General features: G+C 42.6%; 8 protein-coding genes, 1 long non-coding RNA gene and 2 pseudogenes across 12 annotated transcripts in view; 5 read left to right on the forward strand and 6 right to left on the reverse strand.

Moving 5' to 3' along the window:
- Positions 1-5,251: 5,251 nt before the first annotated feature.
- Positions 5,252-10,600, reverse strand: LOC135571521 (uncharacterized). Its single transcript, XM_065018120.1, has 16 exons — positions 10,412-10,600; positions 8,690-8,736; positions 8,286-8,425; positions 8,111-8,182; positions 7,944-8,027; positions 7,679-7,822; positions 7,509-7,589; positions 7,238-7,387; positions 7,076-7,125; positions 6,887-6,956; positions 6,715-6,801; positions 6,529-6,627; positions 6,329-6,409; positions 6,119-6,223; positions 5,571-5,683; positions 5,252-5,291 (listed from the first exon to the last, which is right to left on the reverse strand). The coding sequence occupies exons 2-16, from the start codon at positions 8,715-8,717 to the stop codon at positions 5,252-5,254; spliced, it is 1,344 nt and encodes a 447-aa protein (XP_064874192.1). The 5' UTR covers positions 8,718-8,736; positions 10,412-10,600.
- Positions 10,601-14,243: 3,643 nt separating this feature from the next.
- Positions 14,244-22,445, forward strand: LOC135571442 (uncharacterized). Its single transcript, XR_010463815.1, has 2 exons — positions 14,244-14,332; positions 21,623-22,445. It is a non-coding gene; the product is annotated as an uncharacterized LOC135571442 (long non-coding RNA).
- LOC135571331 (uncharacterized) lies at positions 14,832-18,824 on the reverse strand. Its single transcript, XM_065017105.1, has 16 exons — positions 18,496-18,824; positions 18,363-18,409; positions 17,960-18,099; positions 17,785-17,856; positions 17,617-17,700; positions 17,352-17,498; positions 17,182-17,262; positions 16,916-17,065; positions 16,754-16,803; positions 16,563-16,632; positions 16,391-16,477; positions 16,197-16,295; positions 15,996-16,076; positions 15,796-15,900; positions 15,229-15,341; positions 14,832-14,940 (listed from the first exon to the last, which is right to left on the reverse strand). Exons 2-16 carry the CDS (start codon positions 18,388-18,390, stop codon positions 14,832-14,834), a joined length of 1,416 nt encoding a protein of 471 aa, XP_064873177.1. The 5' UTR covers positions 18,391-18,409; positions 18,496-18,824.
- On the reverse strand, positions 22,262-40,894 carry LOC115128332 (zinc finger protein 706-like). 2 transcript variants are annotated; one of them, XM_065017716.1, is made up of 4 exons: positions 40,787-40,894; positions 39,754-39,895; positions 23,988-24,116; positions 22,262-22,942 (listed from the first exon to the last, which is right to left on the reverse strand). In XM_065017716.1, the coding sequence occupies exons 2-3, from the start codon at positions 39,886-39,888 to the stop codon at positions 24,021-24,023; spliced, it is 231 nt and encodes a 76-aa protein (XP_064873788.1). In that variant the 5' UTR covers positions 39,889-39,895; positions 40,787-40,894; the 3' UTR covers positions 22,262-22,942; positions 23,988-24,020. The 2 variants fall into 2 exon arrangements, with proteins under 2 accessions (XP_064873788.1, XP_029513947.1); XM_029658087.2 differs by lacking the exons at positions 22,262-22,942; positions 23,988-24,116 and adding exons at positions 34,583-35,178; positions 35,319-35,447.
- Positions 26,626-29,510, reverse strand: LOC135571333 (uncharacterized). Its single transcript, XM_065017106.1, has 13 exons — positions 29,487-29,510; positions 29,319-29,402; positions 29,054-29,197; positions 28,881-28,964; positions 28,610-28,759; positions 28,448-28,497; positions 28,266-28,335; positions 28,094-28,180; positions 27,900-27,998; positions 27,699-27,779; positions 27,499-27,603; positions 26,954-27,066; positions 26,626-26,665 (listed from the first exon to the last, which is right to left on the reverse strand). Exons 2-13 carry the CDS (start codon positions 29,334-29,336, stop codon positions 26,626-26,628), a joined length of 1,041 nt encoding a protein of 346 aa, XP_064873178.1. The 5' UTR covers positions 29,337-29,402; positions 29,487-29,510.
- Positions 40,895-55,339: 14,445 nt separating the features above from the next.
- Positions 55,340-73,849, reverse strand: LOC115128335 (C3a anaphylatoxin chemotactic receptor-like). 3 transcript variants are annotated; one of them, XM_065017717.1, is made up of 3 exons: positions 73,389-73,849; positions 65,835-65,949; positions 55,340-59,424 (listed from the first exon to the last, which is right to left on the reverse strand). In XM_065017717.1, the coding sequence occupies exons 2-3, from the start codon at positions 65,909-65,911 to the stop codon at positions 58,359-58,361; spliced, it is 1,143 nt and encodes a 380-aa protein (XP_064873789.1). In that variant the 5' UTR covers positions 65,912-65,949; positions 73,389-73,849; the 3' UTR covers positions 55,340-58,358. The 3 variants fall into 3 exon arrangements, with proteins under 3 accessions (XP_064873789.1, XP_064873790.1, XP_064873791.1); XM_065017718.1 differs by lacking the exons at positions 65,835-65,949; positions 73,389-73,849 and adding an exon at positions 63,775-64,049; XM_065017719.1 differs by lacking the exons at positions 55,340-59,424; positions 65,835-65,949 and adding an exon at positions 67,205-70,137 and having other exon boundaries at positions 73,389-73,697.
- Positions 73,850-74,162: 313 nt separating this feature from the next.
- LOC115128333 (sialoadhesin-like) lies at positions 74,163-80,990 on the forward strand (annotated as a pseudogene).
- Positions 80,991-101,168: 20,178 nt separating this feature from the next.
- Positions 101,169-104,874, forward strand: LOC115128336 (serine/threonine-protein kinase SBK1-like). Its single transcript, XM_029658096.2, has 4 exons — positions 101,169-101,533; positions 102,645-102,789; positions 102,899-103,101; positions 103,621-104,874. Exons 1-4 carry the CDS (start codon positions 101,528-101,530, stop codon positions 104,422-104,424), a joined length of 1,158 nt encoding a protein of 385 aa, XP_029513956.1. The 5' UTR covers positions 101,169-101,527; the 3' UTR covers positions 104,425-104,874.
- An 11,211-nt stretch (positions 104,875-116,085) lies between these two features.
- LOC115128995 (adaptin ear-binding coat-associated protein 1-like) lies at positions 116,086-125,816 on the reverse strand. The gene is made up of 8 exons (XM_029659135.2): positions 125,540-125,816; positions 124,587-124,687; positions 122,858-122,962; positions 121,216-121,297; positions 120,868-120,976; positions 120,551-120,698; positions 120,169-120,265; positions 116,086-120,032 (listed from the first exon to the last, which is right to left on the reverse strand). Exons 1-8 carry the CDS (start codon positions 125,782-125,784, stop codon positions 119,978-119,980), a joined length of 942 nt encoding a protein of 313 aa, XP_029514995.2. The 5' UTR covers positions 125,785-125,816; the 3' UTR covers positions 116,086-119,977.
- A 317-nt stretch (positions 125,817-126,133) lies between these two features.
- Positions 126,134-137,780, forward strand: LOC115128337 (epsin-1-like; annotated as a pseudogene).
- Positions 137,781-138,514: 734 nt separating this feature from the next.
- Positions 138,515-143,754, forward strand: part of LOC115128996 (germ cell-specific gene 1-like protein) — a 9,208-nt gene continuing 3,968 nt past the window's right edge. The window contains exons 1-3 of the mRNA XM_029659136.2: positions 138,515-138,742; positions 141,365-141,936; positions 142,779-142,973. Of these exons, the coding sequence (XP_029514996.1) occupies positions 141,741-141,936; positions 142,779-142,973 (391 nt within the window). The 5' untranslated portion in view covers positions 138,515-138,742; positions 141,365-141,740. The remainder of the gene's footprint in view (positions 138,743-141,364; positions 141,937-142,778; positions 142,974-143,754) is intronic.

Here is a 143,754-nt window from a genome sequence, read left to right on the forward strand (position 1 = left end):
GTAGCTTAGTGGGGTGTTCTAGGAGAGTCTATGGCTGTCTGAAGTGGTTCTCAATCAGAGGCAGGTGTTTACCGTTGTCTCTGATTGGGAACCATATTTAGGCAGCCATATTCTTTGGTTGTATTGTGGGTGATTGTCCTGTGTGTCTTGATGTCCTTGTTAGAGGTTAGTAGACACTTGTATAGGCTGTTTTCGGTTTTCGTTTCGTTTATTGTTTTGTAGTGTTAGTGTTTTGTCGTGTGTTACGTTTGTTTATTAAAGATGAATCGTAATAGACACGCTGCAGTTTGGTCCGACTCTCCTTCACCATTAGAAAGCCGTTACAGAATCACCCACCACAAACGGACCAAGCAGCGTGTCAACAGGCAGGAGCCACAGGAGAAACAACAAAGGCAGCAACAGCGGCACAATGAGGATTGGACATGGGACGATATATTGGATGGCAAGGGTTGCTACACATGGGAGGAGATCCTGGCGGGAAGGGATCGCCTTCCATGGGAACAGGTGGAGGCACTTAGGAGAGCAGAGGCAGCCGGAGTGAGGAGCCGGCGATACGAGGGAACACGGTTGGCAAGGAAGCCTGAGAATCAGCCCCAAAAATTTCTTTGGGGGGGGCTCACAGGGAGTATGGCTACGCTAGGTAGGAGACCTACGCTAACTTCCTGTGGTTACCGGGGGGTTAGAGAGACCGGGCAGGCACCTTGTTATGCAGTGGTGCGCACGGTGTCCCCAGTGCAGGTGCATAGCCCGGTGCGGTATATTCCAGCTCCTCGTATCGGCCGGGCTAGAGTGGGCATCGAGCCAGGTAAGGTTGGGCAGGCTCGGTGCTCAAGAGCTCCAGTGCGCCTGCACGGTCCGGTCTATCCAGTACCACCTCCACACCCCAGCCCTCCGGTAGCAGCTCCCCGCACCAGGCTTCCTGTGCGTGTCCTCGGTTCATTACCACCAGTGCCAGCACCACGCATCAGGCCTACAGTGTGTCCCACCTGTCCAGCGCTGCCGGAGCCTCCCGCCTGTCCGGCGCCGCTGCCGGAGCCTCCCGCCTGTCCGGCGCCGCTGCCGGAGCCTCCCGCCTGTCCGGCGCCGCTGCCGGAGCCTCCCGCCTGTCCGGCGCCGCTGCCGGAGCCTCCCGCCTGTCCGGCGCCGCTGCCGGAGCGTCCCGCCTGTCCGGCGCCGCTGCCGGAGCCTCCCGCCTGTCCGGCGCCGCTGCCGGAGCTTCCCGCCTGTCTGGCGCTGTCAGAGCTACCGCCCCTCATGCCAGAGGCGCCAGAGCCCCTCATTCCAGAGGCACCAGTACTCCTCTGTTCAGCGCAGCCAGAGCTGTCAGCCTGCATGAAGCATCCAGAGCTACCAGTCTGCCCAGCACCGCCAGTCTGCCCAGCGTCGCCAGTCTGCCCAGCGCCGCCAGTGCTCCCAGTCTGCCCAGCGCCGCCAGTGCTCCCAGTCTGCCCAGCGTCGCCAGTCTGCCCAGCGTCGCCAGTCTGCCCATGCGCCGTCTGAGCCACCCGTCTGCCCAGCGCCGCCAGTGCCGCCAGTCTGCCCAGCGCCGCCAGTCTGCCCAGCGCCACCAGTGCCGCCAGTCTGCCAGGATCTGCCAGTCTGCCAGGATCAGTTAGATCCGCCATTCAGCCAGGATCCGCCAGTGTGCCAGGATCCGCCAGTCAGCAAGGATCCGCCAGTCTGCCAGGATCCGCCAGAAGTGCCAGTCAGCCAGGATCTGCCAGATCCGCTAGTCAGCCAGGATCTGCCAGATCTGCCAGTCAGCCAGGATCCGCCAGTCAGCCAGGATCCGCCAGTCAGCCAGGATCTGCCAGGATCTGCCAGTCAGCCAGGATCTGCCAGATCCGCTAGTCAGCCAGGATCAGCCAGGATCCGCCAGTCAGCCAGGATCCGCCAGTCAGCCAGGATCTGCCAGGATCCGCCAGTCAGCCAGGATCTGCCGGAACCACCAGCCAGCCAGGATCTGGTAGATTCATCTACCTGCCTGAGCTTTCTCTCACTCCTGAGCTTTCTCTCACTCCTGAGCTTTCTCTCACTCACTCCTGAGCTTTCTCTCACTCCTGAGCTTTCTCTCACTCTCGAGCTTCCCCTCAGTCCCGAGCTGTCCTTCAGTCCCGATCTGCTCCTCAGTCCAGTGGGGTTCTGGGTGAGGACTACTAGGCCATGGTCGGCGGCGAGGGTGGACTATCCAGGGACGCGAGGAAGAGGGACTAAGACAGTAATTGAGTGGGGTCCACGTCCCGCGCCGGAACCGCCACCATGGACAGACGCCCACCCGGACCCTCCCTATTTGTTTTGAGGTGCGTTCGGGAGTCCGCACCTTAGGGGGGGGTTCTGTCACGCCCTGGTCTAAGTATTTTGTGTTTTCTTCATGTATTGGGTCAGGCCAGGGTGTGGCATAGAGTTTTTGTATTGTGGTGTGTTTTGTCTTGGGATTTTGGTATGTGTGTATAGTGGGATTGTAGCTTAGTGGGGTGTTCTAGGAGAGTCTATGGCTGTCTGAAGTGGTTCTCAATCAGAGGCAGGTGTTTACCGTTGTCTCTGATTGGGAACCATATTTAGGCAGCCATATTCTTTGGTTGTATTGTGGGTGATTGTCCTGTGTGTCTTGATGTCCTTGTTAGAGGTTAGTAGACACTTGTATAGGCTGTTTTCGGGTTTTCCTTACGTTTATTGTTTTGTAGTGTTAGTGTTTTGTTGTGTGTTACGTTTGTTTATTAAAGATGAATCGCAATAGACACGCTGCAGTTTGGTCCGACTCTCCTTCACCATTAGAAAGCCGTTACAGGATGTACGTAGTGGGCTCATAGAAGTAAGATGGTTGCTTCAATACAGTCTGACGTTCAGGGGTGGTTGGACATATAAGATGGGGTGCTGGTGAGCTTCTGCCCCCATTGTAGGTCATCACACAAATATTCCCCCACCCATGTCCAGGGGTCTCAGTGTTATGTCCCTTGACGCCATTATACCAGTCGCAGTGTTCAAATCGTGTATCTGTGGATCACAACATGAAAGACGATGAGTGACAACATTTCCACATATTGAGCCATACAACATATAACTGAAGCATACAGTAGGGCAAAAGCTTGCTGCTGACATGTACACTGCAAGTCTGAATGATGTGAGCATCTTACCCCAACTGTAGGTCCGTTGTGTGTGTGATCGTTTTAAGCCTCAACATCAACCAGCTCTGGTGGCATTGGGGACTTGGGATGCTTGCTCTCAAAGTGCTGCTTGAATGTCTTCGGATCCGGCATCTGCGTCTGTAAGGGTCAGGTAAGGAATGGAGGATATTAACAATCATTGGCTGAGACTGAATTTTCGGGTGACAAACAAACAAAGTAATAAGATGCATCAAACTACTACACATCACACAGGCCAGTACAATGGACTGCACTGAGAGAAACTTAAAGGTAGGCACGTGAAACGTTCAGGTTGCTGCACAGACTATGGAGGCTCTAGTCTAGAGTGCCAAGCATTTGTTCAACTCTCTAAATGGTTAAATGACTGACGTTCAGGGGTGGTTGGAGAGACTGCTGGTGAGCTTCTGGCCCTGTTTTAGGTTGTTACACAAATATTCCTCCACCCATGTTCAGGGGGTCTCAGTGTTATGTCCCTTGAAATATATGTACTTCTGGTAATACCTTGAGTAAGCAACAAATACAATCATCTTAAATTGCCATGTTGATTTTTTTTGACATAGTAAATTGTAAATTGCGCAAATTTCCCTAATGCGGACAGTTTGTGTTACTACCTTACACAAGCTTGCATTTTCACCCTATAAAACTTGGAATTACACAAAATGTTAACCTCAAACTTGTTTATACACAGGGATAGTTCATCTCAATTACAAAATTACTTAAATTGCGTTTACATTTAATTTGAAATCCAATGCATCCAAAGTGTACATGAGTCTTTCCTGGTTCATAACATACTTTTTGGTCCCTTTCAGATCACAGCCATGTCAACAGTGGGCGTCAGGCTTGTAAGAGACATGAATTATCTGTGAGATTCAGTGAACAAGGCTGGAAGGTGAGATTCTATCTCTCTTAACTACTCATTGTACTGAATAGATAATCAGGAGCTAACATTGTACCACCTTATTTGCTGTAACACACAGTATTTTTAGGGAAGCAAGGCATGTGTAGGATGTGCATTGTAGAGTATGTTCTTTGCATTCTTTATCATGTATTTCTCATAGAATGTGTCAGGAAGGTGTATTGGAGGCAAAGTGCAGGAGAGCAGATTATAATAAACAGGCGCACTTTATTATAGTTGATGGAAATCAGAGGGTTAAATACAAGTAGCTTAATTGGGGAAATGAAAACCAGGTCTGTATGGAAACAAGACAAAACAAGTGGATATACGAATAATGGAACGGCGATGGCTAGAAAGCCGGTGACGTCGATCGCTGAACGCCGCCCGAACAAGGAGAAGGGCTGACTAAGAGTCTATTCTCGTCATTCATCTAATCTTGTCATTCGATTTCTATGGTATTTCTCTCCGTTTGAACTGAGTATCGGCTCCTACGGGTTACTCTGCCTTCTACTGTGATGGAGAATGCCTCTACCCTCTGGGTTCCTGCATGAACTCCACCACCCACACTATGATCCAACTAGTGGTCAGTATACACTACTACACCCTCTCTTCCATGAACGCTAACATTACTGGTTTCAGTGGGAAAGATGGTAAATGGTTCAGACATTAATGGCAAACATAAAAAACTAAGATACCCAAGTTACCTCAGTCTACAATGGCAGACTGTTAATGTAGAGTAGGGATAGTGAGAAGTAACTTTCAAGACTGAAGCAATTATCCCCTCTAGTGGTATACTTTATACTGTACCAGGTTACTACACACACTGATAATACAAAACATTGAGGACACCTGCTCTTTCCATGACATAGACTGACCAAGTGAAAGCTATGATCCCTTATTGATGTCACTTGTTAAATCTACTTCAATCGATGTAGATGAAGGGGAATTAAAGAAAGATTTTAAAACCTTGAGAGAATTGAGACATGGATTGTGTGTGTCATTCAGAGGGTGAATCGGCAAGACAAAAGATTTAACTGCCTTTGAACGGGGTATGGTAGTATGTGCCAGGCGCACCGGGTTAAGTGTGTCAAGAACTGCAACACTGCTGTTTTTTTCATGCTCAACAGTTTCCCATGTGTGTCAAGAATGGTCCACCACCCAAAGGACGTCCAGCCAACTTGACACAACATGGGCCAGCATCCTTGTGGAACGCTTAGGGCAGCTTGTAGAGTCCATGCCCCGACGAATTGAGGCTGTTCTCAGGGAAAAGGGGTGTGCAACTCAATATTAGGAAATGTTCCTAATGTTTTGTGCACTCAGTGTATGTAGTCCTACATGTTTTTAAATAGTACAGTATCACAAACCACAGTACAAAACCATATAAAGTGTGGGCCTGTAGTATCTGTAAATCAACAAAACATTGTTTTTATTTCCATATTCAAATAAAGCATCATTGTTCATGTAATAATCTAATATCAATATTATAACTCTAGGAAAAGGTCATGAAATGAAATAAATGAAAAGACGGAAACCAAAATGTTTTTGAACTACAACTTATTTTATTTAAAAATGTAAAAATCAGTGTAAAGTAATATAGTGCATTGGTGTCTAGATCCCTGTTGGGTGGCAAAGTGTCACAAGAATCCTGTGGGGAGAGAAAACAAGAGAATACATTCAATTAATGGGTGTTAAAAACTAATCCGGGTTCAACAAAGCACTTAAAGTCCTCAATTCCTTCAAAAGAGAGAGAGAAGGAGAAAGGAGTATGGTCCCTGCAGTAGGACTACATGCTGGCCATGAGGTTCTCCAAGTGGTACTCCAGGAGGCTGGAGAGCTCAGTGACCAGAGACTCTGGGTTAAAGTACCAGGCCAGCTGCTGGCCAAACATGTCATCTAGCAGAGCCATCAGCCCGCCCTGAAGAGAACACCACACAACACATAGAAAATGGCTCTGAGTTACTAGCTTATCAAGAGGAGAGAGACAATCAGAAATACTCCCCCTAAAATGGCATTGAAACCCTGTAAACCATGAATAAGGAAGTGAAAAGGAAGTAAAATATGAAGTAACCTAGACTCTTACACTGAGCTGCAGCAGGTATCTGTCAGCCTCTGGCTCCATGTTGGCAGCAGTGGGCAGGAAGGAGTACAGGAGAGCGTACAGACGCTCCACGAACCCACCAGGATGCTAAAGGAAACAAAGGAGGAGAAAAAGGAGAGAGAAGAGAGGGGAATTTAAGTGAAACTGCTAATAGACAGATATCAAAACATGTTCCAGTGAGATGCTACTTACCACCATCAGGGACTTCTGAGCTGTCATCATCCCAAACAGCACCAGCTCAAAGAGGACATCTATCATGTTCATATGATGGATCTAGGACAAGAAAACATGTTTGGAGAAAATAGGAATGATTTTTATAGATCAGCTACTGTGATGTATAAAATACATGCATGTGGAAGAACTCAGTGAGACTTGAGAGTTAATGAACTCACCTTTGCCTCAGCCAGCTCCCTCTCAATGTCATTCCGCTTGGAGGGGTCACTCAGGTAGTCCACAAAGTCGTTATAGGTACTTATGAACTTGGCCTCGTCCTATGACAAAGAAAAGAGCATCTTTTAGTGAACAGAACACATTTCCCCTCAGGGACACTCTCTTTCCCTTGAAAGAGAATTAGTTACCATGTGGTTGGCCTGAACCAGTGCGCCCAGGAGGACCTTTCCCGCCACAAACAGATGGTTCCTGCTCAGGGTGGAACCAAGCAGGGTCTAGGGAAGAGTTAGGGTGAGACATCTTCCTCTAGGAGACAGAACAAGAAGTCACAGAGAGAAAAAGAAAAGTGGGTCCACTCACAGTGAAGGCCTGGCGCAGGGAGATGAGCCTCAGGGCGATGTCCTCCACTCTCTTGGTGGTAAGGTAGAGGCTGTGGAAGGGAGGGAATGGAGCATGTCAACCATTAGAGTCAATGGGGGATAACAGCATTATGACCACTATCCTTCTGCATCTGACAAGCCCAGACCACAGACATTTAGAGGAACTCACTTTAGCAGAGGAACCTCCCTCTCCTCAGGCAGCAGGTCCTCCTCCCAGCCCTACGACAACAAAACAAGCATTCAAAATCAGTGACCAATGACATAACAAACAATCGGTCAATGGAAGGATCTTAATGCTCCTAGTCAATAGTATGTGTGTGTAACGTCTGACCTCATAGCAGTTGTGGCCCTCAGGCTCTGGGTCAGTGAAGTGCTGAGTGGTGGGCGTAGAGAAGGAGGCAGCCTCCGACCACGCTGAAGAGGAGAGAAGCCCGTCCAGCCCCATGTGGAGAGTGGTGTACACCACTGAGACATCAGTCTGCTGCTCAAAACACACACAACACACCTGTTTACCGCACACACACTATTAGAAAACACACCAAATCTAATGTAAAAATGCCCAGTAATGTCTAGTCTATATACAAAGGAAATTGTTTATTTACCTGGTAGCAGCCAAGCGTCACGTCCACAGACGTCTCGTGGCGGAGGTGAGACGCATAGTGGGTCACCCTGCCAGCCACACGCTGACAGAGAGAGAATACATGTTAAGGCCAAATGGAATAAGTGAAGAAAAGCCTAATCTAATACTATTTCAGTATTATTTCCGTCTTACCTGGATCCAAGTGATGGACTGCACTTTGGTGGCACAGTAGGGGATGCCCTCTGGACTAAGCCTGGCTGTCTCCTTGGAGATGGCCCACACCAGTTGAGTCTCCAGGCCTCTCACCCTACTCACGTGGTGCATCCTCACCACCACCTGCTCTTGAGATAAACAACAAGACAAGATCAACAAAACCACTTCAGCAATTGCTGTGACACATTTCCATCAAGATAAAATGACTGACAATGTAGGATTGGGAAGTTACAAAGACATAAACCTGGGATCCCCCACGCATGTAGGTGATGATGGGGCTGATGAACTGGAAAGTTCTCCAAGCTATAACCACCGGACCGTCATTGTTCTGCACATTACAATACATTCATGTTGGAAACAGTAAACACTGTAACAGTGATGTGTGTGTGTGTGTGGGGGGGGGTCTCTTACCCTGATCACAACAGGCCCACAGTACAGGGGGCTGAACCTAATCAGAATTAACTGCCAATTGCCAGTGGCCTCCTAAAGCAGAAAGCAGACAAGAGATGTGTTTAATGTCAGAGACACAATTTGAATATCTGGGATATTTTTCAAACATAAAACACAAACTTTCTGAAAATTGTACCTCAAAGATAGTCTGCACATCTGGCACATCCTCAAGGATGATAGCAGCATTCTGGACATCAAGGAGGACTGGCAGCTGTGGAACATCTGGCACATCATCCAATGGCACATCCAACTGGACCTCATCCAGGACAGTTGTTTCTAAAATTAGGAACATTGGAATATAAAATAATTTATTGTTAGGACAAAACGTATCAAGATTGCTAATACTAGCTAGCTAGGTAGCAAAAGTAGATCGCTTAGCAACAGTTACTAAAGTGAAAGTTAGCTAGCAAGCTAGCTAGCTATAACATCTCTGGCACAAGCATTTTTGCCAAGTCTGAACGATAAAAATACACAACATTTCGCAAATTATAATGACATTGTTAAATGAAGTTAAAAAAAAGAGTTTTAAACTCCACATACCCTCTTCGAAGTCGCTGTCACTGTCCATCTGTCGACGATCACGAACCCTGCAAAACAGAAAAAGACAAGAAAAACAAGTCACAAATGAGTTTGAACAACCTGTCGACGCAGTAGGCCGCAGACGTCCACGCATTCTCTCCGCCAGTTTTGAAAAGCACCCAGGCATTTTCCAGTCGATTGTTCTCAGGTCTGAAAAATCAATCCAGTTTGTTGTCAGCAGCAAACACAAGTTGTTGTTTTCGCACAGAAAACGTTCAATAGAACGTCGGTTAGATGTATCTTGGCAACACACGTTCGAAAATGATTGTTTACAAAATGGACAACTGTGTTGCCATAGAAATTAGTTTGGAATTATATGATTCCATTTACATTAGAATCTGTTAAAATTGCTTGTCAACATTCTATTGACGTGCTCCTTCGTAGTTCAGTTGATAGAGCATGACGCTTGCAACGCCAGGGTAGTGGGTTCGATTCCCGTCACCACCCATACATAAACGACAGCAGGTTTTATTGTAACTCGCTTTGGATAAAAGCCTCTGATGAATGTTGAGAGAAAAATGGTCAATTCAAGAGGGAGCTACGAAATTCATGTCCGGACGTCCTTTTCTTTGCCTGGTGTCATTAAAAATGACATATAATTAATCAGTAGCTTGTTCTCTACAATATTATAACATTAATATACTTGTACTTGACAGTGTTGATGAAAAAATAACGATAATTTGCTGTGACCATTGCTAGTTTAGACTGCACCGCACTTGGTTGTATGTGCTCCATATTTGGTGTTGTGGGGTTAAATTCTCAAGAGTAAATCGTCGGTAACTTTTCAACCATATATGGCAGAGACATTGGGCTTAGACTTGTTTTCTGACAGAATGTTCTATATAGTGGGCATATTTGTAAACCTTGAATTAAATCATAATTTTATTGGCGCACACACTATATTTTTGATATTTTGCCACCAGATGCTTTTCTATATCGTTGGTATAATATAAAATACAAATACCCAATATTGTGTTTTATAATGTCACTAGCTAGGTTGGTAGAATGAGACAAACAACGTGATTTTTTTTCTTGTGTTGTTTAACTCCTGAAAGCCTAGTCTTTGCCACAGTAGGCTACAAAGTCTTATGGAGGACTTATTGACCAAATTCAGACAAGTGGGGCCGCAGCCCACGGAAGAAAGCACTGAAGGATCTACACTACTGGTCAAAAGTTTTAGAACACCTACTCATTCAATGGGTTTTCTTTATTTTTACTATTTTCTACATTGAAGAAAAATAGTGAAGACATCAAGACAATGAAATAACACATGGAATCATGTAGTAACCAAAAAAGTGGTAGTAAACAAATCAAAATATATTTTAGATTCTTTAAAGTAGCCACCCTTTGCCTTGATGACAGCTTTGCACACTCTTGGCATTATCTCAACTATTTGAAGAATCTCAAATATAAAATAAGTTTTGATATAACACTTTTTTGGTTACCACATGATTCTAGATGTGTTATTTCATAGTTTTGTGGTGTACAATGTATATAGTCAAAATACAGAAAAACCCTTGAATGAGGTGTTCTAATAGCAATAAGGCACTTTAGAGGTTTGTGGTTTATGGGCAATATACCACTCTTCCCTAGGCCTTATTGCTTAAATAACCCATATCTCTTTTATAACAGGATATTATCATTGACTATATGAAAGTGCATGTATGAATGAGTCTGATTTACCGTTTTCAATGGCAGGTTCACCTTCTGAAGCCGGATGAGGTTCCCAAAGCGTGCTGCGCACCCACCAAGCTCAGTCCCATCTCTGTACTCTTCTACGATGACAACAACAACGTGATCCTAAAGAAGCATCGCAACATGGTGGTCAAGACCTGTGGATGCCTGTGACACCAGTGGTAGCCCATCTATCTATTCTACATCATTTTAATCAACTTAATTGCCATTGTTCCAAAAGATAAAAACAGGGTAATATACTATGTATCTAATATATTGATTTAGAGTCAGAGTGGTATATGAACAACACCCATTGGACTTATAACCATACCTCACTTTTGATTAACTAAACTATTTAAATCTACAGTAATTCAGATAATTACATCACCCCTTCATGTCATATATTCTGTGACCAATCAAAGCTGTAAAGTACTGTATCATAAGTGCAATCAATGCTAAAATTATTGTTGAACCATACATTTTTTCTCATTGTCTCTTTTAGATGTACTAAACATGGTTTGCAAAACGTACACGTATTTTTCTTCTTCTTTAATCATACTTTTAACCAGTACAAGTTAGTAACAATGGAAAATGATAACATGGAAAAAAAATGTTTGGCCATTTTTGTATGTACAGAGGAACAAATACACAGTGATGTATGTCCTTGTCAACAGATATCTGGAGGACTGTATACCGCTATATTTGTAATTTAAAAAACTATACTGAACAAAAAACGCAACATGTAAAAGGTTTGTCCCATGTTTCATGAGCTGAAATTAAAGATCCCGGAAATGTTCTATACGCCTCAAAAGTTTTTTAGTGAGCATTTCTCCATTGCCAAGATAATCCATCCACATTGAAAGGTGCACTATATAAAGAAGCTGATTAAACAGCATGATCATTACACAGGTGCACCTTTTGCTGGGGACAAAAAGGCCACTAAAATGTGCAGTTTTGTCACAACACAATGCCACAGATGTCTGAAACATTATTTTCCTTGGAAATGTAGTGAAGTTAAAGTAAAAATTGTCAAAACTATAAATAGTAAAGTACAGATACCCCCAAAAACAACTTAAGTAGTACTTTAAAGTATTTTTACTTAAGTACTTTATACCCCTGGAGGTACTTCAATACAGTCTGACGTTCAGGGGTGGTTGGACATATAAGATGGGGTGCTGGTGAGCTTCTGCCCCCATTGTACGTCGTCACACAAATATTCCCCCACCCATGTCCAGGGGTCTCAGTGTTATGTCCCTTGACGCCATTATACCAGTCGCAGTGTTCAAATCGTGTATCTGTGAATCACAACATGAAAGACAATGAGTGACAACATTTCCACATGTTGAGCAATACAACATATAACTGAAGCATACAGTAGTGCAAGAGTTTGCTGCTGACATCTCTACGATATGTAAAACACTAAACAACAATGGTGTTCATGTGAGGACACCACGGAAGAAGCCACTGCTGTCCAAAAAAAACTTTGCTGCACGTCTGAAGTTTGCAAAAGTGCACCTACATGTTCCACAGCGCTACTGGCAAAATATTCTGAAGACAGATGAAACTACAGTTGGGTTGTTTGGAAGAACACACAACACCATGTGTGGAGAAAAAAAAGGCACAGCACAGCAACATCAAAACCTCATACCAACTGTAAAGTATGGTGGATGGAGCATTGTGGATTGGTGTTGTTTTGCTGCTTCAGGTCCTGGACAGCTTGCTATCATCGAGGGAAAAATAAATTCCCAAGTTTATCAAGACATTTTGCAGGAGAATGTTAGGCTATCTGTCCGCCAATTGAAGCTCAACAGAAGATGGGTGATGCAACAGGACAACGACCCAAAACACAGAAGTAAATCAACAACAGAAGAAAAAACGCCTTCTGGAGTGGCCCAGTCAGAATCCTGACCTCAACCCGATTGAGATGCTGTGGCATGACCTCAAGAGAGCAGTTAACAGCAGACATCCCAAGAATATTGCTGAACTGAAATAGTTTTGTAAAGAGGAATGATCCAACATTCTTCCTGACAGTTGTGCCGATCTGATCCACAACTACAGAAAATGTTTGGTTGAGGTTATTGCTGCCAAAGGAGGGTCAACCAGTTATTAAATCCAAGGGTTCACATACTTTTCCCACCCTGCCCTGTGAATGTTTACACAGTGTTTTCAATAAAGATATGAAAACGTATAATTGTGTGTTATTAGTTTAAGCAGACTTTGTTTGTCTATGTTGTGACCTAGATGAAGGTTAGATCACATTTTATGACCCATTTTAGCAGAAATCCAGAGACTGCTGGTGAGCTTCTGGCCCTGTTTTAGGTTGTTACACAAATATTCCTCCACCCATGTTCAGGGGTCTCAGTGTTATGTCCCTTGAAATATATGTACTTTTGGTAATACTTTGAGTAAGCAACAAATACAATCATCTTAAATTGCCATGTTGAATTTTTTTGCCATAGTTAATTGTAAATTGCGCAAATTTCCCTAATGCTGACAGTTTGTGTTACTACCTTACACAAAGCTTGCATTTTCACCCTATAAAACTTGGAATTACACACAATGTTAACCTCAGATTGGTGATGTTAGTCTAAAGGTTTATAGACTTCACGATGACATAAGATTGATTGTTTTAAACAGATCAATATCTTAGGTTTTGTACCATGGATTTTTCCAAGCGCTGGGATGCGCAGAACTTAGAATGCGGAGTTAATGAAATGCACAGAAAATTTGGGGCGGTCTCTCCATAAAAGTCAATGGCCGCACACCAATACATGGATTTGACAGTCAATCTATTACTTAAATAGCAGTCAGCTGTTGTCACTGTTGTTATTCTATAGAGGGTCGTGAATAATTTAGGTTAACTAACAAAAAAAGTGGTCTGGTCCCTTTTCAATGGTGGAAGCCTCCCGAAATCAACATCCAACATTCCAAATTGTAGATATAAGCCTTCAAGTACTCATCTAACCAACTTCTTCAGGGCCAGCCAGGCCCCCTGTTGCCCCCCACGCGCCCTGAAACCCAACCCCATAAAAATAAGCCCAAATACGACCTGCCCTTGCCCAGTTACATACAAGGTCAGGGGACAACACTGGTTTGGTTTTTCGTCTTGTAGTTAAACTTGTTTTATACACAGTTTAAAGGGATAGTTCATCTCAATTACAAAATTACTTAAATTGCGTTTACATTTAATTTGAAATCCAATGCATCCAAAGTGTACATTAGTCTTTCCTGGTTCATAACATACTTTTTGGTCCATTTCAGTTCACAACCATGTCAACAGTGGGCGTCAGGCTTGTAAGAGACATGAATTATATGTGAGATTCAGTGATCTAGGCTGGAAGGTGAGATTCTATCTCTCTTAACTACTCATTGTACTGAATAGATAATCAGGAGCTAACATTGTACCACCTTATTTGCTGTAACACACAGTATTTTTAGGGAAGCAAGGCATGTGTAGGATGTGCATGGTAGAGTATGTTCTTTGCATTCTTTATCATGTATTTCTCATAGAAAGTGTCAGGAAGGTGTATTGGAGGCAAAGTGCAGGAGAGCAGATTATAATAAACAGGCGCACTTTATTATAGTTGATGGAAATCAGAGGGTTAAATACAAGTAGCTTAATTGGGGAAATGAAAACCAGGTCTGTATGGAAACAAGACAAAACAAGTGGATATACGAATAATGGAACGGCGATGGCTAGAAAGCCGGTGACGTCGATCGCTGAACGCCGCCCGAACAAGGAGAAGGGCTGACTAAGAGTCTATTCTCGTCATTCATCTAATCTTGTCATTCGATTTCTATGGTATTTCTCTCCATTTGAACTGAGTATCGGCTCCTACGGGTTACTCTGCCTTCTACTGTGATGGAGAATGCCTCTACCCTCTGGGTTCCTGCATGAACTCCACCACCCACACTATGATCCAACTAGTGGTCAGTATGCACTACTACACCCTCTCACATGAATGGCAAATATAAAAGACTAAGATACCCAAGTTACCTCAGTCTACAATGGCAGACTGTTAATGTAGAGTAGGGATAGTGAGAAGTAACTTTCAAGACTGAAGCAATTATCCCCTCTAGTGGTATACTTTATACTGTATCAGGTTACTACACACACTGATAATACAAAACATTGAGGACACCTGCTCTTTCCATGACATAGACTGACCAAGTGAAAGCTAACCTTATTGATGTCACTTGTTAAATCTACTTCAATCGATGTAGATGAAGGGGAATTAAAGAAAGATTTTAAAACCTTGAGAGAATTGAGACATGGATTGTGTGTGTCATTCAGAGGGTGAATCGGCAAGACAAAAGATTTAACTGCCTTTGAACGGGGTATGGTAGTATGTGCCAGGCGCACCGGGTTAAGTGTGTCAAGAACTGCAACACTGCTGTTTTTTTCATGCTCAACAGTTTCCCATGTGTGTCAAGAATGGTCCACCACCCAAAGGACGTCCAGACAACTTGACACATGGGCCAGCATCCTTGTGGAACGCTTAGGGCAGCTTGTAGAGTCCATGCCCGACGAATTGAGGCTGTTCTCAGGGAAAAAGGGTGTGCAACTCAATATTAGGAAATGTTCCTAATGTTTTGTGCACTCAGTGTATGTAGTCCTACATGTTTTTAAATAGTACAGTATCACAAACCACAGTACAAAACCATATAAAGTGTGGGCCTGTAGTATCTGTAAATCAACAAAACATTGTTTTTATTTCCATATTCAAATAATAAAGCATCATTGTTCATGTAATTATCTAATATTAGCATTATAACTATAGGAAAAGGAAATGGTCATAAAATCAAATAAATGAAAAGACGGAAACCAAAATGTTTTTGAACTACAACTTATTTTATTTAAAAATGTAAAAATCAGTGTAAAGTAATGTAGTGCATTGGTGTCTAGATCCCTGTTGGGTGGCAAAGTGTCACAAGAATCCTGTGGGGAGAGAAAACAAGAGAATACATTCAATTAATGGGTGTTAAAAACTAATCAGGGTTCAACAAAGCACTTAAAGTCCTCAATTCCTTCAAAAGAGAGAGAGAAGGAGAAAGGAGTATGGTCCCTGCAGTAGGACTACATGCTGGCCATGAGGTTCTCCAAGTGGTACTCCAGGAGGCTGGAGAGCTCAGTGACCAGAGACTCTGGGTTAAAGTACCAGGCCAGCTGCTGGCCAAACATGTCATCTAGCAGAGCCATCAGCCCGCCCTGAAGAGAACACCACACAACACATAGAAAATGGCTCTGAGTTACTAGCTTATCTAGAGGAGAGAGACCAATCAGAAATACTCCCCCTAAAATGGCATTGAAACCCTGTAAACCATGAATAAGGAAGTGAAAAGGAAGTACACTAAGAATATGGAAGTAAACAGGAAGTAACCTAGACTCTTACACTGAGCTGCAGCAGATATCTGTCAGCCTCTGGCTCCATGTTGGCAGCAGTGGGCAGGAAGGAGTACAGGAGAGCGTACAGACGCTCCACGAACCCACCAGGATGCTAAAGGAAACAAAGGAGGAGAAAAGAGGAGAGGAATTTAAGTGAAACTGCTAATAGACAGATATCAAAACATGTTCCAGTGAGATGCTACTTACCACCATCAGGGACTTCTGAGCTGTCATCATCCCAAACAGCACCAGCTCAAAGAGGACATCTATCATGTTCACATGATGGATCTAGGACAAGAAAACATGTTTGGAGAAAATAGGAATGATTTCATATAGATCAGCTACTGTGATGTATAAAAGACATGCAAATGGAAGAACTCAGTGAGACTTGAGAGTTAATGAACTCACCTTTGCCTCAGCCAGCTCCCTCTCAATGTCATTCCGCTTGGAGGGGTCACTCAGGTAGTCCACAAAGTCGTTATAGGTACTTATGAACTTGGCCTCGTCCTATGACAAAGAAAAGAGCATCTTTTAGTGAACAGAACACATTTCCCCTCAGGGACGCTCTCTTTCCCTTGAAAGAGAATGAGTTAGTGAGTTACCATGTGGTTGGCCTGAACCAGTGCGCCCAGGAGGACCTTTCCCGCCACAAACAGATGGTTCCTGCTCAGGGTGGAACCAAGCAGGGTCTAGGGAAGAGTTAGGGTGAGACATCTTCCTCTAGGAGACAGAACAAGAAGTCACAGAGAGAAAAAGAAAAGTGGGTCCACTCACAGTGAAGGCCTGGCGCAGGGAGATGAGCCTCAGGGCGATGTCCTCCACTCTCTTGGTGGTGAGGTAGAGGCTGTGGAAGGGAGGGAATGGAGCATGTCAACCATTAGAGTCAATGGGGGATAACAGCATTATGACCACTATCCTTCTGCATCTGACAAGCCCAGACTACACAGACATTTAGAGGAACTCACTTTAGCAGAGGAACCTCCCTCTCCTCAGGCAGCAGGTCCTCCTCCCAGCCCTACGACAACAAAACAAGCATTCAAAATCAGTGACCAATGACATAACAAACAATCGGTCAATGGAAGGATCTTAATGCTCCTAGTCAATAGTATGTGTGTGTAACGTCTGACCTCATAGCAGTTGTGGCCCTCAGGCTCTGGGTCAGTGAAGTGCTGAGTGGTGGGCGTAGAGAAGGAGGCAGCCTCCGACCACGCTGAAGAGGAGAGAAGCCCGTCCAGCCCCATGTGGAGAGTGGTGTACACCACTGAGACATCAGTCTGCTGCTCAAAACACACACACCTGTTTACCGCACACACACTATTAGAAAACACACCAAATCTAATGTAAAAATGCCCAGACATGTCTAGTCTATATACAAAGGAAATAGTTTATTTACCTGGTAGCAGCCAAGCGTCACGTCCACAGACGTCTCGTGGCGGAGGTGAGACGCATAGTGGGTCACCCTGCCAGCCACACGCTGACAGAGAGAGAATACATGTTAAGGCCAAATGGAATAAGTGAAGAAAAGCCTAATCTAATACTATTTCAGTATTATTTCCGTCTTACCTGGATCCAAGTGATGGACTGCACTTTGGTGGCACAGTAGGGGATGCCCTCTGGACTAAGCCTGGCTGTCTCCTTGGAGATGGCCCACACCAGTTGAGTCTCCAGGCCTCTCACCCTACTCACGTGGTGCATCCTCACCACCACCTGCTGTTGAGATAAACAACAAGACAAGATCAACAAAACCACTTCAGCAATTGCTGTGACACATTTCCATCAAGATCAAATGAATGACAATGTAGGATTGGGAAGTTACAAAGACATAAACCTGGGATCCCCCACGCATGTAGGTGATGATGGGGCTGATGAACTGGAAAGTTCTCCAAGCTATAACCACCGGACCGGCATTGTTCTGCACATTACAATACATTCATGTTGGAAACAGTAAACATTGTAACAGTGATGTGTGTGTGTGTGTGGGGGGGGGGTCTCTTACCCTGATCACAACAGGCCCACAGTACAGGGGGCTGAACCTAATCAGAATTAACTGCCAATTGCCAGTGGCCTCCTAAAGCAGAAACCAGACAAGAGATGTGTTTAATGTCAGAGACACAATTTGAATATCTGGGATATTTTTCAAACATAAAACCCAAACTTTCTGAAAATTGTACCTCAAAGATAGTCTGCACATCTGGCACATCCTCAAGGATGATAGCAGCATTCTGGACATCAAGGAGGACTGGCAGCTGTGGAACATCTGGCACATCATCCAATGGCACATCCAACTGGACCTCATCCAGGACAGTTGTTTCTAAAATTAGGAACATTGGAATATAAAATAATTTATTGTTAGGACAAAACGTATCAAGATTGCTAATACTAGCTAGCTAGGTAGCAAAAGTAGATCGCTTAGCAACAGTTACTAAAGTGAAAGTTAGCTAGCAAGCTAGCTAGCTATAACATCTCTGGCACAAGCATTTTTGCCAAGTCTGAACGATAAAAATACACAACATTTCGCAAATTATAATGACATTGTTAAATGAAGTTTAAAAAAGAGTTTTAAACTCCACATACCCTCTTCGAAGTCGCTGTCACTGTCCATCTGTCGACGATCACGAACCCTGCAAAACAGAAAAAGACAAGAAAAACAAGCCACAAATGAGTTTGAACAACCTGTCGACGCAGTAGGCCGCAGACGTCCACGCACTCTCTCCGCCAGTCTTGAAAAGCACCCAGGCATTTTCCAGTCGATTGTTCTCAGGTCTGAAAAATCAATCCAGTTTGTTGTCAGCAGCAAACAGAAGTTGTTGTTTTCGCACAGAAAACGTTCCATAGAACGTCGGTTAGATGTATCTTGGCAACACACGTTCGAAAATGATTGTTTACAAAATGGACAACTGTGTTGCCATAGAAAGTTTGAAATGATATGATTCATTTTAGAATCCGTTAAAATTCTATTGACGTGCTCCTTCGTAGTTCAGTTGATAGAGCATGACGCTTGCAACGCCAGGGTAGTGGGTTCGATTCCCGTCACTACTCATACATAAACGACAGCAGGTTTTTATTGTAACTCGCTTTGGATAAAAGCCTCTGATGAATGTTGAGAGAAAAATGGTCAATTCAAGAGGGAGCTACGAAATTCATGTCCAAACGTCCTTTACTTTGCCTGATGTCATTAAAAAGGACATATAATTAATCATGAGCTTGTTCTCTACAATATTATGACATTAATATACTTGTACTTGACAGTGTTGATGAAATAATAACGATAATTTGCTGTGACCATTGTTAGTTTAGACTGCACCGCACTTGGTTGTGTGTGTTCCATATTTGGTGTTGTGGGGTTAAATTCTGAGTAAATCGTTGGTAACTTTTCAACCATATATGGTAGAGACATTTAGACTATTGTTTTCTGATATAATGTTCTATTGATTGGGCATATTTGTAAACCTTGATAATTGTATGGGTGTACATGTATGGGTGAACACCCTATATATTTGGGGCTATTTTGACACCAGATGCTTTCCTATATCGTTGGTATAATATAAAATACAAATAACAAAATATTGTGTTTTATAAAGTCACTAGCTAGGTTGGAAGAATGAGACAAACAAGGTTATTTTTTGTGTGTTGTTTAACCCCTGAAAGTATAGTCTTTGCCACAGTGGGCAATCAAGTCTTTTGGAGGACTTATTGACCAAATTCAGACACGGGGGGCCACAGCCCACGGAAAAAAGCACTGAAGGCTCTACACTACCTGTCAAAAGTTTTAGAACACCTACTCACCTACTCAAGGGGTTTTCCTTTATTTTTACTATTTTCTACATTGAAGAGACATCTAAACGATGAAATAACACATATGGAATCATGTAGTAACCAAAAAAGTGTAAAACAAATTCAAATATATTTTAGATTCTTCAAAGTAGCCACCCTATGCCTTGATGACAGCTTTGCACACGCTTGGCATTCTCTCAACCAGCTTCATGAGAAGGTCACCTGGAATGCATTTCAATTAACAGGTGTGCCTTCTTAAAAGTGGATTTTTTTTTCCATTTTAATGCGTTTGACCCAATCAATTGTGTTGTGACAAGGTAGGGGGGTATACAGAAGATATCCGTATTTGGCAAAATACCAAGTCCATATTATGGCAAGAACAGCTCAAATAAGCAAAGCGAAACAACAGTCAATCATTACTTTATGACATGAAGGTCAGTCAATACGGAATATTTCAAGTGTAGTCACAAAAACAATCAAGCGCTATGATGAAACTGGCTCTCATGAGGACCACCACAGCAATGGAAGACCCAGAGTTACATCTGCTGCAGAGGATAAGTGTCACGATCGTTATTGTATGAATCGGACCAAGGTGCAGAGTGGTATGGTTCCATCCTCTTTTATTTGAAGTGAAACACACAGAAAACAATAAAGCGCAAAACGAAATGTGAAGCTAATGTAGTGCTCGCAGGCAACTAGACATAGACAAGATTCCACAACCACAGTGGGGAAAAAGCTGCCTAAATATGATCCCCAATCAGAGACAACGCTCAACAGCTGCCTCTGATTGGGAACCATACCAGACCAACATAGAAATACAAAAACTACAGTACCCACCCTAGTCACACAATAACATGAAAAGTTCATTAGAGTTACGAGCCTCAGATATTGCTGCCCAAATAAATGCTTCACAGAGTTCAAGTAACTGACACATCTCAACATCAACTGTTCAGAGGAGACTGTGTGAATCAGGTCTTTATGGTTGAATTGCTGCAAAGAAACCACTATTAAATGACATCAATAAGAAGAAGAGACTTAATTGGGCCAAGAAACACAATACATTTGTCCTTTGGTCTGGAGTCCAAATGTGAGATTTTTGGTTCCAACTGCCATGTCTTTGTGAGATGCGGTGTGGGTGAACAGATGAACTCTGCATGTGTATTTCCTGCCATAAAGCATGGAGGAGGAGGTGTTTTGCTGTTGACACTGTCTGTGATTGATTTAGAATTCACACTTAACCAGCATGGCTACAACAGCATTCTGCAGCTATACGCCATCCCATCTGGTTTGGGCTTAGTGGGACTATCATTTGTTTTTATAAATTATTATAAAAAAATTATAATAATAATTGTTACTTTTACATCTTTTTCGTGGTATCGAATTGGTAGTTACAGTCTTGTCTCATCGCTGCAACTCCCGTATGGACTGGCGAGAGGCGAAGGTTGAGAGCCGTGCATCCTCCAAAACACAACCCAGCCAAGCCGCACTGCTTCTTGACACAATGCCTGCTTAAGAGAGAGTGACAGAGTGCTGCATTAGATGACCTGGCCTCCACAATCCCCCGACCTCAACCAAACAGATGTTTTGAGATGAGTAGGACCGCAGAGTAAAGGAATAACAGCCAACAAGTGCTCAGCATATGTGGGAACTCCTTCAAGACTGTTGGAAAAGCATTCCAGGTGAAGTTGGTTGAGAGAATGCCAAGAGTGTGCAAAGCTGTCATCAAGGCAAAGGGTGGCTATTTGAAGAATCTCAAATATATTACATGTTTTGATATGTTTCACACTTTTTTGGTTCCTATATGATTCCATTTGTGTTATTTCATCGTTTTGACGTCTTCACTATTATTCAACAATGTAGAAAATAGTAAAAAATAAAGAAAAACCCTTGCATGAGTAGGTGTTCTAATAGCAATAAAGCACCCCTGAGGTTTGTGGTATCTGGCCCCTCCTTGGGCCTTATTGCTTAAATAACCCATATCTCTTTTATAACAGGATATTATCATTGACTATATGAAAGTGCATGTATGAAAGAGTCTGATTTACTGTTTTCAATGGCAGGTTCACCTTCTGAAGCCGGATGAGGTTCCCAAAGCATGCTGCGCACCCACCAAGCTCAGTCCCATCTCTGTACTCTTCTACGATGACAACAACAACGTGATCCTAAAGAAGCATCGCAACATGGTGGTCAAGACCTGTGGATGCCTGTGACACCAGTGGTAGCCCATCTATCTATTCTACATCATTTTAATCAACTTAATTGCCATTGTTCCAAAAGATAAAAACAGGGTAATATAACTTGCAACCAGCAGTTGATAGCAATAATATGTCAATATGCTGATATATACTATGTATCTAATATATTGATTTAGAGTCAGAGTGGTATATGAACAACACCCATTGGACTTATAACCATACCTCACTTTTGATTAACTAAACTATTCAAATCTACAGTAATTCAGATAATTACATCACCCCTTCATGTCATATATTCTGTGACCAATCAAAGCTGTAATGTACTGTATCATAAGTGCAATCAATGCTAAAATTCTTGTTGAACCATACATTTTTTTCTCATTGTCTCTTTTAGATGTACTAAACATGGTTTGCAAAACGTACACGTATTTTTCTTCTTCTTTAATCATACTTTTAACCAGTACAAGTTAGTAACAATGGAAAATGATAACATGAAAAAAAAAATTGGCCATTTTTGTATGTACAGAGGAACAAATACACAGTGATGTATGTCCTTGTCAACAGATATCTGGAGGACTGTATACCGCTATATTTGTAATTTAAAAAACTATACTGAACAAAAAAACGCAACATGTAAAAGGTTTGTCCCATGTTTCATGAGCTGAAATTAAAGATCCCGGAAATGTTCTATATGCCTCAAAAGTTTTTTAGTGAGCATTTCTCCATTGCCAAGATAATCCATCCACATTGAAAGGTGCACTATATAAAGAAGCTGATTAAACAGCATGATCATTACACAGGTGCACCTTTTGCTGGGGACAAAAGGCCACTAAAATGTGCAGTTTTGTCACAACACAATGCCACAGATGTCTGAAACATTATTTTCCTTGGAAATGTAGTGAAGTTAAAGTAAAAATTGTCAAAACTATAAATAGTAAAGTACAGATACCCCCAAAAACAAATTAAGTAGTACTTTAAAGTATTTTTACTTAAGTACTTTACACCCCTGGAGGTGCTTCAATACAGTCTGACGTTCAGGGGTGGTTGGACATATAAGATGGGGTGCTGGTGAGCTTCTGCCCCCATTGTACGTCGTCACACAAATATTCCCCCACCCATGTCCAGGGGTCTCAGTGTTATGTCCCTTGACGCCATTATACCAGTCGCAGTGTTCAAATCGTGTATCTGTGAATCACAACATGAAAGACAATGAGTGACAACATTTCCACATGTTGAGCAATACAACATATAACTGAAGCATACAGTAGTGCAAGAGTTTGCTGCTGACATCTCTACGATATGTAAAACACTAAACAACAATGGTGTTCATGTGAGGACACCACGGAAGAAGCCACTGCTGTCCAAAAAAAACTTTGCTGCACGTCTGAAGTTTGCAAAAGTGCACCTACATGTTCCACAGCGCTACTGGCAAAATATTCTGAAGACAGATGAAACTACAGTTGGGTTGTTTGGAAGAACACACAACACCATGTGTGGAGAAAAAAAAAGCACAGCACAGCAACATCAAAACCTCATACCAACTGTAAAGTATGGTAGATGGAGCATCGTGGATTGGTGTTGTTTTGCTGCTTCAGGTCCTGGACAGCTTGCTATCATCGAGGGAAAAATAAATTCCCAAGTTTATCAAAACATTTTGCAGGAGAATGTTAGGCTATCTGTCCGCCAATTGAAGCTCAACAGAAGATGGGTGATGCAACAGGACAACGACCCAAAACACAGAAGTAAATCAACAACAGAAGAAAAAACGCCTTCTGGAGTGGCCCAGTCAGAATCCTGACCTCAACCCGATTGAGATGCTGTGGCATGACCTCAAGAGAGCAGTTAACAGCAGACATCCCAAGAATATTGCTGAACTGAAATAGTTTTGTAAAGAGGAATGATCCAAAATTCCTCCTGACAGTTGTGCCGATCTGATCCACAACTACAGAAAATGTTTGGTTGAGGTTATTGCTGCCAAAGGAGGGTCAACCAGTTATTAAATCCAAGGGTTCACATACTTTTCCCACCCTGCACTGTGAATGTTTACACAGTGTTTTCAATAAAGATATGAAAACGTATAATTGTGTGTTATTAGTTTAAGCAGACTTTGTTTGTCTATGTTGTGACCTAGATGAAGGTTAGATCACATTTTATGACCCATTTTAGCAGAAATCCAGATATTTCCAAAGGGTTTGCATACTTTTTCTTGCCACTGTATACTGCATCTTACCCCAGCTGAAGATCCATCGTGTGTGTGATCGTTTTAAGCCTCAACATCAACCAGCTCTGGTGGCATTGGGGACTTGGGATGCTTGCTCTCAAAGTGCTGCTTGAATGTCTCCGTGTCCAGCATCTGCGTCTGTAAGGGTCAGGTAAGGAATGGAGGATATTAACAATCATTGGCTGAGACTGAATTTTCAGGTGACAAACAAACAAAGTAATAAGATGCATCAAACTACTACACATCACACAGGCCACAATGGACTGCACTGAGAGAAACCTAAAGGTAGGCACGTGAAACGTTCAGGTTGCTGCACAGACTATGGAGGCCCTAGTCTAGAGTGCCAAGCATTTGTTCAACTCTCTAAATGGTTAAATGACTGACGTTCAGGGGTGGTTGGAGAGACTGCTGGTGCTGGTGAGCTTCTGGCCCTGTTTTAGGTTGTCACACAAATATTCCTCCACCCATGTTCAGGGGTCTCAGTGTTATGTCCCTTGAAATATATGTACTTTTGGTAATACTTTGAGTAAGCAACAAATACAATCATCTTAAATTGCCATGTTGAATTTTTTTGCCATTGTAAATTGTAAATTGCGCAAATTTCCCTAATGCGGACAGTTTGTGTTACTACCTTACACAAGCTTGCATTTTCACCCTATAAAACTTGGAATTACACAAAATGTTAACCTTAGATTGGTGATGTTAGTCTAAAGGTTTATAGACTTCACGATGACATAAGATTTATTGTTTTAAACAGATCAATATATTAGGTTTTGTACCATGGATTTTTCCAAGCGCTGGGATGCGCAGAACATAGAATGCGGAGTTAATGAAATGCCCAGGAAATGGCACAGAAAATTTGGGCGGTCTCTCCATAAAAGTCAATGGCCGCACACCAATACATGGATTTGACAGTCAATCTATTACTTAAATAGCAGTCAGCTGTTGTCACTGTTGTTATTCTATAGAGGGTCGTGAATAATTTAGGTTAACTAACAAAAAAGGTGGTCTGGTCCCTTTTCCATGATGGAAGCCTCCCGAAATCAACATCCAACATTCCAAATTGTAGATATAAGCCTTCAAGTACTCATCTAACCAACTTCTTCAGGGCCAGCCAGGCCCCCTTGTTGCCCCCCATGCGCCCTGAAACCCAACCCCATAAAAATAAGCCCAAATACGACCTGCCCTTTCCCAGTATACATACAAGGTCAGGGGACAACACTGGTTTTTCGTCTTCTAGTTAAACTTGTTTTATACACAGTTTAAAGGGATAGTTCATCTCAATTACAAAATTACTTAAATTGCTGTTACATTTAATTTGAAATCCAATGCATCCAAAGTGTACATGAGTCTTTCCTGGTTCATAACATACTTTTTGGTCCCTTTCAGATCACAGCCATGTCAACAGTGGGCGTCAGGCTTGTAAGAGACATGAATTATCTGTGAGATTCAGTGAACAAGGCTGGAAGGTGAGATTCTAACATTGTACCACCTTATTTGCTGTAACACACAGTATTTTTAGGGAAGCAAGGCATGTGTAGGATGTGCATGGTAGAGTATGTTCTTTGCATTCTTTATCATGTATTTCTCATAGAAAGTGTCAGGAAGGTGTATTGGAGGCAAAGTGCAGGAGAGCAGATTATAATGAACAGGCGCACTTTATTATAGTTCCAAAAAACGAGAGCACTACATGAAACAAACGCGCTCAAAAAAACAGAACATAGAAGTAGAGCATGAAAACAATTACACACAACACATGATGGAAATCAGAGGGTTAAATACAAGTAGCTTAATTGGGGAAATGAAAACCAGGTCTGTATGGAAACAAGACAAAACAAGTGGATATACGAATAATGGAACGTCGATCGCTGAACGCCGCCCGAACAAGGAGAAGGGCTGACTAAGAGTCTATTCTCGTCATTCATCTAATCTTGTCATTCGATTTCTATGGTATTTCTCTCCATTTGAACTGAGTATCGGCTCCTACGGGTTACTCTGCCTTCTACTGTGATGGAGAATGCCTCTACCCTCTGGGTTCCTGCATGAACTCCACCACCCACACTATGATCCAACTAGTGGTCAGTATGCACTACTACACCCTCTCACATGAATGGCAAATATAAAAGACTAAGATACCCAAGTTACCTCAGTCTACAATGGCAGACTGTTAATGTAGAGTAGGGATAGTGAGAAGTAACTTTCAAGACTGAAGCAATTATCCCCTCTAGTGGTATACTTTATACTGTATCAGGTTACTACACACACTGATAATACAAAACATTGAGGACACCTGCTCTTTCCATGACATAGACTGACCAAGTGAAAGCTAACCTTATTGATGTCACTTGTTAAATCTACTTCAATCGATGTAGATGAAGGGGAATTAAAGAAAGATTTTAAAACCTTGAGAGAATTGAGACATGGATTGTGTGTGTCATTCAGAGGGTGAATCGGCAAGACAAAAGATTTAACTGCCTTTGAACGGGGTATGGTAGTATGTGCCAGGCGCACCGGGTTAAGTGTGTCAAGAACTGCAACACTGCTGTTTTTTTCATGCTCAACAGTTTCCCATGTGTGTCAAGAATGGTCCACCACCCAAAGGACGTCCAGACAACTTGACACATGGGCCAGCATCCTTGTGGAACGCTTAGGGCAGCTTGTAGAGTCCATGCCCCGACGAATTGAGGCTGTTCTCAGGGAAAAAGGGTGTGCAACTCAATATTAGGAAATGTTCCTAATGTTTTGTGCACTCAGTGTATGTAGTCCTACATGTTTTTAAATAGTACAGTATCACAAACCACAGTACAAAACCATATAAAGTGTGGGCCTGTAGTATCTGTAAATCAACAAAACATTGTTTTTATTTCCATATTCAAATAATAAAGCATCATTGTTCATGTAATTATCTAATATTAGCATTATAACTATAGGAAAAGGAAATGGTCATAAAATCAAATAAATGAAAAGACGGAAACCAAAATGTTTTTGAACTACAACTTATTTTATTTAAAAATGTAAAAATCTGTGTAAAGTAATGTAGTGCATTGGTGTCTAGATCCCTGTTGGGTGGCAAAGTGTCACAAGAATCCTGTGGGGAGAGAAAACAAGAGAATACATTCAATTAATGGGTGTTAAAAACTAATCAGGGTTCAACAAAGCACTTAAAGTCTTCAATTCCTTCAAAAGAGAGAGAGAAGGAGAAAGGAGTATGGTCCCTGCAGTAGGTCTACATGCTGGCCATGAGGTTCTCAAGTGGTACTCAGGAGGCTGGAGAGCTCAGTGACCAGAGACTCTGGGTTAAAGTACCAGGCCAGCTGCTGGCCAAACATGTCATCTAGCAGAGCCATCAGCCCGCCCTGAAGAGAACACCACACAACACATAGAAAATGGCTCTGAGTTACTAGCTTATCTAGAGGAGAGAGACCATCAGAAATACTCCCCCTAAAATGGCATTGAAACCCTGTAAACCATGAATAAGGAAGTGAAAAGGAAGTAAACAGGAAGTAACCTAGACTCTTACACTGAGCTGCAGCAGGTATCTGTCAGCCTCTGGCTCCATGTTGGCAGCAGTGGGCAGGAAGGAGTACAGGAGAGCGTACAGACGCTCCACGAACCCACCAGGATGCTAAAGGAAACAAAGGAGGAGAAAAGAGGAGAGGAATTTAAGTGAAACTGCTAATAGACAGATATCAAAACATGTTCCAGTGAGATGCTACTTACCACCATCAGGGACTTCTGAGCTGTCATCATCCCAAACAGCACCAGCTCAAAGAGGACATCTATCATGTTCACATGATGGATCTAGGACAAGAAAACATGTTTGGAGAAAATAGGAATGATTTCATATAGATCAGCTACTGTGATGTATAAAAGACATGCACATGGAAGAACTCAGTGAGACTTGAGAGTTAATGAACTCACCTTTGCCTCAGCCAGCTCCCTCTCAATGTCATTCCGCTTGGAGGGGTCACTCAGGTAGTCCACAAAGTCGTTATAGGTACTTATGAACTTGGCCTCGTCCTATGACAAAGAAAAGAGCATCTTTTAGTGAACAGAACACATTTCCCCTCAGGGACGCTCTCTTTCCCTTGAAATAGAATGAGTTAGTGAGTTACCATGTGGTTGGCCTGAACCAGTGCGCCCAGGAGGACCTTTCCCGCCACAAACAGATGGTTCCTGCTCAGGGTGGAACCAAGCAGGGTCTAGGGAAGAGTTAGGGTGAGACATGTTCCTCTAGGAGACAGAACAAGAAGTCACAGAGAGAAAAAGAAAAGTGGGTCCACTCACAGTGAAGGCCTGGCGCAGGGAGATGAGCCTCAGGGCGATGTCCTCCACTCTCTTGGTGGTGAGGTAGAGGCTGTGGAAGGGAGGGAATGGAGCATGTCAACCATTAGAGTCAATGGGGGATAACAGCATTATGACCACTATCCTTCTGCATCTGACAGGCCCAGACATTTAGAGGAACTCACTTTAGCAGAGGAACCTCCCTCTCATCAGGCAGCAGGTCCTCCTCCCAGCCCTACGACAACAAAACAAGCATTCAAAATCAGTGACCAATGACATAACAAACAATCGGTCAATGGAAGGATCTTAATGCTCCTAGTCAATAGTATGTGTGTGTAACGTCTGACCTCATAGCAGTTGTGGCCCTCAGGCTCTGGGTCAGTGAAGTGCTGAGTGGTGGGCGTAGAGAAGGAGGCAGCCTCCGACCACGCTGAAGAGGAGAGAAGCCCGTCCAGCCCCATGTGGAGAGTGGTGTACACCACTGAGACATCAGTCTGCTGCTCAAAACACACACAACACACCTGTTTACCGCACACACACTATTAGAAAACACACCAAATCTAATGTAAAAATGCCCAGTAATGTCTAGTCTATATACAAAGGAAATTGTTTATTTACCTGGTAGCAGCCAAGCGTCACGTCCACAGACGTCTCGTGGCGGCGGAGGTGAGACGCATAGTGGGTCACCCTGCCAGCCACACGCTGACAGAGAGAGAATACATGTTAAGGCCAAATGGAATAAGTGAAGAAAAGCCTAATCTAATACTATTTCAGTATTATTTCCATCTTACCTGGATCCAAGTGATGGACTGCACTTTGGTGGCACAGTAGGGGATGCCCTCTGGACTAAGCCTGGCTGTCTCCTTGGAGATGGCCCACACCAGTTGAGTCTCCAGGCCTCTCACCCTACTCACGTGGTGCATCCTCACCACCACCTGCTCTTGAGATAAACAACAAGACAAGATCAACAAAACCACTTCAGCAATTGCTGTGACACATTTCCATCAAGATCAAATGAATGACAATGTAGGATTGGGAAGTTACAAAGACATAGACCTGGGATCCCCCACGCATGTAGGTGATGATGGGGCTGATGAACTGGAAAGTTCTCCAAGCTATAACCACCGGACCGGCATTGTTCTGCACATTACAATACATTCATGTTGGAAACAGTAAACATTGTAACAGTGATGTGTGTGTGTGTGTGTGGGGGGGTTCTCTTACCCTGATCACAACAGGCCCACAGTACAGGGGCTGAACCTAATCAGAATTAACTGCCAATTGCCAGTGGCCTCCTAAAGCAGAAAGCAGACAAGAGATGTGTTTAATGTCAGAGACACAATTTGAATATCTGGGATATTTTTCAAACATAAAACCCAAACTTTCTGAAAATTGTACCTCAAAGATAGTCTGCACATCTGGCACATCCTCAAGGATGATAGCAGCATTCTGGACATCAAGGAGGACTGGCAGCTGTGGAACATCTGGCACATCATCCAATGGCACATCCAACTGGACCTCATCCAGGACAGTTGTTTCTAAAATTAGGAACATTGGAATATAAAATAATTAATTGTTAGGACAAAACGTATCAAGATTGCTAATACTAGCTAGCTAGGTAGCAAAAGTAGATCGCTTAGCAACAGTTACTAAAGTGAAAGTTAGCTAGCAAGCTAGCTAGCTACAACATCTCTGGCACAAGCATTTTTGCCAAGTCTGAACGATAAAAATACACAACATTTCGCAAATTATAATGACATTGTTAAATGAAGTTAAAAAAAAGAGTTTTAAACTCCACATACCCTCTTCGAAGTCGCTGTCACTGTCCATCTGTCGACGATCACGAACCCTGCAAAACAGAAAAAGACAAGAAAAACAAGTCACAAATGAGTTTGAACAACCTGTCGACGCAGTAGGCCGCAGACGTCCACGCACTCTCTCCGCCAGTCTTGAAAAGCACCCAGGCATTTTCCAGTCGATTGTTCTCAGGTCTGAAAAATCAATACAGTTTGTTGTCAGCAGCAAACACAAGTTGTTGTTTTCGCACAGAAAACGTTCAATAGAACGTCGGTTAGATGTATCTTGGCAACACACGTTCGAAAATGATTGTTTACAAAATGGACAACTGTGTTGCCATAGAAATTAGTTTGGAATTATATGATTCCATTTAGATTAGAATCTGTTAAAATTGCTTGTCAACATTCTATTGACGTGCTCCTTCGTAGTTCAGTTGATAGAGCATGACGCTTGCAACGCCAGGGTAGTGGGTTCGATTCCCGTCACCACCCATACATAAACGACAGCACGTTTTATTGTAACTCGCTTTGGATAAAAGCCTCTGATGAATGTTGAGAGAAAAATGGTCAATTCAAGAGGGAGCTAAGAAATTCATGTCCAAACGTCATTTTCTTTGCCTGATGTCATTAAAAATTACATAGAATTAATCATGAGCTTGTTCTCTACAATATTATAACATTAATATACTTGTACTTGACAGTGTTGATGAAATAATAACGATAATTTGCTGTGACCATTGCTAGTTTAGACTGCACCGCACTTGGTTGTATGTGCTCCATATTTGGTGTTGTGGGGTTAAATTCTCAAGAGTAAATCGTCGGTAACTTTTCAACCATATATGGTAGAGACATTGGGTTTAGACTTGTTTTCTGACAGAATGTTCTATATAGTGGGCATATTTGTAAACCTTGAATTAAATCATAATTTTATTGGCGCACACACTATATTTTTGGCTATTTTGCCACCAGATGCTTTTCTATATCGTTGGTATAATATAAAATACAAATACCCAATATTGTGTTTTATAATGTCACTAGCTAGGTTGGTAGAATGAGACAAACAACGTGATTTTTTTTCTTGTGTTGTTTAACTCCTGAAAGTCTAGTCTTTGCCACAGTAGGCTATAAAGTCTTATGGAGGACTTATTGACCACATTCAGACAAGTGGGGCCGCAGCCCACGGAAGAAAGCACTGAAGGATCTACACTACTGGTCAAAAGTTTTAGAACACCTACTCATTCAAGGGGTTTTCTTTATTTTTACTATTTTCTACATTGAGGAAAAATAGTGAAGACATCAAGACAATGAAATAACACATGGAATCATGTAGTAACCAAAAAAGTGGTAGTAAACAAATCAAAATATATTTTAGATTCTTTAAAGTAGCCACCCTTTGCCTTGATGACAGCTTTGCACACTCTTGGCATTCTCAACTATTTGAAGAATCTCAAATATAAAATAAGTTTTGATATAACACTTTTTTGGTTACCACATGATTCTAGATGTGTTATTTCATAGTTTTGTAGTGTACAATGTATAAAGTCGAAATACAGAAAAACCCTTGAATGAGGTGTTCTAATAGCAATAAGGCACTTTAGAGGTTTGTGGTTTATGGCCAATATACCACTCTTCCTTAGGCCGTATTGCTTAAATAACCCATATCTCTTTTATAACAGGATATTATCATTGACTATATGAAAGTGCATGTATGAATGAGTCTGATTTACCGTTTTCAATGGCAGGTTCACCTTCTGAAGCCGGATGAGGTTCCCAAAGCATGCTGCACCCACCAAGCTCAGTCCCATCTCTGTACTCTTCTACGATGACAACAACAACGTGATCCTAAAGAAGCATCGCAACATGGTGGTCAAGACCTGTGGATGCCTGTGACACCAGTGGTAGCCCATCTATCTATTCTACATTATTTTAATCAACTTAATTGCCATTGTTCCAAAAGATACAAACAGGGTAATATAACTTGCAACCAGCAGTTGATAGCAATAATCTGTCAATATTCTGATATATACTATGTATCTAATATATTTATTTTGAGTGCGAGAGTGGTATATGAACATTAACCATACTTCCCTCTTGATTAACTAAACTCAAATAAGTATCACCCTTTCATGTCATATATTCTGTGATCAATCAAAGCTGTAAAGTACTGTATTATAAATGATCATGTTAAAATTCGACACTTTTGATGGCTATAATTTCTTGTTGAACCATGAATTTCCCAGTCTCTTTTAGATGTACTAAACATTGTTTTGCAAAACTTATCCAATTTTTTTCTTATTCTTTAATCATACTTTTAACCAGTACAAATTAGTACATTTACATTTTACATTTAAGTCATTTAGCAGACGCTCTTATCCAGAGCGACTTACAAATTGGTGCGTTCACCTTAAGACATCCAGTGGAACAGCCACTTTACAATAGTGCATCTAAATCTTTTAAGGGGGGTGAGAAGGATTACTTTATCCTATCCTAGGTATTCCTGAAAGAGGTGGGGTTTCAGGTGTCTCCGGAAGGTGGTGATTGACTCCGCTGTCCTGGCGTCGTGAGGGAGTTTGTTCCACCATTGGGGGGCCAGAGCAGCGAACAGTTTTGACTGGGCTGCGCGGGAACTGTACTTCCTCAGTGGTAGGGAGGCGAGCAGGCCAGAGGTGGATGAACGCAGTGCCCTTGTTTGGGTGTAGGGCCTGATCAGAGCCTGGAGGTACTGAGGTGCCGTTCCCCTCACAGCTCCGTAGGCAAGCACCATGGTCTTGTAGCGGATGCGAGCTTCAACTGGAAGCTATTGGAGAGAGCGGAAGAGTGGGGTGACGTGAGAGAACTTGGGAAGGTTGAACACCAGACGGGCTGCGGCGTTCTGGATGAGTTGTAGGGGTTTAATGGCACAGGCAGGGAGCCCAGCCAACAGCGAGTTGCAGTAATCCAGACGGGAGATGACAAGTGCCTGGATTAGGACCTGCGCTGCTTCCTGTGTGAGGCAGGGTCGTACTCTGCGGATGTTGTAGAGCATGAACCTACAAGAACGGGCCACCGCCTTGATGTTAGTTGAGAACGACAGGGTGTTGTCCAGGATCACGCCAAGGTTCTTAGCGCTCTGGGAGGAGGACACAATGGAGTTGTCAACCGTGATGGCGAGATCATGGAATGGGCAGTCCTTCCCCGGGAGGAAGAGCAGCTCCGTCTTGCCGAGGTTCAGCTTGAGGTGGTGATCCGTCATCCACACTGATATGTCTGCCAGACATGCAGAGATGCGATTCGCCACCTGGTCATCAGAAGGGGAAAGGAGAAGATTAATTGTGTGTCGTCTGCATAGCAATGATAGGAGAGACCATGTGAGGTTATGACAGAGCCAAGTGACTTGGTGTATAGCGAGAATAGGAGAGGGCCTAGAACAGAGCCCTGGGGGACGCCAGTGGTGAGAACGCGTGGTGAGGAGACAGATTCTCGCCACGCCACCTGGTAGGAGCGACCTGTCAGGTAGGACGCAATCCAAGCGTGGGCCGCGCCGGAGATGGTGGAGAGGAGGATCTGATGGTTCACAGTATCGAAGGCAGCCGATAGGTCTAGAAGGATGAGAGCAGAGGAGAGAGAGTTAGCTTTAGCAGTGCGGAGGGCCTCCGTGATACAGAGAAGAGCAGTAGTAGCAATTGAAAATGGAAAAAACATGTTTGGCCATTTTTGTATGTGCAGAGGAACGAATACACAGTGATGTAAGTCCTTGTCAACATTTTTCTGGAGGACTATATACTGAAAAAAAAAAAAAAAAAATGTTGTTCCCGTGTTTCATGAGTTGAAATAAAAAATCCCAGAAATGTTCCATACGCACAAAAAGCTAATTTGTCTCATTTGTTTACATCCCTGTTAGTGAGAATTTCTCCTTTGCCAAGATAATCCATCCACCCGACAAGTGCCCCATATCAAGAAGCATGATCATTACAAAGGTGCACCTTTTGCTGGGGACAAAAGGGCACTAAAATGTGCAGTTTTGTCACAGATGTCTGAAGTTCTGAGGGATTGTGCAATTGGTATGCGGACTGCAGGAATGTCCACTTCTCTACCATAAGTCACCCCCGTCATTTTAGAGAATTTGGCAGTACTTCCAACCGGCCTCAACCACGCTTGCCCTCCACATCTGGCTTCTTCACCTGTGGGATCATCTGAGACCAGCCACCCGGGCAGCTGAAGAGTATTTCTTTCTTTCATAAATAAAAACGAACTGATTGGCTGGGCCTGGCTCCCCAGTGGGTGGGCCTATGCCCTACCAGGCTTGGCTGTGCGCTCATCCAGTAATGTGAAATCCATAGACGGTGTCATCCCTATTCAGCTACAGTATATTGAAAATGCATTTGTCTGGTATCCGTATAGATGGAATTGCGTTTAACTTGCATTCGGAAGTCCCGATTTTCTGGTAGGATTACAAGGCATACATAACCTCAACACACATACAAACAAAACTTCCTCACTGCTTTCCTTCAGAATGGATCAAATAGGCAGTGGAATGCTTCCATATATAATCGCAAAATTTATTGGAAATGGTAAAAAGCAACAACAAAAATTGTTACAACATGGATTATCAAAAGTGATCTTTGCATACAGACCAAAACTACTACAGGATTTGGCCTCGTTTCGACCAGGGTCTTTATATAGGCAGAACCAGGCACGGTCTTGACCTTATATCAAATCCATGACACCCTCCTCAAAGAAAGCAGAAATGATCAAGAACATCTGAACAAGAGTGCATGGGAGGAGATATAGAAAAGAGTTGGGGGCAAACGTAGGACAGCAGTATACAGATGAGAAAAAGTAGCAAAAAAAGTCATGAAACTTGTAGACTTGTAAATTAGTCTAGATGTTATTGAAATAGGAATTAAGTGAAGGGAGCAGCATAGGAATATGGGATGTACGTAGAGTGGGCTCATAGAAGTAAGATGGTTGCTTCAATACAGTCTGACGTTCAGGGGTGGTTGGACATATAAGATGGGGTGCTGGTGAGCTTCTGCCCCCATTGTAGGTCATCACACAAATATTCCCCCACCCATGTCCAGGGGTCTCAGTGTTATGTCCCTTGACGCCATTATATCAGTCGCAGTGTTCAAATCGTGTATCTGTGGATCACAACATGAAAGACGATGAGTGACAACATTTCCACATATTGAGCCATACAACATATAACTGAAGCATACAGTAGGGCAAAAGCTTGCTGCTGACATGTACACTGCAAGTCTGAATGATGTGAGCATCTTACCCCAACTGTAGGTCCGTTGTGTGTGTGATCGTTTTAAGCCTCAACATCAACCAGCTCTGGTGGCATTGGGGACTTGGGATGCTTGCTCTCAAAGTGCTGCTTGAATGTCTTCGGATCCGGCATCTGCGTCTAAGGGTCAGGTAAGGAATGGAGGATATTAACAATCATTGGCTGAGACTGAATTTTCGGGTGACAAAAAAACAAAGTAATAAGATGCATCAAACTACTACACATCACACAGGCCAGTACAATAGACTGCACACTGAGAGAAACCTAAAGGTAGGCACGTGAAACGTTCAGGTTGCTGCACAGACTATGGAGGCTCTAGTCTAGAGTGCCAAGCATTTGTTCAACTCTCTAAACTGCAGACGTTCAGGGGTGGTTGGAGAGACTGCTGGTGCCGGTGAGCTTCTGCCACTATTTTAGGTTGTCACACAAATATTCCTCCACCCATGTTCAGGGGTCTCAGTGTTATGTCCCTTTGGTAATACTTTGTGTAGGCAACAAATACAATCATCTTAAATTGACATGTTGAATTTCTTTGCCATTGTAAATTGTATATTGAGCAAATTCCCCAAATGCGGACAGTTTGTGTTACTACATTACACAAGCTTGCATTTTTAGCCTATAAAATTTTGTGGAATTACACAAAATGTTAACCTCAGATTGGTGATGTTAGTCTAAAAGTTTAGACATCACTATGACAAAAATTGTTTTAAACAGATCAATATTTTAGGTTTTGTACAATTAATTTTTCTTAGCGCTGGGATGCGCAGAACGCAGAGTTCAGGAAATGGCACAGAAATTTTGGGGCGGTCTCGCCATAAAAGTCAATGGCCACACACCAATACATGGATTTGACAGTCAAACCATTACTTAAATAGCCAGTCAACTGTTGTTATTCTATAGAGGGCCGTGATTCGTTTAGGTTAACAAAAAAAGTGGTCTGGTCCCTTTCCATGATAGAAGCCTCCCGAAAGCAACATTACAAAATATAGATATAAGCCTTCAAGGACTCATCTAACCGACTATGTATAGGTTATTCCAAGTTTCCGTGTGGCCTTTGAATAGTGTTAGTTCAAACAGCACTACACCCGAAACGTATGCCCCCTGTTCTATTGATTTCAGCGGGATATCGATGGAAGTGATTAACAAACAAAAAAAGTGTTGCGTTACACTTACCACGTTGGCGACACACTTGACTAAAAATGTAGTTAGCCGTCTTCTACAAATTGTCCTCTAACCAGTGATTATTTCCTGATGGTTGAGCCATGCTAGTTTTAACAGGACGTGCCACCTCATCTCCCCCTCTCGCGTAATTGATTTCAACGTGATATCGATATGAGTGATTGACAAATAAGTGTTGAGTTTCTCTTTTCTTTTTGGCGACCCCCAAATGAAATTGCATCCCTCAAATGAACCCGACTGTCTTCTGCGGGTTGTTCTCTAACCAGTGATGTAAAAAAAACTTCTCCAGTTTCAATGTGTTTTTTTTAAGTTGTGTTAATTTCAACAGCACATACAACCGAGATTTCCACCCTAATCGATATCAGTTATTTATCAAAACGGGTTTTGGTGCATGTACAGTTTATACTGTGCATGTTTAAAAAATACAAAAGTAATTTTATGACCGTTGCACATGTGTATATAGTACATTTTAGGTTTTCAATATATAACACTTTCTGCATCTTGGTTATTGATTGTTTTTAAATTTTTATTGGGATATTTATCAAAATGTCTTGTCAAACAGAAGCAGCAACTTAAGTTTTGGACAAATGTAACTTTCAACATTCATTTCCAATAGTTATGTACTTAAAAATCTGGTAAAAACTACTAAATGAACCCCAAAACATGCTGTGATTTATTTATTTGATGACCTAGTTGAAATCACCAAAACAGGTGTGCTCTGTATAGGGCTGTGGCCGTCATGAAATTGTCAGTTCGCTATTGTCAAGCAAATAACTGCCGGTCTCACAGTAATTGACTGTTAACCTCTCTTTGGTAGGTGGCAGTATTTTGATGTCCGGATGAAAAGCGTGCCCAAAGTAAACTGCCTGTTACTCAGGCCCAGAAGCTAGGATATGCATATATTGGTATATTTGAATAGAAAACACAAAAGTTTCTAAAACTCTTAGAATTATGTCTGTGAGTATAACAGAACTGATATGGCAGGCGAAACCCCGAGGACAACCCCCCCCCCCCACAAAAAAAAATCAGCCTACCACTTTAATTATAAGGCCAAGTCCTCCCAGATTGCAGTTCCTAGGGCTTCCACTAGATCTCAACAGTCTTTAGAAAGAGTTTCTGGCTGTTTTTTTTGAAAATTAGTTTCCTAGGTGGCTCCCATTTTGGATGTAGCGTTTCCAAGCGCGTGGAAGAGAGCACATTCTTTGGTATTTTTCCTCCGGTAAAGACAATAACGATTCTCCGTCTTAAATTGTATTGTTTATTTACGTATTAGGGTACCTAAGGTTTGTTTATAAACGTTGTTTGACTTGTTTGGAAAAGTTTTTTAGTAACGTTTGGTGTTTCATTTTGTATGCATTTTGATGGAGGGAAACTGGGTGGATTATTGACCAAAGCGCACCAGCTAAACTGAGTTTTTATGGATAAAGAAGGACATTATCGAACAAAATGACCATTTGTGATGTAACTGGGACCTTTTGGAGTGCCAACAGAACATCAAAGGTACGGCATTTTTTTATATCGCTATTTCTGACTTTCGTGTCACATCTGCCTGGTTGAAATATGTTTTCATGTGTTTGTATGCGGGGCGCTGTCCTCAGATAATCGCATGGTTTGATTTCGCTGTAAAGCCTTTTTGAGATCTGACACAGTGGCTGGATTAACACGATGTTCAGCTTTATTTTGATGTATTACACTTGTGATTTTATGAAAGTTAAATATTTATAATACTGTAGTTTGAATTTCGCGCTCTGCAATTTCACTGGATGTTGGCCCATAAGAAGTTACACATTTAGCACCTCCTGGCTTCCACGCATAGCATTCAAGCCACTGATGCAGACCTTTGGAACATCTACACTTTAAAATGTCTAAAATCTATGTAATATAGCCTACACCTTCACAATAAATCAATTTTAGACAAGTCTAAAGAAACATGACATGAAGAAAATGTAGTCTATTTCAGAAGAACAGAATAGCATACTTTGTTGTCTTTATGTTAGGCCCTGATCTGGCTATGCCCTATGGCTGTGGGCTACACTAGTTCATGTAACAGACAAGATTTGCTTAGAATTGCATGGAATTATTTTACAGTATGAAGAACAATTAAACATAGCTAAATAAAATAGAAAGAATATGTTCTCCAAACATTGACGGAGTGCGCATATTCTGTGTTGAGTGGTTAACAAAGAAACAGGTTCTCGTTTATGCTTAATTTAGAGTTATTTATGTAACTTTTGTTGTGATACCCATGTTGGGCTATATATTTTGATTTTTAATACATTCTAAGGCTGCATGATACGACTAATGATGATTTGAAAAAAGTTGCATGAAAGGCATGAGCTCTGCTTTGTTTTTGCGCAGGCTGTACACACTTCATCAGTCTCTCATTCACAATTTGGCAAGCACTTGATAATGCCTCGAATTTCCCAGTGGCATCCCGTGTAGCCGTAATGCCCCCTAAAAAAATCCATGCCTTTTGCGGCCAGTGGCAGCGTGGTCTTGGGCTGAATATAATGATTACAATTCCCTTCTCCCAGCTGGGTGCCAAAGCACTTCTCACTCACATGGCTCCGTCACAGGATTGGGTCTTTCTTACAGACTAAAAGTGAAGACAGACACATCAAAGACACAACTGCGCACATCCTTATCCATTTCTGATGTTGATTTAAAATGGACCGTTATCATGCAGTCTCAAAACAGGGGCAGCGGGAAAAATGCATGTCATCTATGCACTTAAATAGCAAATGGAGGATGCTTTTCCTGTGGTTCATTTTCATGCCAGCTATGTAGGCTATACTCCTGCTGTAAAGATAAGTATTGTGCTTAATATTAGGAAAGTTGAGAAATAAATATAGTAGGCCTAGCCTATAGAAAGCTGATGGGATCCTCCTCTTTTTAACAAAGGCCATCACTTTGTTTTCTCGCGTAATTTCATAGCCTATAGAAATGTTGTGCAACATGGCCTTTCATGAAGTGTTTGATTAGATAGTCGATACATTTGCATTGATGTCAGAGTAATCAGAGAGACAACAGAGTGCTGAGTTCCAGGCAGTTAGCAAGTTTGGTAGGCTACTAGTAACTAGCAGGAGCATCAGAGCTTGGAGAAGCCTAATTTAGTGACTATAAACGGTCACGTGGAGTTTGCCTGCCGTCATGACTCGTGACCGTCGGTGTGGCAGTAATACAATCACCATAACAGCCCTAGCCCTGCCTACTAAAGGCACATAAACTACCAACCACTAACACTCACCCGGCAGACAGGACAGGTGTGGACAAGTGCTGCCTTGGCTGCAGTCTTCTGGTCTGCTGCCGCTCCCTTCTTTTTAGCAGCTGCCGCCTTGGCGTTCTTTTGCTGGGATTGAATCTTCTGTTGCCCGCGAGCCATAGCCTACCTGAAAGAAACAGAATTCTAAAAATGCAACTCATAGCATTGATATTTATCTGTTGATACTAGTATCACAGTCTTGTCAGCAATCTAGCCATCTATGAAGAAAATGTACAAGTGAATTTAGCTAAACACGTGACTAACCAGCTGACAACTAAACAAGAGATTATGTATGATTATTTACCTAGTTAGCTTGTATTTAGTAAACAATAGGTTTTATGTAACAGCTTTAAACTATAAGATTTAGGCGTGCTATACAATCTAATGGCTAGCATATTTTGTGAAGGCATCAGCTGGATAGTCAGGTGTGACTAGTCAATAGAGAAGCGTGTGGCCGAGTTTATCTTCTGTTCTGAGAAGAATGTGATAAGCATCAAGCCAAAACATTCCACTGTAGTGGCTAACTGTGGTGTATTCACAAAGAAGAAAACGAGACGAAACTGACATGTTTATTTGCCCAATAGAATCTCGTGTTCGTTGCGAAATGTTTTGCAACTGTTTGCTACGGTGTGCACTCGTGATTATACCCCGTATACCTCGTATTGTAGCTAACTAGTGCTAGCTAACGTTAGTTCGGCTGGCAAAAATAGCTAGCACATCTAGCTAGTAAACTAGCCAATTGATTAGTAACACTTGCGTAATAACTAAGACAAACATGTCTGCGGCGCGAACTGAAACAAAATAAAGCATGGTTAGCCAGTTCTTAGCTAGCTAGCCAAGTTAGTCAGCCATTTCAAGTGTGGCTTAACGTTAGTTAGCTATTTAGCTACCGTCGCAGGACGATAGCTAAACCAACATTAATGTTACCAAATATTTTATTTGGCTATAAGTTGAACACACCAACATGTGTACTGTTCAATCTGATAAATAAAACGCTTATTTTTTTTAAATAAAATACCTTCGCGTTGTTTCGCCCGTCTTCGTTCTCCTTGGGTGTTGTACCAGAATCGGAAGTTGGCTAGGAGGTATCAAAACTACGGAGCGCCGCCTTCATTTTCTTCTTCGATGAGGTTTACCGGCGGTTGGCATTCAATAAATGTTGCATTACCGCCAGCTATTAGACTGGAGAACAACTCCCTTATACTTTCGTCGAAAAAATATATTTTTCACATCAAACACAGCACTCACTATTTAAAAAAAAAAAATTAAAAGCCCAACCTATTTTGAGCCACACATTTTTAGCAACAAAAAAAAAAAATTGTATTTGGGGGGATTGCCTGTTTTGTAAGTTATTTTGGCATTAATACTGTCACATATCGTTTTTGTTTTCTTGAGTAAGGCAGCTCCAAAATGCAGGTGTTTCAGCCTAGCTCAGTGCTTTCTGTGGTGGTGATGCGAGCCAGCAGAAAATAGGAGCATTGCGCCGTGATTGGCTGTGTTCTGTCACTCATGGGGAGAGTACGCCATCGCCAAGTTTATGTCCATAGTAAGAGTAGACATCCATACATACTTGTTAACAATATTAAGGAAGTTTCCTTTAAAATGATTCATAAATATTATCCTGCCAACCACTATATGAAGAAGTTTAAGGAAAACATCAACTCAAATTGCTCCTTTTGTAATGACCACCCAGAAACAGTTGTGCATCTTTTTTGGCATTGTATGCATGTAAGAAAACTGTGGCAAGACATCAGTAGGTTTATAATTGAACACATTTATGAAGATTTTACACTATTGTGGAGAGATGTACTGTTTGGATTCTTTACATACAATAGAAATAAGCGGAATCATTTTTATGTACTTCATTTCATTATTCTTTTGGCCAAATTTCATATACACAAATGTAAATTTACAAACAGAAAACCAAATTTTCGTACCCTACAAAAAGAAATGTAACTGTATTTTAAGACGGTTAAATGCTCTACTAACAAAAAAGCTGTTAGAATTGTAAGTATATGCATGTCCCTTAAGGTCCTTGTGTAATTGTAATGTGATATTGTAACCCCTAGCTCGATTGTCCATTGTTTGTAATCTATGTATGCTTGTGTTCCCTCATGTGCTTTATGTATTGATTTGATATTAATTTAAAAAAGAAAAGAAAAAGAGTAGACATCCAACATTTCAGCCCTTTGGGTCCTGCTATAGAGTTATATTACAAGTGCCCTTCCAAGAAAGCTCAAGGTCATTGGCCACAGATAAAATTACGTCAAATCACGTTATATGTACAGTAGCTTTGATTGGACTGATCATGTCAACATCTTACTTTCAAAGTCTTAGCTAGCAGTCATCATGAATCAAGTTGACAATCTACTGTCAAATACCTTTACATTTTTGTCATATAATCCTTGTCATATAATGAAGTGAAATTATAGATAAAACGTATCAGTTCTCATCGGCCATTGGACATAAAGATTACACAACAAGTTGGAAATTGCAAATTCAAGAATGAGTCGTTTGGAATGAATCATTGGCTAACTGCAAGCATTGCAAAGCAACCACTAACGTTAACCTACTATTCAATGGAGTGTCTGTGTGTTTTCCCCCCGAGTTCCCACCATAAATCCAGAGAATGACAGAATTTGATTACAAAATTTGCCCACAAAAGCTCATTTAACGCATCAAATAGTGTTATATATTTTTCACACGCAAAGACCCAAACAGCGTTCAATGTGCCTCATAGTAATAATTTGGTCTATTTTCACCTCTAACCTGAGGTTATAACCTGTTTTTGTCAGGAATCAAGGCAAGACCTAGATGCAGACACATCGAAATGACAATTATTTAATATTCCAAAAGGGGCAGGCAATAGACAGGTCAAGGCAGGCAGGGGCAGCGTGGGTGTTCTATATTTGTTCTTATCGTGCCCATACCTCTATGTGATGGTAGTCCATTGTGCCTTCGCATCAATACAATGGTAACGAAAGGATTAAACTGAGTGAGGTAAAAAAAAAAAAAAATCTATTTGACTATAAGACACTCTTTTAGCGCATTTCCAGTGAAGGTTTACCTCAGTGTTTTACCCAATAGGCTCACTTTTCTGTTTCAATCTACGCAGCCTGTGTCTCACTGGGCCATGACTCTGGCGGACCTTCTCTAATTGGGGCCTAAAGCCAAGCCACTCTTACTTTTCAGCGACATTTGCATAACTATGGCTAACTGTGAACTTGAACACCTTCTCACAAAGCAACTGCTTGAATGATGCAGAGGTTGTTGATTCTGCTCGCCACAAGCCTTTAGTGTCACACACCTGATGGAAGCACAATAACACCAGAGCGCACACTAACATAAAACACTGGCGACCCACTGGTGCGGGGGTGATCTCATTGGAAACACCAAAAGGGACCTTTAGGGACAAAATTCCATAGTATTCCTATGGGTATGTATGCAGTGAATGCTTCTGCATCAGGGCAGCTGATTGCTGCTTTAGGCTCAGTTTCACGAAACAACATGAAATCTATTCATGAATTCACAAGGTAATGTGTGGATTTCCCCTTAAAAGAAAACCCAGCACACAGTGGTTTTGTGGAAAATCCACAAACTAACCATCTAGCCACTATGCTTCATGAGAAACACGACACACCGTTTCTCCGGATGAGAACGAGGCCTGTCTTACACCCCAATTCCAGATAGGCTTCCACTTATATGCATTTTTCTGTGAGTTTAGTAACTAAATGGGCAATTTCAATTATGTTTCATAAACATCCTTAATGCTTATTTACAATGTTGGTGAAACCCAAAGTTACACAAAAGCAGCAAAGCTTAATTTCTCAGAAAAATGTCCATCTTTCCATCTCGCATTCTTTATTTTTTTCACCTTTCATTTTTCTAAACACAAAAAGAAACAACACGACAACAAAAAACATTACCACCACACATAATACACATGCCCACACCTGTACTTGAACGTATCAAATATACATTTCAAATTCACACACGATTATATCCGTTAGGAAATGTCACACTCCTCAAGTCAATATAAGAAGAAGATGGCCGCCGTTTTATGGGCTCTTAACCAACCGTGCTATTTTATTTGTTTTTTTTCTCGCACATTTTGTAACTGATTTTGTACATAATGTTGCTGCTCCCGTCTCTTATACGCTGCTGCTACTCTCTGTTTATTATCTATGCATAGTCACTTTAATAACTTTACCTACATGTACATATTACCTCAATTACCTCGACTAACCGGTGCACCCGCACATTGACTCTGTACTGGTACCCCCTGTATATTGCCTCACTATTGCTATTTTACTGCTGCTCTTTAATTATTTGTTACTTTTATTTATAATTTTTTTATGTATTTTTCTTAAAACTGCATTGCTGGTTAAGGGCTTGTAAGTAAGCATTTCACTGTTGTATTCGGCGCATGTGACAAATACAATTTGATTTGATTTGATATAAATTCCTAGACACAATGATATGATAGCACAGACATTGTACCAAAATTGTGTCAGGTGGTCACAGGACCACAGCATGTAATAGCGCAGACAGAAGGGGTAACCCAGACACGTCACATAGGCTATAAAGCTGAAGCATCCGTTTAAAACATTTTCTCACCACCAAATATGGTACTGAGAGAAATTCAGTTACGGGTAGTGGGAGAGGCAGGTACTAGGTGAAACTGGGCTGACATTCTGCTGATTTTCTAATCGATGTAAAAATCTGATCTCAATATATTTTTCTGTTCCCAAAACTGAAATATGTTATGAACTGTGGTGGCTAATTTCTGTATTACCAAATGAGGAGAAACGAACTTCACACACGAGTCAGAGTTATACTTAAACTACATTTTTAATAATAAGAGCTTTGCAATAGCACTTGACTTTCAATGATACGCCATTTCTAATGAACCATTGAAAGTGACAACACAAAAGTACAAAGATCTTTTATAGCCAAGACACACCCCTCTCAACCTATATGACGAACAACAGATACATAGAATGGTCACAAGGTTAAGATTTGTATGAAAGATATCTACTTCATTGTAAAGACCAGTGTCTGGTCCTTCTACTCCAAACTGGAACCATCTCTCCCTGGTACGGTATAGAACAGAACCATTAGCTCATGTTCTCTGGAATGCTCTTTAGGTTTTATCACCCAAAGACATCGTAAATCTCCTCCGTCAGTGCTATCTCATAGAAGCCCTCCTCAGTAAAACACACACACAATAGTTAACAGAATACTCTATTCTGTCAAATAAAACAACCATTATAATACAATACAAGCATTATAACATAATCTTGCAATTTCCATGACAGAACACAGTGCACTAAGTTTTCTAGACTTGACTCTTTGCCAAAGTTTTAGAAAATTGGTGGGATGCATGCCAGAATGCCACTACACAACACAACACCAAACAATACATTAATTGCACTATAACTGTGACAAACGGTGCCCCCAAACTGTTAGGACCTACATAAAGCTGTCCCAACAGCAATCCCAACATCTTACCACAGCTACACCTGGCTATCAGCGGTATCTTGTCTGGCAGCGAAACAGTTAATTCAGCCTCATTTACAGCCATAAAAAAACATAACTGATATGGCTGACTTGCTTAAACAAATGTGGTTTCTAATGACAATTGAGATGTACAAACTATGGCATAAGGGGACAACAAGTGGATAAGAGGTAATCCGTCAATTCTATTTAGACATTAATGAGCGAGCTAGGATGGACATAGTCAATATAGCTATTTGTTTAGCACTTTTGAAATGTACAGCGACAGAATTCAGAACATGGACCGTTCTTACGGTGTTCTCCCCGTACACCAAGTCAGAACCGTAGGATAAATAAAGGGGGAATATAAGCAGACAATGAAAGCCCTTACAATATTCAATGATTACTTTTCTCTAAAACAGGTTATGGACTACATGTGCACCACCAAGTCAGAACAGTAGGCAAAATTAAGAGGGATAAATAGACCAAATTATTAGTGTGAGGCACATGGGATACTAACATCTCACTACACAACATACACTTAGTATTACTTTCTTAGCTACAGTATACATATCTCCCTGGTATATTACATCATTTATGCAGCAGCATACAATACATTTTGGGACTCACCTTGTTGTGCTGTGCTCACTTGAACAAGAAGGTGGTGCTGCGGTCCTTCGTGGGCAAATTTTGTCATCAAAGTCTGGCATTCTCTGGATTTATGGTGCTTTCAAAACAACTGGGAACTCTGAAAAAACAAGGTCGAATCACGATGACATCATTGATCTTCAGGTTGTTTAGAGCGCAGCACAAATCATGCTTTATTGACAGCATGGAAAATGTTGAATGTTTATCATTTTAAACTTGGAAAAGAGCCTATTAATCCCAGATTTGGGACCACACAACCAATCCACTGAATAGCAGGCTAGTGATTGCTTTGCAATGCTTGCAGTTAGCCACTGTCACTGATTTCTTCCAAACCACTCATTGTTGAAATTGCGATTTCCAACTTCACTTCATTATTTCTCTATATGACATGGATTAAAAAGGATTTGCCACTAGATTGTCGACTTCTTTCATGATGACTGTTGTCATGGAAATATTGAATAAAATATTTCTCAGATACCGGAGCTTGTGGATTCAAATATACTTTATTACAAAAAGTAACAAAGCCGAGCAATCCCATGGAACAACTAAATTATATTTTTACAGACCAGTTACTGCACATATAACGTGATTTGACGTCATTTTATCTGTGGCCAATGACCTTGAGCCTTCTTGGATGGGCACTTCTAATGTAACTCTATGGCAGCACTCAAGGGACTAGAATTTTGTAGCTCTACCCTGAGACTTGGCGGTGATGTAGCGTCCCCATGAGTGACAGAACATTGAGCCAATCATGGTGCAACGCTCCATATTTTCAACTGGCTTGCCCCACCACCACAGAAAGCACGGACCTAGGATGAAACACCTGCATTTTGTAGCTGCCTTACTCAAGAAAACAAAAAAGAGACCATGTTTGTATGCAGCTTTATTAACTCAATTATATATATATTTTACATTGTTTGCAAACTGATATGTGACACGTATTAATGCCCAAATAACATGTAAAGCAGGCAAGCCCCCCCAAAAAACATATTTCTAATTTTTTATATTTGCTAAAAATGTAGGGCTCAAAACAGGCTCTGCCCCATCTGCTCTGAATTACGGGTCGCCACTGTTTAGTAGGAGTGCACACACCTGCAATTCACAGATGAGGCGTTCCCTAACGGAAAAATGCAAATACAGTTGAAGTTGTTTTAACAAACTGTAGTTTTGGCAAGTCGGTTAGGACATCTACTTTGTGCATGACACAAATTATTTTTTCAACAATTGTTTACAGACAGATTATTTCACTTATAATTCACTGTATCACAATTCCAGTGGGCCAGAAGTTTACATACACTGAGTTGACTGTGCCATTAATAAACAGCTTGGAAAATTACAGAAAACGATGTCATGGCTTTAGAAGCTTCTGATAGGCTAATTGACATAATTTGAGTCAATTGGAGGTGTACCTGTGGATGTATTTCAAGGCCTACCTTGACAGTGCCTCTTTGCTTGATCAATGGAAAATCATGGAAAATCAAAAGAAATCAGCCAAGACCTCAGAAATATAATTGTAGACCTCCACAAGTCTGGTTCATCCTTGGGAGCAATTTCCAAACACCTGAAGGTACCACGCTCATCTGTATAAACAATGGTACGCAAGTATAAACACCATGGGACCACCCAGCCGTCATACTACTCAGGAAGGAGATGCGTTCTGTCTCCTAGAGATGAACGTACCTTGGTGCGACAAGTGCAAATCAATCCCAGAACATCAGCAAAGGTACAAAAGTATCTTTGGCTTGCAAGCCGAAGAACACCATCCCAACCGTGAAGCACAGGGATGGCAGAATCATGTTGTGGGGGTGCTTTGCTGCAGGAGGGACTGGTGAACTTCACAAAATAGATGGCATCATGAGGTGGGAAATTATGTGGATATATTGAAGCAACATCTCAAGACATCGGTCAGGAAGTTAAAGCTTGGTCGCAAATGGCTCTTCCAAATGGACAATGACCCCAAGCACACTTCCAAAGTTGTGGCAGAATGGCTTAAGGACAACAAAGTTAAGGTATTGGAGTGGCCATCATAAAGCCCTGACCTCAATCCCATAGATAATTTGTGGGCAAAACTGAAAAAGCGTGTGTGAGCAAGGAGGCCTACAAACCCGACTCAGTTACACCAGCTCTGTCAGGAGGAATGGGACAAAATTCACCCAGTTTATTGTGGGAAGTTTGTGGAAGGCTACCTGAAACGTTTGACCCAAGTTAAACAATGTAAAGGCAATGCTACCAAATACTAATTGAGTGAATGTAAACTTCTGACCCACTGGGAATGTGATGAAAGAAATAAAAGCTGAAATAAATAATTCTCTCTACTATTATTCTGACATTTAACAATCTTCAAATAAAGTGGTGATCCTAACTGACCTAAAACAGGGAAGTCAGAACCGTAGGATAAATAAAGGGGGAATATCGGCAGACAATGGAAGCTCTTACAATATTTGATGATGACGTTTCTCTAAAACAGGCGATAGGCTACACTTGCACCACCAAGTGAGAAAAATAGGCTACGTTATAAAGGGGAAAGGGACCAAATTATTAGGGTGAGGCTCATGGGCTACTAACAGTTTACTACACAACATACATTTAGTATTACTTTCTAAGCTACAATATACAACTGGGAACTCTGAAAAAAACAAGGTTGATTCATGACTTCAGTGATCTTCAGGTCGGAGCTCTAGAAAGGGGCCCGACTTGGAATCCAAGTTGGATGACCGTTCAAAATGTTTTTTTTCCCAGTCTGAGCTCGTTTTTTTCCGAGTTCCCAGTTGTCTGGAACTCACTGAAGTCTGAGATTTCCCAGTTCTGAGTTTCCAGCTGTTTTTAAGGCAGCAGAAGTAATGATGGATTGACCTCATGGCCAATGTATTCAACCTTTTCTGGCCCATGATATTTCATGTGAATGTTTATCCTTTTATGCTTGGAAAAGAGACCCTTAAACCCAGACTTGGATCACACACCCTCTCCACCAAATTGCAGGCGGGGGAAGCAAAATAATGATTGCTTTGCAGCACTTAGTCATTGATTCCTTCCGAACCACTCATTGTTGAATTTGCGATTTCCAACTTGCTTGAGCCAATACATTGAAGCAGCATATCAAATTGGGATAATGTTGTAGGTTGCACCGGGAAGTATAAGTATTTGCCATTTAATATTATTTAATTAGAAATCCGATTATTTCAAAAGGCTAGCTAGCTTGCAGTGTTTAACAAACTTGCTAGCAAGGGAAGACAATGAGACAAGATACTCTTCTTTTGCTTTCACAACAAATGAGAAGACACCAAGAAAACCTCTGTCGCCCCCTTGTGAATGTTGACCAGTGAAAAAGCAACTATAGAGGATGTGTGTTGCTGAAACAGAAGCAAAGAAAAACCTAACTTGTGTATTAAATACATATCCAGCAGCACCCTTCACCCCCACTGCCTTCAGTCCATTTGATTATTTCACATGTTGCTCAATTCAAGACCTTTAGACTCATGACCAATCAAATGAATCAGACATACAGTAGGAGTTCCCTCTTCCTATAGGTCAACATGTTGATTGAAGAATGTGATATCCATTGGCATGGTACTTCTCGACGATGGCATTTGGTCAATTTGCTTTACACACCTTGATTTATAAAAGTACTTCACATTGTATAATACATTGAAGAGATAAAATCACCCAAAATATATCACAATATTTACAGTATCACTAGTTACACTATTCAAACCGGTCAAAAAATGTGTGTTTTTGCATTGGACATTTTGACCTTTCGCCCATGTTACATTCAGTCTAAGCAAAGCAATGATGATAAAGGGAAGAGCATCAAAAAGATGAGAGGAAGGAGGGTGCGGCTGGCTGGTCTGTTCTGTTTGTTCCCATCCATTTATGTTCCTTTCCTCCATTGTCCTGAGGGGGATTTCTGTTTCTCTGCATCCTAGACGTTTAGGCCTTTCATGAATGACAACGCTAAGCTACATAGTTTCAGACAATACAGGAAAACAGTTTTGATTCTCACTGAGAATATTTATCAAAAGTAGATGTTAGCTGAATTGTCTCTTTCATACTTTTTCTTTCAGTACAAGAGTCCCGAAAAATATAATCAGAGAGAGGGGGAGAAAGAGAGAGAGAAAGAAGGCTAATTTAATTGTGGTTTTCATTTCTCTTCCACTGTGAGTGTGGTGTCTGACATTTCATGACAGTCTGGTTTTACAGTGCCTTGCGAAAGTATTCGGCACAATCATGAAGTGGAACGACATTTATTGGATATTTCAAACTTTTTTAACAAATCAAAAACTGAAAAATTGGGCGTGCAAAATTATTCAGCCCCCTTAAGTTAATACTTTGTAGCGCCACCTTTTGCTGCGATTACAGCTGTAAGTCGCTTGGGGTATGTCTCTATCAGTTTTTCACATCGAGAGACTGAAATTTTTTCCCATTCCTCCTTGCAAAACAGCTCGAGCTGAGTGAGGTTGGATGGAGAGCATTTGTGAACAGCAGTTTTCAGTTCTTTCCACAGATTCTCGATTGGATTCAGGTCTGAACTTTGACTTGGCCATTCTAACACCTGGATATGTTTATTTTTGAACCATTCCATTGTAGATTTTGCTTTATGTTTTGGATCATTGTCTTGTTGGAAGACAAATCTCCGTCCCAGTCTCAGGTCTTTTGCAGACTCCATCAGGTTTTCTTCCAGAATGGTCCTGTATTTGGCTCCATCCATCTTCCCATCCATTTTAACCATCTTCCCTGTCCCTGCTGAAGAAAAGCAGGCCCAAACCATGATGCTGCCACCACCATGTTTGACAGTGGGGATGGTTTGTTCAGGGTGATGAGCTGTGTTGCTTTTACGCCAAACATAACGTTTTGCATTGTTGCCAAAAAGTTCAATTTTGGTTTCATCTGACCAGAGCACCTTCTTCCACATGTTTGGTGTGTCTCCCAGGCAAACTTTAAACAACACTTTTTATGGATATCTTTAAGAAATGGCTTTCTTCTTGCCACTCTTCCATAAAGGCCAGATTTGTGCAATATACGACTGATTGTTGTCCTATGGACAGAGTCTCCCACCTCAGCTGTAGATCTCTGCAGTTCATCCAGAGTTACCATGGGCCTCTTGGCTGCATCTCTGATCAGTCTTCTCCTTGTATGAGCTGAAAGTTTAGAGGGACGGCCAGGTCTTGGTAGATTTGCAGTGGTCTGATACTCCTTCCATTTCAATATTATCGCTTGCACAGTGCTCCTTGGGATGTTTAAAGCTTGGGAAATCTTTTTGTATCCAAATCCGGCTTTAAACTTCTTCACAACAGTATCTCGGACCTGCCTGGTGTGTTCCTTGTTCTTCATGATGCTCTCTACGCTTTTAACGGACCTCTGAGACTATCACAGTGCAGGTGCATTTATACGGAGACTTGATTACACACAGGTGGATTGTATTTATCATCATTTGTCATTTAGGTCAACATTGGATCATTCAGAGATCCTCACTGAACTTCTGGAGAGAGTTTGCTGCACTGAAAGAAAGTAAAGGGGCTGAATAATTTTGCACGCCCAATTTTTCAGTTTTTGATTTGTTAAAAAAGTTTGAAATATCCAATAAATGTCGTTCCACTTCATGATTGTGTCCCACTTGTTGTTGATTCTTCACAAAAAAATACAGTTTTATATCTTTATGTTTGAAGCCTGAAATGTGGCAAAAGGTCGCAAAGTTCAAGGGGGCCGAATACTTTCGCAAGGCATTGTATCTGAACTGGCAACCACAGAGCTGAAGCTAAGCCTCTGTGTTCATCTCTGATACAGTTTTGTCTGAGGGAGAGACCAGTCATGTGACTGAGACATGATAGAGACAGTTTGACTAGGAGGAGCAATGTGGTGACTAAAAGAGAAACAAGCAACCACCACGCTTCCTCAAGTCAAGTTGTCCAGACCCCCCCCCCCGTTGAATCATCAATGAGAGTGAATTAAGGTGTCAGCAATATGGAAAATTCACCAGTGGCACATAAGGATAGTAGACTCTAAATGTAAAAGCTGACATGTAAAATGGGAATAAATATCCTTGTTTTTCCACTGTTGAAACATGACACTTATTACAACATAGCATGACTGAAGTCATCTATGACTTTCCTCAAAAGTTATACCACTTCCCCCTGATAGGTTAGTTTATATTATCTAGGCACAGTTCCACTTTCTTTATGAGCTGTGTGTTCATTGTCTTCATTGTTCTTTCATGCGCCGTGATGCACCTGGCCTGTCCGCTGCCTATCGGGTATTCCTATTTGTTCTTGTCAATTTATATTGAAAATTGACGCAGCTTTGAATGGTTTTACATGTGGTGTGATTGCTAGTTAGCCTATTGCATATCTGGACAAATGATCCATCTACCACTATTGTCACTATGAATGCTGGATAGACTGGTAGACTATACTGACCTGTGGTATAGTAAAAGTTAGCACACGGAAACGCATGTGCATTTAGGGAAGTACCAATACATCTTGATATAGAGGATGTGCATGCAAGCAGATGAGGAAATTTGGCTAGGATGGAAGAAATTATCTAGTAAAACCACAAACCCTCCCCAAAGCAAAAAAAATAAATAAAGGTTTGACAACCCTCCCCTATTTTGGACCATCCCAGCCCCCCCAGTAATTTGTGAGCTGTCACTTAAGCAACATATCAATAATGTTGTAGGTTATGCTGGCAAGAATAAGAATATTTGCCAGGGCATTTTTTAAATATGTTTTTATTTCACCCCCCTTTTTCGTTGCATCCAATTACAATCTTGTCTCATCACTGCAACTCCCCAACAGGTTCATGAGAGGCAAAGACCAAGTCATGCATCCTCTGAAACATGACCCACAAACCACACTCCTTAACAAGGTAAAAATCTGTTGTTCTGCCCCAGTTAACCTGTTGTTCCCTGGGTGCCATGGATGTCGTTTATGGCAGCCCCCCGCACATCTAGGATTCAGAAGGGTTGTGTTAAATGCAGAAGACACATTCAGTTGTACAACTAACTAGGTATCCCCCCTTTCCCTGGAGTGTTGTCCTGCAGCGAAACAGTTCCTTCATTTTAATTTAGTGCCTTTTAGAAAACACAGCTGATATGGCTGATTTGCTTCAACATATATGGTTTCTACTGACAATTGAGATGTACAAACTATGGCATAAGAGAACGTTGAGCGGATTAGAGGCAAGCCGAAATTTCGATTAAGACATTATTAAGCGAGCTAAGACGGACATAGTCAATAAAACTATTTGTTCAGCACTTTTCAAATGTATAGTGTTTACATCCCGCCTCAATCCGATACCTCGATGGCCCTCAAAGAACATCACTGGAATTTATGCAAACTGGAAACCACATATCCTGAGGCTGCATTCATTGTGGCTGGGGATTTGAACAAATCAAATCTGAGGACTAGGCTGCTGAAGTTCTATCAACATATTGACTGTACTACTCGCGCTGCTAAGACTCTCGACCATTGCTATTCAAACTTCCGGAATGCTTACAAGGCCCTCCCCCGCCCTCCTTTCGGCAAATCTGGCCATGACTCTGTCTTGCTCCTCCTGTCCTATAGGTAGAAACTCAAACAGGAAGTACCCGTGCTTCTAACTATTCAACGCTGGTCTGACCAATCGGAATCCACGCTTCAGGTTGTTTTGATCACGTGGACTGGGATATGTTCCGGGTAGCTTGCAAAAGTGATCTAGACGCATAAACGAATATGGTGACTGAGTTTATAAGGAAGTGTATAAGAGATGTAGTACCCACTGTGACAAGTAAAACCTAGCCTAACCAGAAACCGTGGATAGATGGTAGCATTCGCGTGAACCACTGTATTTAACCATGGCAAGGTGACTGGTAATATGGCAGAATATAAACAGTGTAGCTATTCACTCCACAAGGCAATCAAACAAGTGAAATGTCAGTATAGAGATAAAGTGGATTCGCAATTCCAACAGCACTGTCACACCCTGACCTTAGATATCTCTGTTTTTCTATATATTTTGGTTAGGTCAGGGTGTGACTAGGGTGGGTACTCTAGGGGTTTTTGTATGTCTATGTTGGCCTGATATGGTTCCCAATCAGAGACAGCTGTTTATCGTTGTCTCTGATTGGGGATCATATTTAGGAAGCCATTTTCCTCATTTGTGTTGTGGGATCTTGACTATGTTTATTTGCCTGTCTGCACTAAGTTGTATAGCTTCACGTTTCGTTCGTTGGTTTTGTTAAGTGTTTTCATTCATTAAAAGAGAATGTACGCATACCACGCTGCGCCTTGGTCTCACTCATACGACGATCGTGACATGCTCAGACTCGGACAACAAAAGGAAAACCAGCCATGATGCTGAGACAGAGGTCTTGGTTCCAGACAGGCTAAACACATTCTTCGCATAATTTGAGGATAACACAGTGCCACCGAAGCAGCCCACTACCAAGGACTGTGGGCTCTCCTTCTCCATGGCTGACATGAGTAAAACGTTTAAACGTGTTAACCCTCGCAGGGCTGCTGGTTCAGACGGCATCCCTAGCCACGTCCTCAGAGCATGCGCAGACCAGCTGGCTGGTGTGTTTTCGGGCATATTCAATCTCTCCCTATCTCAGTCTTCTGTCCCCACATGCTTCAAGATTGCCACCATTTTTCCTGTACCCGAGAAAGAAAAGGTACCTGAACATAATGAATATCGCCCCATAGCACTCACTTCTGTCATCATGAAGTTCTTTGAGAGACTAGACAAGGATAATATCACCTCTACCTTACCTGTCAACCTAGACCCACTTCAATTTGCTTACCGCCCCAATAGGTCCACAGACGACGAAATTGCCATTACACTGCAGCTGGCTGGTGTGTTTTTGGGCATATTCACTGCCCTATCCCGTCTGAACAAGAGGAATACCTATGTAAGAATGCTGTTCATTGACTACAGCTCAGAATTCTACACCATAGTCGCCTCCAAGCTCATCATTAACCTTGAGGCCCTGGGTCTCAACCCCGCCCTGTCCTGACGGGCCGCCCCCAAGTGGTGAAGGTAGGAAACGTCACCACTTCGCTGATCCTCAACACTGGGGACCAACAAGGGTGTGTGCTCAGCCCCCTTGTGTATTCCCTGTTCACCCATGACTGCGTGGCCATGCACGCCTCTAACTCAATCATCAAGTTTGTAGACGACACAACAGTGTTTGTAGATGACTACAGCGCCCGTTGTTACAGGAAGGCCAAAAAGACCATCAAGGACAACAACCACCTGAGCCACTGCCTGTTCACCCCGCTACCATCCAGAAGCCGAGGTCAGTACAGGTGCATCAAAGCTGGGACCGAGAGACAGAAGCTATTTTTCAATCTCAAGGCCATCAGACTGTTAAACATCCGTCACTAACTCAGAGAGGCGGCTGCCTACATACAGACTTGAAATCATTGGCCACTTTAATAAATAGATCACCAGTCACTTTCATAATAACACTTTAATAATGTTTACATATCTTGCATTACTCATCGCATATGTATATACTGTATGTTTATACCATCTATTACATCTTGCCTATGCAGCTCAGTCATTGCTCATCCATATACTTATATGTACAGTATATATTCTTATTCCATCCCTTTACTTAGATGTGTGTGTATTAGGTAGTTATTGTGGAATTGTTAGATTACTTGTTAGATATTACTGCACTGTCGGAACTAGAGGCACAAGCATTTTTGCTACACTCGCAATAACATCTGCTAAACATGTGTATGTGACCAATAAAATTTGATTTGATTTTCTGCTGGCCTGCATTTTGGAACTGCCTGTTTGTATGCAGCTTTATTAACTAATAATTTTTACATTATTTGCAAACTGATATGTGACATGTATTAATGCCAAAATAACATGCAAAACAGGCAAGCCCCCCCTAAAAAAACATATATAAAATATAAATATATTTTAAAAAAAATTTGAGGCTCAAATGAGCCCCACCTGCCCTGAATGACGAGTCGCCACTGCATCACTTTATCTGTGGCCAATGACCTTGAGGCTTCTTGAATGGGCACTTCTAATGTAAATCTATGGCAGCACCCATGGATGCTTGAACTTTTTAACTCTCCCTGTAGATTTTCTGGCAACGTGTCCCCATGAGTGACAGAACACTGAGCCAATCACGGTGCAACTAGAGAAAATGACCAACCACTACGCTCTGTATTTTCCGCTGGCTGGGTCTACACCACAGATAGCACTGAATTTGGCTGAAACACCTGCATTTTGGAGCTGCCTTACTCAAGAAAACAAAAAAGAGACCATGTTTGTATGTGGCTTTATTAAGTCAAGAATAATTGTAACCCCCCCATGCCCTGAATGACAGGTTGGCACTGGACAAGATTTGTAGCCTTATTAGAATCCCCTCATTTTGAAACGTAAAAACAGAACAAATAAAATGTAAAAAGCCTGTTATGACATAACAATTATGACATTCTATTTTTAGCTGATAGGGGAGCCAATACGTTGAAGTAGAATATTAAATTGGTATAATGTTGTACGTTGCATCAGAAAGTATAAGTATTTGCCATTATTTCATAAAAAATCTGATTATTTCAAAAGGCTAGCTAGCTAGCAGTGTTTAGCCAACTTGCTAGCAAGGGAAGACAACAAAGCAAGAGAAGAAAACCTCTGTTTGTTCCCCCTTGTGAATTATGATCAGTGAAAAAGCAACTATAGAGGATGTGTGTTGCTGACTCATGACAAATCAAATGAATCAGTAATACAGTAGGAGTTCCCTCTTCCTATAGGTCAACATGTTGATTGAAGAATGTGATATCAGCTGGCATGGTACTTCTCGACGATGGCAATTGGTCAATTTGTTTAACTCTCATTGATTTAAAAAATAATTTTACATTGATAAAGGGCAGAGCATCAAAAAGATGAGAAGGGTGCGGCTGGCTGGTCTGTTCTGTTTGTTCCCATGCATGTATGTTCCTTTCCTCCATTGTCCTGAGGGGGATTTCTGTTTCTCTGCATCCTGGAAGTTTAGGCCTTTCATGAATGACAACGCTAGCTACACAGTTTCAGACAATACAGGAAAACAGTTTTGATTCTCATTGAGAATATTTATCAAAAGATAAATAGATGTCAGCTGAATTGTCTCTTTCATACTTTTTATTTCTGAAAAATATAATCAGAGAGCGGGCGGAGGAGAAGAGAGAGAGAGAGAGAAAGAGAGACAGGGAAGGAGGGAGGGAGCTTGAGTTGAGTTGAATTGGGGTTTTCATTTCTCTTCCGCTGCGAGTGTGGTGTCTTATCTGAACTGGCAACCACAGAGCTTCAGCTAAGCCTCTGTTCACCTCTGATACAGTTTGTCTGAAGGAGAGCCCAGTCATGTGACTGAGACATGATAGAAACCGTCTGTCTAGGAGGAGCAATGTGGTGACTAAGAGAAACAAGCGACCACCACGCTTCCTCAAGTCAAGTTGTCCAGATCACATCCTCTTCTTCTGACTCCCTTTCACCTTTCTTCCTATTTTCTCTCAACTTTATTTCCCCCCCTTTTACATTTACATTTAAGTCATTTAGCAGACGCTCTTATCCAGAGCGACTTACAAATTGGTGCGTTCACCTTAAGACATCCAGTGGAACAGCCACTTTACAATAGTGCATCTAAATCTTTTAAGGGGGGGGGTGAGAAGGATTACTTTATCCTATCCTAGGTATTCCTGAAAGAGGTGGGGTTTCAGGTGTCTCCGGAAGGTGGTGATTGACTCCGCTGTCCTGGCGTCGTGAGGGAGTTTGTTCCACCATTGGGGGGCCAGACCAGCCTTTTAATCATCAATGAGAGTGAATGAGGTGCAGTTTTGAATGGTTTTATGTGAGGTGTGATTGTTAGTTAGCCTATTGCAGATCTGGACAAATGACCCATCTACCACTATTATCACTATGAATGCTGGATAGACCGTTAGACTGGTAGACTATACTGGCCTGTGCTCAATAAAAAAAACACACAACCCACCACAAAGCAACAAAGACAAAGTTTGACAACCCTCCCCTATTTTGGACCACCCCCCAGTAAATTGTGAGCTGTCCCTTAAGCAACATATCAAATTGGGATAATGTTGTAGTTTACACCGGTAAGTACCTGTATAAGAATATTTGCCACGTACACTTAGTAAAACAGCATGATTGAAGTCATCTATGACTTTCCCCAGAAGTTTTATCACTTCCTCCTGATAGGTTATTTTCTATTTTCCAGGCACAGTTCCACTTTCTTTCTGTGATTTTCATCACATAACACTTCGAAAGTGTGATAATTATTTCCTGAGGCATTTACATAAATTCACAGTTACCCTATGTCTATATGTATCCGAACTGATAAAAAATATGAAAAATGTTTGTCTACACAAGCTATTCAGCTATTCACTGTTAATTAGCCTGTGATCTAATAAGGACAGGAACTCCTCCTCATACCAAATGCGACTTCCCACAGACTTTGGCCACATTCACTCGAAACTGACATTGGCCACATTCACCATTGCAAGTCGTGATGCAGAGCCAGAACTCTCATCCACTGTGCGCTCGTTGGACTGCGTGTTTCGACCATCTCTGTCATCGGCTAGTGCTCTCCGGTACACCCCCGCTAAGCTCTGCCTGAACCTTGACCCTCTCATGTCCAACCCCATACAGAAGTACAGCAGCGGGTTCACACAACTGTTGAAGTAGGCAAAGCCTGTGGCCCCTGTCAGCCCCACCTTCACCACCATACTGTTGCTCTTCACCATCTTGACCAGTAGGAGACAGTGGTAGGGCGCCCAGCACAGGAAGAAAGCACAGACCAGCGATGCCAGGATACGGAGGGGACGTGACTTGCCCAATAGGCGGGTACGTCGGATGCCTAGCCCTGCCAGGATGTAGCAGCAGAGGATGATGAGGAAAGGAAGCAGGAAACCGCATAGGAAGCGCATTAGGTAGAGCGCTAGCTTAGCGCTGTTATCGCCTTTCGTTGACTCCTTGACATCTAGCGAGCACTTGCTCAGGTTGTTCTTGCCGAGGTAAACCTGGCGGTAGGCGAAGTAGGGGGCGCTCAAAATGGCCGCCACCGACCACACGCCGGCACTCACCAGGCGGGCGGCGCAGATCGTCCTACGCCGTTTGGTAAAGACGGGGTGCCAGACGCAGAGCGTCCGGTCCATGCTGATTACAGCGAGCAGGAACACACTGCAGAACATGTTGGCATACTTGAAGAAGCCGTTGAACTTGCATAAAAAGATGCCGAACGGCCAGTAGTCGAAGAAGAGCTTCTTGGTCAGCGAGAGCACACGGCTCAGGCAGAAGATGAGGTCGGCCACGGCCAGGTTGACCAGCCACACATTGGTGACGGTGGGCTTGAGCTTGAAGCCTGCCACCCAGATGACTACAGAGTTGCCCGTGGTGCCCAATACAATGGTCAGCGTGTAAAGGACAATGATTAAGTTGTTCATGATGGCCTCGATGTCCACCACCTTGGCTTTGTCATCTCGGGTGGCTGAGGTGACGAGGACGAATGGAAGGGTGGCGTTTGGTGTCATTCTGTAAAAAAGAGTGACAATAGTTTGAATACACAGAATGACTTCCTTCTAGTCTACAGTATACTTAATGGCTTCCCTCTAGATGAGTCATATTGTGTAACATTGTTTCCTCTAATGGTAGAACACTTTGTCACAGCCAGCAGCCAGTCAATTATTATTATCAGGAAGAGGACTCATAGTCACAAATGGACAGAACTCTATAAATTCTTGACTTTAGGAAGTATTCTGAATCTTCAGATGGGATATTGTGTACCAGGCATGATGTAATCTATTCATGACAGTCTATTTCTATGTCTGTGTCTGAGTCATTCTGTGTCTATGTCTGGGAATGTGTGTGTATGTATCTGGGTGAGTATGTGGCGGGGGTCTGGGACTGTGAACTACCCACAGTTTTAACCTTTTACATTCTTTTCCCCCAAAGTGCACACCACAGGAGCCTGCTGAGGGGAGGACGGCTCAAAATAATGACTGTAACGGACTAAATGGAATGGTAACGAACACCTGTTTTTGACACCATTCCACTCATTCCGCTCTAGACATTACCACGAGTGTCACGCCCTGGTCGAAGTATTTTGTGTTTATCTTCATGTATTGGGTCAGGCCAGGGTGTGGCATGGGTTTTTGTATGTGGTGTGTATATATTGGGATTGTAGCTAGTGGGGTGATCTAGCAAAGTCTATGGCTGTCTGGAGTGGTTCTCAATCAGAGGCAGGTGTTTATCGTTGTCTCTGATTGGGAACCATATTTAGGCAGCCATATTCTTTGAGTTTGTCGTGGGTGATTGTCCTTAGTGTCCTTGTTCCTGTTTATGTGTTAGTGTACACAAGTATAGGCTGTTTCGGTTTTTGTTACGTTTATTGTTTTTTGTAGCGTTTGTATTTAGATTCGTGTTACGTTTGTTTATTAAAACATGGATTGCAATCTACACGCTGCATTTTGGTCCGACTCTCCTTCATACCTAGAAAACCGTTACAGAATCACCCACCACAAACGGACCAAGCAGCGTGTCAACAGGCAGGAGCCACAGGAGAGGCAACAGAGGCAGCAGCAGCAGGAGCAGCAGCATCTGCAGTGGAGAGGCTGCACTACCTGGAGAAATGGACATGGGAGGACGAACTGGACGGTAAAGGAGAATATCGCCGCCCCAAGGAAGAACTGGAGGCGGCGAAAGCTGAGAGGCGCAGGTATGAGGAGGCAGCACGGCGTAGCGGATGGAAGCCCGAGAGTCAGCCCCAAAAATGTATTGGGGGGGAGGCTCACAGAGAGTAGGGCTACGCTAGGTAGGAGACCTACGCTAACTTCCTGTGGTTACCGGGGGGCTAGAGAGACCGGGCAGGCACCGTGTTATGCAGTGGTGCGCACGGTGTCCCCAGTGCGGGTGCATAGCCCGGTGCGGTATATTCCAGCTCCGCGTATCGGCCGGGCTAGATTGAGCATCGAGCCAAATGCCATGAAGCCGGCTCTATGCATCTGGTCCCCAGTGCGTCTCCTTGGGCCGGCTTACATGGCACCAACCTTGCGCTCGGTGTCTCCGGTTTGCCTGCATAGCCCAGTGCGGGCTATTCCACCTCGCCGCACTGGCAGGGCGACCGAGAGTATTCAACCAGGTAAGGTTGGGCAGGCTCGGTGCTCAAGAGCTCCAGTGCGCCTGCACGGTCCGGTCTATCCAGTACCACCTCCACACCCCAGCCCTCCGGTAGCAGCTCCCCGCACCAGGCTTCCTGTCGTGTCCTCGGTTCAGTACCACCAGTGCCAGCACCACGCATCAGGCCTACAGTGCGCCTCGCCTCTCCTGCGCTGTCGGAGTCTCCCGCCTCTCCAGCGCTGTCGGAGCCTTTCTCCTCTCCTGCGCTGCCGGAGTCTCCCGTCTGTTCAGCGCAGCCAGAGCTGCCAGCCTGCATGGAGCAGCCAGAGCTGCCAGCCTGCATGGAGCAGCCAGAGCTGTCAGTCTGCATGGAGCAGCCAGAGCTGTCAGTCTGCATGAAGCAGCCAGAGCTGTCAGTCTGCAAGGAGCTGCCAGTCTGCAAGGAGCTGCCAGTCTGCAAGGAGCTTCCAGTCTGCAAGGAGCTGTCAGTCTGCAAGGAGCTGCCAGTCTGCACGGAGCCGCCAGAGCTGCTAGTCTAAGAAGCCGCCAGAGCTGTCAGCCTACATGGAGCAGCCAGAGCCGCCAGTCAGCGTGGAGCAGCCAGAGCCGACAGTCAGCATGGAGCAGCCAGATCTTTCAGTCTGCCAGGATCCGCCAGTCAACCAGACTCTTCCAGATCTGCCAGTCAACCAGACTCTTCCAGATCTGCCAGTCAACCAGACTCTTCCAGTCAACCAGACTCTTCCAGATCCGCCAGTCAGCCAGACTCTTCCAGATCCGCCAGTCAGCCAGACTCTTCCAGATCCGCCAGTCAGCCAGACTCTTCCAGATCCGCCAGTCAGCCAGACTCTTCCAGATCCGCCAGTCAGCCAGACTCTTCCAGATCTGCCAGTCAACCAGACTCTTCCAGATCTGCCAGTTAACCAGACTCTTCCAGATCTGCCAGTCAACCAGACTCTTCCAGATCTGCCAGTCAACCAGACTCTTCCAGATCTGCCAGTCAACCAGACTCTTCCAGATCCGCCAGTCAGCCGGGATCTGCCAGAACTGCCAGTCGGCCAGGATCCGCCAGTCGGCCAGGATCCGCCAGTCAGCCAGGATCCGCCAGTCAGCCAGGATCTGCTGAAACCACCAGCCAGCCAGGATCTGGTAGATCTATCTACCTGCCTGAGCTTCCTCTCACTCCCGAGCTTCCTCTCACTCCCGAGCTGAGAGCTTCCTCTCACTCCCGAGCTTCCTCTCACTCCCGAGCTTCCTCTCACTCCTGAGCTTCCTCTCACTCCCGAGCTCTCTCTCACTCCCGAGCTGCCCTTCAGTCCCGATCTGCTCCTCAGTCCAGTGGGGTTCTGGCTGAGGACTACTAGGCCATGGTCGGTGGCGAGGGTGGACTATCCAGGGACGCGAGGAGAGGGGACTAAGACATTGACTGAGTGGGGTCCACGTCCCGCGCCGGAGCCGCCACCATGGACAGACGCCCACCCGGACCCTCCCTATTGTTTTGAGGTGCGTTCGGGAGTCCGCACCTTAGGGGGGGGGGGGTTCTGTCACGCCCTGGTCGAAGTATTTTGTGTTTATCTTCATGTATTGGGTCAGGCCAGGGTGTGGCATGGGTTTTTGTATGTGGTGTGTATATATTGGGATTGTAGCTAGTGGGGTGATCTAGCAAAGTCTATGGCTGTCTGGAGTGGTTCTCAATCAGAGGCAGGTGTTTATCGTTGTCTCTGATTGGGAACCATATTTAGGCAGCCATATTCTTTGAGTTTGTCGTGGGTGATTGTCCTTAGTGTCCTTGTTCCTGTCTATGTGTTAGTGTACACAAGTATAGGCTGTTTCGGTTTTTGTTACGTTTATTGTTTTTTGTAGTGTTTGTATTTAGATTCGTGTTACGTTTGTTTATTAAAACATGGATCGCAATCTACACGCTGCATTTTGGTCCGACTCTCCTTCACACCTAGAAAACCGTTACAACGAGCCCGTTCTGCCCAATTAATGTGCCGGATGGGATGGCTGCCATTTTATGGACTCCTAACCAGTTGTGCTATTTTGTTAGTCTTTTCGTGTTGTTTGTAACTTATTTTTTAACTTATTTGTACATAATGTTGCTGCTACTGTCTCTTATCACCGATAAGAGATAAAGAATGATGTCTTATTGTTAGATGTGGCTGACAGATGCTGTTCGCCCCTTGCTCGTAAACGTAGAAGAAACTTTGTTTTCAATGACTTACTGACTGTTCCTGGCTAAATTAAGTTTCAATAAATGCTGCAAAACAAACGTCCATATCTAGCCTAGACTTTACTCAATATTTTCATCTACAGTAGTTTTTATATATATATATATATGTCAGTGGCTAATCATTATTCGTTTTGTTGGCAACTCAATTTGAGCTGGCAAGTGGTGATATTGCAATGGACACAGATAAAGAGTAACATACAGTATCTTCTTTATATAGTCCCTGATGGATGATCTGTATATATTCAGCTAACTATCCACAGAATCTCATTTGTCCAGAATAGGCTATAGCATGCTACACCTACGTACAGCTTGAGTGGCCAGTATTGATAGTCAGAAGACAGAGTTGCTTCATGTCAAAAGAGTTTAGGTGGTTTCTAACTAAATCGAACCGATCGTCTCTTGATAGTCAGAACACCTAGAGAATATTCTCTCCTGCATTTGAAAATATCCAAATAGTGATTTAAGAAACTAAATGAAAAGTAAAGCCAGAAACACTGTATACAGTTGTTGATATTCATACTGATAATGCTTACCTATGAGCTGAGATGCTTCAGTAGTAGCTGTCCAGCATGTTTAGCTTCAGTGGTTGAACAAAGCGTGGAGGTTCATAATTCTAAGCTGTGTGTCTTAGATTTACAGATAGGTTTGTGTCCCTACAATCCTCACGATCTTCTCTGTCTTTCCCGTGTCTGTGTGAGTGTGTCTGTGTGTACATGACTAAATGATGTGGCCCCCAACCACAAGTCATTGTGCCGCTTGGGTGAAAAGGCCACAGAGAAGTGAACTTCCTGCCTCTCGCTCTCTCTTTCTCACGCTCTATCTCTTTTGCTCCCATCCCCTATCTCCCACCTCCTCTCTCTGCTCACACAGATACAAGGGGCAAGAGTTGTAAGGGGGTGTGCACTACTGACCATGCCTTACTCGGTCGTTGGACACTCTTCCCTGGAGTCCTAGAGTGTCCACTTCCTGCATGTATTCTCAATTTTTAGCCAACAGACCCAGAACGAGATGAATGCCTCAATACAATTAGGACGATGAATGATGGTGTAGTTAGTAGCTTATTAAGTCAAGATGAGGGCTTTTTCATGATGGCATCCCAATCTCAAAGTATCTAAATGCATCATTCAATCACAATGTTTTGTTTTATTGCAGATTTTTAGTTAGAGTTACAGTATATCACTCTCCAAATGTACCAATAGCTGTCTTACTGATGCATGTACTGCACAACTGTATACAGAGCTTTATAAAAGCTATCTGCGGGATGCCTCAGGCCCCTGATAGTTTTGGTGGCTCCTACATGGGGATGTTGCACTCTGGTGGCAGACTGTGTCAAGTCATCACGAGTATCGAGTATCTCAGAAGCATTACACAATAAACACAGTATTTTTCTGTCTCTATGTTTATTTGAAGTGTATTGTTACTGTGGAAGGCACCTCAACAACATCACAGATGGGTCTGTGGTTTATTGCGTTCACCATTTTTCTGTTGAAAGGTCAGTTTCTCCCTAATTGTGCGTACTGTACTTCTTAACTTGTACACACTTAGACTTACTCACAATTTTACTGACATTTTTACTGATAACATATTATTTAATTTATAAATGTGATTATTTCACAGCTAATCTTCTTTAAAATCACTTAAACTTCAAGTTTACTGTCTCAGTTTAGCTTGGTACTAAATAAGCAGCCTATTTGGCATTGACAAATAAATATAATCTTAGCGACTGTTCAAACAATAAATCAAAGAAGATCAGTGGCGATTTTAGCATGTAAATCTTGGTGGGGCAAACTTAACGTCACTATTTCTTTGTATGCATGCCAGCAAAGCCATTACACAACACAACACTAAACAATACATGAATTGCACTATAACAGTGACAAACAGTGCCCACAAACTGTTAGGGCCTACATAAAACTGTCCCAACAGCAGCGCTTTCTTTTCAGCACCATGGAGTGAATCCTCACCACCGCTACACCTGGCTATCTGCGAAGCCTTGTCTGACAGTGAAACAGTTAATTCAGTCTCATTCATGCCTTTCTAAAAAATATTGCTGATATGGCTGACAAATGTGGTTTCTACTGACAATTGAGTTGTACAAACTATGGCATAAGGGAACAATGAGCGGATAAGAGGCAATCCGTAGTTTCGATGAAGACATTAACGAGCGAGCTAATACGGACGTAGTCAATATAACTATTTGTTCAGCACTTTTGAAATGCACAGCGACAGAATTCAGAACATGGGCCGTTCTTACAATATACTCTCTGTACACCAAGTCAGAACAGTAGGATAAATAAAAGGGGACATATAAGCAGACAATGAAAGCTCTTACAATATTCGATGAGGATGTTTCTCTAAAACAGGCTATAGGCTAAATGTGCACCACCAAGTCAGAACAGTAGGCTAAGTTATGAAGGGGAAAGGGACCACATTATTAGGGTGAGGCACATGGGCTTTAGCCTATAGCTTACTACACAACATACACTTAGTATTACTTTCTAAACTACAGTGTACATATCTCCCTGGCATATTACATAATTTATGCAGCAGCATACAATACATTTTTGGACTCACCGTGTTGTGCTGTGCTCACCTGAACAGGAATGTTGCGCTGGCAGTCCTTCTTGTGGGCAAATTTTGTAATGAAACGTTGTCATCAAAGTCTGGCATCCTCTGGATTTATGGTGCTTTCAAGCCAACTGGGAACTCTGAAAAAAAACAATGTTGAATCATGACGTCAGTGATCTTCAGGTCGGAGCTCTAGAGTGAGGCCTGAGTTCTCGCCTTGGAATTCCGAGTTGGATGACCATTCAAACATCGAGTTTCCAGCTGTTTTGCCTACGGTAGAAGTCATGCTGGAATAACAGCATGGCCTATGTGTTCAACCTTTTCTGGCCCATGATGTTGCGTGTGAATGTTTATCCTGTTAAGCTTGGAAAAGAGACTCTTAAACACAGACTTAGACTACACACCTTCACCACCGAATAGCAGGTATGTCACGCCCTGGCCATAGAGAGGCTTTTATTCTCTATTTTGGTTAGGCCAGGGTGTGACTAGGGTGGGCATTCTATGTTCATTTTCTATGTTTTGTATTTCTTTGTTGTTGGCCGGGTGTGGTTCCCACATGGTTTTTGTGTGTAGTTGTTTTCTGTTTTGTGTCTTTCTGCACCTGACAGGACTGTTTAGGTTTTCGTTCGTTCTCTTTGTTATTTTTGTTATTTCAGTGTTCATTTCAAATAAAGTATGAACAAATAAAGTATGTCCTATCCTTCCAACAGCCGTTACAAGGTAGTGGAAGAAAAATAGTGATCACTTTGCAACACTGGACTAGTAACCGAAAGGTTGCAAGTTCGAATCCCCGAGCTGACAAGGTACAAATCTGTCGTTCTGCCCCTGAACAGGCAGTTAACCCACTGTTCCTAGGCCGTCATTGAAAATAAGACTTTGTTCTTAACTGACTTGCCTAGTAAAATAAAGGTAAAAAAATTAATAAAAAACTTGCAGTTAGCCACTGATTCTGTCCAAACCATTCATGTCTGAATTTGCAATTTCTAACTTGTTGTGTAATGTTAATATCCAATGGTCGATGAGCACTGATACGTTTTATCTATCATTTCTATTCATATGACAAGGATTGAAAAGGATTTGCCGACGTGATTCATGATGATGACTGCTTGTCTAGCTTGCTAGCTAAGATTATCAAAGCTATGGTAAATATAACATGATTTGACGTAATTTTATCTGTGGCCAATGACCTTGAGCCTTCTTGGATGGGCACTTGTGGTGACATAGTGTCCCCATGAGTGGCAGAACACTGAGCCAATCACGGCGCAACTAGAGAAGATTACCAACCCCTAAGGCTCAGTATTTTCCACTGGCTGCCTCTCCACCACAGATAGCACTGAGCTAGGCTGAAACGCCTGCATTTTGGAGATGCCTTACTCAAGAGTGCAACAAAGAGAACATGTTTGTATGCTGCTTTATTAACTCAATAATAATAATTTTGAAATATAATATTACTGCCAAAAATAGCATGCAAAACAGGCAACATTACATTTTTTAGCTAAACAGGTGGGGCTTAAAACAGGAGGCCCTGAATAAAAATGATGACATTGTATGTTTAGCTGATATGTGAGCCAATACATTGAAGCAGCATATCAAATTGGGATAATGTTGTACGTTGCACCGGGAAGTAGAAGTATTTGCCATTTAATAATATTTAATTAGAAATCCGATTATTTCAAAAGGCTAGCTAGCTTGCAGTGTTTAGCCAACTTGCTAGCAAGGGAAGACAACAAGACAAGATACTCTTCTTTTGCTTTCACAACAAATGAGAAGACACCAAGAAAACCTCTGTCGCCCCCTTGTGAATGTTGACCAGTGAAAAAGAGGATGTGTGTTGCTGGAATAGAGGCAAAGAAAAACCTAACTTGTGTATTAAATACATATCCAGCAGCACCCTTCACCCCCACTGCCTTCAGTCCATTTGATTATTTCACATGTTGCTCAATTCAAGACCTTTAGACTCATGACAAATCAAATGAATCAGACATACAGTAGGAGTTCCCTCTTCCTATAGGTCAACATGTTGATTGAAGAATGTGATATCAGCTGGCATGGTACTTCTCGACGATGGCAATTGGTCAATTTGTTTAACTCTCATTGATTTAAAAAATAATTTTACATTGATAAAGGGCAGAGCATCAAAAAGATGAGAGGAAGGAGGGTGCGGCTGGCTGGTCTGTTCTGTTTGTTCCCATCCATGTATGTTCCTTTCCTCCATTGTCCTGAGGGGGATTTCTGTTTCTCTGCATCCTGGACGTTTAGGCCTTTCATGAATGACAACGCTAAGCTACACAGTTTCAGACAATACAGGAAAACAGTTGAGAATTTTTATCAAAAGATAAATAGATGTCAGCTGAATTGTCTCTTTCATACCTTATATTTTAGTACAGGAGTCCTGAAAAATATAATCAGAGAAAGGAGAAGGAGGGAGAAAGTGAGAAAGAGACGGAAAGTGAACTGAATTGTGGTTTTCATTTCTCTTCCGCTGTGAGTGTGACATTGCATATTAAGTGGAAACGTGACCACACGGTTTTATCTGAACTGGCAACCAGAGAGCTTCAGCTAAGCCTCTGTGTTCATCTCTGATACAGTTAGTCTGAAGGAGAGACCAGCTTTGTGACTGAGACATGATGGAAACCGTCTGTTTAGGAGGAGCAATGTGGTGACTAAAAGAGAAACAAGCGACCACCACGCTTCCTCAAGTCAAGTTGTCCAGATCACATCCTCTTCTTCTGACTCCCTTTCACCTTTCTTCCTATTTTCTCTCAACTCTTTATTTTCCCCTCTTTGTATCATCAATGAGAGTGAATGAGGTGTCAGCAATATGACAAATTCACCAGTGGCACATAAGGATGCTGCCAAGTAGTTGACAATGATTCCAAAAGCTGAAAAGCTGAAATGTAAAATGGGAATAAATATCCTTGTTTTTCCACTGTTGAAACATGACACTTATTAAAACATAACATGACTGAAGTCATCTATGACTTTCCCCAAAAGATGTACCATTTCCCCTGATATGTTATTTTATATTTCCTTGACACAGTTCCACTTTCTTTCTGGGATTTTCGTCACATAACACTTAGAAAATTTGAAACTGATTTATTGAGTAATTTATGTAAATTCACAGTTACTCTATGTCTATATGTATCCCAAATGATAAAAACTCTGAAATATGTGTGTCTACACAAGTTGGGAAAACCTATTCGGTGTTTACTAGCCTGTGAGCTAATAAGGACTGAAACCACTCCTCATACCAAATGTGACTTCTCTCAGACGTGGGCCACATTCACTTAAGACTGAGTGCAGGTTGTGACGCAGAACCAGAACTATTATGCACTGTACGCTCGTTGGACTGCGTGTTTCGACCATCTCTGTCATCGGCTAGTGCTCTCCGGTACACCCCCGCTAAGGTCTGCCTGAACCTCGACCCTCTCATGTCCAACCCCATACAGAAGTACAGCAGCGGGTTCACACAACTGTTGAAGTAGGTAAAGGCTGTGGCCACTGTCAGCCCCTCCGTCACCAACATACTGTTGCTGTTCACCATCTTTGCCAGTAGGAGGCAGTGGTAGGGCGCCCAGCACAGGAAGAAAGCACAGACCAGCGATACCAAGATACGGAGGGGACGTGACTTGCCCAACAGGCGGGTACGTCGGATGCCTAGCCCTGCCAGGATGTAGCAGCAGAGGATGATGAGGAAAGGAAGCAGGAAACCGCATAGGAAGCGCATTAGGTAGAGCGCTAGCTTAGCGCTGTTGTCGCCTTTTGGCTCATTGTCCTCCAGAGAGCACTTGCTCAGGTTGTTCTTGCCGAGGTAAACCTGGCGGTAGGCGAAGTGGGGGGTGCTCAAAATGGCCGCCACAGCCCACACGCCGGCACTCACCAGGCGGGCGGAGCAGATTGTCCTACGCCGTTTGGTAAAGACGGGGTGCCAGATGCAGAGCATCCGGTCCATGCTGATTACGGCGAGCAGGAACACACTGCAGAACATGTTGGTATACCTGAAGAAGCCGTTGAACTTGCATAAGAAGATGCCGAACGGCCAGTAGTCGAAGAAGAGCTTCTTGGTCAGCGAGAGCACACGGCTCAGGCAGAAGATGAGGTCGGCCACGGCCAGGTTGACCAGCCACACATTGGTGATGGTGGGCTTGATCTTGAAGCCTGCCACCCAGATGACTACAGAGTTGCCCGTGGTGCCCAGGACAATGGTCAGCGTGAGAAGGACAATGTTTAATTTGTTCATGATGGCATCGATGTCCACCACCTTGGCTTCGTCATCTCGGGCGGCTGAGGTGACGAGGGCAAACGGAATGGTGGCGTTTGGTGTCATTCTGTAAAAAAAAGGCAACAAGGGTGTGAATACACAGCATGACTTCCTTCTAGTCTACAGTATACTTAATGGCTTTCCTTTAGATGAGTCATATAGTGTAACACTGTTTCCTCTAATGGTAGAAAACTTTGTCACAGCCAGCAGCCAGTCAGTTAAAATCTTCTTCGGGATAGATGTACTGTCCACGAGATGGTTGAGCTGACGTAGGCTAATGTGATTAGCACGAGAGTGTAAGTAACAAGAACATTTCCCAGGACATAGATATGTCTTATATTGTCAGAAAGCTTAAATTCTTGTTAATCTAACTGCACTGTCCAGTTTACAGTAGCTATTACAGTGAAATAATACCATGCTATTGTTTGAGGAGAGTGGACAATTTTGAACATAAAAAGTTATTAATAAACAAATTAGGTACATTTGGGCAGTCTTGATACAACATTTTGAACAGAAATGCAATGGTTCCTTGGATCAGTCTAAAACTTTGCACATACACTGCTGCCATATAGAGGCCAAAATCTAAATGGCACTTGGGCTGGAATAATACATTATGGCCTTTCTCTTGCATTTCAAAGATGATGGTACAAAAAAATACAAAATAACTTTAGTTTTCTTTCTTTGTATTGTCTTTTACCAGATCTATTGTGTTATATTCTCCTACATTCCATGTTCTACTGTGTTATATTCACATTTCCACAATATTCAAAGTGTTTCCTTTGAAATGGTACCAAGAATATGCATATCCTTGCTTCAGTGCCTGAGCTACAGGCAGTTAGATTTGGGTATGTCATTTTAGACAAAAACTTTAAAAAAGGGGCGGATCCTTAAGAGGTTTTAATATTATCAGGAAGAGGACTCATACTCACAAATTAACAGAACTCTATAAATTCTTGACTTTAAGATTACAATTAAATATATTTAGCTATTTAGGAAGTATTCTGAATCTTCAGATGGGATGTTGTGTACCAGGCATGATGTAGTCTATTCAGGACAATCTATTTCTAAGTCTGAGTCATTCTGTGTGTGTGACTGGGAATGTGTGTGGGTATTTTTGTGAGTATGTGGCGGGTGTCTGGGACTGTGAACTACCCACTGTTTTACCCTTAAAAAAAAAAACATTTTCCCAAAGTGCACACCACAGGAGGCTGCTGAGGGGAGGACAGCTCATAATAATGGCTGGAATGGACTAAATGCAATGGTATCAAACACCTGTTTCATGTATTTGACACCATTCCACTCATTCCACTTTGTATTTGACAGCATTCCACCGATTCCACTCCAGCCATTACCACGAGCCCCAATTAAGGTGCCACAAACCTCCTGTGGTGCATGCCCACATACTATGCAATTCATTGGATATTGACATACTGTCTGCAATCCCCCTGAAAAATATCAGTCCAACAAGGAACGTGTAAGAACACGATTGCCATCCTGATCCTCTTTGCATACAGTATCTCCATTTCCTTTCCAGAGGCATGCAAAGACAGGAATCATAAAATGTTTTTGGCTTATGACTCATTTGACCAGTCTCTGTGTCATAGCTGTGAGAACTAGGGGTGCTGCACCGCCCCCTGGTGGTGAGATAGTACATCTGCAGAAGAGGTTACAGCCTTATTCTAAAATTGATTCATTTGTTTTACCTCCGAAAAAAATCCCAACAGTATGATGCTGTCACCACCAATCTTCACCGTAGGGATAGTATTGGCCAGGTGATGAGCGGTGCCTGGTTTCCTCCAGATGTGACGCTTGGCATTCAGGCCAAAGAGTTCACTCTTGGTGGTCTGAGAGTCCTTTAGGCACCCTTTTTAAAAGGACAAAGCGAACTGCTGCCATGTGCCTTTTACAGAGGAGTGGCTTCCGTCTGGCCACTCTACCATAAAGGCCTGATTGGTGTAGTGCTGCAGAGATGGTTGTCCTTCTGGAAAGTTCTCCCATTTCCACAGAGGAACTCTGGACCTATGTCAGAGTGCCCATTGGGTTCTTGGTCACCAGCCAATTTTTTGTATTGAATAAATTTGCAAAAATATATTTAAAAAATGTTTTTTTGCCTTGTCATAATCAGATATTTTGTGTAGATTGATGAGAAATAAAAACTATTTAATCCATTTTAGAATAAGGCTGTAATGTAACAAAATATTGAAAAACCCAAGGGGTCTGAATATTTTCCGAATGCACTGTATATATATTCCCATGAGTGAGCAGACAGTAAAACAAAACATAGTCCTGTTGTCTGGCAACCAATACGCTTCCAGTCTATATAAGGGATGGGGTTTACCGAGGAGCAAGACAATTAGGAATGCGTTATTGTGCCATGAGCCAAGGACTCACTCCACATCTCGTACAGTTTTGTGTTGTTTTACGAGCAGAGGCTTCTTTGATATGACGCTAATATGATTTGAATCGCCCTAAAGCTGGCTCTCTGCACTAGGTCAAAATCAATATTGACAGGCTACATTCATTGATTGTTCTTTATCAGTTTGAGGATGTATTGCATTCATGTAAATACACCTTACAAAGTCAAATCCTTTCTGCTTCATATCTTTATTGTCAAGATAAAGAATGATGTCTTATCGATAGATGTGACTGACATACTGTATGTACTGGCGTCCACTAGCACAGTGGACGGATTGTTCTGGACTTCATTGTATACACGATGAAGATTACATTGTTTTGTTACGCCTCCTATTTTATGGCACGGTTTGTGTTACTGCAATATTTATGCCTGCCTACGTGATTAAATGCTGTTCGCCCCTGCTCGTAAACGTAGAAGAGACTTTGTTTTCAACGATTTACTGTTGCTGGCTAAATTAAGTTTCAATGAATGCTGGGAAAAAAACGTCCATATCTAGCCTAGATTTGACTCAATATTTTAATCTACGGTAGTAATGTATATCAGCGGCTAATTATTATCCGTTTGGTTGGCAACTCAATTTGAGCTGGCAAGTGGTGATATTGCAATGGAAAGCAATGGACACAGATTAAGGGTAACATATCTTCTTCATATAGTCCCTGACGGATGATCTGTATATATTCAGCTAACTATCCACAGAATCTCATCATTTGTCCAGAATAGGCTATAGCATGCTACACCTACGTACGTGTACAGTTTGGGTGGCCAGTGTAGATAGTCAGAACATCTAGAGAATATTCTCTCTTGTATTTTAAAATATCCAAATAAAGTGATTTAAGAAACTAAATGAAAAGTAAAGCCAAAAAATGCTGTTTACGGTAGTTATTCATACGGATAATGCTTACCTATGAGTTGAGATGCTTCAGAAGTGGCTGTCCAGCATGTTTAGCTTCAGTGGTTGAACAAAGCGTGGAGGTTCATAGTTCTAAACTGTGTGTCTTTAGTTTACAGACGATCTTCTCCGTCTTTCCTGTGTGCGCGTGTGAGTGTGTCTGTGTATCTAAGTGTTGAAACTCCAGCCATAAGTCATTGTGTCACTTGGGTGAAGTGGCCAGAGAAAAGTAATCAGATGTGTGAACTTCCTGTCTCTCGCTCTCTCTTTCTCACATTCCATCTCTCTCGCTCCCATCCACTCTCTCCGCTCACACAGATAGGGGGTGTGTAAGGGGGTGTGTACTACTGCCCATGCCTTACTCGGGTTGTTAGACGCTCTTCCCTCTTCAACTGGAGTCCAAGAATGTCCACTTCCTGCCTGTATTCTCTATGTTCAGCCAACAGACACCCAGAATGAGGCGAATGCGCCCAAAATCAATAGTAATTAGTAATAAATTATGACTTTAGGATTAGAGTATATCACTCTCCAAATGTACCAATAGCTGTCTTACTGATGCATGTACTGCACGACTGTATACAGAGCTTTATAAAAGCTATCTGCGGGATGCCTCAGGCCCCTGATAGTTTCGGTGGCTCCTACATGGTGATGTTGCACTTTGGTGGCAGACTGTGTCAAGTCATCACGTTGTGCCTTATTACAATAGAGAAGTCAGAGACGTCCTGTCACAGAATGTTGCAACCAATTGTAAATGTTCTAATGTTCCATCAGCTGTAGCAAACATCCTCTTTATTCTGATGTTTATCATTGGTTCAACATTAAGCAAACAGGGTTTGGATTTCCCTTTATTTCCCAATGCATATAAAAGAAAAGACAACTTCTTGCTTTGATTGAACACCCTGTGCCATTTCGGATATATCTGTGATCTCAATATCCATGATCTCCATTACTCAGTCACAGGTAAGGCTTTTTCATAAATGGATCTGAAAGACACGTTTAGAGTATTACACAATAAACAGTCTTTTTCTGTCTCTATGTTTATTTGAAGTGTATTTTTACTGTGGAAGGCACCTCAACAACATCAGAGATGGGTCTGTGGTTAATTGCGTTCACCATTTTTCTGTTGAAAGGTCAGTTTCTCCCTAATTGTGCGTACTGTACTTCTTAACGTGTACACACTTACTCACAATTTTACTGACATTTTACTGATAACAACTCTGCGATGTGTGCTTGTACGTTTTAACAAATGTGTGTGAGATTGATAAATCTTTTGTGTGTGTGTGTGCAGAGACATTTGTTTTGCTGTTCAGCCTGGCCTCATAGACTAGACGTAATATAATAAAAGTACGTCTGTGACACTCAAATTAGTATGATATGTTACCTTTGGTATGGTTACATAAGACAGAAGGTTATTAACTTCAAAAAACGAAAGGAAGGAGGGAGGTTGGTCGGGGAGGATGGGTAGACATGAACGTCTAGCAACCCAAAGGTCTAATTTTTCAATCAAATCACGGACAACTTTAGCATTTTAACGAAATAGCAACTTTGCAACTACTCACAGTAGTACTTAGCCTGTTAGATCAACCTTCCCCTAAAACTAACCCCTAACCCTAACTTTAACTGTAATTTTAACCCTAACCCCACATTTGCACAGAAAAGTGGAATTCGTAACATATTATACAAATTGAAATGCGTGATATATCATATATGAATTATAATTCGTAACATATCATACTAAATGAAGGCAGACAGATTTTATGTTTACTATGTTATGTCTATCCCTGAGTCCAGGTTTTGCTGTTCAGTGTTTGTTGATGGTGCGGTGTTCTCCAGGTGCTCTCTGCCAACAGTGGAGTCTGTGGACGCCCCAAAGCATTGTGGCTGTTGGTGGATCCTGCCTAATGGTCCCATGTAGATTCCAGATCCCTGCGGAGTTTGATGCTACCTTGAACAACTGCACACCCCATGGGCTTTGGAAAAAACATTCAGAATGGGGAAATATCGTTTTCCACTCAGCCCAAACGGATGCCAAGAACATCATCAAGGGAGTGATGTTAGGAAATCTGTTGAACAAGAACTGCACCACTATTTTCAACAGTTTCTCTGCAGGATATGATGACACATATATCTTTAGGCTGGAATGTGCTGAAACAAATCACCTCAAGTATAACTTTCTACCAGGTGTAAATATCAATTATACAGGTACTGAATTTTACCTTTCCTAAGAAATATAATGCCTTAGGAAAGTATTCAGACCCCTTCACTTTTGCCACATTTTGTCACATTACAGCCTTATTCTAAAATTGATTATATATATTTTTTCCCTCATCAATCTACATACAATACCCCATAATGACAAAGGATTTTAGAAATTCTGTATTTATACAAGTATTCAGATTGTTTGCTATGAGACTCGAATTTGAGCTCAGGTTCATCCTGTTTCCATTGGTCATCCTTGAGAAGTTTCTACAACTTAATTGGAGTCCACCTGTGGTAAAATCTATTGATTGGAAATTATTTTTTAAAGCACACACCTGTCTATATAAGGTCCCACAGTTGACAGTGCAGGTCAGAGCAAAAACCAAGCCTTGAGGTCGAATTAATTGTGTCGAGGCAAAGATCTGGGGAAGGGTACCGAAACATTTCTGGAGCATTAAAGGTCCCCAAGAACACAGTGGCCTTCATCATTCTTAAATGGAAGAAGTTTGGAACCACCAAGACTCTTCCTGTCACACCCTGATCTGTTTCACCTGTCTTTGTGCTTGTCTCCACCCCCCTCCAGGTGTCGCCCATCTTCCCCATTATCCCCTGTGTATTTATACCTATGTTCTCTGTTTGTCTGTTTCCGGTTCGTTTTGTTTGTGAAACATACCAGCATTTGTTTGCCTGCTCCTGTCTGTTTCTTGCACCTGTGTCTTAGTCTTCCTGGTTTTGACCCTTCTGCCTGCCCTGATCCTGAGCCTGCCTGCCGTTCTATGCCTTGCCCCACCTCACTGGATTATTGACCCTTGCCTGCCCTGACCCTGAGACTGCCTGCCGTTCTGGACCCTTTGCATCTACTCTGGATTACTGACCCTTGCCTGCCTTTGATCTGTCGTTTGCTTGTCCCTCTATTTAGAAATAAACTTTTGTTTCTTTGACACTGTCTGCCTCTGGGTCATACCTGAAACGTGATACTTCCTTAGTCAGGGAGGTGACCAAGAACTCGATAGTCACTCTGACAGAGCTCCAGAGTTCCTCTATGGAGATGGGAGAACCTTCCAGAAGGACAACAATCTCTGCAGTAAACCACCAATCAGGCCAGACGAAAGCCACTCCTCAGTAAAAGGCACATGACAGCCCGCTTGGAGTTTGCCAAGAGGCACCTAAAGACTCTCAGACCATGAGAAAGAATATTCTCTGGTCTGGTGAAACCAAGATTGAACTCTTTGGCCTGAATGCCAAGTGTCACGTCTGGAGGAAACCTGGCACCATTCCTGTGAAGCATGGTGGTGGCAGCATCATGCTGTGGGGATGTTTTTCAGCGACAGGGACTGGGAGACTAGTCAGGATCAAGGGAAAGTACAGAGAGATCCTTGATGAAAACCTGCTCCAGAGCGCTCAGGACCTCAGACTGGGGGCGAAGGTTCACCTTCCAGCAGGACAATGACCCTAAGCACACAGCCAAGACAACGCGGGAGTGGTTTTGAGGTAAGTCTCTGAATGTCCTTGAGAGGCCCAGCCAGAGCCCAGACTTGAACCCGATATAACATCCCTGGAGAAAGCTGAAAATAGCTGTGCAGCAACGTTCCCCATCCAACCTGACAGAGCTTGAGAGGATCTGCAGAGAAGAATGGGAGAATTTCCCCAAATACTGGTGTGCCAAGCTTGTAGCGTCATACCCAAGAAGACTCGAGGGTGTAATCTCTGCCAAAGGTGCTTCAACGAAGATCTGAGTAAAGGGTCTGAATACTCATGTAAATGTGATATTTAAGTTTTTAAAATTTGTAATAAATTTACTAGCATTTCTAAAAAACGTGTTTTTTCTTTGTCATTATGGGGTATTGTGTAGATTGATGAGGGGAAAAAACAATTGAATCAATTTTAGAATAAGGCTGTAAAATAACAAAATGTGGGGAAGTCAAGGGGTCTGAAAACTTTCCGAATGCACTGTATATGATTTCCAATTGAAGTATACCCTTAGGGCTAAACATTCTAACATAATGACTAGATTGAACTCTTATAAATCCTAACAGCAAATATAGGGCTCGATCCAGTCAGATGGAGCGTTAACGCGTGATGGCTGACATCCGCATAATGGATGTTTTGGTGGTGTTGGATATGTGACTGCGGAAAGAGCTGACGAATTGGTGAGTGGCTGCTCTTGTGTGTCACAAACCACTTCCTTCCTTATTATCCCTACCACTTTAGAAGTTCAAAACAGTAATAGAAAGTGTAGGCTCTATCGATGATAGAAATTATTACTCTCAAGTAATATCATTAAACTAAATGGGCTATAGCCAACAAAAGCCAACTGGCTACATTCTTCTTATTTATGTAAGGAGTCATCAATGAGGCAACATTTTCAGAACTGCCTACTTCTAATGTGTCTGCATGGGATTTGTCGAATTATAAAATCGGGTGGTCCAATTCAGTGTCCTGATAAGGTAACGCAAGGAGCCATTTGTGGATTTGAACTATTCCACCACAGAAATCACTAAAACAACCGTTTGGGGATGTCGGCTAAAGCGGATCTGATTGAATCGAGCCCCTAGAATCGAATACTCAACATGAAAAGTGATATTGTTCGCAAAGTTAGTTTCAACCTGGATGCCCCACCACGGCACGCCATTGAGCTATACTCAGGCCACGTTATTGATTCAATATCACCCTTTCTCCCACATATCGTCATCCACCCAGACACCCCACCCAAACCTCAACTGATCCCTATGGGCAACATCGTGGAGGGGAGTGGGCTAGACTGAGCTGCCCTGCCCCCGCCCCCTGCCCTACATTGCCGCCCTCCCTGACCTGGACCTCTAGGCTGGGTGGAAGTGTTGAGAGCCGGCTACAGGAGGGTATAGATGGGCTCATGACCATGACCTCCACCCTGACATTTACCGCCTCCCTCCCGCATCACGGGCTGATGGTCAAATGAGCCGCCTGCTACACACTGCAGCCAGGGCGCACCACCAAGACGACTCAGGGGAACCTGACCCTCAATGTTCTGTGTGAGAGACCACAACAACCATAATCATATGACCATACCGCCACCTTATGACCACAACCGTAAACAGTAGTGTAATCTCCTTATTCTGTGTTTAAACATATTTTGTGATATAACTGTTACGTGCTAAACAGTATTGAAGAGCACAGGGCTTAAAAAACGAACTGGTTAGACATGAATTAGCAGATAATAGGCAGTGATTTAGCTAATCATACCTGTGCAAGGATTCTTCCCTTCCTCATTCTGTACACTGTATGTGTATCTTCTCAATAGTGGTTTCGAGATCACGTTCTCAATACTATGGCAACTTTCCAGCTCACTAGTGAGACTTCAAAAATGACACTAATCATTTGTATTGTTTCCTGTTTTCTCTCATTCACTTCAATACGTTGTATTTCTATCATCCGTACGCTCGTTGACGCTCACATGACGAACGTTCCCCCTGTGGGAATTGGTGTTTAATGCCTCACAGGTAGTTGAATTAACTGTGTGGATGTTGTCTTCCAGATGCCCCTAAAAACACTGTAGCCCTGTCCAACCCAACAGGCCCTGTGCCTGAGGGTAGGGCAGTGACCCTGACCTGCCAGAGTGATGCCAACATACCGGCGGAGCGCTACTCCTGGTACAAAGACATCAGTGGGAAGGAGACCTGGAAGGCCAATGGGCAGACACTAGTCCTCCTGGTCAGCAAGGCAGACAGCGGGCTCTACCTCTGTGAGGCCCACAACCAGAACGGATCACAGAGGTCAAAGGCCATGCCCCTGGAGTTCGAAAGTAAGCCATTTTGTTCACTTTATGAATAGTGCACTACGTTTGACCTAATAGTGCACTATACGAAATAGAGTGCCATTTGATTGGCTGAAAAGTGCTGCTGTGGGTAACACTCAAGACAAATGGACAACAAATTCACTTAAAAAAAACATGTTCTATTCCGATTGTTTTCAGGCGACCAATCTTTCAAGATGTCCCCCTACATCATCTGTGGAGTGATGGTTTTGCTTTATGTTCTGACCGTCACCTTGGATGTGTATAAATATAAAAGGTATCATTGTTTACGTAGTCATGCCCATCGAGTTTAGGAATAGATTTATATAATAGATTTCTTGAAGGACTGTTCCAATCCTCTTTGTTCTAACCCAAGTCCCCCCCGCCCTTTTCCTTCCCTCATAAGTCTCTCCAGAAGACTGAAAGTAAGAGGAACATTTTCATTTCATAATATTCTGTTTAACCAACCTCAACCACTGAGCAATTTTAAGACATTGGCAGTAGATGACGCAGTTTGATACTCAGAGTTTGATGTGTTAAATTCCACGTCAAAACTTAAACAATTCTCAGTATGACTATTATACATGTTGCGCCTTTGACAACGTTTACTGGGGTTTTGTATAAAACATGTAACTCTAATACTCCTATTTTGTATTAAATGTTATATAGTATTGCTACCTCTGTTGGGTAATATGACTCCTCTGTTTACATAAAATGATTTATCCTCAATATTTGAGCAGATAAAGCTCTCCCTCTCAGGGAAAGCGGACAACACATACACCAACCTAAGGATCGTCAGCACCAGCTCTGATTATGACGAACTCCAGGTGACTATGAAGAAAAACCTCAAATATAAATTCAAAACAACAGAGTTTTTATGGTATTTAAGCTAACTGTTATGTATGAGGATTCATTTGAATAAGGTACAGTTAAAAATCATAAATGTATTCGCGTGTGTGTCCATACACAATGTTTTCCTCTGACAGATGACCAGGGCTGTCCCAGGTAAATCTAACTCTCATGAAAACCCCAATGGAATTGGCAGAGGAAGTGAAAGAGCTGCGCCCTGAAACAATATTGCAAAACAGCTCCAGATTGAACCTTTTCATTTGAGCTTTTGTATGGAAAATGATCATCTTGTATCTTTTGCTTCGGATCATACTGTATATTTTTTTGTCACAAAAGACATGATATTATATATTTTAACCTGGTGTTTTCTGAATGTCATCAACCTCTGCTAGTGTATTTCGCCTGAAAGAGTTCAACATGATCCAAAGGCGTCATGCACCTGATTTAAAAAAAGGGAGCTTTGATGGCCAAATTGCATATCTTTGGATTCATGCGTAATAGCTTCTGTATTTTCAGTGTACAAATGGATAAACTCAATGGGCATAATGCCTCTGTGTTGCCCCTGTGAGCTATGTATTTACATCTCAATGTGTAAGGCTGTATATCTGAATTAATGCAATGCTTTATGCACTGATAGTTGTATTTCCTAAAATAGTACTAAATTGTTCTTGAAGGATTTTGGTTTGAGGTTCAGCATCATCAGTGTATTGCTGTCGTCTTCGCTGTAGATGATGTTAAACCATGCAGGGGGTTGTGGGTTGTGTGGTAATCAGTCGAATAAATCTCTTAATGCCATTCTACCGTGTTTTCTCTCTTGAAATTCCACACATTCCATTGCCTCCATCAATGAACAGGAAAGAAAGTAGAGGAGTGGGTGGCCGGTCGGGGGGAAATGGCAAAAGAAGCAGGGCGTTATCTGACATCACTTTTTGACCCCCCCCCCGCTCAGGGCCCCCTGATTTCCCACCAGGAGGGAAGTGGCGGATCTTTGATGACATCATAGAGCACTCATCTCCTTTGTCTGCTCTGTGTGAGTCTCTTTGCGTTCATGTCCATCCATGAAACAACAACAGGCAGAATGCTAGCAGAGAGATCTGACAGTACTTGCTAGCTACAGAGAGTGTCGGGGGGGTTGTGTGTGGGGTGCAGTGTGGGGACATTTTTGGGGATTATTTTACTAAGGGAGGAGAACGATTTAAAATTCAGATAAAAATGAATCACCACTTAGCAACCGTTTCAAATACAGTATCAAACATGTCTGATTAATGGTCGTTTTGAATCATCTCTTTTAGCTGAGCCTCATTGCAACTCATATCATATCAGAGTTAAGGAGTGGGACAATTTTTTCCCCGGTGTGTGATTGCGTCACTAATTCAAAGCCAAGATTATTCCATAGAACAGCCTGGTAGGAGAACCCAACCAGTAAAACCTAACCAGTTTTAAGAACCCAACCAGTATAAAGACCCGAACCAATATAAAGACCCTAACCAGCAGAAAGAACCCAACCAGTATAAAGAATCCAACTGGTATAAAGAACCCAACCAGAACCCAACTAATGAACCCAACCAGTATAAAGAACCCAACCGGTATAAAGAATACAACTGGTATAAAAAAAACAACCAGAACCCAACTAATGAACCCAACCAGTATAAAGAACCAAAACAGTATAAAGAACGCAACCAGTGTAAAGAACCCAACCAGAACCCAACTAATGAACCCAACCAGTATAAAGAACCCAACCGGTATAAAGAATACAACTGGTATAAAAAACCCAACCAGAACCCAACTAATGAACCCAACCAGTATAAAGAACCAAAACAGTATAAAGAACCCAACCAGTGTAAAGAACCCAAACAGAACCCAACTAATGAACCCAACCAGTATAAAGAACCCAACCGGTATAAAGAATACAACTGGTATAAAAAAAACAATCAGAACCCAACTAATGAACCCAACCAGTATAAAGAACCAAAACTGTATAAAGAACCCAACCAGTGTAAAGAACCCAACCAGAACCCAACTAATGAACCCAACCAGTATAAAGAACCAAAACTGTATAAAGAACCCAACCAGTGTAAAGAACCCAAACAGAACCCAACTAATGAACCCAACCAGTATAAAGAATCCAACTGGTTTAAAGAACCCAAACAGAACCCAACTAATGATCCCAACCAGTATAAATAACCCATCCAGTACGAATCAAATAAAATAAAATCAAGTTTATTTATATAGCCCTTGGTACATCAGCTGATATCTCAAAGTGCTGTACAGAAACACAGCCTAAAACTCCAAACAGCAAGCAATGCAGGTGAAGAAGCCAACCAGTATAAAGAATCCAATAGGTATAAAGAACCCAACCAGTAAAAAGGACCCAACCAGTATAAAGAACCCAACCGGTATGATGGAAAACAAAGAAAAGAAAGTGAATAGCTGTGTTTTGGAAGGGAGGAGGGAGAGAGGAGAATTGCAGGGGCATTCTTCAATGAATGGAGAGGGTGACTCAGGTGACGTGTCATCGTACAGATTCTATAAAAGAGAACGTTTGGGTTTGTGAACTCATTTAGGGGGACGAACGATTGAGGCTGCTGACAGTTTATTTACAGCTTTTGGATTTTGGGGTGACAATGAAAAGTAAGTATTTCTGATATACTATTGACTGGGGATGTATGTGTGTGTGTTCGGTGGGGGTGCACATTTAATGTTTAGTTGTGCGATTATGACATATTTACATACATAAGTGCTCAAAATTGTTGGTACCCTCCACAAAAAACGAAGAATGCACTATTTTATCTGAAATAATTTGAAACTGACAAAAGTAATTGGCATCCACCATTATTTATTCCATACTTATTTATTTTTACATTTAAAATATATATTTTTTACCCCTTTTTCTCCCCAATTTCGTGGTATCCAATTGGTAGTTACAGTCTTGTCTCATCACTGCAACTCCCATACAGACTCGGGAGAGGCGAAGGTCAAGAGCCGTGCATTCTCCGAAACACAACCCAACCATGCCGCACTGCTTCTTGACACAATGCCCACTTAACCCGGAAGCCAACCGCACCAATGTGTCAGAGGACTTTTTAAAAATGTTTTTATTTCGCCTTTATTTAACCAGGTAGGCCAGTTGAGTACAAGCTCTCATAACTGCTGAGACCTGGCCTAGATAAAGCAAAGCAGTGCGACACAAACATAGAGTTGCACATGGAATAAACAAACGTACAGTCAATAACACAATAGAAAAGTCTATACACGGTGTGTGCAAATTACGTAAGATTAGGGAGGTAAGACAATAAATATATATATATATTTTTTGGTAAGAAAATAAATAGGCCATAGTGGCGAAACAATAAAAAAAATGCAATTAAACACTGGAGTGATAGATGTGCAGAATTTGAATGTGCAAGTAGAGGTACTGGGGTGCAACGGAGCAAAAACATAATATATATATGGGGATAGGTAGTTGGGTGGGCTATTTACAGATGGGCTATGTACAGGTGCAATGATCTGTAAGCTGCTCTGACAGCTGATGCTTAAAGTTAGTGAGTGAGATATGAGTCTCCAGCTTCAGTGATTTTTGCAATTTGTTCCAGTCATTGACAGCAGAGAACTGGAAGGAAAGGCGGCCAAAGGAGGAATTGGCTCTGGGGGTGAGCAGTGAAATATACCTGCTGGAGCGCGTGCTACAGGTGGGTGCTGCTATGGTGGCCAATGAACTGAGATAAGGTGGGGCTGTACCTAGAAAAGACTTATAGATGACCGGACAACAGTCCCTCCGATTTGACACAGTGAACTCTGTCTGAGAAGTAGTTGGTGAACCAGGCGAGGCAGTCATTTGAGAAACCAAGGCTGTTGAGTCTGCCGATAAGAATGCGGTGATTTACAGAGTCGAAAGCCTTGGCCAGGTCGATGAAGATGGCCGCACATTATTGTCTTTTATCGATGATGGTTATGATATCGTTTAGGACCTTGAGTGTGGCTGAGGTGCACCCATGACCAGCTCAGAAACCAGGTTGCATAGCGGAGAAGGTACAGTGGGATTCAAAATGGTCGGTGAACTGTTTGTTATTAACTTGGCTTTCGAAGACCTCAGAAGAGGGGTATGACAGCGGCAGCTTTCCAATCTTTGGAGATCTCAGACGATACGAAAGAGAGGTTGAACAGGCTAGTATTAGGGGTTGCAACAATTGTGGTGGATAATTTTAGAAAGAGAGGGTCCCGATTGTCTAGCCCAGCTGATTTGTAGGGGTCTAGAGTTTGCAGCTCTTTCAGACCAACAGCTATCTGGATTTGGGTGAAGGAGAAATGGGGGAGGCTTGATGTGGGGGGTGCAGAGCTGTTGACCGGGATAGGGGTAGCCAGCTGGAAAGCATGGCCAGCCGTAGAAAAATTATTGTTGAAATTCTCGATTATCTTGGATTTATTGGTGGTGACAGTGTTTCCTAGCCTCAGTGCAGTGGGCAGCTGGGAGGAGGTGCTCTTATTCCCCATGGACTTTACAGTGTCACAGAACTTTTTGGAATTAGTGCTACAGGATGCAAATATCTGTTTGAAAAAGCTAGCCTTAGCTTTCCTAACTGGCTGTGTATATTGATTCCTAACTTCCCTGAAAAGTTGCATATCGCGGGGGATATTCGATGCTATAATGCAGAACGCCACAGGATGTTTTTGTGCTGGTCAAGGGCAGTCAAGTCTGGGGTGAACCAAGGGTTATATCTGTTTTTAGTTCTACATTTTTTTGAATAGGGCATGCTTATTTAAGATTGTGAGGAAAGCACTTTTAAAGAATTACCAGGCATCCTCTACTGACGGAATGAGGTCAATATCTGTCCAGGAAACCCGGGCCAGGTCGATTAGAAAGGCCTGCTCGCTGAAGTGTTTTAGGGAGTGTTTGACAGTGATGAGGGATGACCGTTTGACCGCGGGCCCATTACGGATGCAGGCAATGAGGCAGTGATTGCTGAGATCCTGGTTGAAGACAGCGGCGGTGTATTTAGAGGGCAGGTTGGTCAGGATGATATCTATGAGGGTGCCCGTGTTTACGGATTTAGGGTTGTACCTGGTAGGTTCCATGATCATTTGTGTGAGATTGAGGGCATCTAGCTTAGATTGTAGAACGGCCGGGGTTTTCAGCATATCCCAGTTTAGGTCACCTAACAGTGCAAACTCTGAAGATAAATGGGGGGGGCAATTAAATCACATATGGTGTCCAGAGCACAGCTGGGGGCTGAGGGGGGTCTATAACAAACGGCAACAGTGAGAGGCTTATTTCTGGAAAGGTGGATTTTTAAAAGGAGAAGCTCGAATTGTTTGGGCACAGACCTGGATAGTATGACAGAACTCTGCAGTCTGTCGCTGCAGTAGATTGCAACTCCACCCCTTTTGGCAGTTCTATCTTGGCGGAAAATGTAGTTGATTTTTTGGTGGCCTTCCTAAACCAGGATTCAGACATGGCTAGGACATCAGGGTTGGCGGAGTGTGCTAAAGCAGTGAGAGAAAAAAAACTTAGGGAGGAGGCTTCTGATGTTAACATGCATGAAACCAAGGCTTTTACGTTTACAAAAGTCAACAAATGATAGCGCCTGGGGAATAGGAGTGGAACTGGGGGCTACAGGGCCTCGGTTGACCTCTCCATCACCAGAGGAACAGAGGAGTAGGATAAGGGTACGACTGAAGGCTATAAGGACTGGTTGTCTAGTGCGTTGGGGCCAGAGAATAAAAGGAGCAGATTTCTGGGCGTGGTAGAATAGATTCAAGACATAATGTACAGACAAGGGTATGGTAGGATGAGAGTACAGTGGAGGTAAACCTATGCATTGAGTGACGATGAGAGAGGTTTCGTCTCTGGAGGCATCTGTTAACCTAGGGGAGATCTCTGCATGTGTGTGGGGTGAGACAAAATAACTATCTAAGGAATTTTGAGCGTGACTGAGGGCTCTACAGTGAAATAAAACAATAACAACTAGCCAAGACAGCAGTAGACAAGGCATATTGCTTTATGCCTCTCTCTAATGTCAATCACAGGTGTTGATCAGGAGAGCTAAGAAAACAACGGGTAAATGGTGATGAAGGGGCAGAGCGGGTCAGTTAGGTACTTACAGGACCTGACCTGACAGGTAAACAAAATGAGGTACCGTTTTATTGAAACAGTCCAGGGGGCATCAGCTGTGTAGTCAAGTTACCATAGGGTCATAAGAGCAGCAATAGGTGAGTCAGGGTGCTGTTCGGTAATCACTACTACGCTAGGCGAGCAGGGGACACCGTACAACTGGTCTACCCTGTCAGTGTGCACTGTGACCGGCCCACCACAGGAGTCGCTAGTGCGCGATGGGACAAGGACATCCCTGCCGGCCAAACCCTCCCCTAACCCAGGTGACGCTGGGCAAATTGTGCACCGTCCCATGGTTCTCCAGGCCGCGGCCAGCTGCGACAGAGTCTGGACTCGAACCCAGAATCTCTAGGTTTATTCCATATTTAATAGAAATCAGACTTTTCTTTAGATTTTATATTCAACATATTATTATAAATAATAAAACAAATGAACATGGCATGGACAAAAATGATGGGACCCGTAACCTAATATTTTGATGCACAACCTTTAGAGGCAATCACTGCAATCAAATGTTTTCTTTAGTTCTCAATGAATCCCACTGTTCCTGAGCAAACTGCTCCAGCTGTCTCAGGTTTGATGGATGCCTTCTCCAGACTGCAAGTTTCAGCTCTTTCCATAGATGTTTGATAGGATTCAGATCAGGACTCATAGAAGGCCACTTCAGAATAGTCCAATGTTTTGTTCTTATTCATTCTTGGGTGCTTTTAGCTGTGTGTTTTAGGTCATTATCCTGTTGGAGGACCCATGACCTGCAACTGAGACAGAGCTTTCTGACACTGGGAAGTACATTTCCCTCCAGAATGCCTTGATAGTCTTGAGATTTCATTGTGCCCTGCACAGATTCAAGGCACCCTGTGCCAGGCACAGGGAAACAGCCCCAAAACAGAACCAAGCCTCCTCCATGTTTCACTGTAGGTATATTGTTATTTTCTTAGAAAGCTTAATTTTTTAGTCCGTGAACATAGAGCTGATTTAACTTGCCAAAAAGCTCCAGTTTTGACTCATCTGTCTGTAGGACATTCTCTCAGAAGGATTTTGTCTTTTTAATATGCATTTTAGCAAATTGCAGTCTGGCTTTTATTTTATTTACGGTGTTCTTTCAAAAGTGGAGTCATCCTGGGTCTTCTTCCATGGAGCCCACTTTCGCTCAAAACTTTGACAGATGGTGCGATCAGAAACTGACGTACCTTCACCTTGGCGTTCAGCGTGTATCTCTTTGGCAGTTATCCTTGGTTCTTTTTCTACCATTCTCACTCTCCTTCTGTTCAATCTGGGGTCCATTTTCGTCTTGCGGCCGTGCCCAGGGAGGTTGGCTACTGTTCCATGGACCTTAAACTTCTTAATAATATTTGCAACGGTTGTCACAGGAACATCAAGCTGCTTGGAGATGGTCTTGTAGCCTTTACCTTTACCCTGCTTGTCTATTCTTGTCTTTCTGATCTCCTCAGACAAATCTCTCCTTAGCTTTCTCTGGTCCATGTTTAACATTGTGCACACAATGATACCAAACAGCTCAGTGACTACTTTCCTCCATTTAAATAGGCTGCATGACTGATTACAAGATTGGAGTTTGAAATATCACTATAATCCAATTATTTATTATCTTTTCTAAGGGGTACCAACAAATGTGTCCATGCCATTTTAGAATATCTCTTTTCACAGGTTCTTTGCTTTATTCTATGACATACCAAAGGCATGCAAGTATACATGATAAAATAGCTTTTCATTTCCTCACTTTTCAGGAGGAATGAAGCATTACTTCAATGAGCTGTAAAAGGGTACCGACAAATTTGAGCATGTCTGTATTTGATTCCTTACCTTGAAAGCAGTCTATGGACAAAGATTGACTGCAATCCACACCAGCACTTTTGGACTGATTCCTCATGTAAATTCCTCTTCACCATTTAGAACGTTTAGAATTTAGTTCCCGATCATCTAAATAGGATTTGAAACCAACACAATCCATTTAAGAGATGATTTGGGCAAATAACATGGAAACAAATTCACAAATAAATAAATATATGATATATACCACTGACCTTATAACTTAAGCAATTTGATTCTATTTAGGAGAGTAATATAGGCATATCCAACACACTATAATGATAGGTTTCCAGAATACTGATCCACTGTACGTAGACAAAGCAATGCACTTACAAGCAACAAGGTGTGCAGAATTTCTAAGGAAATTCTCAAGAACATGGTTAGGTCAGCCCAAGGCTACATCAAACTTCCGTTTAGTGGTATCTGACACAGATGAAAATCTGTATGAAAACTGAGTCAGACATTCATTTTTCCATGAAATGACTGAACAGGAAATGGCTACCTCTATGGTAACTCTTTTTAACTCCATGGCTAAATGTATGAAATGTAACATATTAATATAAGTATGTTGTTTCTAACCTTAAGCATCATAGATTTTTGCCTGCAATCAGACTGTGTTCTATTCATCAAGTAATGAAATGACAAATGCATTTTTCAATCAAAGGAAAGTACTGCACAGGAAATGGTGACTTTCTTTGAAGTTGTTTCAAACCCTATCCTGTTTATCAAGCATTGATAATGGGTTATAAGAAGTGTATAAGGGGATATAGATGCTACTGTATTATTCTACTGGTGATGTACTGGTCACCAATATGCTGCTCAGACCATCTCACCCGTTTTATGTTTACAAGGAACCTAAAGATGTCTATTACAACATACTCAGCATTCTTCATCAATGACTTGGCTTCAACTGTGATATCTTGTTTAGTTCTGGTTGGTGATTTATATGAAGGTTTGGTTGCAGTGTTTCTGATGCAGTCTGCTGGCTAGGAAAACAGTTGAAATCAATACTTGTCATTTCATGATTTGATAGCATCAAATGAATCACTAGCTTGCTGTCCAGACTGAGTCATAGTGCTTGCTAGCAATAAGCACATAGTCTAGAAAATACTATTTGAAGTTGTCGGCTTGATGAGTCAATGATGAAACCGTTGGACTCCATGGTGATTGGATGCCCCTATTATCAGACGGAACCTCCTTTTGAAATGGAACCTATCATGTCTATGTTTTTCCCGCTCATGGTATCATATGGCATCTCATGGTAGCATATGGCATCTCATGGTAGCATATGGCATCTCATGGTAAAGTCATGTTGTGCCAAAGTGAAGAGGGGAGTGGCATTGTAAAAACAAAGGTCTGGTTCCATGATGGCTTCTTGCTCTCTGGGAAGACAAAAACCTATCAGCGTGTCCACTCACTCTAATGTAGACCTACCATTTGGTCTGGTGCCAGGCTATTAAATCACCGCTTAGTAATTGTTGATTAATGTTTCATAGCATTGTAAACAGTGGAAATTGTTCAAAACAAACCGATTTTGAAACGTGGATGAATGCTGCGATCTTGAATGTAACCCTGATCCAATGCCTCATACAATGTACCTCTCTAAAATGAGGATTTATTTCTTATCTCTGCAGCGTGGCTTAACTCACCACAGTCTCTCCTCCTGTTGCTGCTACTGGCGCAGCGGCTTGTCCTTTCGTGGCCACGCCCCGCCCACAAGTGCCCCCTCTGTGCCCATCTGACAATGATGGTCCAGCAAATGAGAAACCTGCAGATGCTGACAAGGAATCTCCAGGTGAGTGAGTTGACCACATTTTGCTAGGCACAGCACAGTCAATGCTAGTCAACAGACGCACATTAGTTGACCATCCGATATAACTCTTACCTATGTCCTCTTCCTTTAGAGTGAAAGTGAGTTCAGCGGTATTGAGCTTCTGAAATACAACCTAGACACTCTTCCAGAGATGGAACACACGGCAAATCACCTCAGTTCACTAAAGGTATGTATCTATCTTCTCGAGTCCAGTCCGTATTGCATGCTTTCAGCCTTCAGAAAGTATTCACACCCTTTGACAACATTTTGTTGTATTAAAACATCTACACAAAATACTATGTAATGTAAATGTAAAGAAATACAAATAATAACAATAATTAATGGAAAATAAAACACTCATATATTTTGATTAGATAAGTATTCAACCTGCTGAGTCAATACATGTTAGAATCACCCTAGGCAGCGATTACAGCTGTGAGTCTTTCTGGGTAAGTCTCAAAGAGCATTGCAAAGCTGTGTTGTACAATATTTTCCCATTATTAAGAATTATTAAGAAATCTCTGTCAAGTTGGTTGTTGATCATAGCTAGACACCATTTTCAAGTCTTACCATAGATGTTCAAGTCGATTTAAGTCAAAACTCTATCTAGGCCACTAAGGAACATTCAATGTCGTCTTGGTAAGCTACTCTAGTGTATATTTGGCCTTGTGTTTTAGGTTATTGTCCTGCTGAAAGGTGGATTTGTCTCCCAGTGTCTGATGGAAAGCAGACCGAACCAGGTTTTCTTTGTGCTTAGCTCCATTCCTTCTCTTTTTATCCTAAAACACTCCCTAGTCCTTGCCGATGACAAGCATGCCATAACATGATGCAGCCACCACCATGCTTGAAAATATGAAGAGTGGTACTCAGTGATGTGTTGTGTTGGATTTGCCCCAAACATAATGCTTTGTATTCAGTACAAAAAGTTAGTTTCTTTGCCACATTTTTTGCAGTATTACTTTAGTGCCTTATTGCAAACAGGATGCATGTTTTGGATTTAAAAACATTTTGTACACGTTTCCTTCTTTTCACTCCATAATTTAGGTTAGTATTGTGGAGTAACTAAAATGTTGTTGAATCATCCTCAGTTTTCTCCTATCACAACCATTTAACTCTGGAACTGGTTTAAAAATCACCATTGGCCTCATGGTGAAATCACTAAGCGGTGTCCTTCCTCTCCGTCAACTGAGTTAGGAAGGAGTATCTATCTTTGTAGGGACTGGGTGTATTGATACACCATCTAAAGTGTAATTAATAACTTCACCATGCTCAAAGGAATATTCAATGTCTGCTTTAATTTTACATTTTTACCCATCTACAAATATGTGCCCTTCTTTGCGAGGCATTGGAAAACTGTTCAACTGAGCAAGATTGCGCTGACAGAGATGGTCGCCTCGCTTTGAGTTCTTAGGAAACTATGCAGTATTTTTTTTTTTTATGTATTATTTCTTACATTGTTATCCCAGGAAATCTTCAGTCTTATTACATACAGCCGGGAAGAACAATTGGATATAAGAGCGACATCAACTTACCAACATTATGAACAGGAATAAGACTTTCCTGAAGCGGATCCTCTGTTCGGACCACCACCCAGGACAATGGATCTAATCCCAGAAGCCGACACAAAACAACGGCGCCGCAGAAGTGGCAGATGGTGCGGCCTCCTGGTCAGGCTCCATAGACGTGCACTTCGCCCACCGCTCCCGAGTATACTACTCGCCATTGCCCAGTCCCTTAACAACAAGGTAGATGAAACTCGAGCAACGGTTGCCTTCCAGAGAGACATCAGAGATTGTAACATTCTCTGTTTCACGAAAACATGGCTCTCTCGGGATATGACGTCGGAATCGGTTCAGCCATCGGGCTTCTCCATGCATCGCACCGACAGAGATAAACACCTCTCTGGGAAGAGGAAGGGCGGGGGTTTGGTGTATTCTTCATGACTAAAGACTCATGGTGTAATCATAATAACATACAGGTCCTTCTGCTCACCAGAACTAGAATTCCTTACAATCAAACGCCTACCATTTTACATCCCAAGAGAATTCTCATCAGTTACAGTCACAGTTTTGTACATTCCCCCTCAAGCAGACACCAAGATGGCACTCAAGGAACTTCACTGGACTCTATGTAAACTGGAAACCATATATCCTGAGGATGCATTTATTGTAGCTGGGGATTTTAACAAAGTAAATTTGAGAACAAGGCTACCTATATTCTATCAGCATATTGATTGCACTATGCGCAGTGGTAATACACTCGATCACCGCTACTCTAACTTCCGCAATGCATACAAAGCCCTCCCCCGCCCACCCTTCGGCAAATCCGACCACAACGCCCTCTTGCTCCTACCGTCTTATAGGCAGAAACTCAAACAAGATGTACCAGGGACTAGAACTATTCAACGCTGATCCTACCAATCGGAATCCAAGCTTCAAGGCTGGAAACTGAAAGCGCTAACCATCGAATTTGGAAAGAAGTCTGGGAATATGGCTGAACATAAACAGTTTAGTTATTCCCTCCACAAGGCAATCAAACAAGTGAAATGCCGATACAGGGACAAAGTGGAGTCACAATTCAATGGCTCAGACACGAGACGTATGTGGCAGGGTCTACAGGAAATCACGGAATACAAAAATAAAACCAGCCACATCACGGACACTGATGTCACGCTTCCAGACAAACTGAACACCTTCTTTGCCCGCTTTGAGGATAATACCCCCCTTCTCCGTGGCCGATGTGAGTAAAACATTTTAACGTGTTAACCCTCGCAAGGTTGCTGGCCCAGATGGCATACCTAGCCGCGTCCTCAGAGCATGCGCAGTGTGTTTACGGACATATTCAATCGCTACCTATCCCAGTCTGTTGTCCCCACATACTTCAAGATTGCTACCATTGTTCCTGTACCCAAGAAGGCAAAGATAACTGAGCTAAATGACTACCGCCTCGTAGCACTCACTTCTGTCATCATGAAGTGCTTTAGGAGACTAGTCAAGGATCATATCACCTCCACCTTACCAGCCACCCTAGACCCACTTCCGTTTGCATACCGCCCCAACAGGTCCACAAATGACGCAATTGCCATCACACTCCACACTGCCCTATCCCAACTGGACAAGAGGAATACCTATATAAGAATGCTGTTCATTGACTACAGCTCAGCATTCAACACCATAGTATCCTCCAAGCTCATCATCAAGCTGGAAGCTCCCAGGTGGTGAAGGTAGGAAATAACATCTCCACTTTGCTTACCCTCAACACTGGGGCCCCACAAGGGTGTGTGCTCAGCCCCCTCCTATACTCCCTGTTCACCCACGACTGCGTGGCCATGCACGCCTCCAACTCAATCATCAAGTTTGCAGACGACACAACAGTAGTGGACTTGATCATCAACAATGACGAGACAGCCTACAGGGAGGAGGTGAGGGCACTTGGAGTGTGGTGACAGGAAAACAACCTTTCACTCAACGTCAACAAAACAAAGGAGATGATTGTGGACTTCAGGAAACAGCAGTGGGAGCACCCCCCCCCTATCCACATTGAAAGAACAGCAGTGGAGAAGGTGGAACGTTTTTAAGTTCCTCTGCGTACACATCATAGACAAACTGAAATGGTCCACCCACACAGACAGTGTGGTATAGAAGGCACAAAAGCTCAGGAGGCTGAAGAAATTTTGCTTTTTGCTCACCCAAAACCCTGACAAACTTTTACAGATGGACAATCGAGAGCATCCTGTCAGGCTGCATCACACTGGTACTGCAACTGCACCGCCCACAACCGCAAGGCTCTCCAGAGGGTGGTGCGGTCTGCACAACGCATAACTGAGGGCAAACCCTCATGACACCTACAGCAACCGATGTCACAGGAAGGCCAAAAAGATAATCAAGGTCAACAACCGCCCGAGCCACTGCCTGTACATAAACCGCTACCATCCAGAAGGCGAGATCAGAACAGGTGCATCAAAGCTGGGACCGAGAGACTGAAAAACAGCTTCTATCTCAAGGCCAATCAGACTGCTAAACAGCAATCACTAACTCAGAGAGGCTGCTGCCTACACTGAGACAAAATCACTGGCCACTTTAACAAGAGGGGTGAATACTTAAGCAACGACTATATTCTTGTTATTTCATTTGTACAATTGTCTCTTCACTTTGGCATTATGGAGTATTTTGTGTAGATCAATGATAAAGAGTTGCAATTAAATCTATTTCAATCCCACTTTGTAACACAACAATATGTGAAAAAGGTTCAAGGGGATGTAGACTTTCTATAGGCACTGTATGTACTGTGTCTTCTGAAAGTGTTCACACCCCTTAACTTTTTCCACATTTTGTTGTGTTACAGCCTGAATTTAAAATGTATTACATTTAGATTTTGTGTCGCTGTTCTACACACAATACCCCATAATGTCAAAGTGGAATTATGTTTTTAGACATTTTTGCAAATGAATAAAAAATTCAAAGCTGAAATGTCTTGAGACAATAAGTATTCAACCCCGCTGTTATGGCAAGCCTAAATAACTTGTACTTAACAAGTCAGATAATAAGTTGTGTGGACTTTTAATGACTACCCTATCTCTTCTTAACATCACACATACAATTATCTGTACGGTCAAAATCAAATCAAATCACATTTTGTTGGTCACACACATGGTTAGCAGATGTTGATGCGACTAACTAAATGCTTGTGCTTCTGGTTCTGACAGTGCAGTGATATCTAACAAGTAATCTAACAATCCCCCAACAACTGCCTAATACACCTAAATCTAAAGGGGTTAATGAGAATATGTACATGTAAATTTATGGATAAGCGATGGCCAAGCAGCATAGGCAAAGCGCAATAGATAGTATAAAATACAGTATATACATGTCATATGAGTAATGGAAGACGTGTAAACATTATTGAAGTGGTATTATTTAAAGTGGCATTGTTTAAAGTGACTAGTGATTTATTTTTTAAGGCAAGACTAAATTTGTTTTGAAGTAAAATGCTTAACAAATCACATAATACGCTATGTGGACTCACTCTGTGTGAAATAATTGAGGTTGACAGAATTTTTCTTCCACTGTCCCCCATACATACAACATTAGTCAAGTATTGCATTTTAAGCACAGATTCAACTACAAAGACCATAGGAAAAGCCTCATAAGGGTAGTGATTGGTAGATGGTTAAAAATAACAAATCAGACATTATAGATCTCTTTAATTATGGTCAAGTTAATAATTATGCTGTGGGTGATGTACTAAACCACCCAGAACATCAAAGACGCAGTCGTTCTTCTGAGCTGATCTGCAGGACAGGAAGGAAACTGCTTAGGGATGTCACCATGAGGCCATTGGGGATTTTAAAACAGCTACAGAGTTCAATGGCTGTGATGGTAGAAAACTGAGGATGGATCAACAACATGTTCGTGTCTCTACAATAATGACCTAAATGACAGAGTGAAAAGAAGAATACAAATATACAGAATCAAAATATTCCAAAACATTAAAGTAAACAAGGCACGAAAGTAATACTGCAAAAAAACACGACAAAGGAATACACTTTTTGGCATAAATGCAAGGCCTTATGTTTAATTATTTTCAAGCATACTGTTGGCTGCATCATGGTACGGGTATGCTTGACATCAACAAAGACGGGAGTTTTTCAGGATGAAAAGAAACAGGATGTAGCTAAGCACAGGCAAAATCCTAGAGGAAAACCTGCTCCAATCTGTTTCACACCAGACACTGGGAGAGAGTTTCACCTTTCAACCTACAACAACAAGGCCAAATCTTTACTGGAGTTGCTTACCAAGAAGTCAGTGAATATTCCTGAGTGGCCAAGTTACAGTTTTGACCTAAATCTGCTTGATCATCTATGGAAAGACTTGACAATTGCTGTCTCGTCATGATCCCCAAAACCTTTGTAGAGCTCGAAGAATTTTGAAAAGAATAATGGGCAAATATTGCACTATATTTCCCCATTATTCTTTTCATCTGAATTATTCAGGTGTGCAAAGCTCTTATGATACTTACCCAGCAAGCTATAATCGATGCCAATAGTGTTTCTGTCACACTCTGATCATTATTTGCATTGTTTGTTTTTAAGTTTTGATTGGTCAGGGTGTGATATGAGTGGGCATTCTATGTCGCATGTCTAGTTTGTCTGTTTCTATGTGTGTTGGCCTGATATGGTTCTCAATCAGTGGCAGGTGTTTGTCGTTGTCTCTGATTGGGAACCATATTTAGGTAGACGGTTTTGTATTGTGGTTTATTGTCTATGTGATGTTGCATGTTTGCACACAGTATTGATAGCGGTCACGGTCGTATGATTATTTTGTTTGTTTGTTTGTTTGTTTAGTGTTCGTCGTGTTCTTTCATCTCCATTAAAATAATGTATTCACACCACGCTGCGCTTTGGTCTCCTCACTACGACGATCGTGACAGTTTCTAACATGTATTGACTCAGGGAGCTGAATACTTATGCAACTACGATATTTGAGTTAATTTCATTTTTATTCATCTTTTTAAAAAATGAATTTTCCTTCCAATATGACATTACATTTTTGTGTAGATTGTTGACCAAAACTGACAATTAAGTAACACAATGACAATTACTTTGTAACACAATAAAATGTGAAGAAATCCAACGGGCCTGAATACTGCTACATTGAGTGAAAGTGAAAAAGTGATAATGTTGTGACTTAAAGCGACATAAATGTATTCCATAATTCACCACTGCTCAGTTTATTTACTATATTGTGAGGAATACATCAAGAGGATGCTTTACTCAATTCACCCGGAACACTTTTCAGAAGCGTTTCGATGTTGTACTAAATAATGTGTTTATAACAGTGTCAAGTCCCGAGACTTTAGAACTCACCGTGTCGCCCTCTCTCCTTTCTGCCAGCTAAACGACTCTCTCTCACAACTTTACACGGATTTCCGCTCTTTTAAGCTGCACCTTGATTGGCTGATTGATGTCCGAGTCAGTATGAGCCTGCCAGTCTCTCTCACGACAGTAGAGGTCACTAGAGGCCTACAGCATATCTCAAGCCTCTGCTCTACTGCACTACAGCAGGTAGGTAGTTCAACATACTCTGGGTACAGTAGCGGTGTGTGTGGAAAATAACTGGGGAAGCTAGGCCAGAAAAATAAATCCATATTACAACCTATGTGTTTTCACATGCCTTGCCACCATGCCAGTTAGACTGGTTACAGATCTAGGATCCACTTACACTCTCAAGTTCCTAACCTTTATCCATAAGTGAGAGAAAATATAACTGACCTTAGAAGAGTATAGGGGCAATGTCATCCTACTCCGCTCAGATCAATATGACACACAGCTGAAGTGGCACGAAAAGAGCTGACAAATGTCAGTGGTAGAAACCTTAATGTACCCAAGCATTTTAGCTTAGTCACTGTGTGGGGAAAAAACGACCAATACAATATAACAAATATGGAAACGCTGTTTGGATTTTGATAATTGACTGTGGTATGCTAAGATGTAATATTTGACAGTAACATTACATTCTTAGTTGGCACCATGCTTAACTTTTCCCACCCCCTTTCTCCCTCCATTATAGATCGCGTGCCCATTACCCCAGATTTCCATTCCTTCTTTCCCAACTCAACTCACAACCTGGGACGTGGTCCTCCTCTCCTACGAGATTCCTGAACGGTTAGGATTCTACTGTCAATGGTCTACCAGAGTGCTGGTCCTCCTTAAGTCACGGGTTCAGGGCCTTTGACATCAAGGTTCCCGCCACCTAGGTTCCCACTCTTTGCGACAACAAATGCCTTCCTCCAAAGCGCTGTTAACTTTTTGAATTTAACTAAAGATTTTTGCCACTTTTCAAGGGAAGCTTACTTACTGTGACTGAGAAGTGTTCGACTTGAGTATCTAAGATTCAGCTTACTGTAACATGTTGTCGTTCTTTCAAACATAATGCACTCTATAAGGTCAATTGCTGTTTACCTCCCCCTGTGGTCGTAAATCAGGGGTCCTCAACTTTTTTTTTTCTCATGCTGACTAGACCGGGCACGCACTTACAACAGACGCAATCAGGACACGCAGGTTGAAATATCAAAACGAACTCTGAACCAACTACGTATATTAATTTGGGCACAGGTTGAAACGCATGAAACCAGAAACTAACTAGGTTTACCCTTTTATCTGTGGATTAATTCATTAGAGGACCTTGTGCATTTCAGGTAAAATAACAACCCAATGTTTATATCACAGGACAAATGAACTAGCAACAGCAACATCTCTCCTCCTTCAGTCTTCTTTTCTTCTTCTTCTTTGGACTTGATATGGCGGTTGGCAACCAACTTTAAGGTGCATTACCACCACCAACTGGACTGGAGCGCATCAATCGTAAAAAATAAAACCAAGTTCTATTTTAGCACCTGGCTATGCAGACACTCGTTGACACGCATGAGCAGTTTGGATGAAATGATTGAATAACATGTGTGTGTACATTTATTTTGCAACGCTCGCGAACGCACTGCAAGTCCCGTCTCTCCCATCTCCTCATTGGTTTTTAGGGAGCTTATACCCACGTGGGTGATCGAAAGGTCCACACTCCAGTCCAGTTGGTGGTGGTAATGCACCGTAAAGTTGGTTGCCAACCGCCATATAAAGTCCAAAGAAGAAGAAGAAGAAGACTGGAGGAGGAGGAGAGATTACTAGAAACTAATTTGGTTTACTCTTTTATCTGTGGATTAATTGTCGGAGTAGAGGACCTTTTCAGAAGTTCATGTAAAATAACAACCCAATGTTTATATCCCAGGATAAATTAGCTGGCAACAGCGAGCTAGCTAGCTAAATGGCCATGAAAGTTTCATGCGTTTCGACCTGTCCCCAAATTAATATAGGTGGTTCAGAGTTCGTTTTGATATTTAAACCTGCACGTCCTGATCCCATCTGTTGTGGATGGACAAAATCAACATGTACGCGATGGCGCATACGGACGCACGTGCGTGTCAGGTCTAGTCAGCATGTTAGATCTCTTCTTTAATATACAGTCATTTATTATATCCTTATTACAGTGCTGTTACTGAAGAATGTGCTTGAATTAGGGTTAACCCTGATCCTAATCCTAAATCTGACTGAGCCTATGACCCTGTTTTGTTTTGTGTTTACTGAATGTATAGTTATTTATGACCCAAGTGTGTCATATCTGAGCCTATTATATTTGTGATGCTGGCATCACATATTTTTTTATGCAAATACATTATAATATCCATGGGATTTACCCATCTAAAATTAAAGACAGTGATATATTACCATGTTGTCCTGCATTTCTTTACATCGTTCAATGTAAACTGACATACTGTTTGGGTAACTTCCTTTAATGGTACATATGACTTCATAACACATTCATCATGCTATCATAGCAGTACTACCGACCCGTAGCACTCACTTCTGTCATCATGAAGTGCTTCGAGAGGCTAGTCAAAGACCACATCACCTCCTCCCTCCCTCCCTGGCACACTTGACTCTCTCCAATTCGCCTACCGCCCTGACAGATCCATTGGGCCAGTAGCTCCTACCCGCCAGGCTACCTGCTGATCATTGACCACAGATCGGCCTTCAATACTATAGTGCCCTCACTCACCGCAAAGCTCATTGCCCTGGGACTGACCTCCTCCCCATGCAACTGGGTCCTGGACTTCCTGATGGGCTGCCCCCAAGTGGTGAACATTTCCTCCTCAACACGTATCCTCAACATGGGGGCCCCACAAGGGTTCGTCCTCAGTCCCCTCCTGTACGCCCTGTATACCCACGACTGCGTGGCCTCACATAGGTGATGACACGACAGTAGTATGCCTGATTACCAACAACGGCCTACAGGTAGGCAATCTGACGGCCTGGTGCCAGGTAAGCAACCTCTCCCTCAACGTCAGCAAAACAAAGGAGCTTCAGGAGGAACCAGGCTGGGCACGCCCCCATCCCCATCAATGGGGCCGCTGTGGATACGGTCAAAAACTTCAAGTTCCTTGGCGTACACTTCTCAGAGGATCTGAAATGGTCAAACCACAAGGACGGTGATGAAGAGGTGTGGTGAAGAAAGCACGACAGCGACTCTTCAACCTCAGGAGGCTGAAGACATTTTGCCTGTCCCCGATGGCCCTCACAGTGTTCTACAGGAGCACCATCGAGAGCACACTGTCGAGCTGCATCACAGCCTGGTTTGGCAACTCCACTGCTCACAGCAAGGCGCTACAGAGGGTGGTAAGCTCAGCCGAACGCACCAGTGAGTGCATACTGACTGCCCTCTAAGGACACCCACAGCAGCATGTGTCGCAGGAAGGCTAAGAAGATCAACAGGGACCCCAGCCACCTGAGTCACAGACTGTTCTATTTAGTGCTTATGAACTGCTTATGAATTCGTTACGTATAGGTTAAGATTGTGTTAATAAGTATTTATGAAGGTACCTTTTAAAGGAAGTGTCACCCAGAACACTGCTACACATGAAATATTGCTAACACAGCTAAAGTGACAGTACAAGTGTAAGTTGCGTGGTAATTCTAGTCACAGAGAAAGGGATCCTCCTTGGGGCTGGAGGAGTTGGAAAAGATGTTGGCCAGAATAGCTGGTTGGATGGGTGGAGGTGGGGGAGATAGTTGGATAGTTGGCAAGCTGGAGGAAATAGAGTTGACAGGCACTCAAGGTATGAGGGGATCGCGCTATAAAGCTGTTTTGGCATGCAACCTCCTTCAGCTGTTCGGTTTGTCAAACGAGGGGATTGAGGGAGTTGGAGAGAGAGAAAGGAAGAGGCACAAAACAGGTGGAAAAGCTCAGGAAAAGAGGCAATCACTTGAAAGCCTGTGATGGAGTGTGCGCCGCTTGTTAAGCACAGGTCACAAGTGGTTATCCAAGCACAGGTTTGTCAGAGTGGCATGTCCTCTCTCGCTCCTCTTCAAAGGTGGAATGCAGCAAGCATGGAGAGAGAGAGAGAGAGAGAGAGAAAGAGAGACAGAGTGCAAGAGAGAGAGAGACAAAGAGAGAGAGAATGTGTGTCCACTGTCTATGTGTTTGTGAGTGAGAGAGCGAGAGAGAGAGAGAGGTGCCGTTGGAAAAAGGGAGAGATTCTAGAGTGTTTGGATAGACACAGGCATTTAATTTGTTGATTGACAGAACAATCTCAACATTTTGACTGGCCTTGGGCTCCACAACAGGGAGGGAAGGCACCAGTGGGAGGGGCTGGCCGTCGACTGGTGGGACAGACAGCTCACCAGAGAATCCGGTGTGAGGGAGAGAACGTGGGGGGAGTGCAGGAGGAGAGGAAAAGGGGAGCGAGATAATGTAGGGATCAAAGTAGGGGTTGGAGATATCAAAAGGCACAAACAGGAGAGATAGAGCGGCCTCTGCTGAGAAAGACAAACACGGACAACTACTCTACAAGATCTCTAGTGCAACTCTTTTACCTTATAGTTGGAAGAGCTGATGTGCAGCCTATGTGTTGTAGAAGCGGTATTGAAAGGTGCACTACTTGGTCGATGTGGGCAGGGATACAGATTCACTGTAACTTGTCTGTGAGGAACATCACAATATCACTGTGAAAGAGACTGAAGTCAACCACAGAGCCAAAATGACAGTAAGTAAAGCCATCCGTTCACCCCATTTTCCTCTGCAACCAAGAAAGAAATATGAACCATGTGTTTCATTCATTCTTCAATGTTTAGGTAGACATTTGTAGTAGTTTTTTAAGATGCTGACTTCTTATGAAATTGACTTAATATAGTTTTCCTTCCTTTATTTATTTTCTAAATGTATTATTTCAAAATAACATTTTATTGTATTAAATTATTGTGTGCAGTGCCTTATACCGACATGAGATGTCCCCATTATGTGACAAAATGCAATCAAACGTGTTATTGATATTAGACAGCAGGTTATTAGATAAGGAAAATTGGTTATGCAGTATGTACTATTTGGTAACACTTTATAATAATGTTCATGCTTAAGCCATTTGAAATGCTTATACATTTTTTAAAAAATGCTGTATTCATTACTAGAAACATTATGGAAGCTTATGAATTGGAATCTTTGTAACGCTTACAAATATGTTTTTTTGATAATGAAATACCTATTAACAGTTTACTAATGCTTGTTCATGATATGTATTATAAAATGCTTACCCGCTACATTTATTGATATTCATATCTAATCAATCCCTATACTTTTTATGCTTACACTATTGCTACCAAATGTTCCTAAGCATTGTCTATTGTAATTCATTAACATATTGAGCAGTAGTCAGAAATTGGGAAATTTAATCCCAAACCACACACCTCCGTTTCCCCCAACACAAAGTTACATAACCAAGGTGCTAAACCCATGTCCCTACAGGCTGTTCAGGTTATGCCGCTCTGGCAGGGGTCCGGGCAGGGCTTACCCCTGTGGAGCTAGTTATGCCACTCAGAGATGTATATATCCATGGCTCTCTATGTATTCATGGGATGTCTTGGGGTCATATAAAAAAAATCCCACAATCGCCTGCCCGGTGCGAATGAAAAGGTAAACAGTTGAACGGATAAATCAAAGGCTTGTTGAATAGGGGGGTGTCCGAAAACTGTCCAATGAGAGCCTTTGAGCTGTTCATAGGGCTATAAAGGGATGTGTTTATACCTGGTTTAGTGCTGCCAAAATCGTCATGACGACAAGCATCATCATAACAGATGTCTGTTATGTTCCCATCTCCAAAGGCGGCCACAAGGTTATTGGACGAGATGTGCCATCTCACCGTCCAGTCGTTTACATCACTGGAGACCTCGGACCACTTCCAGGTGGTCAAGATGTTAGGGGAGGGGTCGTACGGGAAGGTCATGTTGGCTGTACATAGGAAAAGAGGTAAACTACGTGTTTGTTTTAACCCTAAACCCAGTTTGTCTGGCCTCATATCTACAGAATTTCTTTATTTTGTTCTGATCACTTTTCTCTCTCTCTTCCTTCCCTCAAGGAACTCCAATGGCTCTGAAGTTCTTTCCTCGTGATTCCACAAATCTCTTCTCCTTTTTGCGAGAGTATAACCTCTCCCTCTCCTTCTGCACCCACCCGTCCCTGACCAAGGCCCTGGGCATTGTCTTCTCCACCCCCACACATTACGTTTTCGCCCAGCAAGCTAGCCTCTTCGGTGATCTGTACGACGTCATTGTCCCTGAGGTATAGTATATGTGGGAAATGTGTCATTATTCTCGGATGCATTTTTGTTAACTAAGGTCTAGATCCAATCAGATCAAGAGTTAACCGGCAATGGCAGACACCTGCATAGAGCCTGTTTTGGAGGTGTAACTGCGTTGGAGATGTCAAATTGGTGAGCAGCTGCTCTTGCGATCCACACATTAGAAATTCAAAACGAGAAAGTGCTGGCTATATAGAAATAATGACGCTCAAATTGAAAAATCCTGAAATAAAATAATAAGGGTTTCTGTCATCGTAATGGAGGTGTAGATTACATCTCACATTCTAGTGTTCCAACTTGTAAACAGGGCTGCATAGCAATGCCCGCTTCAGGTATAATGCCGGGAACCACTTGTGGATTTGAGACCTATAATGCAGTTCCACCTCCCGACACTGTCAAAACTCCCACCCTACGGATGGATATCAACTAAAGTGGATCTGATTGAACAGAGCCGTAAGAGTGTGAAATGTAGTTCAACTGTGCCTCTGTCTTTTTCCCAGGTGGGTGTGGAGGAGGATTGTGTCCAGAGGGTCGTGTCCCAGCTGAGCAGTGCCCTAACCCACCTCCACTCCCTGGGTTTCGTCCACCGCGACGTCAAGCCCGAGAACATCTTCCTGGTTGACGCTGCCTGCCGCTGGGTCAAACTAGGTGACTTCGGCATGGCCAAGGCCACGGGAACCAAGGTACCTGGTGTATGGTACAGTTCTGCTTACTGTACGCCCGAGGCGGAGATAGCAAAGGAGTCGGAGGATAGTAGACATAATACTGCTTCAAAACCTGATGGAGGAAATGGGTTGGACAACAAGATCAAGAGGGTGTGGGTGTCGGTTGAGGTCAGTACAGACTGCTGGGCCTTGGGGATCCTCATCTACGCCATGCTGACTGGCAGTCTACCCTGGACGGAGACCGCATCCGACGACCGCTCGTACATCAAGTACAAAGAGTGGTTTGACCAGGAGAAAGATCAAGATGGTCAGGACGACGAACTAGACCGATGGGGGGAAGGAAAAGACGAGGACATGATGATGAGTTTGGATGAAGACACGCGGAATCTGAACGAGACAAAATCCAATCCGGTCGCCCCCCAGTTTGCCTATTTCACCCCACTGGCCTGCTCCCTTTTCCAGACACTTCTCCACCCACAGCCTGGGCTTCGCGGTAGGCCCGACGATGTACTGGGCTACCTCGGGGGAGACTGGTTGCGGAAGAAGGAGAAGTTACGGTTGGAGGAGGAGAGGAAGAGAATTAAAGGGAGAGAGGTCATCAGAAACGAGAAAGAGAGGCAGGGAAGGGTGGAGAGATAAGGGAGTGGCGACACACGATCGTACAAACGTACAAACTCCGAGGTGAAATAGACAATATTTTTGACCCCCAGAAAACAATACATATCTTCTGATGTGTCACATTGGTGCTTAAAAAGACCTTGTACAGTATATAATACTACTACAGTTGCACTTTTTGTAAGATAAATAGCCACTGAGTCATTGTTGATACCGGATAGCCTTTGGGGATAGACACAGTTGCATTTGGTTACTATAGGGACTTTATAAGCACTTTATAAATTAGCATGTTGATGTGTTCAATCTAGTCAATTCTACAGTAAGTGTGACTTGATGATGTTGTTTCTGTATTCTAATGTTTTTATATAATATGTAAATATCATCTGTACGTCATCATTTCCTGTGGTTAGAATTGAGTCTAATAAAATGTTTATTATGAGTTAACATTTGGATTAAACTCATAAATTCAAAGTTTCCCTCTCTAGATTGCTGTGATATTTACACAGTCTTCTGCACTTTGTGTTTATTCTATAGAAAGTTGTCTAGCTGCTCTACTGTATTACGTTAACCAAGACAATTGACATGATTTCAGATTTTTCAAAATGATTGGACTTGGAGGGTAGAATAACAACTGTGACTGCAAGCGCTCCGCTAGGCAAAAACTGGTTGAATCATCGTGGTTTCCATGTAATTTCAACAAAAACGTTCTGTTTTTTTAATTTTTAAATTTTTAATTTCACCTTTATTTAACCAGGTAGGCCAGTTGAGAACAAGTTCTCATTTGCATCTGTGACCTGGCCAAGATAAAGCAAAGCAGTGCGACAAAAACAATGACAAAGAGTTACACATAAACAAACGTACAGACAATAACCCAATAGAAAAATGTATGTACAGCGTGTGCAAATGTAGAAGATTAGGGAGGTAAGGCAAGAAATAGGCAATAGAGGTGAAATAATAACAATTTAGCATTAACACTGGAGTGATAGATGTGCAGATGATGATGTGCAAGTAGAGATATTGGGGTGCAAAAGAACAAAAATATAAATAACAATATGGGGATGAGGTAGTTGGGTGTGCTATTTACAGATTGGCTGTGTACAGGTACAGTGATCGGTAAGCTGCTCTGACAGCTGATGCTTAAAGTTAGAGAGGGAAATATAAGTCTCCAGCTTCAGTGATTTTTGCAATTCGTTCCAGTCATTGGCAGCAGAGAACTGGAAGGAAAGGCGGCCAAAGGAGGTGTTGGCTTTGGGGATGAAGAGTTAAATACACCTCCTGGAGCGCGTGCTACGGGTAGGTGTTTCTATGGGGACCAGTGAGCTGAGATAAGACAGGCCTTTAACTAGCAAATACTTATAGATGGCCTGGATCAAGTAGGTTTGGCGACGAATATGAAGCGAGGGTCAGCCAACGAGAGCATACAGGTCGCAGTGGTGGGTAGTATATGGGGCTTTGGTGACAAAACGGATGGCACTTTGATAGACTGCATCCAATTTGCTGAGTAGAGTGTTGGAGGCTATTTTGTAGATAACATCGCCAAAGTCAAGGATCGGTAGGATAGTCAGTTTTACGAGGGTATGTTTGGCAGCATGAGTGAAGGAGACTTTGTTGCGAAAAAGAAGTCGATTCTAGATTTGATTTTGGATTGGAGATGCTTAATGTGAGTCTGGAAGGAGAGTTTACAGTCTAACCAGACACCTAGGTATTTGTAGTTGTCCACATATTCTAAGTCAGAACCGTCCAGAGTAGTGATGCTAGTCGGGCAAGCGGGTGCGGGCAGCAATCGGTTGAAGAGCATGCATTTAGTTTTACTAGCACTTAAAAGCAGCTGGATGCCACGGAAGGAGTGTTGTATGGCATTGAAGCTCATTTGGAGGTTAGTTAACATAGTCTCCAAAGAAGGGCCAGATGTATACAGAATGGTGTCGTCTGCGTAGAGGTGGATCAGAGAATCACCAGCTGTAACGCTCGTCGGAAGAAGTGGACCAAGGTGCAGCATGGTACGTGTTCATGATACTTTATTTAATCTGAACACCAAACAAAACAACAAAAGAGCAACGAACGTCACGTTCTGAAGGCTACACAGAGCTAACAAAAAACAACATCCCACAACCTAAGGTGGCAAAACAGGCGGCCTAAGTATGATTCCCAATCAGAGACAACGATAGACAGCTGTCCCTGATTGAGAACCATACCCGGCCAAAACATAGAAACCCAAAACCTAGAAATAAAGAACATAGAATGCCCACCCAAATCACACACTGATCAAACCAAATAGAGATTAAAAAGGCTCTCTATGGTCAGGGCGTGAAAGTACCCCCCCCCCCAAAGGTGCGGACTCCGGCCGCAAAACCTGAACCTATAGGGGAGGGTGGGCATCTATCTGCAGTGGTGGCTCTGGTGCGGGACGTAGACCCCGCTCCACCTCTGGCTCACCCCACTTTGGTGGCGCCTCTGGTGCGGGGACCTTCGTCGCCGACCCCGGACTGGGGACCCTCGTTGCGGGCCCCGGACTGGGGACCCTCGCTGCGGGCCCCGGACTGGGGACACCCGCTGTCTGGATTTGGGTGAAGGACAAGGGGGGGGGGGCAAGTTGCTGCAGGGAGTGCAGAGCTGTTGGCCGGGGTAGGGGTAGCCAGGTGGAAAGCATGGCCAGCTGTAGAAAAATGCTTGTTGAAATTCTCGATTATCGTGGATTTATCGGTGATGACAGTGTTTCCTAGCCTCAGTGCAGTGTGCAGCTGGGAGGAGGTGCTCTTATTCTCCATGGACTTTACAGTGTCCCCAAACTTTTTGGAATTAGTGCTTACGGGATGAAAATTGCAGTTTAAAAAAGCTAGCCTTAGCTTTCCTAACTGACTGTGTATTGGTTCCTGAATTCCCTGAAAAGTTGCATATCGCGGGGGCTATTCAATGCTAATGCAGAATGCCACAGGATGTTTTTGTGCTGGTCAAGGGCAGTCAAGTCTGGGGTGAACCAAGGGCTACATCTGTTCTTAGTTCTACATTTTTTGAACGGGGCATGCTTAGAGCAACCTCTACTGACGGGATGAAGTCAATATCCGTCCAGGATACCTGGGCCAGGTCAATTAGAAAGGCCTGCTTGCTGAAGTGTTTTAGGGAGCGTTTGACAGTGATGAGGGGTGGTCGTTTGACCGCGGACCTATTACGGACGCAGGCAAAGAGGCAGTGATCGCTGAGATCCTGGTTGAAGACAGCGGAGGTGTATTTAGAGGGCAAATTGGTCAGGATGATATCTATGAGGGTACCATTGGTTACGTATTTAGGGTTGTACCTGGTAGGTTCCTTGATAATTTGGGTGAGATTGAGGGCATCTAGCTTAGATTGTAGGGCGGACAGGGTGTTCAGCATATCCCAGTTTAGGTCACCTAACAGTACAAACTCTGAAGATAGATGGGGGCAATCAATTCACATATGGTGTCCAGGGCACAGCTGGGGGCTGAGGGGGGTCTATAAACAAGCGGCAACGGTGAGAGACTTGTTTCTGGAAAGGTGGATTTTTAAAAGGAGAAGCTCGAATTGTTTGGGCACAGACCTGGATAGTATGACAGAACTCTGCAGGCTATCTCTGCAGTAGATTGCAACTCCGCCCCTTTGGCAGTTCTATCTTGTCAGAAAATGTTGTAGTTGGGGATGGGAATTTTAGGATTTTTGGTGGCCTTCCTAAGCCTGGATTCAGACACGTCTAGGACATCAGGGTTGGTGGTGTGCTAAAGCAGTGGAAAAAAAAAAACTTCTGATGTTAACATGCATGAAACCAAGGCTTTTTTTTTAGAAGTCAAGAAATGAGAGCGCCTGGGGAATAGGAGTGGTGCTGGGGGCTGCAGGGCCTGTGTTAACCTCTACATCACCAGGGGAACAGAGAAGGGTACGGCTAAAGGCTATAAGAACTGGTCGTCTAGTGCGTTCGGAACAGAGAGTAAAAGGAGCAGATATTTGGGCGTGGAAGAATAGATTCAAGGCATAATGTACAGACAAGGGTATGGTAGGATATGAGTACAGTGGAGGTAAACCTAGGCATTGAGTGACGATGAGAGAGGTTTTGTCTCTAGAGGCACCAGTTAAGCCAGGTGACGTCACCACATGTGTGGGGGGTGGGACGTAAGAGCTATCTAAGGCATATTGGGCAGGGCTGGGGGCTCTACAGTGAAATAATACAATAATAACTAACCAAAACAGCAATAGGTGAGTCAGGGAGCCATTCAGTAGTCGCTACTACACTAGGCGAGCTGGAGACACGGCGATTCAGACAGCTAGCGGGCCGGGGATAGCAGATGGGCCTTCGGCGGAGTCGCAATGGAAGAGCCTGTTGAAACCACCTCGGGCGATTGCGTCGGCAGACCAGTCATGATGAATCAGCGGGGCTCCATGTCGGCAGTAAAGGAAACAGGCCAATCGGCGAAATAAGTATTGTAGCCCAAGAATTAGCTGGTGGACCTCTTCAGCTAGCTGGGAGATGGGCCTAGCTCGAGGCTAGCTTAAGGCTAACTGGTGCTTGCTTTGGGACAAAGACGATAGCTCGGAGTTGGCCCACGGATTGCAGAAAGCTAGCTGCAATGATCTGGTGTAAAGGTTCAGAGCTTGCGGTAGGAATACGGAGGTGTGGTTGAGAAAAAGCAGTCCGATATGCTCTGGGTTGATATCGCGCTGTGCAGACTGTCAGGTATTGACCGAGCTTAGGCTGGCTGGTGTCCAAGTTAACGGTGAAGACCGCTAGCAGTGGCTAACTGACTACGTAGTAGTAGCAAGTTAGCTGGCTAGCTTCTGATGGGGGTTCCGGTTAAAAAATATAAAAATAGCAGACCCGTACCACATTGGGTGAGGCGGGTTGCAGGAGAGTATATACAGTCCGTAGTTGGAAAGTGAGATTAAAATATATACGAAATATATACTGAACAAAACGAGGAAAGATATTTACACAGGACAGGACGGGACAAGACAAAACACACGTCCGACTGCTACGTCATCTTGGATGTGATGTGATGACTTTGAATCAACATGGAAAACTGACTGGCTTTGTAAAAAGTAAGAGAATTGTGTATTTTTTCCACCCAACTTTGAACCTAAATCCAATGTCACCATCTACATGTTTTGTTGATTTCAACTCAACCAAATGTAAGTCAAAACTAGACGTTGAACTGACGTTTATGCCCAGTGGGTCATGACTATCACGCCATAATGTGAACTGCCTGCACTAGGCAGTGGGCCTTCAACAAGTAGCCATACTCCTCGCCATAGAAGGAACTGGTACATCATAAATCTGCTCGTCTGCCCTGCAGGGTGCTCCAAAAAAAAGCCCATAATAATGCACGATGTCAGCAGAATCTGTCATCGTCTCCATTACAAATGGACGACAATATGGAGGCCATTTTATGTATTTGGACCATTTCCACTCCACAAGAGGACATAGTGACTGAGATTCGGGGTAGATTGGAACAAAATGGCTGCTTGTTATGATACATTTGCATTATGTTGTGCGAGCAACTGAACATTATTCAAGGACCATAATATGATGACCTGGCATGCATAGGCCTATATACAAACACATGCCCTCGCATGCAGATACAAACACACACAGAGTAACAAACACACACACACAGAGATCTTCCCAAGGTGCCACCACAAACCTATTTCAAATTGACCAGACACAGTTTATTACCTGTCATCATCCCCTATCTATCTACCCCAACCCCGTTTTCTGCCAATTTCTCGCTTGTGGCCCTACAAAGTCAAACAGTTCACACACAGCATTCACTTAAAAAGTCACACACACTTTCAGTCAACATGATCAAAACCTACAGGGTGAATTCCTTGAACAGACCACACATGTACACATAGTGCTGTCAAAGTCTCTTTCTCCTACCGTCAATGCGCATACATGAACAATTAACACTCCATGTCCACATATCCCTCTAACTCCATGTACAATAAGTCTGTCTATAAAATAGTCCTTCTTTCAAACTAATTGTAACACATTTCTGTTTACTACGACCATACGTGCGATAGTTCGGCAGACTATGGTCGGCTAGACAATTTATTTTCTCGAACACATTTGCTCTCTGACACTCGCAGCTTCTTGGAAACGACGAGGTCAGCGCCTAGAATCTAGGACGGGAAGGATATATATCTAGAACCATCAACCGACACAAGACAACTGGAAAACTTCTCAAGTTATATGATTTCAGCCATTTTCTTTTATCTATTTGGTAATCCTGTACATGAAGGTATAGTTAATAAAGGCTTTATAAAGGGCTTGTAAGCTGCTTATAAAACAAGTTAAGTATTAATGTATTAGATGGTTTATGACAACTTGATGAACTATTATAACACTGTGTTGACCTTTTGCCCGAAGCAGCAGCTATTCTTCCCGGGGTCCACAAAAAATACAACACATGAGAAGTAACTAAACATTTATACATTGATAGACAAGGACAGTCACACACATTTAAAATACAAGGATATACAAACAATACCAAAACGTTTAATTAAAATAACAGTGCAAATAATACAACAACAACAAATATAATGTGGGTGTTAGTGTGTCTGTGTGTGCGTGTGTGTCTGTGTGTTAGAGCGTGTCTGTGTGTTGAGTGGGTCAGCGTGTTAGAGCGTGTCTGTGTGTGCGAGTGTGTCTGTGTGTCTGTGTGTGTGTCCACTCACAGTCTCTTCCGTTCCATCAAATATTGTTTAATATTTTAGCTGTTAGCTTGAGTAATTGGAGATGGTAGTGAGTTCCATGCAATCATGGCTCTGTATAATACTGTGCGTTGCTGGGAATTCGTTTTGGACTTGGGGACTGTGAAGTGACTCCTGGTGGCATGTCTTGTGGGGTATGTATCAATGTCTGAGCTGAATGTTATTTGATTATGCAGACAACCTGGAGTTTTCATTACAGTAATTTCATAAAAACTAGAAGAGAAGCAAGTTAATTTCTCGTCAACCCTCAACCAGGAAAGACTGCATGTTGATGTTAGTTCTGTATGTGCAGTTAAGGGAAAGGCGTGCTGCTCTGTTTTGAGCCAGCAGCAGCTTTGCTAGGTCTTTCTTTGTTGCACTTGACCATATTACTGGTAGGATAATATCACTGTGTAGATTACTATGTGTGTTATGCACTCGGATTGGTTGAACTTCTTTTTATTATTTCAGATGATTGGAGCAAAATCGTTGTGCAATATTTACCACTTTCTCAACTTAGAAAACAGTACAGAAATTCAACAGCTATGGGTTTGAGTGATCTTGACTCAGAGCAGTACAGTACATCCCAAAGACCACCAGCTGGTCCTTACAAACAACTGATTTCATGATCAACCTTCCCAAGTCCTCCCATGTCACCCTGCTCCTCAGCACACTCCACTGGCATCCAGTCGAAGAACACAGCCACAACAAACTGAAAAATGTCTTTTTTATTTTTACATTTTTTTTCTTCTTCAAATTTTCAAACAGACCATTTATATTTTCCAACGGGGCTATACATTTTGGGTTTTTTCTTGCCTGAGTAGCCTCGTTTCACTGCCAAAAATTAAATTAAACCACTTTGTGAAATACAGGTAGCCTAGTCAAATAATTAACATCCAATCACATTAACCGTTACTCTCTCACTGGAATTCCACTAATATTACTAGTATGTAGCCAAATGTAGCTTCTGCTCATGTTGGCGCAAAAGCCATGACAGGGAGACATAGTGGAGTGGTAACGCGCGTGCAAGCAGTTGCTCCCGACACCACTTGGGTACACTGCAGCATCCACCTAGAGGCCCTTGCTGCCAAGGGAATGCCTGACAGCTTGAAAGACGTTTTGGATACTACAGTGAAAATGGTTAACTTTGTTACAGCAAGGCCCCTGAACTCTCGTGTATTTTCTGCACTATGCAATGATTTGGGAAGTGACCATGTAACGCTTTTACAACATACAGAAGTGCGCTGGTTATCAAGGGGCAAAGTATTGACACGTTTTTTTTAATTGAGAGAAGAGTTTAAAGTTTTGTTTACTGACCATAATTTTCACTTGTCTGACCGCTTCCATGATGATGAGTTTCTCACACGACTGGCCTATCTGGGTGATGTTTTGTCTCGCCTGAATGATCTGAATCTAGGATTACAGGGACTCTTCGCAACTATATTCAATGTGCGGGACAAAATTGAGGCTATGATTAATAAGTTGGAGCTCTTCTCTTTCTGCATTAACAAGGACAAAACACAGGTCTTTCCATCATCATATGATTTTTTTATGTGCAAATGAACTCAAGCTTACGGACAATGTCAAATGTGAAATAGCGAAGCACCCGAGTGAGTGAGTTGGGTGCGCGATTGCGCAGGTACTTTCCCAAAACGGATGACACAAACAACTTGATTCATTACCCCTTTCATGCCCTGCCTCCAGTCCACTTACCGATATCTGAACAAGAGAGCCTCATCGAAATTGCAACAAGCGGTTCTGTGAAAATTGAATTTAATCAGAAGCCACTGCCAGATTTCTGGATTGGGCTGCGCTCAGATTATCTTGCCTCGTCAAATCACGCTGTTGCCCTTAGCAACACCGTACCTATGTGAGAGTGGATTCTCAGCCCTCACTAGCATTAAAAATAAATACAGGCACAGACTGAAAATTATTTTAAGACTGAGACTCTCTCCAATACAACCCAACATTGCAGAGTTATTTGCATCCTTTCAAGCACACCCTTCTCATTAACCTGTGGTTATTCACAATTTACGAACAAAAAGGTTTTATACGTAAGATGGTTAAATAAAGATGATTTTATATTATTATTTGTGCCATGGTCCTATAAGAGCTCTTTGTCACTTCCCACGAGCCGGATTGTGACAAAAACTCACACTCATTCTTATGTTTAATAAATGTATCGTATAGTGTGTGTGTGGCAGGCTTACAATGATGGCAAAAAACAACATTTGAGAGTGCGCTGACCCTGGTGCGGTACACAGCTGGAGGTTGAATGTTTAATGCGGTACGGGACTATAAAAAGTTTGGGAACCATGATACTTGCCTACGGAGCAGCAAGAACCTCCCCTCCCTACCTTCAGGCTATGCTCAAACCCAACACCCCAGCCTCAGCACTCCGTTCTGCCACCTCTAGTCTCTTGGTCGTCCCAACCCTGCGGGGGTCAGCTCCCACTCGGACCAGTCAAATCTCTTCAATGGTGGAGTGAGCTTCTCCCTGAAACTAGGACAGCAGAGTCCATGCCCGTCTTCTGAATACAACTGAAACCCTACCTCTTCAAAGAGTATCTCAAATAAGTATTTTTTATGCAGTTGTCAATTTCCTACGAGCACTGACTTTGCGGATTACTTCCGTATTGGAGGAAAAATGTACTTACTACAGCTGTGATATGTGGTTTGTATCCCCTAGCTATCTTCAGATGAATGCACTTACTGTAAGTTGCTTTGGATAAAAACGTCTGCTAAATGACAAAAAGGTCCATGTAAATGCAAGTGTTAAGTTCTGGGCCACAACACCTGATCCCCTTGTAAAACACTGAGGTTGAAGCCCCCAATGCCCGATAGTCCTAAAAATCACCACAGTGCAGCCCAGATGGGTAACCTTATGTGTAAAATGAACGCTATGTAGGTCACCCTACATGGGTTGTCTTTTTCGTGAATCCAAGAGTAAAAACCCCGGCTTTAGGAGCAAAACAAGGGGCCGAAAATGGCGTCAGAAAAGGGGCATCAGCCAGTAACCAATATATATGGACAGATAAAATATTCATCATCTGGCAGGCTAACAGCACCAGGTTATAACCCACTTGGCCAAAACTCGTTAAACTCGTTAATAATGCCTCGTTAACGGCTCGGCAGTTTAATTAGGGTATTACATGTGAGAAGGAGAGGGGGTTGGGTTGGGTTGGAGGGGGGGCGAGAAGGATCGCTGCACAGCTCCAATACACTATTCCAACCGCGGCGCACTCCTGACATTTCACCTGATACGGAGTCATTAATGGTGTGTGCTTGTAAAAGTATGCTGAATTATGTGTGTGTCAGAGTGAGAGGGGGGAGGTGCGAGAAAGAAATGCATTTTTAGGTACATTGAAAATGTATTTTCTCGTGGCCACCACATCAGATCCCATGCTAACTAAATTAAAACCGATCGGACTCGTTTTTTGGGCTCAGAGTTTCATTAATAGACATGTATTAAATGTTGACATACAATTTTACAAGACACATAGGGCGTCAGCCTCTCATGGGCAAGTTAATATTAGCATCCAGTAACTACAAGCCTGGGCCTAGCACAAGACTAGTGCAGCCTGGCACTCTGTGGCCTGATACCTGAACCACCGACTGCCTTCGACCAGACCTGTGTTTGTGAGCCAACTTCAAAAATGATGGATGGAGGAGAAGAGAGAATTGGAATCAGAACTAGAATCTCATGTGCTTGTGTGGCACATGGAGAAGCGTGAAATGTAGTCCTCAGCCTGAAGTGGCCCCACTTGCACTAGGGAATAGCTAGCTATGCGAGTAGTGCTGATTGCTAAGACACTTCAAGAGGGTGGTCACGTGTGCTAGCAAGGCAGAAGTCCCGAGTTTGTGCCAGGTATGGGCCAAATAGGGAGGAAGTGGTACTCGCTAGGCAAGTAACGTGATGTCCTTTACACTTGTATAAAAATGCAAAAACTCTCAAATATAATTTGAAATAAAAGGATGACGTAATAAAGCTACTTTTCAAAAAATGCTACGCAGTCACGTCCTCCTGAAAGAGACTTTTATAATGTGTGTCAAATGTGTTTCAAAGATATTCTCAGAATAAATGGGGCTCTGAAAACACCTACATCAAACGCCTAAAGCGAAATACCGCACATTTATCCCAAAACTGTTTTGCGAAATAGACTACGACCTAGGTAAGTGGAATTGTGTTTTAAGAGGGCAATATCCTCTGTCACAACTAACCACTGCCACCAACCACTAACATTACAACTTTATAATGTCCAAATAAATAGCTGAAGTTCAATTCAAATTAAGTGACTTTTTGATGATTTGTGCATGAACTGTAAAGCATGCTAACTGGGGAACATGGACTTACATGGCTTTTGGTTAGAAAATGCTAATATCAGCCATTGGTGGCAGTGGCTAGTTGAACAAAACCAAAGTATGGATTGCAGTCATTTCTTGTGCATACAGACAGTGGACAAAGTTAACAAATATGCTACATTTCCAATTTGGCTGAATTATCCCTTGAAATGTGAAAAATTTACAGATATTTGACACTGAGCATCCAGACCCTCTTGCTATTTTGGGAATATGTCATCTTCAAAGCATTGACAGACTAATAGCATAGCAAGCCCCATTCCTCAGAACTAGGAGCACATGTGTATGAGCCACGTGTTGCCAATTGATCCGTGGGAACAATCTCCAGGGACGGGTGGGGGAATGGAGACAGATGGATGAGGGTCAGTGGAAGACTGTACCTGTTCTCCTTTTTCCATCTCTCTCATTAGTCGTGTTATCCATCCATATCCGTCTATCGTTTGCTCTGTCAGCTAAAAGGGACCAGCCATGGAGAGATGATGCCCAACCCTCTGCCTGGGTCACATCAAGGCGGCAGGTAGCCGAGCGGTTAAGAGCATTGGGCCAGTAACCGAAAGGTCGCTGGTTTGACATACTTTTTCCCTGTCAAGGGATATAGGAACGTAAATGTACAACTTTAAATATGAAATGTCCTCATTTTTGTCCTTTATTTTGGGAAGCCATGTTTACTAACACCTTTGACATACAGCCCACACCTTGAAGGTAAAACATTGTCTTCATTTGAATGAACAGGCGAAACAACAAAATACAAATCTAACTTTCAAACATCGTATTTTGAGATTTAAAAATGGTCAAACTATAAACATAATCCCGGAGCCATCTAGGTGAAAAATCTGTCGCTGTGCCCTTGAGCAAGGCACTTAACCCTAATTGCTTCTTAAAGTTTCTCTGGATGAGAGCATCTGCTAAATGAGTCAAATGTAATGTAAAAAATGTATATCACCAGCAGCCAGTCATGGAGTCACGCTGACCCCCTTTCTCTCTACCACTTCTCTCTCTCTCTCTCTCGCTCTCACACTCGCTCTCTTCATTTACTTCCTGCCTCTGCCTGGCTCGTGTCAGTCTTATCTGTCTGTCCACGGTGTTCTTCACGTTATGTCCCCTTTGCCCATGTCCCCCTGACCCGGTTGTGTCAACTTGGTATTTGTGACGAATGTGTCGGGTCTGTTAACTTATCAACCTCGTGCTTCAGATAATGTCAGGTAGTTTTACGTGGGGATCGGCGTCTGCCTGTGTTTGCCTTCAAGTCCCTGGTACAGTATGTAGGTGTGAGTAGATGTACTGAGGCTGGGGTGGCAGGTTAAAAAGCAGAGCATGAAAAAAAAGCAGTTGAATGTGGCTCCGTGGTGGTCAGCGTTGGGCTGTCCCCCTAGTGGTAGAAGTTGAGAGTTACACTAACTATTTACACTTCATGTAAATGTACAACTTCCAAATTTTAATGTCCTAATTTTTGGAACGTCTTTTGTATTTTTGGAAGACATGTTTTTCGAACACCGTTGACATACATAAAAGGCAAAACACTGTCGTATTTTGAGATTGAAAAAAATGACTAACGCAATTACTTTAGTTTTTTGACCCTCTTCATCCAAGTCTAACCTTTTCTACCATGCATCATCCATATGAAGGCACAAAGACGCACGACTCCCGTTGAAGGTTTTTATTGCCACTTTCAGACGTCATGAGTAATGACGACTGAGGCAATAAATCATAATTACGCGTCTGGTGAAATTACAGTAGCTGTGGAATGACAGAGCCATCTGAAACCGTGTTCTGGGGAAGGTAAAACAAACACTTTTGACATGAGGCAACTTATTCAATCACAACAGCGTTCATCGATGTATAACAGCACATCCTCGACAACAATAGTTGCAGTTGTTACACATTCATATTACTCTGTGTTAGACAATCATCACTTCACAGCCTGGTTGCCAGATTGGATGAGAAGGCGGACACAGATCTGGCATCCCAGGCTACTTCTTTAAAACTCATACAAATTAAACATTGAAAAGCACTTTTGCGAATATCATTAGTTTTACACCTACAGTTGAAGTCGGAAGTTCACATACACTTAGGTTGGAGTCATTAAAACTTGTTTTTCAACTCCACAAATTTCTTGTTAACAAACTATAGTTTTGGCAAGTCGGTTAGGACATCTACTTTGTGCATGACACAAGTCATTTTTCCAACAATTGTTTACAGACAGATTATTTCACTTATACTTCACTGTATCACAATCCCAGTGGGTCAGACGTTTACATACACTAATTTGACTGTGCCTTTAAACAGCTTGGAAAATTCCTGAAAATTATGTCATGGCTTTAGAAGCTTCTGATAGGCTAATTGACATAATTTGAGTCACTTTGAGGTGAATCTGTGGATGGATTTCAAGGCCTACCTTGACATTTCAAGTGCTTCTTTGCTTGACATCATGGGAAAATCAAAAGAAATCAGCCAAGACCTCAGAAAAAGAATTGTAGACCTCCACAAGTCTGGTTCATCCTTGGGAACAATTTCCAAACGCCTGAAAGTACCACGTTCATCTGTACCAACAATAGTACGCAAGTATAAACACCATGGAGTCACGCAACTGTTATACCGCTCAGGAAGGAGACACGTTCTGTCTCCTAGAAATGAACGTACTTTGGCGCGAAAAGTGCAAATCAATCCCAGAACAACAGCAAAGGACCTTGTGAAGATGCTGGAGGAAACAGGTACAAAAGTGTCTATATCCACAGTAAAACAAGTCCTATATCTACATAACCTGAAATGCCGATCAGCAAGGAAGAAGCCACTGCTCCAAAACCGCCATAAAAAAGCCAGACTACTGTTTGCAACTGCACATGGGGACAAAGCTCGTATTTTTTGGAGAAATGTCCTCTGCTCTGATGAAACAAAAATAGATCTGTTTGGCCATAATGACCATTGTTATGTTTGGAGGAAAAAGGGGGAGGCTTGCAAGCCAAAGAACACCATCCCAACCGTGAAGCATGGTGGTGGCAGCATCATGTTGTGTGGGTGCTTTGCTGCAGAAGGGACTGGTGCACTTCTCAAAATAGATGGCATCATGACGAAGGAAAATTTGGTGGATATATTGAAGCAACACCTCAAGATATCAGTCAGGAAGATAAAGCTTGGTTGCAAATGGTTCTTCCAAATGGACAATGACTCCAAGCATACTTCCAAAGTGGCAAAATGGCTTAAGGACAACAAAGTCAAGGTATTGGAGTGGCCATCACAAAGCCCTGACCTCAAACCTATAGAAAATATGTGGGCAGAACTGAAAAAGCGTGTGCAAGCAAGGAGGCCTACAAACTCTGTCAAGAAGAATGGGCCAAAATTCACCCAACTTATTGTGGGAAGCTTGTGGAAAGCTACCCGAAACGTTTGACCCAAGTAAAAAACATTAAAGGCAACAAAACCAAATACTAATTGAGTGTATGTAAACTTCTGACCCACTGGGAATGTGATGAAAGAAATAAAAGCTGAAATAAATAATTTTCTACTATTATACTGACATTTCACATTCTTCAAATAAAGTGGTGATCCTAACTGACCTAAGACAGGGAATTCTTACTAGGAGTAAATGTCAGGAATTGTGAAAAACTTAGCCAAATGTATTTGGCTAAGGTGTATGTAAACATCCGACTTCAACTGTATGTTCTTTTCATTACAAGTAGGGATTTTTACCCATTTTCATCCAATGTACACTACATCACAACAACCTACTTACAAATGGACTGTAGAGGGCTGTGTCAAGCCCTCTGCAGCAAAGTTAACAAGAATAGATGCTCTTCCCTCTTTAAAACAGGCCAAGTGTGAGGCAGTCAGTACAATGGAAACAGATAAGTTCATCAATATGAGCCCTATTCCGGTTCTTCCCCTTCTCCCCAAAAAAGCCTATAGTTTGCATGCAATCATAAGGAATATGATCGATTCCCTCCAGCCAATGCATACGCTCATCCAATGCTTTAAAATCATTGAGGGGGAGTGAACGATTGCACACTGAGGAGAACGGGGGCGGGGAAAAAAATTGGGCGAGTGTCTGAGCCATTCCTTTTCACAATTATTTACTAGGAATGCTGTTCCCTATTATGATCAGAGGCAAACCCTATGGGAAAGATTGTCATTCCCTATGGGTTCCCCTCTCTAAAAATCAAGTATGTAGGGATGTTTAGGTAAACACTAACAAGAGGTTGCCGGGTAAAAAACAGTACTGTAAAATTGCTGCTACTGAAGATCCTATCATCATAGCCCTTAGGATATATTGCAGACCTACCATAAAGCTCATATGACCAAATATTGAATATTTGCATTATTATCCCGAATATTACTTTATTATATATTTTTTTGTTACTTTGGGAGGAGATTGTAGTGTACGTCCATTCTTAGATTTGATGAAGACTTTCTAGACGTACATGGTGTTCTTCGTCTCTTGGAAAGTTTGCTTTGACTGTGTTTGTAGCGACGGAGGGAGGCGTTGCGTTCAGCGGTGGAGACCAATGAGAAAGGCGATGATGTGGACTCAAAACCGGCCCCAATTCGGCGTGTGCTCTTGTCGCGATGTTGGAGGGAGCGAACTGAAGATAAAGAGACTATTTTTACAGTCTGATTGACTCATAGCAATGCTGGTATGACAGTATATCAGTATGTCAGAGCATAACAAGACAAAAAAAACTCAAATAAGCTCCGTCACAGACAGTTCTAACAAGTTACCTTGCAGGAGAGGAGAAGTCTCCCCAAAGATCACTGCTGGGGTTGGATGATTGGACCACAGTGTTGGAGTTACTACTGTCCAGATCTAGCAAACAGCCTAGAGAAAGAGAGAGAGAGAGAGAAAAACTTCTGAAATGTTTGTGTTTATGTTTATGTCCATTTGTGATTGCCAAAGCAAGTGAAATAAACAATGGCCCAATCTACTGCCAATGTTTGTCTATGGAGATTGTATGGCTGTGTGATCAATTTTATACACCTGTCAGCAATGGGAGTGGCTGAAATAGCCGAATCCACTAATGTGGCCATGTAGTTTACCAATCAAAGCTTTATTTAGCTATAGAGAAATGTATCAAGGCTTTATTGAGAGTTTTAACTGGTGTACCCGTATCTGAGCCTCCTGTTTGAGGCACAGTGTTGTGATTGGAGAAGGCAGAGGAAGGAGGAGGAGCCATCTTTCCTTTTGGTGGCGGCGGTAGGAGACCAAGCCCACCTGCCCCCTGTGGGCGTGGCTTATCCCTCTTTTTGCCTTGCTTGAAGAGAGAAAGGATGAGAGAGAAAAAAAGATTGGAATTCTGAAGGAATATTGGTGTTGGGGAAAAGCCAAATGGCCAATCCCAAACAGACCCCAGCGGCAAAGGCTAGGATTTTGTTATACAATTTCTACAAGAATGATCGAGTTCAATTGTGCTAGGTCTTTACCCCAATATTAAGGGTGATGGTTTGTCCGTCTTTAAATCCCAAGTCCAGCTTTGGTCCCAAAGCTGCCCCCTGAGGGTTTTTGCTGATCTCATTCTCTTGTTTCACCCACCTGTAACACACACAATATTGACTGCACTGACACAGGAAAAAGCACTGTAACATCAGCTGTTTTGAAAACTGCAGCATCTGGAACAAGCGAACTCAATGACACGTTGTTTTGGCTGGCAACTTCTGCTGCAGACAGACCACAGTACGTGTGTTTGTTATTAGTGGGAGATGATGACGCAGCAATGTGTGAGTGCCTTGATAGTCACACTGTCCCTGGAGTGGCCCGCTTCCATCACTTACTTAAAGTGGTCCTGCAAAGACACGTTGAAGTCAAAAGAGTCCCCTCTGTCCGCGAATCCAACGCCAATAAACGCACTGCGGCCTGGGAGAGTAGTTTGATATAGCTGTATGAGTTCACTGACATCGAGCTGACATGCAGGACCAGTCAAAAGTTTAGACACACCTTCTCATTCCAGGGTTTCCTTTATTTCGACTATTTTCTACATTGTAGAATAATAGTGAAGACATCAAAACTATGAAATAACACATATGGAATCATGTAGTAATCAAGAAAAGTGTTTAAACAAATCAAAATATATTTTATATTTGAGATTCTTCAAAGTAGCCACCCTTTGCCTTGATGACAGCTTTGCACACTATTGGCATTCTCTCATGCTTTTCAATTAACAGGTGTGCCTTGTTAAAAGTTCATTTGTGGAATTTCTTTCCTCCTTAATGCGTTTGAGAAGATAGCCCTATTTGGTATACAGAAGACAGCCCTAGTTGGTAAAAGACCAAGACCATACAGCTCAAATAGAAATGACAGTCCATCATTACTTTAAGACATGAAAAAGGTCAGTCAATCTGGAACATTTCAAGAACTTTGAAAGTTTCTTCAAGAGCAGTCGCAAAAAAACATCAAGCGCTGTGATGAAACTGGATCTCATGAGGAACGCCACAGGAAAGGAAGATCCAAAGTTATCTTTGCTGCAGAGGATAAGTTCATTAGAGTTACCAGCCTCAGAAATTGCAGCCCAACTAAATGTTTCACAGAGTCCAAGTAACAGACACATCTCAACATCAACTGTCCAGAGGAGACTGCGTGAATCAGACCTTCATGGTCGAATTGCTGCAAAGAAACCACTACTAAAAGGACACCAATAATAAGAAGAGACTTGCTTGGGCAAAGAAACACATGCAATGGACATTAGACCTGGTGAAAATCTGTCCTTGAGTCTGATGAACTCCGAATTTGAGAATTTCTGTTCCAACTGCTGTGTCTTTGTGAGACGCAGAGTAGGTGAACGGATGATCTCTGCATGTGTTGTTCCCACCGTGAAGCATGGAGGAGGTGTGATGGTGCTTTGCTGGTGACACTGTCTGTGATTTATTTAGAATTCAAGGCACACTTAACCAGCATGGCTACCACAGCAGGAAAAGCAGCCAACAAGTGCTCAGCATATGTGGTAACTCCTTCAAGAATAAAAGAAAAGCATTCCAGGTGAAGGTGGTTGAAAGCCAAGAGTGTGCAAAGCTGTCACCATGGCAAAGGCTGACTGCTTTGAAGAATCTCAAATATAAAAATATCTTTTGATTTGTTTAACACTTTTTTGGTTACTACATGATTCCATATGTGTTATGTCATAGTTTTTGAAGACTTCACTATTATTCTACATGATAGAAATGGTTAAAATAAAGAAAAACCCTTGAATGGGTCGGCGTGTGCAGACTTTTGACTGGTACTGTAAGTGTAGTGTAAATTTACATTTGAGGAGAGCTGACAAACTCTATGAGCGCACTTTGATCAGAAAGAACATGTTGACATAGACTGATGAGAGTACTAAAACCTGCTAAAGGAGGCTGACATAACACTATATGACTTGTGTAAAAGGCTGACATAGCTATGAACGCACAGTGAGGAGTTTTTCACTCATACACACACCATTGTCATCCTGTATTCGCAGGACAAAGTAGCGACTGGAGTCGCTTACAGTTTCAACTGCGATGCCGGGATACTCAGTGACAGGGGCCTGAGCAAACAGCTCCCCTGCAGGATGGCAGGAGAAACACATAATTATAATAATAAACCACACAGATATGCTGTATGAAGTTAATTTTACTAGCTACACTGGGGAGAACAAGTATTTGATAACCTGGAAAATCGGCAGTGTTTCCTACTTACAAAGCATGTAGAGGTCTGTAATTTTTATCATAGGTACACTTCAACTGTGAGAGACGGAATACAAAAATCCAGAAAATCACATTGTATGATTTTTTAGTAATTAATTTGCATTTTATTGCATGACATAAGTATTTGATACATCAGAAAAGCAGAACTTTAATATTTGGTACAGAAACCTTTGTTTGCAGTTACAGTGATCATACGTTTCCTGTAGTTCTTGACCAGGTTTGCACACACTGCAGCAGGGATTTTGGCCCACTCCTCCATACAGACCTTCTCCAGATCCTTCAGGTTTCAGGTTTCACTCCAGGACCTTGAGATGCTTCTTACGGAGCCACTCCTTAGTTGCCCTGGCTGTGTGTTTTGGGTCGTTGTCATGCTGGAAGACCCAGCCACGACCCATCTTCAATGTTCTTTCTGAGGGAAGGAGGTTGTTGGCCAAGATCTCACGATACATGGCCCTATCCATCCTCCCCTCAATACAGTGCAGTCGTCCTGTCCCCTTTGCAGAAAAGCATCCCCAAAGAATGATGTTTCCACCTTCATGCTTCACGGTTGGGATGGTGTTCTTGGGGTTGTACTCATCCTTCTTCTTCCTCCAAACACGGCGAGTGGAGTTTAGACTAAAAAGCTCTATTTTTGTCTCATCAGACCACATGACCTCCCATTCCTCCTCCGGAACATCCAGATGGTCATTGGCAAACTTCAGAAGGGCATGTACATGCGCTGGCTTGAGCAGGGGGACCTTGCGTGCGCTGCAGTATTTTAATCCATGACGGCATAGTGTGTTACTAATGGTTTTCTATGAGACTGTGGTCCCAGCTCTCTTCAGGTCACTGGGCTGATCCCTCACCTTCCTCATGATCATTGATGCCCCACGAGGTGAGATCTTGCATGAAGCCCCAGACCGAGGGTGATTGACCGTCATCTTGAACTTATTCCATTTTCTAATAATTGCGCCAACAGTTGTTGCCTTCTCACCAAGCTGCTTGCCTATTGTCCTGTATAGCCCATCCCAGCCTTGTGCAGGTCTACAATTTTATCCCTGATGTCCTTACACAGCTCTCTGGTCTTGACCATTGTGGAGAGGTTGGAGTCTGTTTGATTGAGTGTGTGGACAGGTGTCTTTTCTACAGGTAACGAGTTCCAACAGGTGCAGTTAATACAGGTAATGAGTGGAGAACAGGAGGGATTCTTAAAGAAAAACTAACAGGTCTGTGAGAGCCGGATTTCTTACTGGTTGGTAGGTGATCAAATACTTATGTGATTTTCTGTATTTTTTTTTCAACTTCACAGTTGAAGTGTACCTATGATAAAAAAATTACAGACCTCTACATGCTTTGTAAGTTGGAAAACCTGCAAAATCAGCAGTGTATCAAATACTTGTTCTCCCCACTGTACATTGAAAGGACCCTGATGAGCAATGTTGGGACAAAGGGGCACCTGTGCCACACACACACACACACACACGGTTTCATGACTCTCACACCTGAGACTTTGTCTTCCAGTTTGATGTAGGCCACTTTCCCCTTCGCCGTTATCCGCATGCGCCCTGACCAATCGGGCACATCCAGCTTCCAGTCTGCTGCCCTACAGGAAATACCCAGGTCAGAGGTAGCCAATAACAAGGCAAAACAGGGAATAGGTCAGAAGGTCAGTAAACAGTGCCTATTCCAACTGTTCTCAGACCAGCTTTTATAACAAATAGTACTGTACAATATGGAGAGAATTCTTAATTGACCCAATTGTCTTGTTCTTATAGTTCCTGAAGGTGGAAGCAAGACTATTATGAAGATCACAAACCCCAATTAATAGCATATCAGATAATGTACGGTTTTAGAGAATTTCAATTAAAACCATTTAGCCTACAGTTAACTGGGCCACACACATAACCAGACTGAAAACAGCAGTCTGCTGAAACTACTCTACTTTCTCTCTCGCAGCTGGCACTGTTCGCTTTAGATGCCTTTAATATACATTGGTTTCATTATTTGAGCTATTCTGTAATCAATTTTACTATCATAATAGGACAGGTGTAGAATGATCGGGAGCCTTGTATTATAGGCCCAATGATATCAGGCTATTTATCACCTAATATACATCCATATAACATTTGCTGTCAATACATTTTATGGTTAAACTATGCTGATAAACAGCACACGCAAATACACATATCATGCCCATTCACTGTCGATTCATCCGCACTGATAGTGCCAGCCTTGCGAGAGTAACATCAATATTACCAATGGAGCGGAATAATTAGAGAGTCGTAGGCCTACGCAAAACAAATATTAAACACACGTCGACTCCTGTTAACATCCACTTAGCGCTCAGACAGATAGGCGCACACACACGATGCAGCACTATGACCACAGATAGAACCACCGGCACCGCGGTTTTTTGTCCATCACCCCAAATATGGGCCAACCCTTTATATTTTACCTGTATCCACGATTTGTAGCCCTCGGTGGTATTCGATAAACGTTGACGTCGGGTTTAACGCAAAGGATCGACTCGTATTCGCCCTCGGTCGACATCTTGATGTAAATTAAATTGATGTGTGGCTTATTTATAGTTCCTTTCGGTTTTTGCGAGTGGCCTATATACTCACAATATGGCGATGACGTGATGGGGATTCCAGAGCGGAGTTTGTGCTCCATCAATGGGTGCATTGACCATGCGCACATCCCCCGATGTTTTAAGGCAGCATCCCTCTTCCAATAAGATGTATAATAGGCTAGATGTGTAAGCGTCCAATAGATGGCATTGGTAAATATGTCAAACAGCTGTTCATGTATACTTTTGAGACCCAGAAAATGCTCAATAAACACATACTTTATGAGAAACAGGCAAGACTGCTCCCAAGAATAATCAGTTCATTTGTGGACAAAACAAAGAAGCAAACATAGTATTTGTTTCAGTCTCAATAGAGACAATGTTACATCATTGCCAGGTTGTTTAATTTTATTGACAACAATGTAACGTTCTCGTGATTATTAAGTAGGGGGAGTGCTCTTTTAGACAGATCAGGTGCGGATTGCAGACGGAAGCGGAAATTGTAGTTCTTTGCAGATCCCTGAAAGCATCCCGAAGGTTCGTATTCCTTTCAAATACACGCAAAATCATATGAAAAATGGATACCCAATGGAAGCATGCTATCTTAAAAGTGTCCGTTGTCCTTAGAAGTTTAGCAAAGCTATATTTTCCAAGCTGTCGCTGTTATTGGACGGCTGTCATTGATAGCTAACTGGTTAGATTGCTTGCTATGCTAAAGCTTGGAGGAAAACAACATTCGACAGCCATGAAGATGCACTGACGTTGGCTAGCTACGGTAGCTGTCCATGGTTCTGAATCGTGATGCAGACACTAGCTTGGTTGATCTATCGCAATTACTGTTCTTCAATAAGAATATTGCCAAGTAGCATGCTAAATCGACAGTAGCCTACTCGGGTGCTTAGCTAATCTGTAGCACTGTAGATCCTGGATTTGTCGGCATTACATTGGCGTTGCATGAAGCTAGCTAGCCACTAAGCTAGTTTAGCCTTTTGCTAACGTGAATGGTGTTGATTTGGTTACAATCATGACGATGTCTAGTTACTAGGCTACCTTTGGCATTTTTCTGTTTGGTATTTACATTTAAAAACACAAAGCTAACCATTGCATAACTGGGTGGTACAATTTGTGGCATGCCACTGGGCAAATGTGAAGTTGCTTCTTCAATATCCTATAGCTGTGTCATTGCTTTGCTCCCTTTTTAGGATAATTTACCCCCCCCCCAGATCTGTGTGTGCTGGGACCCAATGTTGTCGTGGAGAGAGACGAACAGAATGAGCATCCAGTGAGAGCAGATCGAAAGAGAGACCCACTTCTTTGACATCACCCACAGTCAGTTGTATTTCAATAGGTAAACCGAGGTATAAGCAGGATGATTTGGGTTAAGTGCCAAGCAGCTTCTCCTGTGTTATAGACACGTACATGTCTGGTGTTACGCGAGGCAAGACAGAAGCGTCATGGTTAATATATGAGTGAAAGGTGTGTGTACATGCTCTTACTAGTCTTTATGCTGACTAGGTCCTTGTGGTTTGAGACACCCCATCAGGCACCATGACGTCCTCTATGCTACGCCGACAATTGAAGAACCTCGTTCAGAACTTCTCTGAGGCTGAGGTCAAGGTAAAGGATATGATTTTACTTTCCATCTCGTCTTTCCCCCTTTTCCTTTACCCTTCGCTCTCTCTTTTCTTGCTCTCTGTCCTTTGTTCTCTGACTTCCTCTTGATTTGTCTCATCTTCCTCTCACACTACTACCTTGCATACTTCCCTTCATCTTCACTCTATCCCTCTATTTCTCTACTCTAAATGCTGTACCACGGGTGGGTCGTTTTACCTTGCAAGGGCCAGTGTGGGTTCAGGCTTTTGTGCCAGCCAATTAGTAACACACATGCAGTCCTGGATCAAGTCTTTAATTTAGCAGAATCGAGCTAGTACTGCTTGGCTCGGGCAAAAGCCTGCATCCACACTGGCCCTTGTAGGGTAAGAATGGCCACTCCTGCTCTTCAGTTGACACTGTCAGCATTCTGAAGTGCCTTTGCAGCATCGTTCTGAAATAAGACACACCCTCTGTAGCAGAGCATGGGTAAGTCCTCCATCTGCTACCCCTGTCTGTAACAACAGTGACTCTATCACCAGTCTTTTCCTACAATTATATAGTACAAGTTTGGTGCCAGAAGGCCTGGATGGTATTTGGTATTTTATAAGGATCCCCATTAGCTGTTGCAAAAGCAGCAGCTACTCTTTCTGGGGTTCACACAAAATATGAAACATAATACAGAATGACATTATACAGAACATCATTAGACAAGAACAGCTCAAGGACAGAACTATATACATTTTTTTTTTAAAGGCACACGTAGCCTACATATCGATGCATACACACAAACTATCTAGGTCAAGTAGGCTAGCCTTTGTTCTCCGTCTGGAAAAGAATCTGTGTTAACACTGCTGTATGCCTGTCAGGTGAGGGAGGCCACCTCCAATGACCCCTGGGGCCCCTCCAGCTCGCAGATGGCCGACATTTCGGACCTCACCTACAATGTGGTGGCCTGCAACGAGATCATGACCATGCTGTGGAAACGCCTCAAAGACGACAAGAACTGGAGGCACATCTACAAGGTGAGGCCAAAAGGGGTATAATCACACATATTTATAGTTCGAAAGATTTAGATAGATTGTGTATACAAGAATTTAATCTACAGATTAGTACATCTACTCATCATTAACGTCAAAGTTGTTCGTACTGTATGGCTCACTGGCTGTATGCATACTTTACTCTTTATTCTGAAACTTTATTCTGAATAATTGATGCGCTATCCTGCTGAACAGCTCAGTTCATCAACCAGTGCTGGATAGAACCCCACCTCTCTCTTTTTCCGTCACATCAAATTATTTATTTATCTTGTCTTTGGTGGGGTGGATTGCTATGACGCATTGAGTTTGAGTTACTGGTATCAATCACTTCAGTGTGGGTACCTTTCAGAGATGACAATGTCGATATCAAGCCTTTGTATATGAATGGTGCGTTTATATTTCTGCTCAGTCCATGTTTCCTGTAATATAATGTTCTCTTATTCAAGTAGGTTGGTGGTTTTTGTTGTTGAGAGCTTTGTAAAAATGTAGCCGATATATATTTAAAAAAAAACATTATTCCTCTTACTGTGAAAATATTATTTTATATTATTTGACACTTTCTTCTTCATTTTGTTTCTTTTGCCACAAATCAGATATCATCGGACATACACGGTACCAGTCAAGGGTTTTTCTTTATTTTGACTATTTTCTACATTGTAGAATAATACGGAAGACATATAAACTATGAAATAACACATAATGAATCATATAGTAACAAAAAGAAGTGCAGTAATATGGATTTGACCTTTTACCAAATAGGGCTATCTTCTGTATGCCACCCCTACCTTGTCACAACACAACTGATTAGCTCAAACGCATTAAAAAGGAAAGAAATTACACAAATTACACTTTTTTTGGTTACTACATGATTTCATGTTTTATTTCATCGTTTTGATGTCTTCACTATTATTCTACAATGTAAAAAATAAAGAAAAACCCTGCAATGAGTGGGTGTGTCCAAACTTATGACTGGTACTGTATGTTTTGTCATCTTTCTCAACTTTTACAATCCGCTTGTAATTTCATACAAACACTCCCCTCTTCGCCATATCTTTCTGGCACATCTTGGCTTTCACTATGGTGCCATCTTACATTTTTATGAATGATTGTATTTATTTTCCTGCTGACGATTGCTCCATGCAGGGATCAAGTTTCAGAGAGTGTTTTTAAAGGAGTAGGGGATGATCGTCTTGATTCCCTATTTTTATTTTTTTACTCCCATCCCCCAACTACAGTCGTTGACCCTGCTGGAGAACCTGTTAAAGACGGGCTCAGACCGCGTTCTGAATACGATGAAGGACAACATCTACATTGTGAAAGCGCTAACAGAGTTCCGTTTCCAGGACAAGGATGGGAAAGATCAGGTACTAAAGCTAAATGCATGTTTGTCCCACCAACTCCTCTGATATGCAGGTTCCATCTCCAAGGTATTACTTTTGAAGCCTCCCCACTTGAGAAATGAACTGTGAGCGAATTTACGTATTCATAATTACCATTGGCATACCTTTTAGCTCCAGATTGTCTCTTCATTGCTCTAACCGAACAAATAATATTAAAATGCATCAGAATCTCTCGTGGCTTCACGTTAAAAACAAATTACTATCTAGTCTTCTGATTTTCTTAAGGAATGCTATATTTAAAATTTTAAAAACACAGTATTTCTCAGTCCAATTAGTACATACTAGCAACACACGCATAACCACCAAACCAGACAGGCAAATTCAGGGCAGCTAAAACAACTCAAGCCAAGGACAAATCGCCTTAAATCTACAGTTTTTGTAGCGCTATAGCTCAATGGAACTTTTTACCAATCCATATTTCTCAGGCAAAAAGTAAATCCACCTTCAAGAAAAAAATAAAAGAACATCGAATGTGATAGACCATATCACTGGACAGGAAGTAGAAAGTATCAACTGAATGTTAAATGTGTTTCCTGTCAGGTATTTTAATTATCTGTATTGTCTACTTGTTGAATGTTTGTGAAGTCTTGATTTGTGGTTGTTTGTAATGTCTTGTTAATTGGTGTTGGACCCCAGGAAGATTAGCTAGCGTTGTGGCGTTAGCTAATGGGGATCCTAATACAAATGATAAAACTAGCATAACATTTATGATTAGTACATTCAGAAAATCTCCAGTGAAAGTGCTTTGTCGAACAGGAATAGGTGTAAACTGGCCCGGGGGAAACCAGTCCAATAAGTGAGTGAGGCTTGGAAGTATCTGGCTCTACTAACATCTAAGCTAACACAGTGCTTTGCCATTCATACACTGACCACTTCTTTTCTGATATTGAGCTTTCCCATACTAATTTGGCACAGTTACACTTAGGGAGCCCCGTGCTCCGGAAAGAGAGCTGTCTAGTGGTACGTACTAATGTCTGCTCATGCTATCCTTCACAGGGGGTGAACGTGAGAGAGAAGGCCAAGGTAGTACTGGTTCTTATGGAGGACGACGAGAAACTAAAGGAAGAGCGAGAGTCTGCGCTCAAGACCAGAGACAAGATCTCAAAGAACGCCACTGGTGAGCATTAGAGAGCACAGACTCGACATTTGAGAGACTTCATTTAACTAATTTCTCTTAAAAACATTCCCGGAGAATATCACAGAAAGCAATTTCTTCAATTGAAACCTGAATTGACCCCCAACCCTGCTTGACTTAATAATGTATTTTATCATGCTATATCTTATCGTGCTCTTCCCACAGCCTCCTCGGACAACCCCAACGACCCCAAGGACCCCAACTACAAGCCAGTGTATGTCCCAGGAGCCACCGGGCTCCCCTCCCTGGCCAACATCCCGTCTGTGGCTGATCTCGCCGCCAGCTTTGAGGCCAAGAAGCAAGAAAAACTGAGACTAGAGGCCCAGAAAAAAGAGGAGGAACGAAGGGTTAGTTTTACGCTTCAATAGTCTGATTTCTCCCTTTATTTGGACTCAAAGACGCCTTCAGTAAATGATTGTACACATAGGACAATTTTGGATCATCGACCAAATAAATGTGTGTTTGACATCATGATTCTCCAATCACTTATGTAATTGCAGTCAAAGATGACCAAGGAAGAGCTTGAGTGGGAGGATGCCGCCAAAGCAGGAAAAGTTGCTGACGCCTTTTGCGGGGCAGATGCGCCATCAGAGGAGGATGCATGGGGTGCAGCAGCAAAGACACCCGCTCCAGATCCTTGGGGGGTTGCGTCCAAAGCTCCATCCGAGGATGCATGGGGCGGATCATCCAAAGCTCCATCCGAGGATGCATGGGGTGCACCATCTAATGCTACAACAGAAGAAGCAGATCCTTTTGCGGCACCAGCCAGTGCCCCAACAGAAGGTTCAGATCCTTTTGCGGCTACAATAGATGGTTCGGATCCATTTTCTGCACCATCCAATGCATCATCTAAAGTTGAAGCTGATCCGTTTGGGGCACCAAAAGATGATCCCTTTTCAGCACCATCCAATACATCAAAAGATGGTTCTGATCTGTTTGGGGCACCAAAAGATGATCCCTTTTCAGCACCATCCAATACATCAAAAGGTGGATCTGATCCGTTTGGGGACCAAAAGATGATCCCTTTTCAGCACCATCCAATACACCAAAAGGTGGTTCTGATCCGTTTGGGGCACCAAAAGATGATCCCTTTTCAGCACCATCCAATACACCAAAAGGTGGTTCTGATCCGTTTGGGGCACCAAAAGATGATCCCTTTTCAGGACCATCTAATATGTCTAAAGATGGAGCCGATCCATTTGGGGCACCAACAGAGGATCCATTTTCGGCACCATCCAATATGCCAAAAGACAATTCCGATCCTTTTGGGGCTCCATTGAATACCCCAACGAAAGGTGCTGATCCTTTTAGGGCACCATCCAGTCCACCAACCGAGGCTTCAGATGCATGGGGTGCTCCATCCAATCCACCGTCCGAAAAGAAGGCTGATCCCTGGGGAGACGAGGGAACCACAGCCGCCTCTCCCCCCGCAGATCAATTTGGCGATGGCCCGAAGGCTGATGATGACGCATGGGGACCACCAGGTAAGGAGTAATGTTTTTTTTTTTTTTTTTTTATGTTTATTTCACCTTTATTTAACCAGGTAAGCTAGTTGAGAACAAGTTCTCATTTACAACTGCGACCTGGCCAAGATGAAGCAAAGCAGTGTGACAGAAACAACAACACTGACAACACAGAGTTACATGGAATAAACAAGCGTACAGTCAACACAATAGGAAAAAAAGAAAGTCTATATACATTGTGTGCAAATGGCATGAGAAGGTATGGCAATAAATAGGCCATAGTAGCAAAGTAATTACAATATAGCAGATTAACACTGGAGTGATAGATGAGCAGATGATGGTGTGTAAGTAGTGATACTGGTGTGCAAAAGAGCAGCAAAGTAAATAAAAACAATATGGGGATGAGGTAGGTAGATTTTGGTGGGCTATTTACAGATGGACTATGTACAGCTGCAGCGATCGGTTAGCTGCTCAGATAGCTGATGTTTAAATTTAGTGAGGGAAATGTAAGTCTCCAGCTTCAGCGATTTTTGCAATTCGTTCCAGTCACTGGCAGCAGAGAACTGGAAGGAAAGGCGGCCAAATGTGGTGTTGACATTGGGGATGACCAGTGAGATATACCTGCTGGAGCGCGTGCTACGACTGGGTGTTGTTATCATGACCAGTGAGCTAAGGCGGAGCTTTACCTAGCATAGACTTGTAGATGACCTGGAGCCAGTGGGTCTGGCGACGAATATGTAGCGAGGGCCAGCCGACTAGAGCATACAGGTCGCAATGGTGTGTGGTATAAGGCGCTTTGGTAACAAAACGGATGGCACTGTGATAGACTGCATCCAATTTGCTGAGTAGAGTATTGGAAGCTATTTTGTAGATGACATCGCCCGAAGTCGAGGTTCGGTAGGATAGTCAGTTTTACTAGGGTAAGTTTGGGGGCGTGAGTGAAGGAAGCTTTGTTGCGAAGCCGATTCTAGATTTGATTTTGGATCGGAGATGTTTGATATGAGTCTGGAATGAGAGTTTACAGTCTAGCCAGACACCTAGGTATTTGTAGTTGTCCACGTATTCTAGGTCAGAACTGCCAGAGTAGTGATGCTAGTCGGGCGGGCAAGCGGGTGCGGTCAGTGAACGGTTGAAAAGCATGCATTTGGTTTTGCTAGCATTTAAGAGCATTTGGAGGCCACGGAAGGAGTGTTGTATGGCATTGAAGCTCGGTTGGAGGTTAGTTAACACAGTGTCCAAAGAAGGGCCAGATGTATACAGAATGGTGTCGTCTGCATAGAGGTGGATCAGGAAATCACCCGCAGCAAGAGCGACATTGTTGATATATACAGAGAAAAGAGTCGGTCCGAGAATTGAACCCTGTGGGACCCCCATAGAGACTGCCAGAGGTCAGGACAACAGGCCCTCCGATTTTACAGACTGAACTCTGTCTGAGTAGTAGTTGGTGAACTACTGGTAACGGTTATAACCTTGTGACATCATCACACATGCTCTTAATACAGATTTTGGCTCAATCCTAAAGTTAACCCCTTCCCCTTTCCTCCAGCATCGACTCCGCCCACCGCCAGTGACCCTTGGGGTGCAACTGCTGCTCCCACAGACACAGCATCGACAAGTGACCCCTGGGGAGATGGAGGAGCTTCCACCACTACAGACACTATGAACTCTGACCCATGGGGAGCTCCAAGTAATGGCACAGGTAATGTACTGTAGTAATGTATGCTTCCTAAAGGCCTCCGAGCTCCAAGCTCTGAGGAAGGCGTCTGACACACGCCGCAATGTAAGCCTGTCTTTTTGTCCTGGCAATAAGCCTCAAACATCCTTGCATGCAGATATCTGAGTGCTCCTTTTTCTTTCTCTGGGCTAGTCGGCAATTGATGTGTCCTGGGGTAAGATGATTTTTTTGGATTTCTAAGTCCCTTAGTTAAACGCTGTATTCCCTTTTTCAGTCAAGCATGTTCGGTTACGCTCACAAATTCCATTCCTGTTTTTCTTTGTGTGCTAGCACTCCATCCGTCTTCCCTCTGTCTGTCTCCAACAACTATACATAACACATCCTTGTCTGGTGAAACCCATCCTTGCTCATATTTATACTTCCCACCCATAGGCAATGATTCCTCTAGGGTTTGGCGAAATCTTCAAGATCTCTTATTGTATATCACAATAATATTTGCTCTCTCTCTACAGACAATGGAGCCGCCGCAGACGAAAACAACAAATCGCCAGCTTCGTTCCTTGGCGCAGGAGCTTCACTCGTGAACATGGACTCACTCCTCTCCTCCGAACCCAAACAACCCCCCCCCAACGTCCTTGCCAAGCAACAAAGTAAGGACGGGTAAATAAGAGAGAGACCAGGGGAGAGAGAGAGGGAATATATATTTATCCATTCATTTAAAGCAGCGCTTGTGATTCAGTGTTTTGACTAGGTCTTCCTACCCCTATAGTGGATAACTGTTGTGTGGGTCAGCATCGGTAGTTGTAGTCACTTACAGTACCAGTCAAAAGTTTGGACACACCTACTCATTCAAGGGTTTTTCTTTATTTTTACTATTTTCTATATTGTAGAATAATAGTGAAGACATCTATGAAATAACACATATAGAATCATGTAGTAACCCAAAAAAGTGATAGACAAATCAAAATATATGATATATTTTAGATTTTTCAAAGTAGCCACCCTTTGCCTTGATGACAGCTTTGCACTCTCTTGGCATTCTCTCAACCAGCTTCACCTGGGATGCTTTTCTAACAGTCTTGAAGGAGTTCCCACATATGTTGAGCACTTGTTGGCTGCTTTTCCTTCACTCTGTGGTCCAACTCATCCCGAACCATCTCAATTGGGTTGAGGTTGTGTGATTTGTTGAGGCCAGGTCATCTGATGCAGCACTCCATCACTCTTCTTCTTGGTCAAATAGCCCTTACACAGCCTGAGGTGTGTTGGTTCATTGTCCTATTGAAAAGCAAATGATAGTACCCCTAAGCGCAAACCAGATGGGATGGCGTATCACAGCAGAATGCTATGGTAGCCATGCTGGTAAAGTGTGCCTTGAATTCTAAATAAATCACTGACAGTGTCACCAGTAAAGCACCCCCACACCTGTGGCGGTCCTCATGAGAGCCAGTTTCATCATTGCGCTTGATGGTTTTTTTGCGACTGCACTTGAAAAACTTTCAAAGTTCTTGACACAACACAACTGATTGGCTCAAACACATTAAGAAGAAAAGAAATGCCACAAAATAACTTTGATCAAGGCACACCTGTTAATTTAAATGCATTCCAGGTGACTACCTCATGAAGCTGGTTGAGAGAATGCCAAGAGTATGCAAAGCTGTCATCAAGGCAAAGCGTGGCTACTTTGAAGAATCTCAAATATAAAATATATTTTGATTTGTTTAACACTTGTTTTTGGTTACTACATGTTTCCATATGTGTTATTTCATAGTTTTGATGTCTTCACTATTATTCTACAATGTAGAAAATAGTAAAGTAAAGAAAAATCCTGGAATGAGTAGGTGTGTCCAAACTTGACTGGTACTGTATATATTTTAAATATGTAACCTTTTCACTCCTCCCTCTGTTCTACACTCTCTTGGAATATTTTGTACTGTGTATCCCTCCTCCTCCCTCTCTTGCCACATTTCTTTTGCCTTTCCTAATTTCCCAGGCGTTTTACAAGGCCCAGGCCCTATGGGCAGAGTCACGTCCATTGCTGGCGTGTCTCGTACTACAATCCCCCCAAACTCCAGCCTTTTTGGTTCCACCGCTATGTCCTACGGTGTTACCCACCCCAGCTTTCGGTCCCCCAACCCCATGCTGGGGACTCCTTTATCCCAGCTATCATCCCATTCCCTGGGCATGCCTCGTCCTGGCCTGGCTATGCCTGCAATGGGTCCTCAGATGGCACCCCCTTGTTTTGGAGCTGTGATGGTACAACCCAATTGTCTGGGGGTGATTCCTCAGGCAGGTCACTCTGCAGTGGCCCACTTGGGAGCTTCCACTCCTCCAATGGGACGCGGGGTCCCTTTGCAGCCACACATGGTTTTGGACACCGGGATGGGAGAGCCTCTTCAACAGAACAACAATCCTTTCCTTTTTTGAAAAGCTACAACCTGCCCAGCTCACCTTCCTCAACCCCAATATCTACAATGGTTAATATAATGTACATGTCCAATTTAGGTGTATGCAACGATATGTAAGAAATTAAGCAAGGCAAAATATAAGTATTTTGAAATTATTTTTCATGGAAAAACATTCCATTTTGGTTGATTCGATTTTCATTTAGGTTCTTTCAAGAGTGGGGAACTTAGCGGAGATCGTAGGAGTTAGATCCATTTAGGTCTTGTGTGATTTTGCTCTTGTGCTGTTCGTTTTCAGTTACGCTGACCAGGTTATTATCAATGCTCGCGTTCTTTATGCTTGACTCAAAAGGCTCTGAGAGGGATGGACGGAGGGTTAAGAAGACCTGATAGCAATATTTGTACAATCATTACTAAAGCCTACAGTGGGACACGTACCCATAAAGAACAGGATGCTAGTAGAGACGCTTTCAGGAAGTGTGTGTGTGTGTGTGTGAGCGGGCATGTTTTGTGTGAAGATGAGGTGAGGTCCTTCAGCAAAAGTAACCATAACAACAGTAACTTTTTAAAGTTCTATTGTATTTTTTAAATTAATTTATTATCCTATTTATTGTATTTATTTATTTATTAAACGATTTGTTTGTTTCTTGAACACTTGGCCTCCAACAGACACTTTCGAAAAACAAACTAGAGCCATATTCAAATTCATTCATATGACATTACTGACAGCAAACATCGAAGTGGTCATTTTCCCCTGAGTTTCTTGAACAGTGACTTTGGTTGGAAAAGGTCATATCCAATTGGATAGAACCCTAATCATCCACATTATCATCCAATAACCAATAGTGGCTTTATTTCCCTTTTATCATTTTATACACATGTATATGTCTACTTATTTTCTTGTGTTCGGGAACAAACACATTGTATACAAATGAAAGCTGGATTTGTCATCCTTTTTTTCTGTCCTGCGAAGCTTATCTGTCAGTTGAAAGTTTTTTTTTTTTTGGTCAAATATTTGTATTGAAAGACAACATTCCATGCATACAGTACTGTTAATGTATATCTATTCAGTGAGTTTTCATCGTAAGGCCTATTGGATGCTTGTCATTCTGTATTTTTGCATTCCTTCTTTGGCCTCAAACGAAACGGTCGAAGTACAAAAAGACGGCGCACAAAACGTGAAGCGAAATGAAAGTGGGACTGGAAGTCAACAAATGAATTGATCTGAATCGTAGTGCAAGTGTATTAGTATAGCTACGATAAATGTTATCATAGCTACTATTATAATTACATTTTTGTATGATCAATCTTTATTTTATTGTGTATGTCAAGGCTGTGATGTAAACTGTGACAGTACACATTTGAGAAATAAAATGACTCAATTCCTGAGAGCTCAGCTCTGACTACAGTATCTGCAAATTCTCTCTTTGTTGGCATTGCTTATGTTTTAAGGCGTCTCCATCAATGCCTGTTATCTCTTTGAATGAGGCGTATGGTCTATGCGCAATCAACACTCAATCCGCATCATAGTGATTGTAGTTATTACAAATGGCCACAAGAGGGCTGGCGACACATCTGTAACTCCAGTACAGTGAGTCTGTTATATACCGCATATATATTTTTAGTTTGCACATACATGCATGTGCGCCACTAGACTAAAACCCAAATTAAATTATTTTTCATTCGCCCACTTCACTCTTCCAGCCTCTCTCCGAAATCGGGATGATTCAAACTAATTGGTGGACATCATTTGCGGAACTGCTGTTTGATGGGGAGTGAGCTAAACGGAGTGGAGATTGCTGGGTTGAAGGGACATTGGGTGGATCAGAGTTGATGAGGGGCTGAGTGGTGAGTGCATACTGTAAATTCTCTAATTCTACTCCTCATTCAGAATATGGGCATGTCCCAAAGGAAAGTTTGGGCGTTGACTCATCATCCGGGTCACGATGGGGATTCCCCAGAGGGGAACAGACTGTGTGAAATCTCATGTAATCAGAGGGGTCAGAGCAGTACAGCACATCAGTACAGTACAACAAGTGACACAGTGGGTTCACGTCTAAAGCCATAACGTTAATCATTATGTAGTGAACTGCTAAGTATGATAATGGATTTGCCTAAAGTGGAGTGGAAGAAGGGGACGGAGAGGGAGGGAGGGAGGGAGGGAGAGAGAATGTGAGGGATGGATGGATGGATAGATATAGGGAGCAAAGAGAGAGAAAGTAACAGATGGGCGCGTGAGGATTAAGTCAAATCTGGCTGTATTTCTGTTAGAAACTCACCCAAGAAAGACGAGCGTGAGAGTGAGGGAGAAAAGGTGAAGAAAATCAATATGGTAGAGAGGACAAAGGAGTGTAGAGGGTCGATGTCTCTGAAGGCCTTATATGGTAAGTTGTTTTCTTTAATTCGTTCATTCACAAACATCTGTTCGGTAACTTTCATGCATGCATTGTACAACCGTAATGGGTGGACAAGGACTCAATGGAAAGCCCGCTATTATGCAGTACATACAGGGAAAATACAATGGGTACGGCAATTGGAAATCATATCTAGGCACAGGTATTACAAGAAATGAAACCTATCTACCTATGATAGCCGACAAGTAACCCACAGGAAGTGTGGAAAGTAGATTTGATCTTGGGGAGCTAGTTTTCTACAGCTTCATATGTACTGTAGCACCATCTGAATTACATGGGAAGGAAAAGTGGTACTGCGTGTGTGATTGTGTGCCGGCTGTGTCATATTTAATCATATTGTTGGACAATGGGGATAGGAGATTTTCTTTGGTTTACCCGTTAAATGTATGCAGTCCCTGGACTGCCCCAAATCTTTTACAGTTTCGAGCGAAGCAATACAATAGTGTCAGAGTATCTGGAGTTTATATGTATGAGACTCTTCGAAAGGACCGATTGATTGACAGTTTGAAAAATTAAATTGTTGAAATGCTTACAGATTTAAATAATTTGAAAACTGAAGGGCTTGTAATTTGATATTTCGGGGGTAAATTGACCAAGTTTGAAGGATATTCCAAATGTTGGAATATTTTGGTATCACGATGGGATAAATGAAATGCATTACTTTTCTGGATGAACTTCCAAATGCCTAATATGGGTGTCACGAGGGAGCAGTCTGACAAACTCCAGGTCTTACTGTCACGAGGAATCCTCTCTGTCATTATTTTGTGCTGCAACTGACAAACCAATCTGGCAACAACACAGCTATACACTCTTAGACAAAAAGGATTCCAAACAGGTTCTTCGGGCTGTCCTCATTAGGAGAACCCTTTTTGGTTACATTTTTGTAATATAGCATACGCTCTTATAGAGAGAGATTTACAGTAGTGACTGCATACATTTTCATACTTTTTTTTGTACTGGTCCCCTGAGGGAATCAAACCCACAACCCTAGCATTGCAAGTGCCATGCTCTACCAACTGAGTCACCCAGGGAGAAACTTTTTTGGGTTCTTTGTAGAAAGGGTCCTCCATTGAACCAAAAGGGCTTCTTCAAAGGGTTCTCCTATGGGGACAACTGAAGAAGCATTTGAGCTTCTAGATAGCACTTTTTTCCCCCTGAGTGTGTATAGTGGTAATGTGTGCAGATGGACTGATGCAGATGTTGCCAGATGAAATAAAAAACATACAAGCATCACATCTGTGATTCTGCTATCTTTGTCAAATTGCTATTCTACATAAAGACCATATCAACACAGATGGATGGATCTTTCGATTACTATTCTCTGAGGTGACCAATAATGATTCATGGAAATGAGACAGGCATCAGACCAGGACATTAAACCATCCCTATATTATGATGATGATGATAATGATGATTGTGATGATGCCGAAGATTGTGATTATCGAGATTGCTATGAGGATGACCACGGTGACGATGATAGGACGATGATTCTGTGGGTGATTGTGATGATGCAAAAGATTGTGACGATGAAGAGAAATGACAAAGATTGCTGTGGCGATGATGATGATGATGATGATGACGATGATGATCATCAACGATGTTGATCATGGACTGTTGACAAAGTCCACATAGTCCAAAGTATGTGTGTAATCTCAAACTTTTCTGACTATATGGATTACATCGTTGTCTAAACCTATTGCCATGTAATGTGAAATGTTTCTACATGAGGGAGACTACATCATGAACAGTGATTTCTGATGGATTTTGCTGTAAATTGTTGTCCATTAATTACTCCTCCCAGTACTAATCCAAATGATTTGTCTTGCTTTATAGATGGTTGGACAGACGTTACGATCGTGATATCAAGTGGGATTACCCAGATTCACCTAGTACAGGGAGATTAACACAGATGAATGAGGATTACAGGCTAATAGAGAGGTAGATTGAGAGATTGGACTAATCCTTACATTGAATCACAATCCTCCTAAGAAAGTTGAGATGTTCGGGAAGAATAGAATATGTTCTGAGAAAGAGGAGACAGGAGAGAAGGATTGGGGGTTGTATAAAATGTGGTGAAATTGAAGCGTTTATCTTCCAGGACACAACTGTATAACAGCGAACACATGCCAATTCCACGTCATGAAACTGGAAACATGGGATGTAGCATTCAGACGAAAAATAAGAAAATGTAAGAAAAATGCATTCATTCAATTTTTTTCTTCTCAAATCCAAAGATGAAAAGCTCTCTGCCTGATTGCCTCAGTTCAATGACTGCTTTGATTTACCTCGTTAATCATCACAAGTCATTATCGAGGGACCACAGCTGGATCAGCGTGTAAAGGGTGGAGGAATATCGAGAGGACTCGTTGGAGTAGAGCATGACAGAGGCTAGAGGCTAGCTAGCCCTCATCCGCATCCAATCCATCTGTCTCGCTCAACCGCAAGTAAATCTTCTAAATTTCATTGTCCCCTGATCCTGTGTTTTATCTATTTCTTCTTCTTCTTTTCTTCTTCTTCATTCCCTCCCTTTATCCTGCCTCTGCCTAATCTCCTCTTCTCCTCTCATCCCTCCATCCCATCATTTGCTCACAGTTTCCTAATCCCACTCCCCAAAACCATCCCTCTGTCAATCCCCCTCCCACTCCCATTTCTCCACTCTATATCTCTCCATTCCATTTCCCTCATTCTGCCGTGTCATTGAGTCCCCCCCCCCACAGTTCCCTCCTCAGCATTGTCAATGCCCTCACTCTAGCTGGTCTCTCCTCAGTCCTCTGTCATCCCTGCGTCCGTCCTCTAACCAGCACCCTCACCCTGTTTCACCATCCTTCGTCTCAAGCTCCTCTTGAGACACCCCGTCTCTCCCCGTCTCTCGCTTCTCTTTCCAGCCTGTCTCCCACCTCCCTGTCTCTCTATAGGAGGGGCATCATTTCTTCTCGCAGTGGCCCTCGCCCCACTCCCATAATCCGCCATGCTGGAGAGCATGTCACGATGCAACCGCTCCCTGCTCTCCCTGTCCCTGACCTCGCTGGCCCTGGCACTGTCCATCCTGGCCTTCTGCACCTCGTACTGGTGCGAGGGGACCCACAAGGTTGTCAAGCCCCTCTGCCTCTCCCCGGTCAAGTTGAAGAACTGCGGGCAGAACAACAGCCAGCCCTACACCACAGGTGGGAAACTAATTCACCTCTTCGCCCTGTGCCAGAATGAATCTGGAGCCCAGTGACTAATGATTTGTTTCCCTCACTTTATACTTGTGGACTCACCCCTGTTGAACCTCCCCTGTTGAACATGAATCCTGAAACTGACAATTATGAGTTTTTAGATTTGTCAGGGGAACCCTTGGCAAAAAAAAAATCCACCTATCCCTTTTTCGCCATCGCTCTCTGAGCAATCTACTGTATATCAACAGAAAGCAACCAGAGGTCTGTTGACATAGTCCACATAGTCCAATGTATCTATGTAATCTCAAACTTTGTTGACTGCCTGGATTACATCGTTGTCTAAGCCTATTGCCATGTAAATGTGCAATTTTTCTACATAAGGGAGATTACGTCAAGAGCAGTGATTTCTGACGGATTTTGATGTAGATTGTTGCCCCTTCATTCCATTGACACTAGGGAGCACTTTTGACCTCTGTCCCTGCAGAATATTAAATGGGGGTCTTGCTATGCCTTTGAGGAACATGGCTGGAAGATGTGTGTTTCTGGAGTTTATTGTACGGCGTGTAGACTAGACACATACAGTACCAGTCAAAAGATTGGACATACCTACTCATTCAATGTTTTTTTTTCATTTGTACTTTTCACAACTATGAAATAACACATACGGAATCATGTAGTAAACGATAAAGTGTTAAACAAATCTAAATATGTGTTATATTTGAGATTCTTGGCATTCTCTTAAGAAGCAGCGTCACCTGGAATGCTTCTCCAACAGGTACTCTATAGCTCACCTAAAACTGTCCAAATATTCCTGTCCCAACTATCCCCTTACCCTCTGTTGTCCTCAGAGAGTCCCACTCTGGACCCCAAGAAGCCGGCAAACAACGTCACCTTGTCGCCCCAGGAAAAGGAAGAGCAGGCGAGGCGTCGGAAAAAGGCCCTCGCCAACGCGGTGCACTACATCTGGGAGACGGGCGAGGACAAGTACATGCTGCGCTACTTCCACACAGGTTTCTGGTTGTCCTGCGAGGCACACAATGAGGGTGAGCATTGGGCTAGACATTGAGGTCTTTATCCAGACCGTTGTTTGAATATGCTTTACACTTATAGAAAGAGGGGTTAAGTAGGCTTCATCCCAAGAACCTAATGATGCCTGGTCCTTGTTCTGTAAGATCCAATCTCCTCAATGAATGCACTTGTTACGACTGTGATACAATATGTGATATGTGGTTGTCTCACCTTGCTATAAGGAATGCATGCACTAATTGTAAGTCTCTCTGGATAAGAGCGTCTTCTAAATGACTAAAATGTCAAATGTAAATGTAAATGAATCCCTCGCCTTAGCCAGTAATTGTTTGACACAGAGAACTTGATTGGAACAGTGAATAAAACACGAGATAGCTCTTGTTTTAGGCTGTTGATCTATAGAACCTTCATTCGAGTCCAGTCTTAGGGTCGGACCTAGGACTGAGCCTTGTGGAACCCTAATAATGACCGGACACTAGTGATTAGAATGCACTATAACGTCGATATATCTATCAGCAATTGCCATTGTGCCTTTGAATATGGCTGTTTTGCTGTTCCACTATCAATCTCTGCAAGTCTGGTTGCTTTAAGACCATACTCATCCACTGATCTGGGATTGTCCCTAATTTTTTCATTTTTTATTTATTTTACCTTTATTTAACTAGGCAAGTCAGTTAAGAACAAATTCTTATTTTCAATGACGGCCTAGGAACAGTGGGTTAACTGCCTGTTCAGGGCGTTGGACTAGCAACCTTCCGGTTACTAGTCCAATGCTCTAACCACTAGGCTACCCTGCCG

This window comes from Oncorhynchus nerka, linkage group LG4 (genome assembly GCF_034236695.1).
Source record: "Oncorhynchus nerka isolate Pitt River linkage group LG4, Oner_Uvic_2.0, whole genome shotgun sequence".
Lineage (NCBI taxonomy): Eukaryota > Metazoa > Chordata > Actinopteri > Salmoniformes > Salmonidae > Oncorhynchus > Oncorhynchus nerka.

Bases quoted from the DNA above. Each gene is read 5' to 3' on its own strand.
- LOC135571521 (XM_065018120.1), bottom strand. From the start codon at position 8,717: ATGGACAGTGACAGCGACTTCGAAGAGG. The intron at 7,590-7,678 runs GTAAGACGGAAA...TCTCTCTGTCAG, and splicing joins AGTCCATCACTTGGATCCAG to CGTGTGGCTGGCAGGGTGAC. The intron at 7,388-7,508 runs GTAAATAAACAA...TGTTTTGAGCAG, and splicing joins TGACGCTTGGCTGCTACCAG to CAGACTGATGTCTCAGTGGT.
- LOC135571331 (XM_065017105.1), bottom strand. From the start codon at position 18,390: ATGGACAGTGACAGCGACTTCGAAGAGG. The intron at 18,100-18,362 runs GTATGTGGAGTT...TCCTAATTTTAG, and splicing joins TGACAGCGACTTCGAAGAGG to AAACAACTGTCCTGGATGAG. The intron at 15,342-15,795 runs GTAAGAGTCTAG...CTCTCCCCACAG, and splicing joins GATATCTGCTGCAGCTCAGT to GATTCTTGTGACACTTTGCC.
- LOC135571333 (XM_065017106.1), bottom strand. The intron at 28,965-29,053 runs GTAAGATGGAAA...TCTCTCTGTCAG, and splicing joins AGTCCATCACTTGGATCCAG to CGTGTGGCTGGCAGGGTGAC. The intron at 28,760-28,880 runs GTAAATAAACAA...TGTTTTGAGCAG, and splicing joins TGACGCTTGGCTGCTACCAG to CAGACTGATGTCTCAGTGGT.
- LOC115128332 (XM_065017716.1), bottom strand. From the start codon at position 39,888: ATGGCTCGCGGGCAACAGAAGATTCAATCCCAGCAAAAGAACGCCAAG. The intron at 24,117-39,753 runs GTGAGTGTTAGT...TGACCCTTACAG, and splicing joins ACACCTGTCCTGTCTGCCGG to ACGCAGATGCTGGACACGGA.
- LOC115128335 (XM_065017717.1), bottom strand. From the start codon at position 65,911: ATGCCAGACTTTGATGACAACGTTTCATTACAAAATTTGCCCACAAGA. The intron at 59,425-65,834 runs GTGAGCACAGCA...TCTTTTTTACAG, and splicing joins AGCGCAACATTCCTGTTCAG to AATGACACCAAACGCCACCC.
- LOC115128336 (XM_029658096.2), top strand. The intron at 102,790-102,898 runs GTAAACTACGTG...CCTTCCCTCAAG, and splicing joins GGCTGTACATAGGAAAAGAG to GAACTCCAATGGCTCTGAAG. The intron at 103,102-103,620 runs GTATAGTATATG...TCTTTTTCCCAG, and splicing joins ACGACGTCATTGTCCCTGAG to GTGGGTGTGGAGGAGGATTG.
- LOC115128995 (XM_029659135.2), bottom strand. From the start codon at position 125,784: ATGTGCGCATGGTCAATGCACCCATTGATGGAGCACAAACTCCGCTCT. The intron at 121,298-122,857 runs GTGTGTGTATGA...CTACTCTCCCAG, and splicing joins GCGAATACAGGATGACAATG to GCCGCAGTGCGTTTATTGGC. The intron at 120,266-120,550 runs GTACACCAGTTA...CTCTTTCTCTAG, and splicing joins AACAGGAGGCTCAGATACGG to GCTGTTTGCTAGATCTGGAC.